This window comes from Mirounga angustirostris, unplaced genomic scaffold (assembly GCF_029215605.1).
Source record: "Mirounga angustirostris isolate CCGP_5_RB_7025 unplaced genomic scaffold, mMirAng1.0.hap1 SCAF_5, whole genome shotgun sequence".
Classification (NCBI taxonomy): Eukaryota; Metazoa; Chordata; class Mammalia; order Carnivora; family Phocidae; genus Mirounga; species Mirounga angustirostris.
This window is the reverse complement of record NW_026991713.1, coordinates 173,464,329-173,604,814: the sequence shown is the minus strand read 5'-3', so window position 1 is coordinate 173,604,814 and position 140,486 is coordinate 173,464,329. Positions and strand designations below refer to the sequence as shown.

The window sequence follows — 140,486 nt, the reverse complement described above, 5'->3', positions numbered from 1 at the left end:
GTGCTCATCGGCAACAACAGAATTTCTATAGGTTTAAATCTCTATGAAGCCCCCCCACTCTGCTGGGCAAAGTACCCAAAACACAAGTTTACCCACAAAAGAACGTGTGTTTGTGTGTGTTCTTGGCTGGGAGGAATACCACAGGCTTCCCCGCAGCGTGACGGGCATCTGCTCCATGTTCCTCAGCAACTCAGGGAGCCCAACCGCTCTCCACCAGGCCCAGCGACAACTGTGACCCTGCCTGCACCCATTTCTGTCCCCATTGCTAGAGCCAGGAGCCCCTCCAGAGGAAGGAAGGGGCAAGGCTGGGTCAGCAGGTGGTGGGTGAGAGAGTAACCCTTGACCAGAGCCAACCCTGCACTCTTCAAGGAAGAGAGTTGGAGGGCCCCTCAGTTCCAAATGCTGCCCCTGTGGGCCTTTGGGGCATCGTTCCACCATCTTCTAGCATTTAACATTGTTATGGTGAAGTTTAAGTCCAATTTGGTAGTCTTCATATTTTAAGTGATTTGTGATCTTGACAGTTTGCCAGATGGATTTTTTTTAACCCTTGGGGCTCGTTCACTCCTCCAAGGGATTCCATTAATAAGACATAAGTTGGCACTGGCTCTCCTTGGCGTGTTCACATCTGGTCCACAGGATATATGTACGCATCCTTAGGGCCAAAAAACTCTGGGCATGCAGGCCAGTTCCAGTGCAGCCACATCTCCTTCCATTCATTTGCCAGAGAGCCTATCTCTTGCCTCTTTGATTTTTCAGGCAGGAGTCAGTAAACATGTTTGAGTCCCCCTCTCAAGGCTTGACATGCAGAGGTAGCACCCTCACCCCTTGCCCTTGAGGAGAACTAACAGCATATCTCTTTCCAAAGATACCCTCTCTCTAATTTCCAACAACTCTGATGTGAGCACAGGGCTTGAGAATGACATGACCGTTATTTATTTATTTGTTTATTTATTTGGGGTTCTTTTTCCCCTTGAAATATTTCATCTCAGACTAGCGAATCACTTCAGAATGTCATACGTGTTGTATTCTCTAAAACACTTGAAATGCCATGTTTTCCAACTTAAATCCTGTTACACTAACATTTATTCAGTACTTAAGTAAATGATGAATATTCTAAGTGCTAGATGGCTACTAATTTACTTCCCCCATGACAACCTCATGATGTAAGTCTATTATCATCCTCTTTTACAGAGGAAAGAGGTGAAGAACAGAGAGGTTATGTAATTTATTCAAGGTTGACCAGCTAGTGAGTGGGAGAAGTTGGGATTTGAATAGGCAGTGTGGTTGCAGGCGGCAAACCCTTAAACACTACAGTAGGGCTAGCTTCCCCATTATCCAAATCAGCACCTTTGAAAGAGCTTCTGATTGTAAACCCATTGTAATTTCATACCCTCGTGAAAATTAAATCCTTTGCTTACATGTTCTACACCTCAGTGACTAACTTCACCATCCACCCTGATCCCAGCGAAAAGCTTGGGCATCATCACTGACAACCTCTCCTTCATGGACCAACATCTTCTCAACCGACCAGTGGTACTACTTCTGAATTAAGAAGGTGGTTTACTTCAAGAGTGAATTACTGCAACACCATCCTATGTCCCCACTCCTAGATTTGTCCCCCTCTAATTCATTCTGTGCATTGCAAACAGAATACTTAACTCAATTCTTAGACTTACCAACATTTACCAGTTTCTTTGCTCAGTGTTGCTCCTTGAATCCCATACCTTCCATTTGGGTTCATTTTTCCTCTTCTTCTTTTTTTAAACCATCTTAATCATTTTAAGTGTGCAGTTTAGTAGTGTTAAGTGTACTCACATTGTTGTGCAACAGATCCCTAGAACTCTTTCATCTTGCAAAACTGAAACCTTGTAACCATTTCTCCCTCCCCTCAGCCCCTGTCCACATTATTTTACCTTCTGTTACCACGAATTCCACTGCTTTAGATACCTCATGTCTAAATGCAGCATTTGTCTTTTTGTGACTGGCTTAGTTTAATGCCTTCAGGGATCATCCAAATTGTAGTTATCCCGTAGAACTTTATTACTTTTTAAGGTCAACTAATAGTCATTGTATATGTATATATGTATATACCAAATTCTGTTCATTCATTCATCCACTGATGGACATCTGGATTGATTTCACCTCTTGGTGATTGTGAATAGTGCTGCTGTGAACATGGGTGTGCCAGGTTTTCTTCTGGAAACACAACCTTCTGTAATTTTTCTACCTGGGAACTGTCGGGGGTAAACTCTTTTCATCCTCTTTGGTCTTAAAGTGCTTTCATTTTCTCCTCAATCTTGAATTGTTATTTAGTTGGCTAGAGAATTCTTGATTGATGGTTATTTTCTTTCAGAACTTTAAAGATATTATTTAACTGCCTTCTCCTATCTAGTGGGCTTTATAAGTCTTTTTTGTAAAATGCCTACAGCAGACCACATAATGCCTCCCATGATATCCACATCGTAATCCCCAGAACCTGTGAATGTTGCCTTATGTTGGAAATGGGACTCTGCAGATGTGATGAGTTAAGGGTCCTGAGATGGGGACACTCGGTTGTCTGAGTGGGCCTGATGACATCACAGGGTCCTTATAAGAAGGAGGCAGAAGGTCAGAGGGTACACAGTAGAAGATGTGAGGACAGAGGCAAGAGTCTGGAGTGATATTTGGAAGAGGCCACGAGCCAAAGAATGCAAATGGATGGGAAGGGCAAGAAAACCACTTCTCCCTGAAGCTTTCACAAGAAATGCAGCCAAAACCTTGATTTTAGACTTCCGACCTCCAGAACCGTAAGAGAATGTATTTGTGTTGTTGTAAGTCACTAAGTCTGTGGTAATTTGTTATAGCAGTGATCGGAAACCAGTACAATGGCTATTCTTCACTTTTGCCCACATTTGTATTGGGTTGCTTTTCTTCTTCTTAAGGATTTGTAGGAGGCTTTTCTGTTTTGTATATGTTATTTTTTGGTCAGTTATATATTTTGCAAATATCTTATCCCAGGTAGTGATTTGATTTTTCACTCTTGTCATGGAGGCTTTCGATAACAAATGTTCTTCACGCAGTCAAATCTTCCAATTCTTTTCTTAAATAATGTGTCCTTTTTGTCTTAAGATATTCTTCCCTATCCAGACATGATAGTTTTGAGGTGTAAAATTTTTATCATTCAGCTTTAATTTTTTTATTTTCCATCATTTCATCTCGATTGCATAAAATGTTTAAAAGTACATTTTTACATTTCTAAATGTATGGGACTTATCTGCTTATCTTCTTTATGTTAATTGCATCATGGTCTGAAAGAACATAATTTCTGTAGTTCCAGCCCTTTAATTTTGTTATTCTGTGGTCTAACATGCTCCGTTTTTTAAAATACGCCATATTTACGCTTGAAAATAATGCTTACCTTTGATTACTGAGTACAGTGTCCTCTGTAAGATCATTAGACTAGTCTTGTATTTTGCTCTATGTCTATACTATCCAGTATGGTAACCATAAGCCACATGGGGCTATTAAGCATCTGAAATGTGGCTGGGACAATTGAAGAAATCGATTTTTAAATTTACCTAAGTATAATTAATTTTTATTTAAATTTAAAAACTGAAACCCCATAAAATATTTTTCTGTTAAATACAACTTTGGGTTTTTTTTTAAGATTTATTTATTTATTTTAGAGAGAGAGAGAGCAAGGGGAGGGCAGAGGGAGAGAGAAATCTCAAGCAGACTCCCCACTGAGCAGAGCCTGATGTGGGGCTCAATCTCACTAACCCAAAGGCATAACCCAAGCCACAATCAAAAATCAGACATCTAACTGACTGAGCCACCCAGGCGTCCTGACAACTTTGTTCTTTCAGTAGAACAACATTGCCTTTAACCATGCATTGCGTAAGATGTTATTGTTACATTTTAATGTAAGTATCAAGCTCAAGCATGTGCATTGTTCCTGGTAATTCACCTAAACCTATTACTGATCTGGTTAATGCCAGTAGATTGATTCAGTTCAATGATTTAATTTCCTACTTACCAATGTAACATTACAATGCATTTATTAAATATTTTATGCAGACGGCATAAGTTACAGTGATACCTATGTAAATTACAGTGGTAATTAATTGAAGTACTTTTTTATTTTAATTATAACATAATTAAATTATTTTACTAGTTTAAAAAAAATTAAATAGGGAGATGCCTGACTGGCTCAGTCAATGGAGCATGATCTTGGGGTTGTGAGTTTGAGCCCCATGTTGGGTGTAGGGATTACCTAAAAATAAAATCAATCAATGAAAATAGGGATAAATTTTTAAATTTAAAATGAAGGCACACTACTAATACAGAAACAAGTGGAGATAAAGAACATAGCTAGCACTGTACGTAAATATAGGGAACCAACTGATGTTTACCAGAGCGGGGGATGGGCGAAACAGGTGATGGGGATGAAGGAGTGCACTTGTCTATGGGGATGGGCACCAAGTGTTGTATGGAAGTGTTGAATCACTATATTGTACACCTGCAACTAACATAACACTGTATGTTAATTAACTGGAATTTAAATAAAGCCAAAAAAAAAAAAGAGTAAAAAAAACTAGCATTGTGACCAGAAAAGGAGAAAAAGAGACCGGAAAAACGTATGTCTCAGTTTTACAATTATTGGCAGCTAGAATTCCCTGAGGTGAAGCAAAATTTAAAAGCTGTTTGTTCTAATAAAGAAATTAAGGTAATAGAGTTGACTATATTAAGAGACACTTTCAGCAAATAGTGAATTTGGTAAGAAATTTCCTCATGGGCAAGCGCCTGGGTGGCTCAGTCGTTAAGCATCTGCCTTCGGCTCAGGTCATGATCCCAGAGTCCTGGGATCAAGCCCCGCATCGGGCTCCCTGCTCAGCAGGAAGCCTGGTTCTCCCTCTCTCACTCCCCCTGCTTGTGTTCCTGCTCTCGCTCTCTCTCTCTCTGTCAAATAAATAGATAAAATCTTTAAAAAAAAAAAGAAAGAAAGAAAGAAAGAAATTTCCTCATGGGGAGCCTGGGTAGCACAGTTGGCTAAGCATCTGACTCTTGGTTTCAGCCCAGGTCATGATCTCAGGGTTGTGAGTTCAAACCCCACACTGGGTGTGGAGCCTACCTTAAAAAAAAAAAAATGTAAAATAGCCAGAGATGAATCTATGTTGAAATTTTAACTTTTGGGGGGTGACTGAATGGTTAAGCATTTGCCTTCAGTTTAGGTTGTGATCCCAGGGTCCCGGGATTGGGATTGAGCCCTGTGTCTGGGTTCCTAGCTCAGCAGGGAGCCTGCTTCTCCCTCTCCCTCTGCCTGCTGCCCCCCCCCCGCTTGTGCTCTCTCTCTGTCAAATAAATAAATAAAATCTTAAAAAAAAAAAAGAAATTTGAACTTTTTGAAACACAAATCAATAATAATGATTTTAAACATTATATGTATATGCTTGATACATATAAATATATACAAAATTTTAACTCCAGGAGAGTTAACATATAGTTTTAGTTTCAGGTGTATAATATAGTGATTTGACAGTTCTATACATTATTCAGTGCTCATTATGATAAGGATTTTACACATTTTTCTAACATTGAATCAGTATGTACACTAATCAGATCAATAGCTACTTTACCACATAACTAAACTGTGTTATTTTGCTCTGCTAAATATACTACATCTGACCCAGTGGTTAAATTTGGGGCTCCTACTTGGTTAATTCTTCAGTGGTCCACCGTCATCTGCCATTATCTGTTCTGTTATCCATTATCTAGGGCCCAGACTAGTGAATTCAGTGGGAATATGATCGAGACCACCCCCATGCATTTCGTAATTATTTGAAGATGCCACTGATCTCTGCTGTTTCTCCAATGTAACATTGTTTTCCATTTACTATCTTGCCCTAGTGTGAGTTTGTGGGGAAGAGGGTCCATTTGGCCTTTGCGACACACATTTGACCCTTGAACAATGCAAGGCTTAGGAACATTGACCCCTGTGCAGTTGAAAATCCATGTACAACTTTTGACTCTCCAAAAACTTAACCACTAATAGAACTGCAAGAGATCACTTTTTTTTTAAGATTTATTTATTTATTTATTTGAGAGAGAGAGAATGAGAGACAGCACAAGAGGGAAGAGGATCAGAGGGAGAAGCAGACCCCCCGCCCAGCAGGGAGCCCAATGTGGGACTCGATCCCGGGACTCCAGGATCATGACCTGAGCTGAAAGCAGTCGCCCAACCAACTGAGCCACCCAGGCGCCCCAAGAGATCACTTTTTATTGCAATACGCAGTTTATTGGAGAGAGGAGCTGCTCACTGGGAGATGATTAGCATCCCATGTTTTAAGCAGATGCCTCAGTACCGACAGGAAGTGGTTATGAAATCATGTACTACAATTAATTTTATGCAGTTAAGATTTAATATTGCATCTTTACATTTGTTTACATTTCTCTCGACTGTAAATAGCACCATGTACAGTCTGTAAGTGTGAGCATAAGTTCTGATAAATTTTAACTTTTTAAAATAAGATTTGTGGGGACACCTGGCTGGCTCACTAGGTGGAGTGTGTGACTCTTGATCTCAGGGTTGTGAACTCAAGCCCCATGTTGGGTGCAGAGATCACTTAAATATAAAATCTTTTAAAAAACAATAAAATAGGGCACCTGGGTGGCTCAGTTGGTTAAGCGACTGCCTTCGGCTCAGGTCATGATCCTGGAGTCCCGGGATCGAGTCCCGGGATCGAGTCCCGCATCAGGCTCCCTGCTCAGCAGGGAGTCTGCTTCTCCCTCTGACCCTCCCCCTCTCATGTGCTCTCTCTCTCCCTCTAATAAATAAAGTCTTTAAAAAATAATAAAAAATAAAATAGATTCATGATTTTTATGGTAGTAATTGATAAAAGAGATTGTATCTACATATGACATGCCTTTTACTTATTTTTTTCAATATTTCTAGGCTACATGGTTCATCTGTGACTTTTTTTAAATTGTTGCAAATCTCCCAAAAATTTTTCCAATATATTTTTTAAAAATCTTCATATAAGACTAAAGAGCATCCTACTAAAGGACGAATGGGTCAACCAGGAAATTAAAGAAGAATTTTAAAAATTCATGGAAACAAATGAAAATGAAAACACAAGTGTTCAAAACTTTTGGGATGCAACAAAGGCAGTCCTAAGGAGGAAGTATATAGCAATACAAGCCTTTCTCAAGAAAAAAGAAAGGTCTCATACACAACCTAACCTTACACCTAAAGGAGCTGGAGAAAGAAAAGCAAATAAAGCCTAAACCCAGCAGGAGAAGAGAATTGATGAAGATTAGAGCAGAGATCAATGAAATAGAAACTGAAAGAACAGTAGGACAGATCAACGAAACTAGGAACTGGTTCTTTGAAAGAATTAATAAGATTAATAAACCCCTGGCCAGACTTATCAAAAAGAAAAAAGAAAGGAGCCAAATAAATAAAATCATGAATGGAAGAGGACAGATCACAACCAACTCCAAAGAAATACAAACAGGGCGCCTGGGTGGCTCAGTTGGTTAAGCGACTGCCTTCGGCTCAGGTCATGATCCTGGAGTCCTGGGATCGAGTCCCGCATCGGGCTCCCTGCTCGGCAGGGAGTCTGCTTCTCCCTCTGACCCTCCTCCCTCTCATGCTCTCTGTCTCTCATTCTCTCTGTCTCAAATAAATAAATAAAATCTTAAAAAAAAAAAAAAGAAATACAAACAATTACAAGAACATATTATGAGCAACTATATGCCAACAAATTAGACAATCTGGAAGAAATAGATGCAAACAAAGGCAAACATGAACTATTGGGACTTCATCAAGATGATCACAGAGGATCATAGGGAAAGAGAGGAACAAATAAAACAAGACGAAATCAGAGAAGGAGACAAACTGTAAGAGACTCTTAATCATAGAGGCAAAGAAATGGGAAAAACATTCCATTTCTGTGGGGGGATAGGGTAACTGGGTGATAGACATTAAGGAAGGCAGGTGATGTAATGAGCACTGGGTATTATATAAGATTGATGAATTGCTGACCTCCACCTCTGAAACTAATAATACATTGTATGTTAATTAATTTAATTTAAATTTTAAAAAATAAAAAATATTGCAATTAAAGAAAGAAAAGAAAAAATCCTCATATAAGTGGACCCGCGCGGTTCAAACCCAAACAACATAGGCTTGAAGGCTCAACTGTAATAGTATTACTCCATTGGTCAAGGAATCTATGTTGGATTTAGCCACATGCTAAGCTTATCCATTCTAATTATACATTCTGGAACATGGGAAATGACTACCAGATGGGTTTGTAGAGCAGTGACTGTAAGATGTACTGGGAGAGAAAACTGGACCAGGGCTCCACTTATTGCCAAATTTCCATATGCATTATGATGGAGTATCCTCAGCTTGTCAGTGTCAAGTCAAATCATGTATCCAACTGTCCTTTCAGTATTCCCCTTCCCTGTTGTGTGGCTTCTTTGAGTAAATGGCTGTAGGTTACTATGGGGAAGAACTCAGGGAATCCCTACTACATACACCTGACATTGTGTTGCAGACTCCTTCCACATGGAGATCCAACTGCATCTTCATTCGGTAGGCTCTCAGTCTGACTTACTTAAAACTAACAGTGCTCAGAACTCACTTGGCTCAGATACCTGTTGAGAGCTTATGGATTGGCATTAAGGTGGCTTTTCTTGATCTCTTTTGATTGTATTTATTATACCATGCCCAAAAGTAGGCTGTCCATCTACCTTTTTAATAACAGCTTTATTGAGATATGATTCACATGCCATAAAATCCACCCTTTAAGTCTACAGTTCAGTGGGTGGAGTATATTCAAAGTGTTGTGCATCACCACTATGTAATCTTAGAAAATTTCATCACACCAAAAAGAAACCCTGTACCCACTGATAGTAACTCCCTATCTCCTATCCCTTACCCCCATCCAAAGGCAACCATTAACCTACTTTCCCTCTCTATAGATTTTCCTATTCTAGGCTTTACAACATGAATGGAATTATATGTGGCCTTTTGTGATTAGCCCTTTTCACTTAGGATAATGTTTTCAAGGTTCAACCAGGGTGTAGTATGTATTGGGACTTCATTCCTTTTTCTTGCTAAATAATATTCTATTGCATGGATATACCATTTTTATTTATTCATTCATCAGTTAGTGGACATTTTGGTTGTGCCCCTTTCTGGATAATACCACTGTGAATATTTGTGTACAAGCTTTTGTGTGGGCATATGTCTTCATTTATAGAAAATCGATGTTTAACTTTTTGAAGAATTGCCAGATTGTTTTCCAAAGTGGTGGCAACATTTTATATTCCCAATGACAATGTAGATGGTTCCATTTTCTCCATATACTTGCCAGCACTTTTTTCCCCCCAAGTGTTGGGGTCTAATTGACATATAATAGTGTACAACTTTAAGGTATACAATGTGATGATTTAATACATATACATATTACAGAATGTTTACCGCAGTAAGATTAGCCAACACATCCTTTACCTCACAATTAATAATTACCATTTTTGTTGTTGATTTATGGCAAGAACATTAAAGTTCTCCTCACAGCAACTTCCAAGTATACAATACAATATTGTTAACTATAGTCACTTACTCATCATATAACTGATGGTACCCTTTGACCAACATATCCCCATGTCCCTCACCCCTCAGCCCCTGGCAGCCACCATTCTACTCTCTGTTTCTATGAGTTCAATGTTTTTAGATTCCACATATATGTGAAAGCATGCAATATTTATGTCTTTTTCTGTCTGGCTCATTTCACTGAGCATAATGCCCTCAAAGTCCATCCATGTCGTCACAAACAGCAGGATGTCCTTCCTTTTTATGGCTGAATAATATTTCAGTGTGTGTGTTTGTGTTTGTGTTTGTGTGTCACATCTTCTTTATTCGTTCCTCCATAGATGGACATTTAAGTTGTTTCCACACTGTGGCTATTGTAAATAATGCTGCAGTGAACATGGGAGTTCAGATACCTCTTCGAAATCCTGATTTCATTTTCTTTGGATATATACCTGATGTGGAATTGCTAAATAATAATGTACTTCTGTTTTTCATTTTTTTGAGAAACCACCATACTCTTTTCCATAGTGGCTGTACCAATTTAAATTCCCACCAACAGTGCACCAGGGTTCTCTTTCTCTGCATCTAAACCAACATTTATTATCTCTTGTCTTTTTCATAACAGCCATCCTAACAGGTGTGGGGTGATATCTCACTGTGGTTTTTATGAGCATTTCCCTGATGATTAGTAATGTTGAGCACCTTTTGGTATATTTGTTGACCATTTGTATTATCTTCTCTGGAAAAAAAAGTCTATTCAAGTCCTCTGCACATTGTAGTGTTTTGTTTTGGTTTTTTTTAGTAATCTCTACACCCAACATAGGCTTTAACTCATAACCCTGAGATTAAGAGTCACACACTCTTCTGACTGAGCCAGCCAGGTGCCTCCCTTTGCACATTTTTAAGTTGGATTGTTTGGGGGCTATTTTTGCTAGTAAGTTATATGAGTTGCTTATATATTTTGGATATTAACCCATTATTAGATAGAATTTGCAAATATTTTCTCCCATTCCATAGGTTACGTTTTCATTTTGCTGATTGTTTCTTTTGCTGTGCAGACCCTTTTACTTTGATGTTCCCACTTACTTGTTTTGCTTTTGTTGCTTGTGCTTTTGGTGTCACATCCAAAAAATCATCGCCAGGATAAATGTCAAGGAGATTTTTCCCTATGTTTTCTCCTGGGAGTTCTATAATTTCAGGTCTTATGTTTAGGTCCTTAATTCATTTTCAGTTAATTTTTATGGGCAGTGTAGTAAGATAGAGGTCCAGTTTCATTCTTTTGCAAGTGCATATTCAGTTTTTCCAACACCATTTATTAAAGAGACTATCCTTTCCTCATTGAGTATGCTTGGTTTTCTTGTCAAATATTAGTTAGCGATATATGCATGGGTTTATTCCTGGACTCTTGATTCTGTTCCATTGATCGATGTGTGTGTTTTTAATGCCAGTTCTATACTCTTTTGATTACTATAAGCATTGTAATATGGTGTGAAATCAGGAAGTGTGAGGCCTCAAGCTTTGTTCTTTCTCAAGATTGCTTTGGCTGTTTGGAGGTCTTTTGTGGTTCCATACAAATCATAGCTTTGCTTTTTCTATTTCTAAGAAAAATGCTGTCAGAATTTTGATAGGGATTACATTGAATCTATAGATGATTTGGGGTAGTATGGGCATTTTAACAATATTAACTCTCCCAATCCATGAACATGGAGTATATTTCCAGTTATTCATGTTTTCGGTTTCACTTATCGAAGTCTTATAGTTTTTTATATATAGATCTTTCAGTTCCTTGGTTAAATTTACTCATAAGTATCTTATTGTTTTTTATGCTGTTATAAATGGAATTGTTTATTTCTTTTTCATCTAGTTCATTGTTAATGTATAGAAACACAACTAATTTTTGTATGTTGATTTTGTATCCTACAACTTTACTGAACTTGTTGATTAGTTCTAACAGGTTTTTGGTGAAGTCTTTAGGCTTTTCTATACACAGGATCATGTCATCAGGAAATAGAAACAGTTTTACTTCCACCTTTCCGTTTGGATGCCTTTTATTTCTTTTTCTTGCCTAATTTCTCTGACTAGGATTTCCACTACTGTGCTGAATAGGAGTGGTGATATGGGCATCTTTTTCTTGTTTCCAGTCTTAGAGGGAAAGCATTTAACCCTATCACTGTTGAGTATGATGTTAGCCAAGAGTTTATCATATATGGCCTTTATTATGTTGAGATGTGTTCCTTCTATACCCAATTTGTTGAGAGTTTTTGTCATGCAAGGACCTTGAATTTTGTCTAATGTTTTTTTCTGTATCTATTAAGATGATATGATTTTTGTCTTCCATTCTATTAATGCAATTGTATCACATTTATTGGTTTGTATATGTTGCACCAACCTTGCATCCCAGGGATAAATCCCATTTGGTCATGGTGTATAATCCTTCATAATTTGCTGTTGAATTTGGTTTGCTAGTATTTTGTTGAGAATTTTTGCATTTATATTCATTAGGGATGTGGGTCTATAGTTTCTTTTCTTGTAATATCCTTATCTGGTTTTGGTATCAAGGTAAAGCTAACCTTGTCGAATGAGTTTGGAAGTATTTCCTCCTTTTCTGTTTTTTGGAAGAGGTTGAGAAGGACTGGCATTAATTTTTTTCATTTTTGGTAGAATTCACCCGTGAAGCCATTTGGTCCTAGACTCTATCATTGGGGGTTTTTTGGTCACTAATTCAATCTCCTTACTTACCATTGGTCTGTTCAGATTTTCTATTCATGATTCAGATTTGGTAGGTTGTATGTTTCTAGGAATTTATGCATTTCTCCTAGGTTGTCCAGTTTGTTGATGTATAATTGTTCATAATAGTCTCTTATGCTCCTTTGTATTTTTGTGGTATCAGTCATAATATCTCCTCTTTCATTCGTAATTTTATTTGAGTCCTCTCTCTTTTTCTTGGTAAGCCTAGCTAAAGGTTGTTAATATGGTTTAGCTTTTCAAAAAAAAATGGCTCTTAGTTTCATTAATCTTTTCTATTGTGTTTCTGGTCTCTATTTCATTTACTTCTGCTCTGGAAGAGGCAGGATGGGAACTAAAGGTGGCTCTAGGGTCTGACTCTTCCCCCCTCTGCCAAACCGCTTCTCAAGGAGGAGCCACTGAGTTCGGTGCCTTTAGCACATCTTTGCTCACGGCATGTGATCATCTCCTTGGAAACCAAGAGCTATGACCCCACATTCAGGGCTATGCAAATGGTCCAGCCAGAGTGACCAAAGTCCTTGTCTAAATGTCTGAAGTGGGGGTGGAAAGTGGGGAGGTGCACAGAGCCCGGGGAATAGGGAGACTTTTCAAAGTTGGATGACTTTCTCCAGATTCCTCAATGGCTCCATTTATAAATGTCCTCAGTGCCTGGGTCAGTGTGGGTATCAGGGGAGGAGGCTAAGTTTGGTGCCAGGGGTTGGGGAGAGGGGGTTTTTGCCTAGTTATTTCTAAGCTTCTGACAAGACCCTAAAGTACCCAGACAAGCTTCTCTTTCACAATAAGTTTCTGAGGGTTGGTGCCAGGAAAGAAGCCCCTGAGGGTAAAGAGAACTCTCATCCCACTCCTTTATTCCACCAAACAGTGCCCTCTTTGTCTCTCCTCTTCCCACCAAATGAGACAAGCATCCTCCCACAGTTACATGTTGATGGAATGTGTCATGACCTGGAGCAGCAATGTGCAGAGATCACCCAAGGGTAAGGAGTAGAAAGAAGCGTGGAGGCCCGGCATCTCTGTATCCACTGTGATGGGAGAAGAAACCTTTCTTCTCTCCCTCCCTCCTTTTCCACCGCTGGATGTATCTATCTGGTTTTGAGGAGAGTGAGAGATCACTAGGGACAAGGGTTGAGGAGGGGTCAGCAGATGGAAAGCATCAGAACAGAAGGAAAACATCTGCCCAGAGAATTGAATACAGCAGGACTGCACCTGGGATACTGCCCGACCTGGAGAAAAGAGAGCTAAGCCAGTCCGGCACCCACCATCACATGAAAATCTGGAGGAAACAAAAATATAAACTAATAATTTCTTAAGATTAAAAATCTGTAACATTTACAAATAGTCAACAAATGCATTTCTCACCAGTATGGCAAGAATTCAACTTAGCAGCAAGTATACTCAAAGAACTGGTGATACAGAGGCAGCATCCTGGTTTTTATTCCATGCTGATCCCATCTGGCTCATCACTAGCATTTCTAGAAAATTCTCCTTCCTGCACTTTGTACCATATAAAGGCAAGCTCTTGCCCATGCAAGCATGCAGTGCTGGGAGGCTGACAGTAAGGAAAGCCTGGAGACCAGAGCCCATGAGCAGCTGTTGATCCCAAAGACCAAGTTTTTCCTTCTTGACCTGCTGCTGCCGAACAGTGGGACTCACAGTTGACCCATACCTCAAAGTCCTCTCCACTTTGACAGGTCCTTACACTGTGACTTTCTTTGCACAAGGTATTCCAGATCTAGTGAAGTCTTCCCCAGGTTTTAGGTCACTGCCCGCCCCCCAACAATCAGACCTTTATCCATGATTATAAAGGCAGAAAGCCCCTGGGGCCCTAGAGCCAGGTAGTGGGGATGGAGGATGGGAGGAAAGCCAAGTTCGTAAGACCAGAAGGGACATCTTTGAAAGCCATCATGGCCTATTCCAAGAACAGAGAGTGCTAGTAGACTGAGTGCTCTGCTGTTTTCACAAGCTCAAGGGGCAATCCCTAGTAGGCATGAAAACGGGACTTAGCGGGAAAGAAATATCAGAGCCCCGATGATTGACAAGAGACACAAGTAGAAACGTGCAGACACTCTGCGCCCCTCACCCCACAATGCATCTCCTTTCCTCCTTCCCTATCTTATTCCCATCCTCACCTCCAGGCCTCAGCTCTCACACGGGAAGTGATGTCAGAGTCAGCACTTATCCAGCTACATCTGGCCACACGCCTTACCCATCTGAGGCTGATCCCACTTTAGAAAGCATCAGACTAACCCCTGCCCAGGATTAGTGGGTAGAAAATGAGCTGACTTTGGGGTCATTCTGACCAGGGTTCATGTGGGGGCTCCGCTAGTCACTAGATATTTCACAGTGGCTTAATCAAGTGACTTAATCATCTGGGCTACTTTGCATCAACAACTCCTCTCATGGTTATTGTGAGAATTCCAATTTTAAAAACTAGCTTATGTAAGGTGCATGTGGCCAAGGGATGGCGGGGACACTGGGTGATTATAACAGATGGCATTTATCAAGCAAGTACTATGTACCAGGTACCTGTGATCTTTTTTAATTCTCATCAAAAAACACCTCTGTGATAAAGCTATTACTATAATATCCATTTTAGCAATGAGGAAATTGAAGCGCAGATTTGCTGAAGGTCACAAATTCGGCAGGTGGTGATGGAGTTGGAGGTCAAACCTATACATGCTGTCTGTGAAACCTGGGTCATTAACCAAAACTTTCACCATATTAGGAGTTACTTCTGAATAATCAGAAGGAGCGGAGAGACAGCCCTAGGTAGGGATTATATTGACCCCAGAGAGTGGCTGTTCAGGGAGGATAGAATAATGGAGCATTACTGAAAATGGGTAGGGGTGATGAGGACCTCTGGAATTTAAGGAGGGATAGTAAAAGAATAAAGGAGCAGACAATCACTCTACAACCCACAACTGGACAGTCGAATTCTTAAGTTGAATGGAAAGAAAAATTGCAAATAACATAAAGATTAAAAATAATGTTTATTTGGTTTTGGAATACCTACAAACGTTGTTGCGTCTGGTTCCCTCAATATTCACAAGATATCCAAGGAAATGAAGTCTGTTCAACTGACTCAGGAGTGTCTGCAGATCTGACTTCTCTCTCCCAGCCTACCGATAAGCTCCCTCTTGTGGCAAATGGGATATTAACTCTAAGACTCAAGAAACACCCATCCAAGGGGAAATGTCTGGCTTGGACCTTACCGAAGTGAGGGCATTAGGTGTATGGGTCCGCCACAACTCCAGGAGGCCAGCAGTGAGGGCTGGACCATCCTGTTTGCCCTGCAGTGGAAGACCGGCTTTCCCAAAATTGCGCCAGCATATTAATGCAAGAGGGGCCTTCCGTGCTCAACGCCCCTCCACCAAGACTGGAGCACACAGGTGGGTTGATCACCTTGGCACACAAAATCCCCTCTGCCAGTGGGGATCCAAAATGCAGACGGGAGGGGCATGGGACCATCCCTTGAGGCAGTTGCTTGGCAGAGTTTGGAATTTAACCCTACTTGAGCCCACAGGTTAACCTGTTACTGTTTCGTGGATGCTGACAGAAGACAGGAGAGCTCTGGGACACAGACAAAGGACTGTTGGTCATGGCACAGCAAGCAGCATGAGCATCATGTTGGCCAGGGTTACCCCGTGCCCCTAAATCCCAGACAGTAACTCTAAAGGATCCAAGTAGATGTTCTATAAGCAGTAGGCTTGTGGTACAGTCAAGGAACGCTGACCTTGAGGAATGCATGTTTTTCTAGTGAGCAGTCATGAGTCTGATCTTTTTCCAAAGGTCATCTCTTAAGGTTGCTCACTGCAAACACTATCCTGAGAAATGGCCCGGGTAAAGATCACATAAGGCTTGGCATTCTTGCCATGTCCAGTAAGAACATGCAGGAAGCTCAAGAAGCTCAAGGCCCATGGCAGATTGCCCTGCCCAACAGCACCCCTGACCACTCCCCTACCTCTGTGCTGGGTTAACCAGTTGTCTGTGTGAGCTCTGCAACTCACAAGACGATTGCTCCTACTGGTGAGGCAGGATTGAATCCAAAAGGTGCTAACACACTGATCTTTGGTGACTCTCTGCATGGGTTGAGACAAGATTAATATGATTTGTGAGGAGTTTGCCACTGAATAAGAACATAGAAAGGTAATGAATTTAACTCCATTGGAAACAAAAGTTTGTGTGGAAAAGTAAAATAATTATAGTTGACTGCATAGCAGAGCTGTAAAGTTATTACATAGTCATAATAATGGAAACAATGAAAATAGATCTGACCTAAGTTCTCATATATAATATTTATATTAGGAGGATGGGTGATGGGAGATGGAAGTGTGTGATGGAGGCTGGCAAAGGGAAGAAAATAAATCCTCTCTTCCAGGATATCTATATAACGCCTAACACTGAAATATCAAGCATTTTATTCAGAGACACGGAGGTAAACATCTCCAAAATAACCAGCCAAAGTTTAAGCAAATCACTGCATAAAAAATGAAGAAAAATATTTTGGAAACCATATTACTTTTCATAAATTAGGCATTGAAAAAATACTTATCTTGGGGCACCTGGGTAAGTCAGTCATCTTATTAAGTGTCCAACTCTTGATTTTCGTTCAGGTCACAATCTCAGTGTTGTGAGATCCATCCTCATGTTAGGGTCTGCAATGGGCATAGAGTCTGCTTAAGATTCTCTCTCTCCCTCTCCTTCTGCTCCTCCCCCTCCCTTTCTAAAAAGGAAGGAACGAAGGAAGGACAAGGAAGGAAGGAAGAGAAAGAAAGAAAGAAAGAAAGAAAGAAAGAAAGAAAGAAAGAAAGAAAGAAAGAAAGAAAGAAAGAAAGAAAGAGAAAGAAAGAAAGAAAGAAAGAAAGAAAGAAAGAAAGAAAGAAAGAAAGAAAGAAAGAAAGAAAGAAAGAAAAAGAAAGAAAGAAAGAAAGAAAGAAACTTCCTGTCTCACTGGAAAATGGTTAAGGGAAAAAGGGAGGAACTGCAGAAAGATCCTGTAATTGGAAGTAACAGTGTAGAAAAAATCTTTTTAAAGATTTTATTTCTAAGTCATCTCTACACCCAATGTGGAGCTCAAACTTACAACCCTGAGATCAAGAGTCGCATGCTCTACTGACTGAGCCAGCCAGGTGCCCCTGGAAATTTATTTTGTTTTATTACTTTTTAAAGATGGATTGATTGATTTAAGAGAGGGAGGGAGGGAGAGAGAGAATCTGAATCAGACTTGAGCTAAAGCGCAGAGCCCAACGCAGGACTCAATCTCACAACCCTGAGATCATGATCTGAGCCAAAACCAAGAGTTGGATGCTCAACTGACTGAACCATCCAGGCGCCCCTGGAAATTTATTTTAAACAAAAAAATTGACTGAACCCTCAACTGCTTTTATGGCTTTATAGGATAAAATCAATAATAAAAAATTTTTAGAAACACAACAGAGGTGGAAATGAATGCCGTGAACAAAGCAGGAAATGAGGCCAGACTAGCTGGCTGTGTGTGGGGGCCCTACATTCAGGGTCTTGCACCTTCTGGGGAATGTTGGGTTGAGAGCTCTAGAGTAAAAACAAAGAAAAAAAGCAGGGTGGTGTTCTGGAGATATGCCTACCACAATGGACATATTCATCAAATTCAACAAAGAAATCCCAGCCTGAGTGCTCCTGGACCCTGTAGCCCTGGGCACCAATCAGAAGTGGGAATCAGAGAACATCCCAGTGAAGTGGCTGGGGCCTGCCTGGAGGAGGAGTGTCCTGACATGCTCAGAGGGATCACCTACTACCTGGACTAAGTCCAGTGCTTCCTATGTTCTACTCACCAGCAATGAGCAAGAGAAGGGCCAAGGAACCTTGAGAAGAGGAGACATGGTAGGTTGAAGACCCAGTGGAAGAGAAAGAGGGCTTAGAAGTATGGAATGGTGTTCCTCAGAATCCTACTTAACCCACTAAAAATAATTCTCAAAAGCTCTGAGTTCAGGATGAGAATAAGAACAGGGAGGGACATTGCCGGCTCACTCCTGAGCCTCAAGGAAGGTGCCTAAGTTCAGATTCTTTCCTTATCTTGAGCTTCCTAGGGAGAAACTGGCCTGGGTAAGCCCCATGGACCTTTGCTTCTCTCTCTCATTCGTAGTTTTTCTCATGCCGAATTGGGTGCACAATATGTGAAAATACTGTCTTTGATACTTGGTCATGGAAGAAAACCCAAATAACTCAGAAGGAAATAATTCAGCCAGTGATATTTCAAAGAAACTTCTGGCCCCTTGAACAAATTTGAAAAACCACGTGACAGGAGAAGGATTTCAGATCAATAAGGAAACCCAAAGTCCACAGGAACAAGCCAGGCTAAGGCAGACTGGAATGTGAGACCCCACCCCACCATGGCAGGAGAGATGGGTTGGGGGTGGGCAGGGGGAGGGAACCTCAGAAGACCCCAGGACTGGCCAGCTGTGGGGGAAGAGAAGAGGGACACTGAGCCACTCAGACATCCAGAGGAAACTTCCCGGAGAGATTGAGATTTCAGAGGAGGAAGTGAAGGCCAAGACAGCTGGCCAAGAAGAGATGAAAGATTGTTCCTGACCAGGTGGGTGTGAGATGGCTGAGGGGAGGGCCACAGGGGCCTGACAAGGGACATGACTGAGGGTGAGGCTGGGCTGTGGGCATCACCGGGCACACCAGGGAGGATAGAGGGCCCAGAGGACCAAATGTGGATCCTTCCACGAGCACCTCCTGCCCGCCCAACAGAGAACCAGCAGCAGATTCTCCTTCAGGCAGGATCAAGTTCAAGTGCACTCTGAGAATGCCCCACCCCAGGAGGACCTCATTGCTACAAACTGTCTCCTTCTTGGCAATTCCTCAGTCACTTTGGAATTGCATATTGCTCTATATCGGGGGACCACTCTGCAAACAGCCCACCAGCCCCAAGGGTACATGGGAAGACCTGTGTTTCCATGTAATTGGCTTCCTCTGTATCCTCCGTATTTTATTTTATGCATCAAAAATTATCTTGAGGGGAGCCTGGGTGGCTCGGTCGGTTAAACGTCTGACTCTTGATTTCGGCTCAGGTCTTGATCTCAGGGTCTTAGTTCAAGTCCTGTGTTGGACTCCATGCTGGGTGTGGAGCCTACTTAAAACAAGAAAAAATTATCTTGAAAGAAAATAAATAAATTTTAAAATTAAAAAAATAAAAATTATCTTGAGGATAACCAGCAAGGGAGGCGATGGCACAAAAGGCCAAGAACCACTGACCAAGAGGGATGGGGTATGCAGAGACCAGAGGCTGTGAGGGACAAGCTGCAGCAGTGGGATGTGCCTCATTCGTTGGATGATATTGGATACTCATTGGATTGGAGCCCTTCAGAACCTGATTCCAACCTGCCTTTTAAATTTATCATCCCACCTGCCCATCCCCTCAATCTTCACGAACCCAGTTTCCACCAAATTGGCCTTAATGACCCTCACATAGGTCTGGCACCATCTCTTTTTGTCTTTGCTCATGTATCCGTTGATGTATTTATGTAAGTGTTATTTTACTGTCTTCTCTCTGTCAAGCACTGGACTAAGCACTAGGGACAGAAAAATGAACATGACAGATACCATCCCTGTCCTTACAAAATTTGTCCTTTATCTGCCAACAGAAATTGGCATTTCTGGGGCACCTGGCTGGCTCAGTCAATGAAGCATGCAACTCTTGATTTCGGGGTTGTGAGTTCAAGCCCCATGTTGGGTGTAGAGATTACTTAAAAATAAATTTTTTTAAGTAGTCTCCACACCCAGCATGGAGCCCAACGTGGGTCTTGAGCTCACAACCCCAAGATCAAGACCTGAGCAGAGACCAAGAGTCAGACACTTAACTGACTGAGCCACCCAGGCATCCCTAAAAATAAAATTAAAAATATATATATATAATATATATATACATATATTATATACATATATAAATATATGTATATAAAGAAATTGGCATTTTTTTAAACTTTTTTTTTTTAAGATTTTATTTATTTATTTGAGAGAGAAAGAATGAGACAGAGAGACAGCATGAGAGGGGGAAGGTCAGAGGGAGAGGCAGACTCCCTGCTGAGCAGGGAGCCCGATGTGGGACTCGATCCCAGGACTCCAGAATGGTGACCTGAGCTGAAGGCAGTCACTTGACCAACTGAGCCACCCAGGCACCCAGAAATTGGCATTTCTATCTCTGTTCCATGTCCTGTTCAACCACAGTATGTCCCATGCTGACACCATTCCAGATTTGAGTTCCTTCTCCGATAATTCCTTGTTGGCATCCATCATAGGAGATGGGCAGGAAACTCCTGACCACACTTGGTTTTTAGATTTCTTAGGTTTTCATAATTAGGTTACACAACCTAATTTTCTGTTGTTAGGTTCTAATCATTAATCAGTATTAGGTTTTCATCTGTTTCATCCTGGCAATTGCAAAAGACAAAAGATTCTTTCCACACTGTCACAGAAATTGCCTAATTTTTCAGGCTGTGCTTGAAGTCGGTAATTCCTTGCTTTTGTGTTTACACTCTTTTTCTTTAGGCTCTGCAACACTTCTGGACTCCACATTCCCAGACTTGGGTCCCTGATTTCCTTAAGCCCTTCACGCCGTCCTATGGTAGCAGCTGCTTAGGACCTAAAATTTTGCCTTCGATGAGCATTTCATTCTGGCGGACCGCCAGAGAGAACTCAGTCAGGTGGGTAACTCTCCACGGAGTAAAACCACAGCCTGCAAGAAGGTTCCCAAAACGTGTGTATCGTCTCTGCATTCAGCCCCAGTCCGTCCGGCCCTGCGATCAAGCCCGGTTACCCTCCCTGCATTTCCCTGTCCCAATTTCATTATCAGCAGAATCTTCAGTTGCTGAAACAGAATCGAACTCCCACCTGAAGCAGAAAACAAACAGGTTTATCGGTTAGCCGTCGGGATCAACGGAGAGACTGGAAGACCCCGCCTCGGAATTAGGTGGGAGAAGCCCAGGGCAAAAATCACACCACTGAACAAGTCCTGCAAACACACACCGCGGCCGGGAGGAGGGACCAACGACACCACCTCCCCGGACGCGGGGCACGCCCCCCGCTTGCAGACCCGCTGCTCCCAGGAGGGGCCGCCCGCTCTGTCGCCGTCTGCGCTTCCGCGACACCTGCCCCCGCGGCCAGGGCGCGGCGTCCGTTGACCGAGCCCAAGCCGGGCGCCCCCGTTCCGTTGCGAGGAGGCAGCCCAAAGGGGCATCGGGCTACTTCTGCCCCCAGGGTGGAAAGGCCTGGATTCCCCAAGCATAGGAAGGGGCGCCTGGGCGGCTCCGTCGGGTGAGCGTCCAACTCGTGGTTTCAGCTCGGGTCGCGATCTCAGGGTCCGGCTCCTTCCTCTCCCTCCGCCCCTCCCCCACTCACGTAAGTGCGCGCGCGCTCGCTCTCAAATAAATAAATCAATCTTAAAAAAAAAAAAAAAAAGACGGGGCGCCTGGGTGGCTCAGTTGGTTAAGCGACTGCCTTCGGCTCAGGTCATGATCCTGGAGTCCCGGGATCGAGTCCCGCATCGGGCTCCCTGCTCAGCAGGGAGTCTGCTTCTCCCTCTGACCCTCCCCCTTCTCATGCTCTCTCTATCTCATTCTCTCTCTCAAATAAAAAAATAAAATCTTTAAAAGAAAAAAGAAAGGGAGGGAGGCAGAGATGTGAATGTCCTCCACGCAGAACTCCAGTGTGCTGGGTGAGAGAGAGAGAGAGAGGGTCCCACCCTAGCTGGGGTCTGCCATGTGCAGAACTTTTCCAGAGGCGGTCTGACAACACCCCAACCCCCCCGCAGTGAGCCTAGGGTGATAGACTGGAAAGGCTACACACACCCCAGGCACCTGCCACTTAACACTCCCGCTTCCCTCCTCCCTCGTGCCCTGGCATTCTGTCACCTGGGGGATACACAGTCCCAGCCCGGCTTGGCTCTCAGTCTGCACACGGTCTGTGAGCTGGCTGAGTGCAACCTCTGCCCGGGGTGGCTTGTGCATCCTTCGCTGTCACTGTCAGAGGAGGAGCCTGTCCTGAGTGCTTATTGGCTGTGGAGTCACCTTTCCCAGGCTGGGCTCACAGCCCAATCATTCCCAGAACTACACCTGGCTTTATTTCCAAGTAGTCTGCTCTGAGCTCCATGATCCAGGGCAGTCCAGAATCTTCCGGTCAGGCAAAATGGTTACAGTGGTGTCTGTCCTGCTGTCCCTGCTACTCCTTCTGGGTCCTGCAGTCCCTCAGGAGACCCAAGCTGGTGAGTGAGGAAGCCAGGGTGGCTCTGGGGGACAGATGGGCTGGAGAAGGGCCTCTAATGCAGCTGGGATTCCCAGATATACCGTGGGAGTGAGTGTCCAAGGCTGTCACCCAACTCAGCTCACAAACGTCGAGAAGCCTTGAGGGAGCCTCTGAACTCATGCTCAGTGAGGCCTTAAGAATCAGAAGCTAAAACCCTTAGTTTACAAATGAGCAAAACTGAGACCAAAGAGGTGAAGTGACCTGGCGAGGGTCACACACAAAGCAGGAGCCACACAGGTAGAACTTTCTGTCCCTTGCTTTCTTCCAGTGGCTGGGTGAATCTGTCTGGTTCTCAGAGAAAGAGGGAACAACCCTAAGGGGCAGATGTGAAGGCAGGTTAACTGGACGGTTGTACAAGGAAAATGATCCCCTCCCCCCACAGTCAGACCACAGTGCTACCATTAGCCCTGAGGGCAAGTTAGGGGGAAAGAAGCCAGCTGGAATCTGGGAAGCTCCAGAGTCCACACTAGGATAGGAAAATGAGGCTGTTTCCTGGCCACCAATTACATGAAGAAATGTAAGCTAAACTGTGCATGTCTGAAATTCGTTACATTTAAAAACTATGAGGATGCATGTTTTATTTTAAAATGTTAATCACACCCTACACCAAAATCTGTATTAGTCAGGGTTCTCCAGAGAAACAGAACAGACAAGATATAAATACAGGAAAAGAGATTGATTTTAAGGAACTGGATGGCACAATTGAAATCTGCAGGCCGGAGACCCGGAGAAGAGTCAGTGTTACCATCTTGAGTCCAAAGGCAGTGTGGAGGCAGAATTCCTTCTTCTTTGGGGGACTGGGCTTCTTTCTTGTGGCCTTCAACTGATTGGATGAGGCCCACCCACTGTGAAGGGTAATCTGCTTTACACGAGGTCTAAAGTTAATCACATTGAGAAACTAATTAGCAAGAATAATTTCAGTACTTGAACTAGGAATCATCCATAGAACCTCCAACATTATTAACCCCGATGTGAGTTATATCCTGAATTAATTGGAAATGTCCCCCTTCTCCAAGCCCCTGCCTCACACCAAAACGCAAGGTACAACCCTGGGAATTCTGAGATCCAGATCCTGACCTTACCCTGTGCCAATCCATTCTAGGTCATCTCCTGAGTTTTCTGGTAAATTCTTCCTACACATTCGAATTCTATGTCTTAGATTAAGTCGTGCTCCAGTAACAAAGTTTTTAGTGGCTTAACCCAACAAGTGGTTTATTTCTTGCTTGTGTAAAGTGAATACAGATAAGGCAACGTTCCTGTCTTCCCTGGGGTGACTCAGGAATCTGGGGTATTTGCATCTTCGGACTCCTGGTTTCATCCTGAGGTCTCCACAGTCATCACATAAATAAAAGAAAGACAGAACAAACCAGTTAATAGGGCCTCAGACCAGAAGAAAGACATCACTCCCACTCACATCCCCAGAATGCAGTCGCATGATCCCAAAATACATACAAGGAGGCTGAGAAATATTACCTTCTTATGTGTCAAGAAGAAACAATGAAGTGAAAACACAATGGTGTCTGAAGTACCATACCCAGGATAGAGGTAGGGCCCTTTGCACTTGGGTGAGCCTCCAGAGTGGTGAGGCTGAGGGCTGGGGAGGACGAGGACCAGTGGCCACAGCCCCCTTCCTGGCCCTCTGCTGCCCCACATTGGGCATCCCTTGCATGGACCCCACACCTCAAAGTCCTCCTCTTTTTCAGGGCCTTACTCTCTGAGCTTCTTCTACACTGGGCTGTCCAAGCCCAGGGACGGCTTCCTCAGCTTCCAGGCCACGGCCTACCTCAATGACCAGGATTTCTTTCACTATGACAGTGAAGATAGGAAGGCCATACCCTCGTACCCCTGGAGCCAGATGGAAGGAATAGAGGACTGGGAGAACGAGAGTGAACTTCAGAAGGCCAGGGAGGACATCTTCATGGTGACCCTGAAGGACATCATGGACTATTACAAGGATACAGAAGGTCAGTGGACCGTGGACTGCTGGGGTGGAGGGTCTTAGCTCAAGAGGCAGCCCTGCAGGGGTGAGTGGAAAGGGGTCAGCAGGATGGAAGTAATCCCCATCCCGAAGGAGGAACAGAGAGCAGGGTAGAAATACGCAGACACTCTGCATCCCCCCAACCCCACAGCGCATCCGCTCTCCTCCTGCCCCATCCCATCCCATCCTCACTCCCAGGCCTCAGCTCTGACAGGAAGTGATGTCAGAGTCAGCTCTCATCCCGGCATGCGTCACCTCTCAACTGCACAGCCCAACCTGTCTGAGGCTGATCCTACTTTAGAAGGCATCAGGCTCCCTTGCCCAGGGATGTTGGGAAGAGTGAGCTAACCCTGGGGTCCGTCAGACCTGGGTTCACATGGTGGCCCGGCCAGTCACTAGCTGTTTGACAATGAACATGTTCTTAATTATCTGGTCTGAATCTGTGAAATTGGAGCCTTCAAAAGATTCCACAAAACTTACCTATGCAAATTCCATGAAAGCTAGAACATCGTCGGTCTTGATCTCCCCAATCGTCCCATCACCTGGGACAGCCACTAATAACCTGCTCAAATGAAATATGTTGAATGATTGAGAGAAACTGCCTCACACAAACTGTGGCCCATACTGGGAGCTTAGTAGGGACTGAATTCAAAGCCACACACTGTTAGAGTTACATGGAATCCTAAAGACCCTCCTGTCCATAAGGAGCGGACTTGGGAGGGCTCATCTGGAATTGTGTTAGGAGGAGGAGGAGGAGCCGGGACCTCCCCACCCCCCAACCCCCCATCCCCAACCCTATGTCCCAAGTCAGCCAGTCACAGGCTGGTGAACTGTTGATGCTAAATCATCATAGGGTGAGTGTCGAAAGATGGGTTTCTGAGCACAAAAATGCCTAAGAAGCTACGTAGAATCTGAGAGTTTCCTACAGGAGGCCAGAGGTACGCAGACATCTGAAGGATAAGGAAGGGGAAGCCCTGGTAAGGAAAAGGGCCCGCACTGTGCATCAGAAGTAGGAGAGGGTGAGGTACCCGGGTGCCCGGGAAGGACCCAGCAGACATCTGATGGGCTGGAATAAAAATGCTGAAGCAAGTAATTATGAGTAAAGAGGGTAAAGAGAGGAATGGAGGGTGTGAGAATAACATTTCCTGAGCACCTACTATGGGCCAGGCACAGCCGTCAACACTGGGAACGCTCACAGCAACGCTCTAAAGCAGCACTGTGGCCGTCGCTGTTTCCAAGCCGAGAAGACCAAAGCACAGGGAGGGTAAACGCTCAAGTTCACGCCAGGTCGGGGCGGAGAGAGATCTGCCGTTTGCGCCCAGGGAGCTTGGGATCAGAGCCTGGGCCCACAGCGCTAATCAGTATCGGGTCCCCGCCAGTTGTGTCCCCCTCCCAGAGGAGGCCAGTTTCCAAGACTTGTTGCTCACTGGGCTGAGAGGGGGCTTCAGAGATTCGTAATGAAGATCTTAGGCCCCAGAATAGAGGGGAGCCGTGATCACATCATGTTTACTCAAGCGGTAACATGAGCTCCACTTAGAACAGCGAGAAAAAGGAGAGATTTGGTAATCTGTATAAAACTCCGAATAATTTCTATTTAACTTGGAGATGGCACTTCAGTGTGGTTCTGTCAGGTTCCTAAGAACTCCCAGTGTATTCGACGTTCACTAGATGAGATGATGCCGGACGGTGGGGGGCAGGAAGCTGGGAGCGCGGTGCATGGTCTGCAATCCCTGACCCTCCCCAGCCGGGAAGGATACATCGCAGCTCAGACGGGCCTAAAACACCAAACCAAAGCACCTTTCCCTCTTCTGCTGTATGTGTGACTCATAACCCATTTGCCAAGATAAAGGGACCACATGCTGAGATTTCCAAAACCTCGCTTCCTGTTGTTTCTGCAAACTGGGTAGGAGTCGAAGTTATTAAAACGGAGTCAATGCCAGGCTGACTGACTTCCCTGGGGGGCCCGGGGCGGGTGCAGGGGCTCACACCTTTCAGGGAATGTTTGGCTGTGAGCTCCGGAATAACAAAAGCAGTGGAGCATTCTGGAGGTACGCCTACGATGGAAGGAACTTCATCGAGTTCAACAAAGAAATCCCAGCCTGGGTCCCCCAGGACCCAGCCGCTCTGAACACCAAGCAGAAGTGGGAGGCGGAAAAGGTCTACGTGCTGCGGGCCAAGGCCTATCTGGAGGAGGAGTGCCCAGCGATGCTGCGGAGTTACCTGCAGTTCAGCAAGATCCACCTGGACCGACAAGGTACCCCCCGCTTCCTAGGTCCTGCTCCCCCCGTGCTGAGCTGAGAAAGACCAAGGTGATCTCAGGCTGGGAGCCTGGGGAGCATCTCAGGCCCAGGTGGTGTCTCTCGGATGATGCCTCCCGGCTGGGCAGTGGCTGAAGGCAGGTGTGGGAAATGCCTGCCTGTCAGAGCCTGGTTGTCCCAAGCTGAGACTTCGGTTTGGGAAACAGTGAGAACGAGGGTCCTGTGGGACAGAGCAGGCATGGGTCTGACGGAGAGAGCCACAGGCAGAATTAAGACACCGAGCTGAGAATGGGGGAGGAGGGAGCCCCAAAGCTCACTCAGAAGTTTGGGAAAAAATAGAAAAATGTATGGGGGGGTAGTCACAATTTCTTGCCATCAGATGTCAATACACGGTGGAGGGACAGGGGAGCCCGTGGGCTGTTGTGGTCATTCCACGATCCAACGGGGAGGCTCCTGGGAACCCTCGGCCTTGCCTGATCTTCGCAAAGTTTCCCTGGGGAGGCAGACACAGAGCTTGGAGTTCTGCTCATCACTGACGCCCAGAGAGCGGGAGGGAAGGGACGTGAGCGGGAGCCACCGAGGGCAGACCCTCAATGTCCACGCTCTGTCCCTTCGCAGATCCCCCCACCGTGTCCATCACCAGCCACTGGACCCCAGCAGAAACTCAGACACTCAAGTGCCGAGCCGATGGCTTCTACCCACGAGAAATTGAGCTGCACTGGATTCAGGGGGACGATACACAGGAGGCTGAGGGGGGAGACGTTGTTCCCAGCGGAAACAGCACTTACCAGTCCTGGGTGGTGATGTCAGTTTCCCCGCAGGACAGAGCCTCCCGCTCCGGCTCTGGCTCCTACTCCTGCCGGGTGAAGCACAGCAGCCTGGCCCAGCCCCTCACTGTGCTGTGGGCGGGAGCGAGGGCTGAAGGCTCCGAGGGCACCCGGGGGCAGTAGCCACCCCTCCTGCGGGACAGGAGAGACGAGCTCTAGAGGCCAGGGGTCAGGTGGTGGATTGAGGGACATAGAAGCCGAGAATGCCGGCCACGGAGCTGACTCACGGCTCAGTTGTCTTGCAAAACCCCATTAATCTAATCTGTGGATCAAATCAACAGTAATCACCTTGCCTAGCACACAATGTAGAAAAGTATTTTTTTAAACAGAGATGATACAAAAATGGGAGTAGATGTTACCCTTCATCCTGTGCTTCTCAGCCTTCGATTCATTTGAAATTCTTGGTATCGACTTAAAGCAACGTTTACAGGGCATCCTGCCCTGGGGGGTCCACTGTAGCAGGGCGTGGACCGTCTGGTCCCTTGCGCCTTGTTCAGGAGCCCACTGTGGATGTCCCCTCTGTTGCGAGGTCGTAGAACCTCTTTAATACAACCCACGCCTCTTCTGTGCCTCAGTTGCCCAGACCTGCCTCCTCCCAGTGAGCAGCCCCCCTCCATTCCAGGTTCCCACACCTTCTGGTCTTGGAGTCGCCAGAGACCCTAGCTCATCTGAGAGGCTTCCTCCCTCCAGGACGCACTCCCAGGAAAACAGGAATCAGATGTTCTTGGACTCCCTCCAAATTCACTTGAGTTTGTTTTTTTTTTTTTAACCCAGTTACCCACCACCGTCCACAGGTTTGAAAACCCCAAAAGACAGAACAGACCTCTCACCCCTGACCTTTCTATGAAGCTCATCTGCGTGACGCACACTTCCTTCCCTTCCCAGCCCCGGGCCTCCGAGTTGGGCTCCTTAAGGAAATCATCCCCCACATTCAGTATGCTGAGCTGACCCTTAGTCTTTCTTGAAAGCCTAAATTTGAAGGTTCTGCTTGTCATTTTTGATACTTTGACCCAGTTTGGAAATCAAAGCTGAGAAATAGCTTCCTCAGTCTATGTGAAATCCACATTCCTCTCCTCTAGAACCAAAAAAAAAAAAAAAAAGTCCTGTTTGAACGGTACAGGCCGCAGAGGAAAACAATCCAAATAGTCACGATGGAAAAATATGGCCATGAACAAATAAAGAAAACCACGTGACAGGAGAAGGATTTCAGATCAATAAGGAAACCCAAAGTCCACAGGAACAGGCAGGCTAAGGCAGATTGGAATGTGAGACCCCGCCCCACCACGGCAGGAGAGATGGGTTGGGGGTGGGCAGGGGGAGGGAACCTCAGGAGACCCCAGGACTGGCCAGCTGTGGGGGAAGGGGAGAGGGACACAGAGCCACTCAGACATCCAGAGAAACTTCCCGGAGAGATTGAGATTTCAGAGGAGGAAGTGAAGGGCAAGACAGCTGGCCAAGAAGAGATGAAAGATTGTTCCTGACCAGGTGGGCGTGAGATGGCTGAGGGGAGGGCCACAGGGGCCTGACAAGGGACATGACTGAGGGTGGGGCTGAGCTGTGGGCATCACCGGGCACACCAGGGACCCACACCGTGGGTCCTTCCACGAGCACCTCCTGCCCACCCAACAGAGAACCAGGAGGTTCTCCTTCAGGCAGGACCAAGTTCAAGTGCACTCTGAGAATACCCCACCCCAGGAGGACCTCATTGCCACAAACTGTCTCCTTGGCAATTCCTCAGTCACTTAGTAGTATTTTGTCTCTCTCGAAAATTCCTCTGGGGATAGTTCACCAGCTAGACTGCAGGGATGGAGGGCTCGGATTTAGGCAGGAGATGCCAACAGGATATGGGACTTAATGTAGTTGCTGTTAAGGTCCTCTCCAATTTTGGTTGAATGCTGCTTCTCCAATCTGGCTTGTCACTAGAACTTATTCTGCTTATTGAAACAATACCCTCTGTCAAGGTTCAGCCCACATCTTACCTCCTCCCATGACCACTACCACGATCAGTAATTCCAACTTTTACTCGTCCATGCTGAGATGTCTCTCAGAAATATCAGGGAAGATTTCCAGAAAGACATTGAGTGAAGCCAATGTCCACTCTATCTCAGCGTCATCCCAGACCATTCTCCTTTTTGTTCCTTTCCAAGTGAAAGGAAAGGAATCAACGATGGGAATATCTGGGGGAAGAGCATTTGGGGCAGAGGGGATAGCGAATGCCAAGTCCCCAGGGCAGGAACAATCGTGGTATTTGAAAGGCAGAATAATGACCAGTGGGCTGGAGTGTCATAAGAGAGGATGTTGAAAAGGCAGGTAGCAGTCAGATTGTGCAAGGCATCGTTTGCCTTGGGAAGGAGTTTCTACTGCAAACGGCAACACCTGGTAGGTTCTAACCAAGATGGCAGTAGGATTTGCTTTAGGTTTTTTGTTTTTTTTAAGATCTTATCTATTTATTTGAGAGAGCGAGAGCAGGGGCAGAGGGAGGGGGAGAAGCAGGCTCCCCTCTGAGCAGGGAGCCCAGTGGTGCGGGGCTTAATCCCAGGACCCCAAGATCATGTCCTGAGCTGAGGTCAGAGACTTAACCGACTGAGCCACCCAGGCGCCCCTGCTTTAGGTTTCTAAAACATCACTTTGGCTGCTGTGTGAGGAAGGGACAATGGTGACACAAGGGTGGAAACAAGGAGACCAGAAACAAGTCCCCGGAAGGACTCTGGACTGGAATCCTAGCAGCTGTGAAGGGAGCAAGCAGCCAGAGTTTAGGATATATTCTGGACATCAAGCCTACAGGACTTGCAGATGGACCGATGAGCCTTGAGTTTGCTGACGGGTTAGATAGGAGCTGTGGGGGAGAGTGGTGACTCAAATTCGGATCCCAAGCCTTGGATCGGAGTCACTTCTGGCAGCACCCTCCCCCACAGGCTATGTCACACACAGCCTCCAGCCTCAGCCCCTTTGATGGCTCTCACCCACCTGATCCCTACTGCTGGAGCACTTGCAAGCTTCCTGCTTCTCATCGGAGGAAACATTTTCAAGATGACCCACCTGGAATAGTAGAATAGTATTTCCAGTACTCCCAGTCCCTGCTCTGGTTCCCAGTGTAGCTCCCCCCCACCCCCCAGAACCAGCCTCCAAAGCAATCCGTGCTATTCCTTTCTGCGTCCTTCCTCGCTCTTACCGCTCAGACCTCTGTCTTCTCCCCCACTAGCCGGAGCTGCAAGCTAAGGTCCCAATTACGCCCCACGCTCGCATCCTCCCCTTACCTGGCCTGCCTGCACACCCTCGGATGAGCTTGTCCTTCCAGAAACCCCTCCCTAGCCCTCCAGACGCAGCTTCAGCGTGTCCTACGCGCCCCCTCGTGGTCGAAAGGCAAAGGTGCAGGCTGGTCGTGCTCACGGGGGCGGGGTCTCCTCCCGCCAGAGTGCCAGGAAATGCCCACGCACCCCTGGAACCCAGGAAGCCAAGGTGGCTGGATTTATATCCCCGACCACAGCAGAGCTCCGGGAAGCAGAAGTGCTTTCTACCTGGGAGGTGAAAAACTGTTATCGATCATTCTAAACTAAGAGCTGGCAGAGAGAGGAAAAGATCCAACCGAAACGCTTCCGTGAAGCCCCCCTTGGACCGGCTCCTCCAGCCCGTGGCTGCCCCAGAGTTTATTTGCTCCCTTCTTCAGTCCTGACCCGATGCTCCTCGCTCTCACCTGCTCTGGTTCAAGGGCTTGCGTTCGGCTTTGAACTTCAAATCCCAGTGCCTACTTCAGGCAAAACAGTAAACTAGTGACAGAAGGAGACCTCCTTAACCAATGTGGCATTTAGGAATGCCCCTCAGCTGCAAGGAATAGCATACTTGACTGCAGATGGTTCATACAACAAACGAGGGATTTTTCTCAGCTCCGGGATTACGTCTCTATGGGGTTTTTTTGTCTCCCCCTACTGGTCACAAAAATAATTGCAGCAGGTGTCAGGAAGGCGTCCTCAACAATTTCAGCTCAAAGCCCGGAAGCATGGCCCTAAGATAATGACCAAAACCTCTCCCCACCCACCACCCACCCCCGCTACTCACCCCACCACAGTTCCTGCCTTTGTTCACGGAGGGAAACCTTCCTAGGAAGACACACCCACCCACCCCTTCCGACTTCAATTTACATCTCACTGCCCAAAGCCAGTTTCCAAGTACATGTCACAGGCTGGGTCCCTTTCGTGAGATTAAGAGTTTTCTGTCAATTCTTGTCAAAATCAGAGCGCATTTTTTAGCACACAAGAAGGAGGGAGATTATTTCGGGGTAAGCAGCCAACAGTTTGTTACATTTGAAAAAAATATGATATAATGTTAAAAGAAAAACAGTTACCTCACTTAATGAAACATGAGCACATTCCCATTAAGGTCAGGAATAAAACCAGAATCTCTATTTCCACAATTATTCAATATTTTTCTGGCACTTCTAAGTTAATTCCTTAAGACAAGAGGAAATGAGTTCAAATACTAACAATCATGAAATGAATTGACACTTATTAGCAGATGCTCTGCCTTCCTACCTAGAAAACTCAAGAAAATCAATGGCCAATTCCCTGAAATAAGTCAAAGAGTTCAGAAATGTGGGTGACAAGCAAATATACAAGATCAATAGATTGCCTATATACCAACAACAAATAGTTGGGAAATATTAAAGAAAAAAGGAAACCCAATCACAATTGCTTTAAAAGGAATAAAAATAGGGCGCCTGGGTGGGTCAGTTGGTTAAGCGGCTGCCTTCGGCTCAGGTCATGATCCCGGAGTCCCGGGATCGAGTCCCGCATCGGGCTCCCTGCTCGGCAGGGAGCCTGCTTCTCCCTCTGACCCTCCCCCCTCTCATGTGCTCTCTCTCTCTCATTCTCTCTGTCTCAAATAAATAAATAAAATCTTTAAAAAAAAAAAAAAAGGAATAAAAATAGAATACCCAGGAATGACTGGATGTTTTCCTCGGGATTGATCAGGGCGCCCTGATTTATACAGGTTATTGTTTGCAATGGAGTTCCGCACCTTTGGCCTTGAATCTGGTATTTGCCCCTTCTCTTTAGGAACCCAATGAAGGGCTCTCCCAGGCCTCCTGGCTCAAGCCTTCAGGCATATCCTGTCTCCTACTCAGACTTCCTCTCTACCCAAGCTATGTAAGGGGTCTGGAGAACCAAACACAGGTCAGGTTGCAGTGGCCTGAGAACAATGTGTCTTCGATATGGGAATAAATTCTTAATATAATACTAAACCCCCTCCAAAAAATATATATATATACAAAATAGTGCACATGGGAGTTAGTATGGGTTACTGGCTAAGTAAGCAGTCTCTGGAATAAGATTGAATGGTTTTGACTGGAAGCTCTGCGGTTTATAACTGTGTGATCTCTCTACCTCAGTTTTCTTGTCTGTAAAATAACAGTAGTGTATACCCCAGAATGGGATGAGGGTTAAGTGAGCCAACACAGGTAACACTCTTTAGTGGCAGGTATGTAATAAACATTCAAAAATTATTAGCTACAGGGGTGTCTGGGTGGCTCAGTCGGTTAAGCATCCAACTCTTTTTTTTTTTTTTTTAAGATTTATTTATTTATTTGACAGAGAGAGACACAGCGAGAGAGGGAACACAAGCAGGGGGAGTGGGAGAGGGAGAAGCAGGCTCCCCGCCGAGGAGGGAGCCCAACACGGGGCTCTATCCCAGGACCCTGGGATCACGACCTGAGCCGAAGGCAGACCCCCAACCACTGAGCCACCCAGGCGCCCCAAGCATCCAGCTCTTGATTTCAGCTCAGGTCATGATCTCAGGGTCGTGAGATCAAGCCCTACATTGGGCTCCAGGTGGAGCCTGCTTGGGATTCTTTCTCTCCCTCTCCTTCTGCCCACCCCCCACTCACTTGCACGCTCTCTCTCAAATAAATAAATTTTTAAAAAAATAATTAGCTATATTAAGTATTCTATCATGGTTATTGCTACTGAGAGAAAGGCCTTCTTAAGCCAGGTACTGTTCAAAACTCATTAATTCATTTATTCCTCAAGACAACAGAAATGTTTTCCATGCAACTCCCAGGTGAGGCCCTTACAGGGAAGGGGTGAGCCCTCCTTCCCCCTTGGTCTTCCTCATCCTGCTCCTTGGGATTGGGTGTGGTGCCTGGAGCTCCATCTTCAACTGTGACATTGAGAACCACACCCTGGGGACAGTGGAGCAGAAAGCTGGAAGCAACCAGAGTGCCAGGTGCCTGCCGGTGGAGCCCCCAGCCCAGCCCCAAACCGCCTAAATCCAGACTTTACAAATGTGAGAAAAACAATCCTCTGTCTTGTTTCAGCCGCTCACATTTGGAGTCTCATTCACAGCCATCAAACCTGTGTCCTAACTGATAACAGCCTGCCACCAGGCAGTTTCTGCCATTTGAGACATTCCTGGGTGTAGTATTGAAATAAAAGCTCGGCCTTCTGAAATGCCCTTTCCTTAAACTGAGACAGGGCCAATTAGAAGGAGATAAGAAGCCCAAAGCAAGGGGCACCTAGCTGGCTCGGTCGGTCGGTGGAGCATGCGGCTCTTGGTCTCAGGGTTGTGAGTTCGAGCCCCACGTTGGGTGTGGAGCCTACTTTAAACAAATAAATAAGCTTTTTAAAAAGAAGAAAGAAGCTCAAAGCAAAATGTTTCCCAGGTAGTAATGTTGCTTAGGGACCACCTAGGCAGACAATTTTCGTTAAACTAAAGCTGCCTGGCTGGAAAATTAAATATTAATAGCTGTACATTAATAGTTAAAAGGAAATTTGGGAGCATGAGGGTGACCCCAAAATAATTTCAATATACACACTGTTCTCTTTTCACTATGCCCCATTAACTTTGCCTTGCCTTCTCTCAGCCATCCGGTCCCACAGGTGCCTCCTAGGCTCACAACACCTGCTGAGGGAGCAGTCGGCTTCCCTGGACCCTTGAGCACCCAATCCTTACATAAGGATCTTAAAACACATTGGGCGTGTCAGTGTCAGATTTCCTTCTCAGGCTAAAGGGGCCCCTTTCAGGATTCCGAAAGACATTTCCTCGCTAGGTGGTAGGCTCAACTGCAGTTGCACCATACTGCCACGAGAGGGCGCTATGTACCCATGCTAACGGATTGGGAGAGGCTCAGCCGCTTTAAGAACGTGTAGGGCTGGCGGGAACCCTGGTTTGCTGATCCCTTTCATGAGGTCATCTCACTTCGTTTTCACACCTGTCCCCCAGCATTTCCACCTGAATGTCCTGAAGACCCCTCAGAATCCCAAGTTCAAATACCAGCACGATCTTCCCCCTCCACCCCATCCCCAGAGGAAACCAGAACAATTTCTCTCCTCCCCCCTCCTCTCTCCCCCTCCTCCCCCTTTACCTTCTCCCCCTCCTCTCTCCCCCTCTTCCCCCTTTACCTTCTCCCCCTCCTCTCTCCCCCTCCCTCCTCTTCCCTCTCCCTCCTCCTGATTCCTCCATCTCAGTTAAGGGCATCTTTACCCTCCTAACCACCCAAACTAAGACCTTTGGTTCCTACCCCTCCCTTTCACCCCAGACAGCCTAGATGTCACCAAAACCAAAACAGGCTCTCACTCAGGTCCTTTTGTCCACCCAGATTGCTCCTGTCTGACTGTGCCTCCCTCGGGCAGTGCACAGTCCTCCCCAGTCGCCGGCCTTTCCCATCATCCTTGACGCTCTGACAACACAGGTGAGATCATGTCATTTCCTTTTTTAAAGGCCAAGAAAGGTGGAAACGACCAGAGTGTCCATCGAAGAGTGAATGTGGTCTAGCCATTCAATGGAATATTATTCAACCTTAAAAAGTAGGAAATTTCAGGGGCGCCTGGGTGGCTCAGTCAGTTAAGCGTCTGCCTTCAGCTGAAGTCATGATCTCGGTCCTGGGATCGAGCCCCACGACAGACTCCCTGCTCAGCGGGGAGCCTGCTTCTCCCTCTCCGTCTGCTGCTCCCACTGCTTGTGTTCTCTCGCACTCTCTCTCTCTCAAATAAATAAATAAAATCTTTAAAAAAAAAAAAAGGAAATTCTGACACATGCTCCAACAGGGATGAACCTTGAGGACATCATGCTAAGGGACAGCAGGGCTTGGATTCATCCAGAACTGACTGTTGGACCCAGATAGTTTTATCAATAGGCCAGGCTTTTGAGACAACAGTCCCAACACATGGCAAAGGATGTGACAGAGGGATCTACTTCAAACATACGCCGATTTGAAGAAAACCTTTAAATCAGTTACTTCCTTGGTCTCTAATGTCCTTTTTTTTTTTTTTAAGATTTTATTTATTTATTTGAGACAGAATGAGAGAGAGAGAGCACATGAGAGGGGGGAGGGTCAGAGGCAGAAGCAGGCTCCCTGCCAAGCAGGGAGCCCGATGCGCCACCCAGGCGCCCATGTCCATTTTTAAATAAGGGAAATTTCTGGGTTGAATTTACTTTTCTGAGTAGATCTTCCTACTGAAAGAAAGGGAAGTTCTCAATCTTCATTCTCTACCTGGGAGTAGCTTTGCCTAAAAAGTAATAAAGCTGGCATTCAGCTTTCCAAATAAGGCTTTTTGGCTTTGGTTACTGCAAATCTGTCTGAAGTCGCTTCGTGCTTCTAAGAGGACACACCAGCCGAGAGTTAGTCGGCTCCAGAGCCACTCCTGGATCTTCCAGTTCCTATGTGAGCACTCTAGGCAACTTATTTATGCTCTTGGGTTTTGTTGTTGTTTAAAGATTTTATTTATTTATTTGAGAGAGAGCACGAGCAGGGTCATGATCGGCTCAAGTCATGATCTCAGGGTCCTGGAATCAAGCCCAGCATCAGGCTCCGCACTCAGCAGGGAGTTTGCTTGAGATTCTCTCCCCTTTCCTCTCTCTGCCCCCCCCCCTCACTTGTGTGTGCTTGAGCATGCTCTCTCTCTCAAATAAATATATAAATCTTTAAAATAAAATAAACGTCGGCCATCAACAAGCTTGCAGTTTTGCTGTTGTTGTTGTCATCAGTGTGATTAGCCCATCAGGACCAAAAGAATTAAAATAGTGCTTTCTGATGTAGATATAATGCAAGCACATACAAAATGTTAAATTTTCTAGTAGCCACATTTTGACAAGCAGAAAGAAGCAGGTGGAATTAACTTTAATGCTATTTTTAATTTAACCTGATCTGTCCAAAATATCACTTCCACATATACATTTAAAATTATTTTTAAGCTATTAAATGATAAAGTTTACACTTTACAAAATTAATTAAAATATTTAAATTATTAATTTTAAATGTTATTGATATATATCTTACATTTACATTCCTTTTTTTCATATGAAGTCTTTGAAATCCAGTATGTATTTTACATCAAAGGACATCTCAATTGGGATTAGACACATGTCAAGTGTTCAGTAGCCACCTGTGGCTAATGCCTACCCTACTGGAAAAAGCAGGACTAGAATCTTAAGCCAAAGAAGATACTTAAGGCAGAACATTGGCAAATCCAAACCCCTGCTGATCAAACAGAATGCAATGATTTTTCACAAAGCTGCATTTCTAGTTCTACTGTGGTAAGAGCTGAGGTAGGAGGGAAGACTTTCTCACATATTTGGGTGACCATTTTCCTCTGCTGTAAATTGTTTAAAGCCAAATGAAGTCCTTTTTTTTTAAGGTTTATTTATTTATTTGAGAGAGAGAGAGAGCATGAGCAGGAGGGGCAGACAGAGAGGGAGAGAGAATCCCAAGCAGACTCCACACTGAGTGTGGAGCCCAACAGGGGGCTCCATCCCAGGACCCCGAGATCGTGACCTGAGCTGAAACCAAGGGTCCGACACTTAGCCAACTGAGCCACCCAGGTGCCCCTCCCCCAAAGAAGTCTTGAACCTTCTTTAAGGTGTTTTTCTCCAGGGTAGCTTTTCTAATGTTTCTCTAGGCTTGAGTTACAACTGGCAGCATCACCCCATATGCTAGAATTTCTGACCAATGTAAAATTTCTCAGATGTGTAAGAAGTCCTGATAAATGCCTGGGACTTTGGCCACATTTATATTTTCAGGAGGGTCCTGACTTGAGTGGCTCACTGGATTTTCCTCTAATGTGATTTTTTTTTTTTTTTTTTTTTTTTTTGACAGAGAGAGACAGCGAGAGAGGGAACACAAGCCGGGGGAGTGGGAGAGGGAGAAGCAGGCTTCCCGCTGAGCAGGGAGCCCGATGCGGGGCTCGATCCCAGGACCCCGGGATCATGACCTGAGCCGAAGGCAGCCACTTAACCGACTGAGCCACCCAGGGGCCCCTGATTTTTTTTTTTTAAGTAGGCTTTACACCCAACATGGGGCTTGAACTCAGAACCCTGAGATCAAGAGTTGCATGCTCTACTGACTCAGCCAGTCAGGCACCCCATTTGTTTGATTTTTTTAAAGAGAATAGATAGATGCCCCCACCTCTGTTGAGGTATGATTGACATATAACATAGTGTAAGTTGAAGGTGTAAAATGTGATGATTTGATACAATTATATATTGCAAAATGATTACCACAGTAGGATCGGTGTCAGAATTTCCTTCCTTCTTAAGGCTGAATAATATTCTATTGTGTGTGTAGACCACCTTTTGTTTATCCATTCATCAATAGACACTGGTTTGCTTCTACTTTGGGACTACTGTAAATCATGTTGCTGTGAACAATATCTCTTCACGCCCTTGGTTTAAATTCTCTGGGGCATATACCCAGCAGTGGAATTGCTGGATCACATGGTAATTTTGTTTTGGATGCTTTGAGGAGCTGCCATGCTTGTTTTCCACAGTGGCTGGACAGCTTCTACATCCCCACCAGCCATGTACAAGGGCTCCAATTTCTCCACTTTCTTTTTTTTTTTTTTTAAAGATTTTATTTATTTATTTGAGAGAGAGAGAGAATGAGAGAGAGCACATGAGAGGCGGGAGGGTCAGAGGGAGAAGCAGACTCCCCGCCGAGCAGGGAGCCCGATGCGGGACTCGATCCAGGGACTCCAGGATCATGACCTGAGCCGAAGGCAGTCGCTTAACCAACTGAGCCACCCAGGCTCCCGAATTTCTCCACTTTCTATTTCCAACACTTGCTATTTGGTGTTTTCACTAGTAGCCAATCCTAATGGGTATGAGATGGTCTTTTCTGCATTCTTGCACGCTCCATTTGGTCGATTTGGGTGTTTTGTTCTTAGCTTTTTTTAATTTTTGTGGGGTTTTTTTTCCCCCCATTTGGTCAATTGTGAAACTGTTAGATGGTTCCTGCCGTTTGAACAATTAGGTTTTTTTTGTTTTGTTTTTTGGGGGTTTTTTTTGAACAATTAGGTTTTCATTTTCATGGTGTTCATTTCAGATGAGAGGCAGCCCCAGGCAGTGGCAAGTGCACAGGCCGTGGTGGCACAAGTCCTGGGTTCTGATTCAAGTGTGTCCCTGGGAGACCCTGGGCGCGACAGAAGTTCCTCCAGGCCTGTTTGATCCTCCTCCGGGGGACGCGAGCATGACAAACAATACACCGTGCTCCGACCCCTCAGCTGAAACTCAGGCCTGGATGCATTTGAAGTGGACATTCTCTCTCACAAGTGAGCTGCCGGACTCGATTTCCATGTGTTTGTTTTCCTTTTGACTCCTTTTGCTGCCCCTGGACGTGGGTACACGCCGCCCTGGGAGTACCGTCCGGGGACCTGGCGTAGTCGGGTCCGCGCGTCCAGCGAGCCTGGGGGACCACCGAGAGGCGGGGCCTCCCAGGTCCTAGAGAGGGCGCCTCGAGAGGCCGACGCGGGGGCACTTCCGGCCTTTGTGCGTCTGCGGCTGACGGCGGCCCGTGGGGGTCGCTGCGCTGCGCTTCGGCCCCCGGGGTCCGTGCGGACGCGCGCCTCGGCGTTCCCCACCCCCTGGGCCGAGGCGGGGCTTCCCCTGCCGCGCAGCGCCGGGCTCGGCCTCCCCAGGGGGCCCCTAGGAGAGGCCCGGCTGCCCACTGCGGGGGCCGCGACTCGACCTGTCCCCGCACTCGGGTCTCGCCTTCCCTTTGTGCCCCCGGCCGGCGAGGACCCTTCAAAGACTAGGGGTGCGGTGGGGGCGGGGTCCGCGGTTTGACCCCTCGTTCCGCCCGGCTGCAGAATTCGGGCCCAACGCGCTCCCTCCCTGATCCGTGTTGCCGTACGTGGCGGGTCCTTTGGGAAAATGAGGTGGTTGTCGAACTGCGAAACGGGCTCTGGATCCCTCGGCTTTCCGTTTTCGTGGTTCAGCGCACACTGAGCACCCCGAGCGCTGGGCTAGGAGGAGGGGAAGTGCGGACTCACTAGGTCCTTGTCTGTGCCAGCCTGGGGACACCCAACAAGGGAACAGACGAGTGTGTCCCCGACGCGGTGTGAGATGCACACGAGAGCTGGTGTGGACGTGCCACTGCGGACGGGGATCCGGACGGGGAAACTTCGGGGTGGCTGCTGGTGCGGGGAGGGGTGGGAGTCGGGGCTGTGGAAATGCCAGGCAGCCCGGAACGTGCCTGTTAGAGCTGGAGCGGGAGTACAAAGGTGAAAAGGGGAGGTGGGGGGCGCTGCCGGAGAGGGTGACTATTTCAACGCCATCCTGATAAATGTTTATTCTGTGCTGGGTTGTGGAGATTAAAGACTGTGCGTGACCACAAGGCCCCGCCGTAGAGATTGTTGAGTCCCTTCTGCTGGAAATAGCCAAGACTCAAAAAAAATAAATAAAAAGATAAGTAAACAAATAAAACACCTGGCTTTGTTATCGAGAGATAGTATGGCAAAATGATACCTGAATGCCGCTTACTGGCTATGTGACCTTGGGCAATTTTCTTAATCTTTCTGACCCTCAGATTCTTTGTTTCTTTCTTTTTTTTTTTTTAATTTTTTAGTTTTTAAAGATTTTATTTATTTGACAGAGACACAGCGAGAGAAGGAACACAAGCAGGGGGAGTGAGAGAGGGAGAAGCAGGCTTCCCGCGGAGCAGGGAGCCCGATGCGGGGCTCGATCCCAGGACCCTGGGATCATGACCTGAGCCGAAGGCAGACGCTTAACGACTGAGCCACCCAGGCGCCCCTCTATTTTTTTTTTTTTTAAGATTTTATTTATTTATTCATGAGAGACAGAGAGAGAGAGGCAGAGGGAGAAGCAGGCTCCCAAGGAGCAGGGAGCCCTATGCGGAACTCGATCCCAGGACCCTGGGATCATGACCGGAGCCGAAGGCAGACGCTTAACGACTGAGCCACCCAGGCGCCCCTCTATTTTTTTTTTTTTTTTTAAGATTTTTATTTATTTGAGAGAGAGGATGAGAGAGAGAGCGAGAGCACATGAGAGGGGTAGGGTAAAAGGGAGAAGCAGACCTGAGCAGGGAACCCCACTCGGGGACTTGACCCCAGGACTCCAGACCTGAGCTGAAGGCAGTCGCTTAACCAACTGAGCCACCTAGGCGCCCCAGATTCTTTGTTTCTAAAGGAGGGATAATAATAGTAGTAGTTAATAGGGACCAATGAATGAGGTAATGTGTATAAACACCTGCCTCAAATGTGTGGCAGGTACTCAAGGTCCTCCTAGGATAAGATAGGGTAGGGTAGGAGAGTGTAGGATAGGATGGTCCTCCTGTAGCTTTCTGCACTTGATCTGAAGTGATGTCACTCCTTTTTTTTTTTTTTTTTTCTTGTATCAGCCCAGACATCTGGCACTTTTCTTGGTGTCTTTCTGTTTCTATTCTGCGTTTTAAGATTTTTGTTTCTTTGAGTATACTTTTTCCTTTCATTTATTTTTCAGGCTTGAAATCAAGTGTATTCTTTTTCTTCTTCGGGCTTATTTACAGACCTTTTTGCTGAATTGTGATCTATTCCTGAGAACTTGATACTCTGCAAATCTTCATGTCCCCCCAAAATAACTCAAAATAAGACCAAGGCTAATAGAGTTGGGGACACATACACAGAAAGATATTTATGATCTTACTTATATGTAAAATCTAAAAAAAGAACTAGAAACAGAACAGAACAGATTGGTGATCGCCAGAGGCTTGGGAGTTGAGGAAAATGGGTAAAGGTGGTCAAAAGGCACGAACTTCCAGTTATAAGGCAATTTCTGGGAGTGTAATGTTCAGTATGGTGCCTATAATTAGCAATACTGTATTGTATATTTGAAAGTTGCCGAGGGAGTCAATCTTAAAAGTTCTCATCACGAGAAAAAAAATTTTGCAACTATGTATGGTGGTGAATGTTAACTTATTGTGGTGACTATTTTGCAATATATACATATGTCAAATCATTATGTTGTACACCTTAAACTGATGGAATATGTCAATTATATTCCAATAGAACTGGGAAGATCATTTAAAATAAAAGGAGCTGGGGCACCTGGGTGGCTCAGTTGGTTAAGCGACTGCCTTCGGCTCAGGTCATGATCCTGGAGTCCTGGGATCGAGTCCCACATCGGGCTCCCTGCTCAGCAGGGAGTCTGCTTCTCCCTCTGACCCTCCCCCCTCTCATGCTCTCTCTATCTCATTCTCTCTTTCAAATAAATAAAATCTTTAAAATAAAATAAAAGGAGCTGGGGGGCCTGGGGGGCTCAGTCGGTTAAGCGTCCAACTCTTGATTTCGGCTCATGTCATGATCTCAATCGTGGGATCGAGCCCCAAGTTGGGCTCCGTGTGCTCAGTGAGGAGTTGGCTTGGGATTCTCTCTCTCCCTCTCCCTCTGCCCCTCCCCCCACTAAAATAAATAAATTTTTTATAAAAGGAGTGGGTAAGGGGTGCCTGCCTGGCTTAGTCAGTAAAGCATGCAACTCAGATCTTGGGGTGATGAGTTCAAGCCCCATGTTGGGCACGGAGCCTACTTAAAAAGAAAAAAGTTGTGTAATATAAAAGGAGCAGGTAACTTGATGAAGAGGCTGAGAGGAGAGGTTGAGGCCTGAGTTAGGGAGACACGGGCACATACACAGAGATTCGGGCCAACTGTGCAATAAGCCTTTCCAAAATAAAGCTTGTAGCTACCTGAGCTAGCAAGAGGAAAGAAGGGTGTGTACTGAACTCAAGTTCCCCACAGCTTGCTGAATTCAGCTTTTCTGCTGTGCTTTGCTTTCGGGTGCACAAGACGTTAACACGCTAAGAAAACTTGCACACGAAACAACAGGACTTCACATTTTACTAATATCGTTCTCCCCGTTTACCAAGCGTCTCTGTGCTAATCACACCCCCAGGAACATATTCTAGCTAAGCAAACTATCTGGTCATCGCTTTCTTCTGGTCCTTTCATAACCTCTCAAGCTACTTCTTTTTTTCCTAAATTTCTCAGGAGACAGTATGATGGATAATAATTTTTGCTTCTAAGAGCAGAGATGTGCAGTGATCAGAAACTGGGAAAACATGTGGGGAGAAGTGGCGTGGGTGGATGAGATTGAAGTATACAGGATACAGGGAGTCTGCAAGTTACAAGCGCCTAACTGACAAACGTTGTGAGTACAGTAGCCAGATGCACCTGCCTCCTCCTCTCCCACCCTCCTCCACCCCAGCCCCAGCCCCACCTCCCCATCCACTACCCCTGAAGGCTCTGACCAGGAAGCAGGAGCTAAGCAAGACACATCTAATCTGGCACCTCTTCCTCACCACCTCAGGGAAACCGTGTCCTCAGCGCCACCCTTCCCTGCCCGTCACTGCTCACTATTATGCCACATCAGGCAGCCTTCCACCCAGGCACATAAGCTCCCTCTTTGTGTCCCTGCAGTAGGGACATTTTCCATCACCTGTCTTTACCTTAGAAAATGTACTGGCCTTTTCCATCTCACGCTCTTTACCCCACTTGTGAATTTCAATACAACACTAATCATGGCTGATTTGACCAATGATTATTCAGAGATACAAGCGTATTAAGAAGAGAGAAGACCGCAAATACCCACGTGAAATGACATGGGGGCTACGAGCCCCTCAATCATTTAAAAGCCCAAGTATCTCACTCAGAACCTCCACAGAAGTAATCTCTTGCTGGAATCCTCCACTACTAGCTCCCCCAAAGGAATAGTGTTTCTAACCCAGCTGCATTGTTTTCCTTTTGTATTTAGATGCTAGAACTGCAGTGATATTTCCTACTATTTTTCACTGCAGGTCTATAGCGTTTGGGCCACATTATGTTTTAGCTAAGTTCTTGTGAGGGCGTAAGTGATGTCTACAGCGCTGTTTAGTTGGGAAAATTAGCTCTAAACTCCCAAGAGCCAATCTATAAATGGGCTATTGGAATATATTTCTGTTGTTTATTAGAAATAACCATTTATATGTTAGTATTTTAGTCTTGTAATACTTTACTGTTGTACATAATTTTTTTCTGCCCCTAACCCACATTTATTGGCTTCTTGCTAATGTTTTGAGAAATAACACTTTTTTTTTTTAAAGATTTATTTATTTATTTATTTGAGACAGAGAGAATGAAAGAGACAGAGAGCACATGAGAGGGGGGAGGGTCAGAGGGAGAAGCAGGCTCCCTGCCGAGTAGGGAGCCCGATGTGGGACTCGATCCTGGGACTCCAGGATCATGACCCGAGCTGAAGGCAGTCGCTTAACCAACTGAGCCACCCAGGCGCCCCGAGAAATAACACTTTTAATCACTCTGCATGGAAATCTTGCTAAAATTTATGATGCTTTCCTGTGGGGACATGGTTTAACTCATTTTTCTTGCCTCAGTCAACATTACACACATCTTTTACACAATGATGTCCTCAGGGACATCGTGGGTTCTTTGCCCTACATGAAATGATCCTACCTACATAACTTTCTTAGTTTCTCTGTAGATGTCTTTTCAAAGAAAAAGTAAACCGAAGCCTCATATATGCAGATAATTTGCTCAATTAAACAGGAATCCTGCTTTCATCTCAGTTATTACAATAGTCTCTCAGGTTTTTAAAAGTTATTTCTAAGTGACTCAAGAAGTCTGAATTTGGTTAAAATTCAATCCGTGGCACAACCCTTTCCATACGCCATTTTAAAAAACATGGTCTGACACAAATATTTACCTTGTAATGTTCACAGACGAACCCTGAGCCTCTTTAAAAATAAGACAAACAAACTCTGTCCTTTGCTTGGGACGTAGTGCTTATTTTTCAAACCCTATTGCAAACTTCCCTGGTATCTCTGACCCCATTTATGTAGCCAGTGTATTTACAAGAGTGAAGTGACTCATACACACTTGTTTTCTAATTTCCTTTTGGGCAATGGTTATAAAAACATTATTTTGTGAATCCACTCTGTCCCCTGTCATCACTTATTCCCCTGGTCCCACCTGGAACATTAAAATGCCCTCTTTCTGGGAGCAGGTCTATAATCCCAGTCTGTTCTCAACCACATGGTTCTGCTGCTGTAAAGGGACTGGAGGTAAAACTAAGGGCGAATGATTGCTCTTTCAAGGAAGTTCCCTTCCCAAGGGCTCTGTCTGTGTTAGAACATTGCCCAGTCATGCTGTGCCCCAGAGGAGCGATCCCATACTACCAGCCTGTTGCTGAGCCTTGGTTTGTCTGTTTTTAAATAGGACCTAATACTTGAAGATCAGTGAGATAGGACAGAGGAAAGCCCTGTGGAAACTGTGTAGCAGGAACACGGGTAACAACCACAAAGAGTCAAGCACCTGCTGGGAACCAGGAGTGCTACTAGATACTTTGTATCTATGACGCAGTCACTTTTAAAATTTAGGACAACCCTGCAAGGTCCTGCAAGGTTGGCATTATCATGCCCGGAACCTTAATGAGGAAACAGAGGGGCAGACAGTTGCTCATGCTCAGCGGCTCTGCCAGGGGGCCAAGTCAGCTCAAGTTAAAGGCTCAGGCTCTTTTCACTAAAATCCTTTTCCGGATAGAGGCTCTTATTTTCCTCTCTACCCAGAAGGAAGACAAGAGCTGTCTTTCAAGTTCTTAACCACAAGCGGAGGGGATGACAGGACTCAGCAGGCCTCAGCAGGGCTGGCTGAGAAGCACAGCAAGTCTCCCAGACCTGGGCATGCATTTTAGAACAGGCTCCAGGCTGTCTGGAAAGCCTGTGACCTTTGTGCATTTCAGGGTGGGGGTTGCTATATAATGTAAAAGAGGAAAAAGGTGTTTCAGACAAAGCGTAGTATGATCTTGCATTCGGAGATAACCAGAGATGACAGAATATTCCTTCCAGGAAGCTCTGTCTTCTTCCTCTTAACCGAGTAGATGCACAAATGACAAATGACGTGGAAAACCCGAAGGACTTGATTGCTTTTTGAAAATTGCTGAATGATCACCACCTCTTAAAGTGAGTTCAACTAAACTGGCCTATCATCAGGACTAAGACTGACTCAATGAGACCAACTATTTACCAGCTCAACTTGTAACATGTGGAACTTCCAGGGAAGTTCCAGACAAGAGGAGTGAAGGGGTGCAGGAGAGACACCCAAAATGTGCCACTTTGGCATAAAATTATTTCGAGTTAAGGGGCACCTGGGTGGCACAGTTGGTTAAGCATTGGACTCTTGATCTCAGTCCAGGTCTTGATTTCAGTGTTGTGAGTTCAAGTCCCATGTTGGGCTTCACAATGGGCGTGGAGCCAACTTAAAAAAAAAGAAAGATTATTTTGAATTAAAAGGAATAAAAACCCAGCAGATGCAGGAAAGGTGCTCCACCTCCCTCATGACTGCCTAAATTTACATTGGAAAGGAGAGCCTGTGACAGGCAGAGAAGTATTAACAGAGTCCCCACTCTTTATCAATGTGCACAATAGGACAATCTAGTTTGGGCCAAACATCTCCTTTTACCTTGATGTTGACTTTTCTCCCCTCTGTGTCCTCAGGCCCTTACCTTTTTCCTTAGTTTATATAAGCTTCATGTTGGCTCACTGCCTCCAGAATTTCCTGTCTGTATAGGTTCCCCAAACCTACGTCTATTAAATTTGATTTTCTCCTGTTTAAAAAAAAAAAAAAATTGCCAGACAACAACAAAACAAAAAATGGCGGGGGGGGGGGCGGTGGTTTAAGAAATGCAAAAAAGTCTTTTTCCATAGGAGTACAATGTCTTTTTTAGGTTTTGAGAACAATTTGATCTATAACCTCAACACAGACATGTATTTTACTCTTCAGAAAAATCCTGGCACTCTCTTGGGGGCTGGCTCGGTCGGAAGAGCGTGTGACTTTTGATCTCAGGGTTGTAAGTTCAAGCCCCATGTTGGATGTAGAGATTCCTTAAAAATAAAATCTTTTCGGGGCGCCTGGGTGGCTCAGTCGGTTGAGTGTCCGACTCTTGATTTTGGCTCAGGTCGTGATCTCGGAGTCATGAGACTCCAGCTTCACACTGGGCTTGGAGTCGGCCTGAGATTCTCTCTCTCCCTCTCCTGCCCCTCTCCCTGCCTCAAATAAATAAATAAATCTTTTTAAAAAATGAAATCTTTAAAGGAACAAAAGGAGGAAGAGGGGGGGGGAGCGGGAGAGGAGGAGGAAGAAGGGGAAAAAGAAAAATCCTAGAGTTCTTTCTTCCTGCTCCAAGATGGCCAGTCTGCTACCCAACTGTGCACACCTGTCACCTCAGGACACCTGTCTCCTGTCAGCAGCACTCAGGGAGCCCGAGACCCACCCTCAGCCCCAACCCCACCCCCTGTTGGGTCTCCTGCTGCCGAATCCCATATCTCTCCTGAGTACACTTTCTTTGGGTGACGCACATCCTTCCATAATCTTCCTGAGATAGAGTGCCCGCCGAGTAAATATTTTGAGACCTTGCATATCTGAAAATGTCCTTTTGCTCTCCTCATCACCCTTTTCCCAGTTTGGGTGTAAAATTCTGATTTGGACATTATTTTTCCTTGGAATTTTGTCTTCTAACTTCCAGTGCTGCTGTTAAGAAATCCAGGAGCATTCTGATTCTTAGTCCTCTATATGAGACCTCTTTTTTTTGTTTCTGGAAACCTTTGGGTAGTAAATTTCACGTCGATGGGTAGGTGTTATTTCTTTCTTTCCCAAATTCACTTTTTTAAATATTTCATTTATTTAATTGAGAGAGAGAGAGAGCAAGCGAGAGAGCATGAGCAGGGGGAGGAGCAGAGGGAGAGGGAGAAGCAGACTCCCCGCTGAGCAGAGAGCCCGATGCAGCTGGGGACTCCCGGATCTTGACCTGAGCCGAAGGCAGAAGCTTAACCTACTGAGCCACCCAGGCACCCGTCCCAAATTCATTTTTGCTGAGCATGCAGCGGGCTGTACATGTTCTGGATTTCTGCGACATTTTCCTAAATTCTTTTGTTGAGGATTTCCCCCCACTTCACTTTCTCCATTCTCTTTTCAAAATTCCTGAAATTCAGCTGTGGGAGCTCCTGGGTTGGCTTCTCCAATTTTCATATGTTGTTGGGTTTTTTTTAAAGATTTTATTTATTTATTTGAGAGAGAGAGAATGAGAGACAGAGAGCACGAGAGGGAAGAGGGTCAGAGGGAGAAGCAGACCCCCTGCTGAGCAGGGAGCCTGATGCGGGACTCGATCCTGGGACTCCAGGATCATGACCTGAGCCGAAGGCAGTCGCTTAACCAACTGAGCCACCCACGCGCCCCAATTTTCATATGTTTTTCACTCATATTTCCAATCTCTTGATCTTTTTGTTCTATTTTCTGGCATTATTTCCTTAACCTTCTCTCCTAATTAATTTTTCATCTTTGCACTAATATTATTTCCAAGATACTCCTTCTGTTTTCTGAATGTTCCTTTTATAGAGCATCCTGCAATTTCTTCTCATATCTCTGCGGACATTAACTGCAGAGGTTTGGTTAAATGTTTCCTTCTGCTCCCACATTGTCGTGGTTTCCGTCTTTCTCTTGCTGTGGCCTGCTGGTACAGAAACGGCTAAAGATGGCCCCTGTGTTGTTTACTTTGCAGCAGGCTCAAAGCCCACCAGCACTAAACTCAAATTCTTACACATCTTATTGCTTTAAATATAGCCACCCAAGCAGATTTTTAGCCACGTAGAGCCTGCCTGCTTGCAAAACTGCACACATCAGTTAGCTCTAGATAAGACCAACCCCAGGGCTATAAAAGCCCCCAAACCAATGCTGCTCTTAGGGTTTCCTGACCCAGAAGCTCCCCACTGGCTGCTGAGTGACATCACCTAGACAGGCAAGTCCTCTCTCCTAGTCCCCTCTCCTCTGAGTGTTCTTTTGCCCTACTTCCCCCGCCCCCATGTTCCAGCTGTCTCTGCAAGGCCCTTTTCATGCAATCCGGTGCACACTCCACCCAGTAAAACACATCGGACAGCACTGTCACGTGTTGTCAACCTCGGAGTGTCGTGGACCTGGGACGGCGAAGGAACTGAGGAAAAGAGACGACAGTAGAGCAAGGCACAGGGACCCTGAGCAATCAGCCCAAGGTCCCGAGGTTTATTTTCCATAATCTTATATACCTTCTACAGTGATGTAGATCTATAATGATTTACAGCAGGGGCTTGGTAAGGCACATTCTTCCATGTACACAGGATTAGTGCATGATAAGAATCTTTAAAGCAGGACAAAGGAACAAAGAGGGGAGTGCATGGTGCGCTGTTTACAGCTGGCTTCCTATCTACAAAACATCTTCTGCTGCCTACTTTAGAACAGACCACACACGTCCCAAGGGCATTTCACTCTGATCCTTTCGGGTTATTTTTAACCCTGCAATCTCGAGTTTTCTCAGAGATCTCGGAGTCTGAACGAACATGCACCAGTGGTTCTTGTGGCATTCTGTTTCCCACAACGTGGTGGCCTGTCTTCCTTGATCAGCCCCAAACCTGGCCCTCACCACACCTATCCTTAAAATAAGGGCTTTTCTCAAACATCTTGGCTGTCCATTCACACATGTCAGCGTGGAACTCTGGGAAGCTCCCTGCAAGGCTCTGCTTGTGGGCAAGTTCTGTCCACTATGAGCTTCCCTTAGAGGATCTGGTGGGAACTAGCCTCCCAACTGTCAGTGTCTTAGTCTTGTCTCTTGGTCAGTCTCTCCAGGGGAAAACCCTCCAGTCTCCCTCCTGAGGAGCCCAAGCCTGGCTGGCTGCCAGCACCCTGGATGCAGGGGAGGAAAGGGCTTGACCTTTGAAGGGTGGGACCGGGGAGAGCAGGACCCCCGACCATGGGTCTGAGAGGCCACACCCCTCAGGCTACCACCTAGGCCCAGTTGAGGTGTGGGTGCTATACCGAAAAAAAGGGATTCTTGGGGCGCCTGGGTGGCTCAGATGGTTAAGCGTCTGCCTTCGGCTCAGGTCATGATCCCGGGGCCTGGGATCGAGTCCCACATCGGGCTCCTGACTCAGTGGGGAGTCTGCTTCTTCCTCTCCCTCTGCCTCTCCCGCTGCTCATGCTCTCTCTCTCTCTGTATCTCTGTGTCTCAAATGAATAAATAAAATCTTTAAAAAAAAAAAGAAAAAAAGGGATTCAATAAATACCTACCTCCAGGATGGTGACACCCTCCCCCTAGGCACGTGCTTTTTCCTAGAACAGGAGACAGCAAACTTTTTTTTGGAAAGGGCCAGATGGTAAATATTTTAGGCTTTTCGGGCCACATGGTTGATGTCACAACTACTCAACTCTGCCACCGTAGCGCAGAAACCACCACAGACACTATGTAAATGAAAGAGCATGGCTGCGTTCCAGAATCACTTTATTTATGGACACTGAAATTTGAATTTAATATAATTTTCACGTGTCACAATTCTTTTTATTTTTTTCAACAATTTTTTTAAAGATTTTTTTATTTATTTGACAGAGAGAGAGAGACAGCGAGAGGGAACACAAGCAGGGGGAGTGGGAGAGGGAGAAGCAGGCTTCCCGCCAAGCAGGGAGCCCGATGCGGGGCTCGATCCCAGGACTCTGGGATCATGACTTGCGCCGAAGGCAGACGCTTAACCGACAGAACCCTCCAGGTACCCCTTTTTTCAACAATTTAAAAACATAAAATTCTTAGATTTCTGACTACACAAACAAGTGGCGAGCTGCATTTGGCCCAGCGGCAGGAATTTATGGATCTCCTTCCTGGAATATCATCGTTTAGAGATTATCATCAAAATCCTCTGAACCTGGGGGCGCCTGGGGGGCTCAGTCGGTTGAGCATCTGACTCTTGGTTTTGGCTCAGGTCTTCATCTCAGGGTCGTGAGATCGAGACCCCCCGTCGGACTCTGCAGTGCATGGAGTCTGCTTGAGATTCTCTCTCCCTCCCGCTTGTGCTTTCTCTCTTTCTCTCTCTCTCTCTCAAATAAATACATAAGTCTTAAAAAAAAAAATCTTCGGAAGCTGTCTTCCTCTTCCCCTTAGCAAAGCCTCCCAGCGCTCATTTTTGTCTGTAGGTATAAGGGTTACAGGTTTTCTCCCTCCCCCGCGCAGCCTCCAAGATGGGCCATGGAAATTTAGACGTTTATGAATTGCCTTGGGATGGAAGCCGTGGTAACAGGGCCTCCAAGACTTGCTGCCAAGTTCTGCCCGGGGTGGAACAAGTTGTTGATTGTTCTCTTTCCCTGGATTTTAACCAAGGTGATAAATGAGGGCCGGAGGAGGAGATCTCTGGGAAAGGTGGGGGCTCGCAGCCAAAGCCCTGACTCCCAGGCCACAGGCTCATCTGAGTCAGCGCCTCGGTTTCCAGCCATAAAGACCGTTCTAAGTAGGCCGGGACCTGTCTAGTCTCAACTTTCACACGAGGGAAAGAAGTCCCACCTTTCGTAGTTGCAGGGGCAGGATAGGGGTTTGGCAGAGAGAAGAGCTCCTTCTGCCACTAGGTGTGTATTTCCGTGCAAGTCCATTCTGCTTGCCCAGTCTCACTTTCTTTATCTCTAAAGTGGGGATAGGCACTCCGACCTCATTGGGTAGTGGTGTGGATTAATAAATTAACATACCTAAAGTCCCTGTCACATCGAGGGGGCTCAACGAATGGCAGAGAGTATGATTCTAATTTATCCAGACGAGGAAACTCAGAGAGGTTAAGGCACCATCCAAAGGGCACACAGCTCATTAGGGGGTGGAGGCAGGAACATAATTTGTTTTCTCAACCCTTCAACTAATATTCTTTCTTCTATCCTGAGCTGCTTGGAGAGGAGAGCTTAGTCCTTTTTTTTTTTTTTTTTTTTAAGATTTTATTTATTTGACAGAGAGAGAGAGAGCACAAGCAGGGGGAGCAGCAGAGGGAGATGGAGAAGCAGGCTCCCCACTGAGCAGGGAGCCTGACGCAGGACCCTGGGATCATGACCTGAGCTGAAGGCAGACAATTCGACTGAGCCCCCCAGGTGCTCTGGGCTTAGTCCTTTTTTTTAACCACACCTGAAATGCTACGGGAGGGAAGGTGTTGGGACTACAGGATATTGCCCCGTTCCCTCTCTTTCTCTCAGTGCCCCCCCCACCCCCCCGCCCTGGTTTCAGGTGACAGACACTCTCCTCTGGTGGTTAGACACAGCAAAGCGGGTCCCACCTCCACATCATACGGTATGGGGGTATTGCAGGGCACCACCCCTTGGCCACCTCCCCTTGCCACCCCCAGCACCCCTGTCTCCCCTCACCCCCTCCCAGATGCAGGCTGCCTTCTTCTGGGCTGGGCCACTCCGCTGAACAGTTGCAAAGATTCTTTGTAATGTGTTTGCCTGGGGAGGAGGGAGAGCAGGGCCTGGCTGTCCTCAAACCACAGAGAAGGAGCCAAGACAGATGACCTGTGGTTTGGGGGCCCGGATTGCAGACATAACCCAAGTGCAGAGCCCCTGGCTCAGCTTCCTTGTTTCTGGGCATGGAGGCGCCTCTTTACCCAGGGAGGCCTGTTTACTCAGCTCGGCTGAGTGAGAGATGTTTACACAGGGAGGGAGGTAGCCATCTGGCTCTTCTCTGGCGGAGCGGGGAGCATTTGCAGGTCAGGCACCCTCTCGGTTCCAGGGCCTCTGGGGAGGCAGCCCCCTGACAACAGGCTTTCTGAGATGTGTGTCTCTCCTTTGAGAGTGAATGTGGACAATTTGGGAAAAAATTGTAAAAATGGTACTGGTTTTTTGTTTTTGTTTTTGTTTTCCTTTAATCCAGACCCACATCAGATAAATTGTCCAGGATCTTTCTCCCCACAGTTGTATTTTGCAAGGCTGGGAGAAAGGCAGTTTTCCACACTTAAAGAATGGTGATGTTTGTCACCGGTGAGGTACTTTGTGGTTTGAAAAGCTTTGCCACGGGTGCCTGGCTGGGCTCAGTCGGTAGAGCGTGCAACTCCTAATCTTGGGGTCGAGAGTTTGAGCCCCACACTGGGTGTAGAGATTACTTGAAAAAAATGAGTTGAAAAAATAATTTATAAAGGACGGTCCTGGGGCACCTGGGTGGCTCAGTCGTTAAGCGTCTGCCTTCGGCTCAGGTCATGATCCCAGGGTCCTGGGATCGAGCCCCGCATCAGGCTCCTTCCTCAGCGGGGAGCCTGCTTCTCCCTCTCCCACTCCCCCGGCGTGTGTTCCTGCTCTCGCTATCTCTCTCTGTCAAATAAATAAATAAAATCTTTTTAAAAAAATAAAGGACGGTCCTATCCACCATTCCACATGATCCTCAAGACAGCCAAGCGGTGGCCAAAATCATCCGTATTTTACGGATAAGGAGTGGACACTTGGAGGGGTCAAGTTGCTTGCACAACATGGCGACATGAGGCCATGGGTCTGTCCCGGGGTACCCCAATGGAGCATTCCCTGGGCGCCAGATGAATGGAAAGCCTGGGGACCAACGCGTAAAACCGTGTGTAACATACCCACCGTACCGCTCCACCAGGGAAATCAGGGAGGCGAGGATGCAAGTTACAGAATCCCTGAAACTTGCCTCCACCTTCCTTCCCCCATCTCCTCTTGGGCTGGGGCTCCCTGCATTCAAACCTGCGTGTGTCCATCTGAAGCCACTACCTAGGTTCCACCTACCATCCTCGCTACTTCTTCCCAGTCCTTTATCCTCTCTTTGATAACCCCAGACACCAAACCACCCAAGTGGGAGTCATGCCAGCCTCTTCCCTTTCTCTCTTCATCTCTGTCCCTTAAGTCCAGCTCAAGCCAAATTGCTGTGACCTGTGTGACTGATTAATACTCCTCAGCTCGGCCCCGCCACCCTTAGCCCAGCCCCGGCACCTGACTCGGCCACCAGCCTCGCCTCCTGGTCTCTTCTTTCCCGCCACTGTCAAATCCTGGCCCTCTCTCTACTTGCCAATCTATCCGTCAGTGGCCACCTTTCTAGAACGACTAACGTGTTCCTGAGTTTTGCAGCTTGCAAGCGCATTTGCATACAGACACACAGACATTCACACGGAGTCCTGTTCCGAAGTTAGCTCCTCCTCCCCAAAGGATCTCCGTTCATCTCCTGCCTAATCTACCGAACCTGGTCGGTTTTCTTTCTTTATTTATTTGACAGAGAGGGAGACACAGCCAAAGAGGGAACACAAGCAGGGGGAACAGGAGAGAGAGAAGCAGGCTTCCCGCCGGGCAGGGAGCCTGACGTGGCTCTATCCCAGGACCCTGGGACCATGACCTGAGCCGAAGGCAGACGCTTAACGACTGAGCCACCCAGGTGCCCCGGACGGTTTTCTTTTTATCTTTGCGTTCAATGCATCTAACTTGGCCTGCCATCATTCCTCCAACCAACCTGCCTTTCATTACTTTCCCCATAAAATGCTATTGATAAGCTTTCAAGTATTCTTCCTAATGCAAAGTCCTCACTTCCCTTCCTCCAAAAATTCTAATCAGCCCTCTTCTGTGTCCTTCCTTATTCTTTCTTGACATTCAGTGCCTGTCACCGATTGTTAAAATCAGACTGTGACTCCCGGAACAGGAAGCTTTAGGGATCACGTGGCCGCGAATGGCAGTTTACCCCATGGCCAGCCACCCCGTGCTGCCCGGACGTGTCTGTACATCCACAGTGTGCTTCTTTACACCGCAAGCTCCCTGGAATGGTGAGGATCCTCTTTCTTTGCAGACTTCTCTGAAGTTTAGAAGAAGCTCTGGGGTTAGTTCAGCGGCTCTCCAGACTCTGGCCCAACTCTGAAATGCATCCCCATGCCATGAATCGCTCTCCTCTGCCATTTGCCCTATACCAAAGGCAATTTGGGGGAGGCCCTGTTATTTTTTTTAAAGATTATTTATTTATTTGAGAGAGAGATACATGAGTCGGGGGGGGTGCAGAGGGAGAGGGAGAAGCAGGTTCCCCACTGAGCAGGGAGCCGGATGCGGGACTTGGTCCCAGGACCCTGGGATCGTGACCTGAGCCAAAGGCAGACGCTTAACCGACTGAGCCACCTGGGCAGCCCTGGGGGAGGCACTGTTACAAATGATTCTCAGTTTGCCTGTGATTGATACTCTGATGATCAGAGAAGCCTTAGTATTATGTCCTCAGGTTGAGTCCCAGAATTTCAAAGAGGGTCGTGCAAAATTTGCATACGACTTGGGCAAATGAAAGGCCAGACCCGGGAACCCAGCTGAGTGGTATCACTGTCTTCTTTTACTTTGGGTTTTTTTTTTGTTTTTTTTTTTTTAAAGATTTTATTTATTTATTTGAGAGAGAGAGAGAATGAGAGAAAGCACATGAGAGGGGGGAGGGTCAGAGGGAGAAGCAGACTCCCTGCTGAGCGGGGAGCCCGACGCGGGACTCGATCCTGGGACTCCAAGATCATGACCTGAGCCGAAGGCAGTCGCTTAACCAACTGAGCCACCCAGGCGCCCCTTACTTTGGTTTTTAAAGGGGAGGAAGGCCACCCCGTCCCGTTCGGCTGCCTGCCGGAACCACTGGAGTTGTAGTGAGCTCTCCTATATCCCTGCCACCTCTGAGCTGGTAGATGGGCCTACACAGGCAGCCTAAGCCCAAGGCTCATTCAACAGTCCAGAGCCCTAAACTCATCTCGTGTCCCATGTGAGTCCGAAACTATAATCATGATAACCGTGGTGTTACTAGCCACATAGTTCAGTGTGGCAGTCACTCTGCCAATGACTTGACATGAATCAGTTCAACTGGAGCCTCATCCCAGCCTGATGGGGTAGATGCTGTTATAATCCCAGTTCTGCAGAGAAACTGAGGATCCAAGAGGTTACGTAACTAGGCTAAGAGAACATAGTACAGATAAAATTAGAACCAAGGCCAGTGTGAACCCTACAGTGACCTTCTACTGGGACCCCCTGGTCAGCTGGGTCCCCTTACATCCTTCCCTGATACGAATGGGCCCGTCAACGAGGGGGCAGCTCACCTGCAAGAGAATCGCCAGTGGTCCCAGCTGAGCAGAACCAAGCTGGACTTGACTTCTTCCTCCCTCTGGGTCACCTTGTTGCAGTCCCACCACTTTTTTTAAGCATAAGGATAAGAATCCGGGCACCTGGGTGGCTCAGATGGTTAAGCGTCTGCCTTCGGCTCAGGTCATGATCCCAGGGTCCTGGGATCGAGTCCCGCGTCGGGCTCCCTGCTCAGCAGGGAGCCTGCTTCTGCCTCTCTCTCTCTCTCTCTCTCCCTGTCTCTCATGAATAAATAAATAAAATCTAAAAAAAAAAAAAAAAAAGGACAAGAATCCCTATGTTTAAAATTTAAAACTAACTCCAAAAGATACCTGCTCCCCCATGTTCATTGCAGCATTATTTGCAATTACCAAGACATGGAAATAACCTAATTTATTTATGTATATATAATATACATTTATGTATATATTACATTTATGTGTATATAATATATGTATATATTATTTATGTATATATAAATGCAATATATAGAATGTATGTATGTATATATATTTATAAATACAGATAAATATACTCACACAATGGAATACTATTCAGCCATAAAAAAATGAAATCTTGCCATTTGGGACAATATGGATGAACCTTGAGGGTATTATGCTAAGTGAAATAAGTCAGACAGAGAAAGACAAATAGCATATGTATGATCTCACTTATGTGTGGCATCTAGGGGGGGAAAAGTTCCTAAATACAGAGAACAGATTGGTGGTTGCCAGAGGGGGTGAGGTAGGAGGTTGATAAGTCATGTGGAGGAGGGCATCTGGATGGTTCAGTCGTTGAGCAACTGACTCTCGATGTTGGCTCAGGTCATGATCTCAGGGTCGTGGGATTGATGTCAGGATCCACATTCTGCATAGAGTCTATTTGGGATTCTCTCTCTCTCTCTCTCTGCCTCTCCCCCCAATTGCGCACACACAATCTCTCAAATAAATTAATTAATTAAAAAATAAATAAGTTATGGGGCCATGATGTACAGCCAAGAGAGTCGATCTTAAAAGTTCTCATCACAAGAAAAAAATTTTGGAACTATGGTGACAGATGTTAGCTGGGCTTATTGATGTGATCGTTTTGCAATATATCCCTATATCGAATCATTATGTTGCACACCTGAAACTAATATAATGTTATATGTCAGTTATATCTCAATTTTATTTAAGGATGGGGTGCCTGGCCAGCCCAGTTGGGAGAGCACGCGACTCTTGGTCTCTGGATTATAAGTTTGAGCCCCACCTTGGGTGTAGAGATTATTTAAAAATAAAATCTAAAAAAAAAAAAAATGAGGTCACTGGGTGGGCCCTAATCCAATAGGTCTGGGGTCCTTAAAAGAAGAGATTAGGACACACACACACACAGAGGGAGGGCCACGTGAAGGCACATGGACAGGAAAGAGAAGACAGCCATTTACAAGCCAAGGAAAGAGGCTTCAGAATGAACCAGCCCTGCTGACACCTTGAGTTTGGACTTCTAGCCTCCAGACCTAAGACGATGCATACCGGTTGCTGAAGCTACTCAGTCCGTGGCACCTTGTTATGGCAGCCCTAGACGACTAACACAGTCTCCCTCTGGAGCCCCCAGTTCAACCTAAGCCGACCTTGCTCTTCTTTTTTTTTTTTTTTAAGATTTTATTTATTTATTTGATAGAGAGAGACACAGCAAGAGAGGGAACACAAGCAGGGGGAGTGGGAGAAGCAGGCTTCCCATGGAGCAGGGAGCCAGATGCAGGACTCCATCCCAGGACCCTGGGATCATGACCTGAGCCGAAGGCAGACGCTCAATGACTGAGCCACCCAGGCGCCCCCAACCTTGCTCTTTTTGCAGAACCCTAGAGGAGAAGCTTCCAGTGCTCCTTCCCTGTGTTGCTAATCTCCTTCTCCCTGCACGCTGGCTTGTCCAGGTGCCCAGAAAGCAAAGCCCTGTGCCCAGGTGGCCTGGTCGTTTCTGTACTGCTGTCCATGGAGCCCAAGATTTGTTCAACTGCTATTGAACCAGGCTCTTGGCTCACTCGGAGTTTACAGCCCATGAGGAGCCCCAGGGCCCTGCTCACTGCTATTGCTGTCAAAAAGGCCACATCTTCCACATCCAGTCCTTCCCTACTTATTTTTTCCAGATTGATGTTCCATCTTGGATGGTGTCCACAAGGATGTGTTGCGGACTTTTCCATCTGCATGCAGAACATTTGGCCCTATTACATTTTAACTCACCCATTCCTTGTTTGGGGCATGGGTATAGGGAAAAGGGTTGCTTTTCCTCCCTCGATGTACAAGTTAGCACTGTTAGCTTAGGGTCATACACAAATCTAACTTTCTGTCACCAACATTCCCATATGTAACGCTGATAAAACAGGAAACAGTTTGCATAAAGCACATATAAAAGGATCCTATTGAACAGGAAATGGGAGAGAACCCAGTAGTAGCTGGCTCTGGAGAGTGCATTCAAAGTTGCTGTGAATTTATTAATATAATTTGGGTCTGGTAATTCAACCAACTAAAAAGTCCATCCAACTCTGCCCTTACCTGCCTTCCATCCAATTAGCAAGCAGTTGTTGAGGGCTTGTCCGCCCCCCTCTCCGGAATAAGATCCATAAACACACTATCTTCTCTATAAAGTAGTATCTCCAGGTAATTGTCCTTTGTTTTTTGTTTTGTCTTTTGTTTGTTTTAATTCAATTAATTAACATATAATGTATTACCAGTTTCAGAGGTACAGGTCTGTGATTCATCAGTTGCATATAACACCCAGTGCTCATTACATCAAGTGCCCTCCTTAATGTCCATCACTCAGGTACCCCATACCTCCACCCCCATCCTCTCCAGCAACCCTCAGTTTGTTTCCTATGATTAAGAGTCTCTTATGGTTTGTATCCTGGTATTTGTCCTTTGTACTCTGCTTGAGCCTCTTCATTCTAGTGTTCCAAGATCATGATCAAGCCTGTTTTACTCCAGCCACGCCATCTATAATTTTTCAGATTTGCAAGTCTTAAATATATATCCTCCTAGACTTCACTTCTGGCCATATGGCAGCCAAGATGAGCAGAGAAACCCTCCCTATATAGCACACTGAAAAGTGATGGGTTCCATGCAAAAAGCATCTTCTACTTACTCATGAATGAGCTGGTGAGAAAGTAAGGGAATTCCCTGGAGGCCAGAAATGACAAGAAAGCAGTAATCCAGAAGGATAAGCACATCCCCAGAGAGACTTTTCCCTGGAGTGTCCGCTCATCTCTGGTGCCCAGAATATGGGTTTTAACGGGCCACATGTGAGGGGGATAGGAGATAAAGCCAGGGACTGAGCCCTCTGCCTAAAGCTAGGAACCTCAAAGGACAACACCCTGAAAGGTGAATATGAGTAAAATCCACACCAAAGAAGACCATGGGAATATGTGGCTATTTGGGTCTTGGAAAATTCCTCAGGGTCCTGGGATTAAGCCCCATGTCAGGCTTCATGCTCAGCGGGGAGTCAGCTTGTCCCTCTCCCTCTCCCTCTGCCCCTCCTCGCTGCTCGTGCTCTCTCCCAAATAAATAAAATCTTTTTTAAAAAGAGTTTATTTTTAAGTAATCTACACACCCAACATGGGGCTCGAACTCACAACCCTGAGATCCAGAGTCGCACTCTCCACCAATGAGGCAGCCAGGCATCCCACTAGCTAAATTTAGTTTATAGTGACCCCAACATATTCATGTCTCTGGGTACAAGACTGAATCAAACAGATTCTCACTAGAGGGTTCTCACAGGAGAACCCTGAGGAGCTCGCAACAGGAAATCACTAGACACCAGAGAAAACACCCCCAAGAACCCTAGTGCCTGGTGTCAGCAGCACATTTGGGGAATGCATCCCTTCGGTATTAACCCCACCTGTTTTCACAGCACAGAAGTCAACCTTGGGAGCCCACAGTTTCTGGAGTGCCCTTCAGAAACTTTTATTTGTTTGGGGCAACCTGCCAGGCCTAAAGTACAGTGTTTCTTTGTAATAGTAAATCATTACATTTAGTGATACTTTGAGTTCTTTCGAAACTCTTGTGTGGACGTCACCTGATCTCATTAGCAGAGCTTGTTCACCAATAGGTACAGAACCTTGGGGTCACCAGCACGATTTCATGTAGACCCTCTGACTATTTGTGGGGCCAGCAATCTCATTTCTCGGAATCTATCCTTAGGAGGTAATCGGAGATGTCTTTAATGATCATGGACAAAGATGTTCTGCTTTTCCCGTAGTGCTGCCACCAAAGTATCTTCTTTGGTTATTGTCTCTTTTCCCCCATCCTGACGTCAGTGCCATTATTTCCTCTTCCAGTCAAGATTATGATAAAAATAGCAATAATTGTGATAAGTAACGTGCACGGAGTGTTCACTGCGTGCCAAGCGCTTTGCTATGAACTTTTTACACATTCAGTCATTTAATTCCCACAGAGACGTTGTAAGGTTAGCATCACCATTATCAGCTACCAGGTATTATCAATAATTATCAAATATTATAATTATCAGTTATTAACTATCATCGTTTTACAGATGAAAAAACTGAAAGCTTAGAGAGAGAGGTTATTAAAAAGCCCCAAACATGGGGCACCTGGGTGGCTCAATCAGTTGAGCATCCAGCTCTTGGTTTGATCTCAGGGTGATGCGATCAAGCCCCATGTTGGGGAGTCGGCTTGAGATTCTCTCTCTCCCTCTGTTCCTCCCTCTGCTCGAGCTCTCTTTCTCTCTCGCTCTCTCCCTAAAAATGAATAAATAAATCAATCTTTTTTTTTTAAAGCCCCAAACATATAACCTGTTAATGGTGGAGTTGAGACTTGAACTCCACTCTTTTTTACTCTATTTTTTATGCCTAAATAAGTACACTGTGCCTGGTACCTGGTGACGCTGAAGAGGACTTCACCAGTTTCTGAAGCCATCCCACGGAACCGGCAGTATCTCAGAGAAGAGCATCCTAGATGTTTCGGTTTCTTGTCCAGTGGGGAAGAACCTGTTTGTCAGGACTCAAACCTCTGCCCCTTCTGCCCCAAGGAACTCAGCTGTCCTGTTTTTCCCTGCTGGCTGCTTTTGCTCAGGTTCTCACCTTCCAGCCAGCTCACAGATTCTATATCCCAGGTTGTGAATCTTCATAAATTTTAGCCAATCATGGTAATCCCATCCCCTATGCTCTGATGGTTCTTGGCATGGGTATGTCATGCTTTTCAAGCTGAAGAGTCGTGAAAGCCTGCTGGGAATGGGGATGGGGGCCGAATTATGAGATTTTCCTTGCTCTTAAAAGGGCACACAAGACCAAAGACAGCCCAGTCTCCTTTGCATCCTTTATGTCTCAATTCTGTGCAGTTTCTGGAAAATGTTTTCCGTATCTTTGGGGAAAGAGGAAGGTTTTTGTCTTATTCCCCAACCTGTCTCCACCCTGCCCCTCTTCACACACACCTGACATGACAGGTGCTTCTGGAAGGTTTCTCTCAGTGAAATCTGCATTCCCACAGCCCAAACCAATATTTGAGTAGCATTTAGCAGAAGCACCTGTGGGCATTTGGAGGTGGGGTGGGGGTGGGGCAGATTGGACATACATAAAGAGTAGTCAACACTCAATGGAATAAAAACTCCAAGAGATTGTTAGGATCCTAGAAGAAAGGGGGTGTGAGGAAGGTTCTAGACAAAGCAGAGGACTTCACGTGGGGATAAGCACTGGAGAGCTGGCCCGGGATAAATTCCTGATGGCTGAGATGGCTGAAAATGTTAAATATTCACCTTGAGTGATTCCAGGCTGCACAGTTAGAATATCCCTCATTTATTCAGAAACTGAGGGATTAAATTTATTGTGCACAACGATTTTCTGTGTCATGGACTTTTTTCATAGGTCTGGAAGCTGAAGAAGAGGCTGTTCCAAGCCAGGGAGCCCAGACAAGACAGTGGCAGGCAGTGGTACTTCGGGGCAGAAGGAAAAGTGGCAACACCGCTGACCTCGGAGCAGGCTTGAGACCCTGGAGCAGCCCCTGGAAATAGAGGAATTCTGAAACAATTAATGGTACAGCTGCTCGATAGAATACTACATAGCTATTAAAATGACAATTATCCATTCAGTGAAGCAAAATTGAATGTTAATGATATGATATTAAGTGTTTTTAAATAGCACACGAGGGGTGCCTGGCTGGCTCAGTCGGTAGAACATGCAGCTCTTGATCTTGTGGTTGTGAGTTCAAGCCCCACGTTGGGCATAGAGATTACTTGATAAAAAAGATTTTTTTTTTTTTTTTTTATCACAGAAAAGCCAATTATTACTAAGGTTAGCTTTTGTGGAGGACTATAGGTCACAGATTAGCAGTCTCATCAATAATGTGACCATTACCTGTAATCAAAATTTTCAAATATAAAATTATATACATATACGTAATGTAATACAAATATTTTTTCTATCCTTTAATTTCCAAAGCATGCTCATTCACCTCTGACTGACTGATCGTACATAAATATCCTTTTGATAGGCTAGGACACCCGTGTTATCCCAATTACAGAAAAACAGATGCAAAACAGTGTTACGTGACTTCTTTGCCTGAAAGTGTAAGACTAAGTGTGTGTGCATATCTATTTTTAAATCTCTTTATTCCCATTCCATCCTTTTGCCTAACTTTATTCCTATAATATCTGCCCTTCTTAAAGTCCCTTCTCTTGTGAAAGTCATCATTATCCAGTCCCCCCAGCCAAATCTTCTTCTTCTCCATCCCCCCTGCCCCACTTCTAGTCATCAAATGCTAACAAGGCATCTTAAATCTTTCTGGAATGGATCTCTTCTCCATTAGAATTCCCTTTTGCAAGTCCATTTCTTCATAAGTCTGACATGAAAGATTATTTATTAGAGAGAGAGTACAAGCAGGGGGAGTGACAGAGGGAGAGGGAGAAGCAGACTCCCCTCTGAGCAGGGATCCTGATGCAGGACCGGATCCCAGGACCCTGGGATCATGACCTGAGCCGAAGGCAGACGCTTAACTGACTGAGCCACCCAGGCGCCCCTGACATGAAAGATTGTAATTGCTCTGCCGGTTTTCTCTTTAGTCAGTGGTGACAGCTCCAGGTCTGTTTGCTTTTGTCGTTCTTGTATCATGCTCACAGTCTTATTGACTATGCATGCGAAGTTTGATACCAAGACTTTATCGCTGACAATTCCTTTAAGAGCGTAACTGGATTTTTCTTGCTTGCTGCATCCGGATGATTAGTCTTGATTTCATATTCCAGTCGTCCACTCCAGCTTATCAACCTCCACTCCCATGTTGGATAGTTGACCAAGAAAAAAGATTAAAAAAAACAACAACAACAGTGCACATGATGTCACATCAATCAGATTGGGCTTTTCCAGGTGGCAAGAAACAAAGTTAGGCTCTTTTGTTGGCAAGGGATTTATTGTACGTAAGGACGCACGGGGAGATAGGGCCACAGGATGCACTGACATCACAGAATGTTATTCGGGGCCTGAAGGTGACTCAGGTTATCACCTTTTTCTGCTGTGGGCCCTCACTACTAGCTGGCTCCCGTCTGTGAGCTCTGCCATGTGGTGACCATTCCCTTATTGCCTTTGTTTCCATAGTTCAGTTCTCTCTCTCCTCAAACCTCTGTCTACTCATGACTTTTCATGCTTCTATCACCTATTGGCTTCCAATTACTGATTTCTGCTTGCCCTGTTTTTTTTTTTTTTAAGGTGAACAGTGTGTTACCCTCACAGCATTTTTTTTTAAGTTTATTTATTTTTTTTTAGTAATCTGTACACCCAACGTGGGGCTCGAACTCATGACCCTGAGATCAAGAGTGGCGTGCTCTCCCCACAGAGCCAGCCAGGCTCCCCTTGCCCTGCTTTCTGATTGTTTACATGTGTATCTCCCACTGAAACTCCCCAGGAAAGGGTATCTAATGGTGTAGTTCCCTACTGTTCCATTAAAGCTCTCAGGCCAGGCCACCTCCATAGTTCCACCAGTCAGGATATATGTAAGCTGTTTTTCCGTCAGATGCCCAAACCTGACCCATTCTGCTCTGGTCTGAAAAGTGGTCACACAACACGAATGTGGCACCTACTTAACGCATACCAGCCATCTATCCAATACAACTGTAGTTTTGAACTATGTTTCAAATGATAAATAAAAAAGATATGGGGTACCTGGGTGGCTCAGTCCATTAAGCGTCTGCCTTCGGCTCAGGTCATGATCCCGGGGTTCTGGGATCCAGCCCCGTGTCATGTTGAGCTACCTGCTCCGCGGGGAGCCTGCTTCTTCCTCTCCCTCTGCCTGCAGCTCCCCCTGTTTGTGCTCTCTCTCTGTGTGTCAAATAAATAAATAAAATCTTTAAAAAATAATAATAATAAAGATTTGACATATATATGAAAGCAGGGAGGAAAGGGAGGAGTGAAAGCCGTCACAGACTGGTTAGGGGGGAGGGATTAGGAGTGATTATGTTTCTCCACTTCGCAATTTTCATTTAATGATACTGTAATTGTTTTTTAGTTTTCAACTTTTTTTTTTTTTTTTTTTTAAGTAATCTCTCCCAAGCAATAGCAGTCATGCACCCACTACTAAGTTCAGTCTCTTTCGTGAACTTGACTTGGAACATAGAGCAAAGTTACAACCATTAAAGCCGGGTCACCCTTGCACAGAAAATGAAGCAAGGTTGACTTTGTCAGGTGAAAGTGAAAGCCAGAGGTGAAGGTTGTGAAAGCACCCTGAGGGCAAAAGTTTTCAGAGTGCTATAATAGCATATGCCATATGGGCAAAACACAGGCTCTTACAGCTACGTTGGTTGTGGAAATATGTCCTTTGTCCACAGGCCAAATATTGGAAAACACCATGCATTCGATTGGCCGACAGCTCCAGGGCCAGAGAGAAGCTACCACGGCAGTTTTGTGAAACCAGCCACCCCTGGCTTCATTTTGATCTTCCTCTGTTGACACAGCCTGGTTTCAGTTGCTCTGCCACAGACAAGCAATTACTAAGAATTATTATTGCTTGACAATAACTATAATTACTGGATGGAAAGGACAGCAGAAATCGAATTATCATATGGACTGGTGCGGGAGCCGGTCAGCTGAACCCCGCCTCCCGTCCGTCCCCGGCGCTAACTCCCGGCGCAAGAGCCGGGCGCGGGGGATCCTCGCGGCTGGAGGCTTGAGCGGAGCACCCAGGGCAGGAGCGCGGTCCAGCGACTCGGGCACCGAGATGCAAAATCCTCCTGCGCTCCTAGAGAGAACCCGGAAGCGCAGCGCAGTCCCGGAAGGCGAGGTGCTGACACACTTCCGGCCTTTGTGACTCATTGTGTCTGTGTCGAGGCGTCGGGAGGGCCTAGGTCCGTGTGCAGCGCCCTTCGGCCGGCCTGAGCCCCAGAGTCAGCTCCCCTTTCTCGCCCAGCGCCCCCAGGCCGCTCCCGGGGCTCACGGTGAGACTTGGGGCCGGCCTCTGGGGAGGGCGGGCGCCGCCGCCGGGTGTGTGCGTGAGGGTGGGCTCTGCAGCCGCGGCCCCGGGGTCCCCTCCAGGCGGCCCGGGCGGAGTGTGGACAAAGCCCAAGCCCCTGTTCGTCCCCAGGCCGGGCGGTTGGAAGCGCCGGCCCCCGGGCCCAGGCGGGGAGGGGGCGAGGGTCTAGGGGCCGGGGGTGCACGGAGACCTGGGGAGAAGCCGGGCCCCGCGCCCGCAGTGTCGTCATCGTCGTTTGACGTTTCTGAGAACCCGGTTCGCGAGCGAGCCGACCCCTGTCTGATTTGACTGCCTTCCCTTCGTCGCCATTTGCTTTGATTCCAGGGAGAGGGTTTTTTGGTTTATTTCGGGGTCCTTCAGGACCTCGAGGTGAAAAACGGGGAAGGCCGAGCAGTGGACACGTTCCGAGGTGCCGCTGACGTGTTTCCAAATCACCTGCTTCTCACCCCACCCCCCACCCCCAAGCGGTGATTAAAGAGTATTTGAAGCTTAGAGGGGATAAAGACTTGATTCGGGTTTTATACATCTCACTCTCTCGTTCCGCCTTGCGGAATATTTTGAAAACCTTTAGAAATGATCTCTCCGGAAGACTAGGTGGATTTTTTTTTTTTTTTTCCAGTTCTGGGTAATTAATCTGCTTGTCTTGGAGTGGGTGAAGAGTGAAGGGAGTTTGTGGAAATTGCACCAGCGCTTAGGAGACTGATTGCCTGAGTGACCTTGGGTGATGCAGGACTCTTCTCCAGCTCTCAGTTTTCTCATCTTTAAATAAAATGAACTCGATTTTCTCAAAAGGCCCTTCCAACTTTGAAATTATTTGATTTGGTCAGTGTAATTGAAAGATTCAGCTACAGTTTAGCCTGACACGGCGCCCCTCCCGTCCCTTTCCTGCAGTGCCTCCAGTACACAATAAGATACTTTTCATTATAGAGAGTGGCTGTTACATGGCCAGGGACCAAAGAAAGCATTTATTGTACAGGCCGGTGCTAGGCGGATTGGAGGTGGTCAGTAAATACTTGTTGAATGGGATTGTGGAGAATTCATTGTAACCAGATCAACGAAGCACTGTTAGTATATATGCTGGCCAAATGTGGAGAAATAGCTTACATTACATAGTGACCCATTATGATAATTTGCCCCAGAATGTATCTCCCAAGTTTGTGTTGTCTCTGAATTACTGTGCAAGATGCCTGTTAGTTATTTCAGGCAGTTTTCACCGGTATTAAAGTATCAACAGGGAAACTAGCTACTTAAATACACATAGTCTTTTACTGATTCTCTACTTGATCTAAACATTTAATTTTTTTTAACTTTCTATTGCATCTAAGTATAGGTGAGTGGTTATGTTAAATTTTACCTTTTCGTTCTCAGGTAGTCTCGGTATTCTTTGTGTAGGTAGCTGTCTTTTAAAGGGAGGTTTTTCATATTTAAAAAAAAAAATTGGGGGTGCCTGGGTGGCTCTGTCGGTTAAGTGTCTGCCTTCGGCTCAGGTCATGATTCCTGGGTCCTGGTGTCGGGGTCCTGGTGTCGGGCTCCTGGGCTCCTGGTGTCGGGCTCCCTGCTCGGTGGGGAGCCTGCTTTTCCCTCTCCCTCTGCTGCTCCCCCTGCTTGTGCTCTCTCGCATTCTCCCTCTCAAGTAAACCTCTGTTAAAAAATCGGGAGGGGTGGTGCAGTTTGTTTAAACTTTCAAGACTATGCCCTGGAAAAGGTACTGGCCTGTTGAGAAAATAGCCTTCGGAATAAACTGAGCTTGTAACTCCAAGCCCTTTTTGTAAGAAAATCGTTGATATTTATCCTCAATGAGAACCAGTTGCTGGGGGTAATCTTATCTCAATCAGATAGGGTGTCAGAATGTTTTTCAGCACAGAGGGACCCCAGAGGTAGTTTTCTGCTCCCCTCCCCCTTATCCTTAGATAAGGATACTAAGTGCCAGAGACGTTAAATAACTCACTGGGGGATATGTAACTTATTTGTGGGAGACTAGAATGTAGGTATTCCAAGCTGTGCTGCCCTCAGTATTACAGGAATTGTCCTGTTGCTTAGTCTTTTAAGCGGGCTGAAAATTGTAGAGCATACTTACATCTCTTTCTGTTTATTGAAAAGAAATTAAAGCACCTATCTAGTGCCTACCAAATGCCGGACACTGTTTTAAGTGCTTTACATGCATTAATTCATGTAATCCTCACAACAACTCTGTGAGGAAAATAACGATTTTTATCCCCATTGCACAAATTCAGAGAGAGAAATTAATCTGCCTAAAATTATCGGCTGGTGAGTGGTGGTACAGCTTATTGAGACTCTTCCAGGTAGCCCCTGGGGCTGATTTGAGGGCAGTATTGAGTGCTGTATGAGTGGGCACAAAAATAGTAACACCGTAAATTCAATCAATTACTTCTTAAAAACTAATGTTTGCAAGGAATCGTACTAAGTGGTCTAAGAGGTACAAAGAAACCTACCCTAGGGCTCCTGGCTGGCTCAGTTGGTGGAGCGGATGACTCTTGTTCTCAGGTTGGTAGGTTTGAGCCCCACTTTGGGCATAGAGTAGAGCTTGCTTTAAAAAAAAGAAAAAGGAAACAAAGAAACATACCCTTAGCAGTGGTCCAGTTGAGGAGGAAGTTACGAAAAATTAAATTGCAGAGAAAGATAAGGACTTCCATGGCAGATGCTTGGCAGAGAGCATTTGGGCCAGAAGTTTAGTGAGAGGAGAAAAGATTGTTTGCTGAGATCATCTGAGAAACCTAAAATAAAATCCAGCCCTTCCACTGCTGTTGTGACTTTTCTCTTTCTCAGAGTAGGAACAGAAATGTTGACGCATGGGGGAGAGGACCTGTCATAACTGGGGAAGAGGGAATGTGCCCGTGCCCTCATCTCTGTCCCTTTGTGTCTCACTTCCTCTTCAGTCTCTTCCTATTGAGTTCCATTGACTCGAGAAGTATCCCACTTTTTTTTTTTTTTAAGCAAGCTCTGCGTCCATCGTGGGGCTTGAATTCACAACCCTAGTATCAAGAGTTGCATGCTCCACCAACTGAGTCAGCCAGCCGCCCCAAAAAGTAACCCACTCTTTAAAACTCTGGCCTAGGTGGGACACAAATCAAGATTCCTTTCCTCGGGGCACCTGGGTGGCTCCGTCGTTAAGTGTCTGCTTCTGGCGCAGGTCGTGATCCCAGGGTCCTGGAATCAAATCCCACTTCGGGCTCCCTGCTCAGCAGGGAGCCTGCTTCTCCCTCTCCCTCTCCCCCTGCTTGTGTTCCCTCTCTCGCTGTCTCTGTCTCTCTGTCAAATAAATAAATAAAAATCTTAAAAAAGAAAAAAGATTCCTTTCCTTTATCCTCCTTTGTATAGCCGAGACAGGATAAAATCTTCATAAAAATAGAGCTCTGATGCTAGGCTAGTTTCCGCACCAGTCCTGCTCAGTTATCCTGTTGGATGGTCCCCCCTGGTTAGATTTGAGGTGATTCCTACTTGCATCTCCTGCTGTGTCTCCTTAGCCACACCGCTCTCTGGTGAAAACTGCAGATGGCAGATGAGGCCCATTCCTGGGTGGTCATCCTCATAGGCCCCCCTCTTAAAAAGAATCTGTGTCTACACAGAAGCTCTTCCTTACCCCAGGTGTTGGGACGGAATGATGGTTAGAGCTTGAACTGAGGGGTCCCACAGACGGAATTTCAAATCCTGGCTCTACCATTTAATTGCTGTATGACCTTGGGTGTGTTATTTAACATCAGTAAACCTTAGTTTTGTCTGTGTAAAGTGCGATAATAATTGTAGCTACTACCTGCTAAGATTGTTACGTGAAAGACTTAATATCTGCTCCATGGAAAGCGCTCAGTGAACATCCGCTCTTACTGTTATGCCTCTAGGAGTGAATGTTCTTGAATTGAACAGCAGTGAGGGGTGAGTGGCATTTTAGCTAAGTGCCGAAGGATACGAAGGATTTGAAAAGGCAGAGAAGACTGGGAGAGGAAATCCCAGACTTTGTGATGTGAGTAAAGGAAGGTGATCAGAATCCAAGGCCTATTTAGGAGATACTCATTTTGTGGATGGAAAAGGCTCACGCACGAGAGGGGCAGAAATCGATGATGGACAGTGAAGCGTGAGGGGAAACTGGGACCAGGTACTGGAGGGTGGCTCTTGGAAGGCCATAGAGTTTTTGTAAGAATCATCATAGTAAGGTAGGACATGACTGAAGGCAGGGAAGCAGAGAGAGGAAGCCTGACTTGATGGAATTAGATCATTCTCCCTGGTGCTTGGAGACTGAATCCATGTAAGGAGAGGAATCCAGGAAGGTGAGATTCTGGGCTTTAGTGATTGAATTATTAGTAGAGTATCTGATCGCTAATTGCCACTAAAGGGAAATAAAAAGTGGCAGGGGGAGCGGTGATATTTTGAGTAGTTCTTATTTCTTCTACTCAATTTAATGGAATTAAACTGCCAGGTCTTGTAACAGATAAGTACAAAGAAGACTCTCTGTCTTTGAGGGGCTTAGAATTTAGTTGGGGGGTGATAGGAACTGCAGTCCAAATAATGATAATATAAGGAGAATATAGATGGCATAAATAGGAACAAAGCAAGATTGAGGGTGTTCAAAAGAGGAAGGTACCTTATTTAATTTGGAGTGTCAGAAGAGATTTTACATCTTGACAAGTAAAAATTTGACCAACAAAGTTGTAATGGTGGGAAATTGTGCACAGCAGAGACGTGAAGATGGAACATCACACCCTGTGCGTCAGGAACATGAATGGTCAGATAGGCTGAAATTTGGGGGGATCAGTACTTGGGGATAAGACTGGAAAAGTAGAGTAGGGTGTGTTCTTTGAACACGAAATTGGTAGATACCAAGGATTCACTGACACTAATTTAGGGAAGGAGGGAATGACCAGAAGCATTCTTCGGCAAAACTGCACTGACCTCCTCAGTTTGTTGTTCGTTTCAACTGGGCAGAGATTGCAGCTGGGGAAACTGGGACCCTGTCACCAATTTAGGCAGGAGATCTGGAACCTGAACTAGGGTGATGGAAAGTAATTGTGGGAGGCGTAGCAGGAAAAGGTAGTCTTTCTTTTGACTTTTCAGAATGAAATTAGAGAAACTAAGGTTCATAGGAATTATTTAGCCTCCAGTTGGGAAGAAGCTAGCTAGCCAAAGGAGTGATGTCGTGGACTGCCAACTCACCGCCTCTTCCGATGGAGGAAGCGCTCCTAGGGAGGTCTTGGCTATTCTGATGCCCCAAGCTCCAGGGTGCCTCTTGCTAGAAGCTGCCTTGTTGACACATCAGTTACTTCTCTGGCTTCTCTAGCACTGGTATTGAAACCTCCATAGAACGGTTGGTACATTCTGCTTTGTACTATAGTTACTTGTGTAAAAATAGGAATCAGGCTTCTCATCTTTGTGTTCCCCTCAGTCTAGGAGGACACTTTGCATATTGTAGATCTGGAGAGATGTTTAGGAAATTGAATGATTGTAGCTGGAAGGACTTGATTAAAGCTGCTCTGAAGTTGAAAAACATACTTACTGCAGCAAGGAGGGTGGGTGCAGAAGGGGTCTGAAGGAAGTCAGCGGGAAGGGCTGGAGGATGGTTTGCACTGGGCTTTACCAGCTTAAAATCATTGAAAAAAATGACTGAATTCCCACATTCTCTCAGTTTATATAGAAAGCCTTTTTGGATGTAGCGTTTTTTATTGTTCTCACAGTCTGCTACTTTAATAAGGATTTTAATTTTTTTAAGGACAAAAAAAGTAAGATAGAAAAACTAATCCTGTGATAAATGTCAGATTAAAATCATAGTCTTTGCCACTAAAACATTCATCTCCAGTGCTTGCTTCGGCAGCACATGCACTAAGATTAGAATGATACAGAAATTAGCATGGCCTCTGCACGGGGATGACATGCAAATTCATGAAGCGTTCTGCTCCAAACAAACCAAAAAACAGTCATCGCCGAATCTTTTTTCGGACACACATTCCTATCTGTAAAAATTATTTGTAAAAATTGTATACATGTATTATTTTCCCAGCATTTTGTATAATAAAACAAAAAATACATTAAATTGTGCTATTGAAAAATAATTTTTGTCCTTTAAATGCATGTGATCCCTTTTCCACCCAAAATTACTAATAATCTTTTTTAATGAGAGCCATGTAATTAGAAATGCTTTGCTAGTTTAAAATTCATGGGCACCTGGGTGGCTCAGTTGGTTAAGCGACTGCCTTCGGCTCAGGTCATGATCCTGGAGTCCTGGGATCGAGTCCCACATCGGGCTCCCTGCTCAGCAGGGAGTCTGCTTCTCCCTCTGACCCTCCCCCCTACTCATGCTCTCTCTCTATCTCATTCTCTCTCAAATAAATAAATAAAATCTTTAAAAAATAAAATAAAATAAAATTCATGACTTTAGGGGCACCTGGGTGGCTCCCTCCATTAAGCGTCTGCCTTCCGCTCAGGTCGTGATCTCAGGGTCCTGGCCCCATGTCTGGCTCCCTGCTCGGTGAGGAGCCTGCTTCTCCCTCTCCCTCTGCCCCTCCCCCTAGCTCGTGCTCACTCTTTTCTCGCTCTCTCTCTCAAATAAAATAAATTAATTAATTTAAAAAGATAAATAGGCCTGGCAGTGAGAGGCCAGGCTGGACACTGATTTATGATATTAAAAAGCTCAACCCCTCAAAAAAATTAAAAAGATAAATAAAATTTCTGGCTTTGGATGGTACAGCAATGGATGCTCTGTCTCTAAAGCTTGAATTTGGTGCTGTTGAATTGAAAAGATACCTCACAAAGATTTGTCAATTCAGGTGGAAGAAACACATTGTCAGCTCGGCTTAGTAACTCATGATTGGTCCTGTCCACCATGCTAAATTTTGGTTGTTGAAATTCAGCTAGTTCATTTCCATTTTCCATACCTTTAAATCACCTGTTCTTTTTTTTTTTTTTTAAGATTTTATTTATTTATTTGACAGAGAGAGACACAGAGAGAGAGGGAACACAAGCAGGGAGAGTGGGAGAGGGAGAAGCAGGCTTCCCACAGAGCAAGGAGCCCGATGCGGGGCTCGATCCCAGGACCCCGGGATCATGACCCGAGCCGAAGGCAGACGCTTAACAACTGAGCCACCCAGGCGCCCCAAATCACCTGTTCTTAAAAACTGATAATCAAAAGGTGAGGTGCCTGGGTGGCTCAGTCAATAGGGCATGATCTTGCGGGTCGTGAGTTCAAGCCCCACATTGGGCGTAGAGCCTACTTTAAAAAAAGCTAATCAAAAGGTGTTTTATGTTTTTAAAAAACAGATTTTTAAGGTCTATAAAATTCTTCATTTGGAAGATTTTAAACAGTAGAAAATATTTACAAGTTTTTCAAATGTATAGATGCTGCGGTTTTTCCAGGATACTTAATATCATTTTTGGCAGTTAAAATTACAGAACGATGGAGACTATTTCCCAGCATACAACTATTCTCCTAATAGTCTTTCCTTGCACTTTTTTTTTCTAAAGTAGCTTTGCCACTTATTGGTTGACATCTTGTTTGATTTGGATTGACATTGGTTTTTATCTCCTTATCTGGGTGAGTAAAACCTTTCTGTAGATAGAAGCTTCATCTGAGCCATTTGTTTCTTCACGTGTGTTTGTACCATTAGTACTTCTTCAAATTGTAGTTTCTCTTCCAGAGTCTTTAAGCTGCTTGTCTTTTTTCTTTTCTTTTGAGCTATAATTGACATATAACAATATATTAGTTGCAGGTATACACCATAATGATTTGATATTTGGGCAAAATGATCACCACAGTAAATCTAGTTAACATCTGTCACCACAGTTACAAATTTTTTTTGCTTTTTTTTTAGTTAAAGATTTTTATTTACTTATTTGAGAGAGAGTGAGAGAGAGAGAGCACAAGAGTGGGGAGGGTCAGAGGTAGAAACAGACACCCCGCTGAGCAGGGAGCCCGATGTGGGGCTCGATCCTGGGACTCCAGAATCATGACCTGAGCTGAAGGCAGACGCTTAACCGACTGAGCCACCCAGGCACCCAGAATGTTTTTTCTTGTGATGAGAGTTTTTAAGATCACTTAGCAACTTTGAAACATGCAGCACAGTATTATTAACTCTAGTCACCGCGTTGGACATCGTATTCCTATGGCTTATTTATCTTAGACCTGGGAATCTATCATTTGACCCCCTTCACCCAGTTTGCCCGGCCCCCGTACTTGTCTCTTTTATGAAGGCAGGATTCATTCAAGCTAGATAAAATAATCCACTATTCCACATACCTCGTCTCAGATAAACTGGGAAATATCACAATACCTAAAATTGCGCAAGTGAAATGAGGGCACTTTGGCAGCTCTGTGTGGGGGAGGGAGGCTCCCACTTTTTCCTTGGGACACACTCGGTGACATGGGACAGTTCGGCATTGAACCAAGGGAGAGTGTTGGTGTCAGTCGCAACACGCCATCTGTAAAGTGGCACTAGCGGGGGCGCCTGGGTGGCTCAGTCGTTACGCGTCTGCCTTCGGCTCGGGTCATGATCCCGGGGTCCTGGGATCGAGCCCCGCATCGGGCTCCCTGCTCAGCGGGAAGCCTGCTTCTCCCTCTCCCACTCCCCCTGCTTGTGTTCCCTCTCTCGCTGTCTCTCTCAAAAAAAAAAAAAAAAAAAAAGGGCACCAGCGGTTGTGCCTCCTTGCTAGGGCCGTTGTGGGAGGAAATGAGATGATGCGTGTACTGCTTGAAGCTTGGTGCCTGGCACCCTGCTGACACTCGGCTCTCGCTGGGCTGAGTGCCGTAAAAGCCTGGTGTCATAACCTGCCGCCCCTGGAGGTGAGGTGTTTGGACTCAGGCAGACACCCCGAGGGTGGAATTGGCCTATTGGAGGTTTCTCTCTGAAAAAAAAATTTTTTTTTTTAAGATTTTATTTATCTGAGAGAGAGACAGCACAGGCGAGGGGAGAGGCAGGCAGAGGGACAGGGACAAGCAGACTCCCTGCTGAGCTGGGAGCCCAACACGGCTCGATCCCAAAACCCTGAGATCATGACCTGAGCCTAAGTCAGATGCTTAACCGACTGAGCCACCCAGGTGCCCCTTTAAGATTTTATTTTTAATAACTTTTTTTTTTTTTTATTGAGAGAGAGAGAGAGCATGAGAGAGAGGAGGGTCAGAGAGAGAAGCAGACCCCCTGCTGAGCAGGGAGCCCGATGTGGGACTCGATCCCGGAACTCCAGGATCATGACCTGAGCCGAAGGCAGTCGCTTAACCAACTGAGCCACCCAGGCGCCCCTTTAATAACTTTTTTTTAAAGATTTTATTTATTTATTTGTCAGAGCGAGAGCGAGCACAAGCAGGGGGAGCGACAGGCAGAGGGAGAGGCAGACTCCCTGCTGAGCAGGGAGCCCTATGTGGGACTCGATCCCAGGATCCTGGGATCATGATCTGAGCCGAAGGCAGATGCTCAACTGACTGAGCCACGCAGGCGCCCTAAGATTTTATTTTTAAGTAATCTCTACACCCGATGTGGAGCTCGAACTCACAACCCCAAGATCAAGAGTGTCACTTGCTCTACCGACCAAAGGCAGCCAGGAACCCCTCTGCAAACCTTAATATATAAAGTGACAGTGAAAACAGCGTGCCTCTGGAGGCTTTTTCTTTTGCTCTTCAGAGGTGTTTTCAGTGCTTCGATGTGCAGCCTTGTGTGAAGTGCTAATACAAGTCACTTTTCATAAAGGCACTAATAATTCTGTTTACTGTGTCAGGAACAGCACCGAAACATTTCAGCAAACATCTCCTAAGCCAGGAAGAAGAGCCCAGACCCTATTTGGATCAAGTCCGCCCCCTGAGCCTGAATGATGACTGCAGAGTCCAGGGAAGCCACAGGTCTGTCCCCACAGGCTGCCCAGGAGAAGGATGGGATCGTAATAGTGAAGGTAGAAGAGGAAGATGAAGAAGACCATATGTGGGGGCAGGATTCCAGCCTGCAGGAGACGCCTCCTCCCGACCCAGAGATTTTCCGCCAACGGTTCAGGCACTTCTGTTACCAGAACACGTTTGGACCTCGAGAGGCTCTGAGTCGACTGAAAGAACTTTGTCATCAGTGGCTACGACCGGAGATCAACACCAAGGAGCAGATCCTGGAGCTGCTGGTGCTGGAGCAGTTCCTTTCCATCCTGCCTAAGGAGCTCCAGGTCTGGCTGCAGGAATACCGTCCCGATAGTGGGGAGGAGGCCGTGACCCTTCTGGAAGATTTAGAGCTTGATCTATCAGGACAGCAGGTAAGAAGAGGTGAAACCGATTGTGTGTAAGCAGTGCATGGGTTTTAAGCCTGGAACAAAGAGCAAGTTACAATTTAAAGTGGGCTGTAGTTGTCCTTGTGGTTACTCTTTATGCTCTGCTTGGGTACTGAAAGGTGTGCTGGCCTCCTTCTCCTGCATCCACTGGTCTGCTTACCATCTTTTTGTTTGTTTAAATTCCCATTTAAAAAGTGATTTACCCACAAGCCCACCCTGTTTGTCCTCAGGTCCCAGGTCAAGTTCACGGACCTGAAATGCTCGCAAGGGGGATGGTGCCTCTGGATCCAGTGCAGGAGTCCTCGAGCTTTGACCTTCATCATGAGGCCACCCAGTCCCATTTTAAGCATTCATCTCGGAAACCTCGCCTCTTACAGTCACGCAGTAAGAACTTAGCAAGGTTTCATGTGGGGAAAAGCAAACTATTCGGGATGGGGGTGCCCTCTCTGTGTTGCTGAGGGCCTGTAATTTTTTTAAAAAAGCATGCTTGTCTTTTTATCATTACACATTATTGTCATTATTACTAAATATTGGGGGAAATCTAACTTAGAGAGCAGCCTAAGGAGTTAATGTTACTGAGAAGGTAAATGAAATGTACATCATGAACTTGGATGGACATTACATTATTCTTGGAATTTTTAGCATTTTGAACGTCCAGCAGATTTTTTTTTTTTTTTTTTTTTACAAGAAATTGCTGGGAAGAGGTTATATATTTACCAGCCTGGGTTTTGAAACACTCTGGTCCAATCTCATAAGTTACCTTGAAAAGGATCATTTTTAAAATTCATTTAATTTAAAATGTATAAAAATGTCATATAACCTCTTTTTCTAGCTTTCAGAAATTTCAAACAGTGGGAAAAGGATGGAAGAAAATACTTTGTTTTTGTTTGAGGAATAGGAGAAATGTCATTTCAGGGTTATACATAAAAATCAGTTTAAATTTTTTTTTCCTTTGAGGAAAATATTAACTATGTCTTTATTCAATTTAAAAATCAAAGTAGGTGCATAGAATATCAGTAAAAACAAGACCATATTAAAAGTCCTGTTGTTCAGTAAGCATTGCTAAAGGTACGTTCCTTAACCAGTGTGTTCATTTGTGCTGACATTTAAGGCAGGAATATTAGAGCTTCAGAAAACATTCTCTTCTGTGCATTCTGGAGGAATCTAAATCAGTGCGTTGTGCTGACTGATCCACCACTGACCATCCAGTCCCAGTCATGTCCTGTACAGGGCTTGTGAGGTCTCTCCACACTCCACAGGGGGGAATCAACATTGAGGAGAATATTTGTAGTTTTCAGTGCTCGATTAGCACCTCCTGGCACCAGAATAGCAGGTTTAGAGCCCCTGGCACATACATTTGATACTTAGTAAATAGTTCTTCAGGGAATTCAGCCATATGCATTTATCCTTAATTCCCTCCCAGCACTACTCCTCTTCCAGAGTCTTTCCTAATTCTCGGAAGGTTAAGATGCTAGATGCTAGATACTCGGTCTTTCTGCACATTTTGCTTTAGCTTGTTTTATAACTCTGTGGTCTGAAATAGTTACAAGGTTTAGTAATTCAGTTTCAGATTCATTTCTCTTATGTCTTTGCAGCTCAGTAACATTCTCTGTTTATCCAGTAACATTACCAAATCTAATACTACTTGGCAAGGGAAGATCTTAATTTTGTGGTTTAAAAATTTGTATAGTTGTTGTTACACACTGCAGTTTGTGTGATCGTCTGATAGACTGTCTTGTATCAGATCAGGGTCGACCCACACTTCTGCGTACTAGTGTCTCATCGACATTTGAACCACGCATATGTTTAATCAAAAAACTGTGGCTAAGTGAGGGAGAAAAGTAGGAGGACCAAAAATGGCCAGAAAAGACCACCTTTGTGCCCTGTGTTTCAAGATATTACTACTAAAGATTGTTAATGCTCGTGTTATATTTTCTGCAACTGAGTGAGGTTGTGATGCTCTGGTACTGTTCCTTGGACTGGAGAAAATTAAATTGTGAGCCCAACTTGAATCATGAACCAGAAGTTACCCACTTCTGTAGGTAAGGAAGAATAGGAAGCCAGGTTGTAATTCTGGCTCTGCCATTCTTAGCCGTGTGACATTAGGCAAGTCATTTACTTTCTCGGTGTTTGGTTTCCCCCTCTTTAAACTAAAGGGTTTGGATCAGGTGATTTTAAGGACCCTTTTGTGACTTGGAAAAGCAGAGGTCATATTTTTTCTTCGTTAGAGTCTCTGTAGTTGAACACTGAACATCAAACATGCTTGGGCAGGAAAGAGAGTGCCCCGGGCCCTTCTTGGAGGGGAGGACCAGAGCAGAGCTGGTCTTACTCACAGCTCCTTTCTCCTCCCTCAGCTCTCCCTGCCACCCATGTTCCTGCCCCTCATCACGAGGGGAGTCCCAGAGACCAGGCGATGGCATCTGCACTATTCACGGCAGATTCCCAGGTGAGCGGTGGGCCCCTCTGCCTTCCTGAGACCCTCGTGTCCGCCTTTCTTTCTGGAGCTCTTTTAGCTCTCTCCACCCCGGACACAGTCTTGATGCCCCTTCCCACAGACTAGCCCCACTCCCACCCTCCCCATCCACCAGAGCCTGGCATGATCCCCTTTTCTTTCCCAGCATCCTGCAGGCTTGCAGTCAACTCTGTCCCTGACTCCCAAGTTTGGGTGATGGGATTGTCCCTGAGCTGTGGGAGAACTGAGTGTGGGGATCTCATATTATTTCAGGCAATGGTGAAGATCGAGGACATGGCCGTGTCCCTCATCCTGGAGGAATGGGGATGTCAGAACCTGGCTCGGAGGAATCTCAATAGGGACAACAGGCAGGAGAATTATGGGAACGTGTTTTCCCAGGGTAAGACTGATGCAGGATTATTGTCTAAGATTGTTTTGCGTCTTTTTTTTGTTAGTTGCGGGATCTCTGATGTGTTCAGTTGAGAGTTGACAAGGATTGAGAGACTGCTGAGCCCCTTTTCTTCAGGCCAGATAGAGAAGGAGCACGTTTGTGTTCATTTAAACCCCAAAGCCTGATACCGTGATTCCCTGATTCCAAGTGGATTTTTTTACTTTTAGGTAGTTTTTGCTGTTTGAAATCAGAAATACTCTTATGTTCTGAGTTCTCGCCTCTTCTACCACTCTGATAGCTAGGATTTGTCTCCAGTCCCCATCGGTTGTAATGTAGGTGCCTCTGTCGAGGGGATAGAATCTGTATTTCCTATTATAGAGGTCCGGGTGAGACCTGATCATCATCAGTCTAATCCTAACCTAGGACCACATTCCTGGACTTAACAGGCATCCTTCCATGGGCTTGCTTTCTTCTTCCATCCTGTGAGCGCTGCTCCACAACAGCTTTGTGTAATTACTCATGACTTGTGCCTGTGACCTCCCTTACGATCAGGACTCCCCGTTTCCAAACCTAACGGTAATCTTGTACAGACAGTTCTGCTCCTGGACACGTAGTAAGAACAAAAACAAGCTCTCAGAGGCATCAACCAGATAAGACAAGGTGACCCGGTTGACAAACATTCCCATTTGTCCCCTTCCCTCAATCCCTGGAAGACAGTACTGCAAAGCAGCTCTCTAATAAGTTGTGTCATGGGATGTCCACAGAGAGATTTCTGCCTACGAGGACAGAGGGAGGGTGAGTGAAGGGAACTGAAGACACAGAGTTACTAAAGAAGCCTCAGGTTTTGTTTTGAACCATAGACCTAACCAGGTGGTAGTTTCTTGGTACTTTGGACCAGATTCTGAACATTAAGCCAAAGAACTGATCTGTGTTTCTTAGCTGGGTATTACCTACCCCGTGATAACTTCAAAAAGCAAACAGTAGTTGGAGACAGTCTGGGAATTATCCCAATAACCAAGGACCTTGGCTTGGAATTCAAAAGAAGTGGACCGATTTCCTCTTCTTACGGTTGGTTCGGTATTTACGGCGATTTCATCACTAAAGTCAGGGCTTAGATACTAATCAGGTTTCCGTGGTTGCATCCGGGAGCCTCTTTGGGATAGTGCAGACCCACTTGGAAAGGGCTCTTAAAGCCAACTAAATAAAGAATAGTAGAGTTGCGATAACTTGGGTTTTTTCTTAGATAAATCTAGACAAGTATAAAACGTGCATGTTCATTGAACAATTTTCACTCTCAATTTAAAAATAATGACACACAGACTCTAGCAGACTACAATAAAGATGTATTCCAATGTTTTAATGTGCTGGTTGCCAAAAGACAGGATCAGCTTCGCGTTTGTAAGATTTTGGTTTTTTACATCGTCTCCTTCAGGGGCCATATCCAGAATTGTTCTCAGTTTCTTTTCTGTTCTCAGGTACTCTCAGTGGTCTGTCAGTGAAGGTTTTTAGTCACGTTTACTAATGCCCCAATCAACTTCCTCACTCTCCACTCTGATAATTGAGCACTGTCAACTATGCTGCTCTCGCTGGAGGAGGGAGACTCCTGTGTCTGAAGACCCAAGTGACCTGCCAAGTCGAGAGCTCCTGTGTTGTCCGCTAACCGTGGCCTTGTTAAAAATCTCCCAGAATCGGAGTATTCGCTTTTCCTTTATTAACTATATATATGCCTTCCTTTGTGGGCTAGTACCGCTTACCGTTTCTAGGAGGGACCTGTCCATTCTCTTTGTTCAAACTCCTACTTAATATTAGAAGCAGAACATGATTTTTTTTAACATATATTCCTTCATATTAATAATTGGGTAACCAAATCCTAGAACTGTGAATTGTGACCTCTTACGTTCCTTCTTTCCTCCTCCCTTCCTTCCCTAACTGGTTCTGCTCCCTCTGCTCTTCACTCCCCCACCCCCATGTGCGCTCCCATCCTCTCCCTGCGCTCCCTCTGCTCTCCTCCCACTCAGGCCGCCCTCTCCTTCCCCAACTCTACTCCATGTTGTCCCGATTCTTTCCCCCTGCTTTTCTTATATTTTATCCCCGGTTAATACTGTGAGGTCATTTTGCAGGCATGTAGAAGCTTCCAGGAAAACAGTGTCAGTTGATTAACCCACATATTCAAAAGAAAATGGTGCCATTTATATTTTCTGTTGTGTCAGGTTGTGAAAACAGGAATGAGAATGAGGAGTCAGCCTCAAAGGCTGAAATCGCAGAAGACTCAGCGTCACGTGGGGAGACAACAGGAAGATTCCAGAAAGATTTTGGAGAAAAACGTGAACAGCAGGGCAGAACAGTAGAAAGGCAGCAGAGAAACCCTGAGGAAAAAACAGGAAGAGAAAAAAGAGATTCGGGGCCAGCTACAGTCAAGGAAAAAAAACCCACCACGGGAGAGAGAGGTCCAAGGGAGAAGGGTAAAGGTTTGGGAAGAAGCTTCAGTCTGAGTTCAAACTTTAACGCCTCTGAAGAAGCTCCAACGGGAGCAAAGTCCCACAGATGTGATGAATGTGGGAAATGCTTCACGAGGAGTTCAAGCCTTATTCGCCATAAAATAATCCACACTGGAGAAAAGCCCTATGAATGTAGTGAGTGTGGGAAAGCCTTCAGTCTTAACTCAAACCTGGTCCTGCATCAGAGAATCCACACAGGAGAGAAACCTCATGAATGTAACGAGTGTGGCAAAGCCTTCAGTCACAGTTCAAATCTCATTCTCCATCAGCGGATCCACTCTGGAGAGAAACCCTATGAATGTAACGAGTGTGGGAAGGCCTTCAGCCAGAGCTCAGACCTTACTAAACATCAGAGGATCCACACAGGGGAGAAACCCTATGAATGTAGTGAATGCGGAAAAGCTTTCAACCGAAACTCGTACCTTATTTTGCATCGGAGGATTCACACCCGAGAAAAGCCCTATAAGTGCACTAAGTGCGGCAAGGCCTTCACCCGGAGCTCGACCCTCACTCTGCATCACAGGATCCACACCAGGGAGCGAGCCTCCGAGTACAGCCCCGCCTCCCTCGATGCGTTTGGCGCATTCCTGAAAAGCTGTGTGTAAAGTGAGAATTCGTCAACAAGCCATTTCCCCCTTTTGTTTCCAGAATTACTTCAGAGATGTGTGCCCACAGAGGGGAAGAAAAGGCGGCCTCAACAGATTAAAAGGAAAAAAAAAATCACACGTCAGGATCCTTGTAGTTCCATCAGCAGTGTTCCGCCTTTGCATCATCTGTGGGCATGTAATCCTTCCATACGGCCCCTGCAGGGAAAAGCTAGTCCTATGGAGAATCCACACGATATTTCCATACAAGATAAAAGCACACATACAGTCAAATGTCAAGCTTTTCAGTAATGAGGATACCTTTAAGGCGCTCTCAGACTCAGCAACCACAACATAGAATTGAAAGATCAAGATTGGCTCCGTGAAGGCAATACTGGGGTTTTAAAGCTGCTTGCTGCAAACAAGCCCTACTTGGCCAACATCTTGCTCTACCTTATTTCTCAAAAACAAGAAACCGTTAAAACAAACTGCATTGCGACATGCTGCTCAAACTAGTTATATATACGATAAGTTATATACGATCACTGGTAGCCTGCCAAAGCTATAGAAATCTAGGACTGTGCTGATCGGTATCAAACCAAAGATTTCTAGCTCTTCCTGAAAGAGGGTATGTGCACCAGTCTACAGTTCCAAAGGATTCCAACAAATGTAGATGGTTCTATCCTCATCGCTGAGATAAATTCTACTGAAATGGCAACAATGATTCAAAACCCTTCTCTCCCTTCTCGAAATCCCAAAAGCACTATTGCACTCCAAAATGCATTTCTCCACAAGTTAGCACTTGATTGATTGTAGACTGTCTTTTAATCCTACGTTGTTTCGTGTATGAAAGTTTTCATCATGCCCCCTCCCCAAAGAGATGCTTCGAACATCAAGGGATCGCTCTGTATCCCGACAGCACTGGATACAGTGCTGAACACGGAAGAGGTACTCGTAGTACTTGACTTCTACCAGGACTTCTACGCTTACGGTGAAGTCTGTGTGAATCAGGAGTACCTGAAGTAGGGTCGCCTGGCCCAGCTTTGGAAGAGGACCTTCGGAGTCCGAGCATGCTACAGCTCCAGGGTCTGATGTTCCTTTTATCCTGAGTATAAAAGAAAGCCGCTGGGTAGCTGCCTGCATAAACTTTTCTAAACACAGATCTGTGAGTAAATAACCACGGAATGCCAGAAACAACTCTCGTCATCATCTTCAGAAAAATAGGAACTTTTACTAAGGCCGTATCTTAACATCTTTCTGGGGCAAAAGATCTTAGCCAGAATTCTCTTCAGTCAGCTGATGAACAGCATGATCATTTAGGCACTTTCTCAGTCATTTGTGACTGAATAATACAGTGCAGAAGACATGGTTTTTGTTGCTTTTCAGAACAAGGAAAGGTGTAGAGTGCATTTCCCCCCCACACTTTCCAGAATGTTTGCAAAGGCATTTGATACCATCAGCTGGCAATTCCCCAATGTGTGTGTTGCTCTGGGAAGTTCATCGACAAGCTGAGATGTGGTTGGTCGTATGATAGTTGAACTGCATGGAGTCTTTTCTGTTTCTCATCCCTGAAGACTGAGGGGAGGCTAGGAAACTGGTCTTTTCCGTCGTCTGTGCAGGAGGAAGCAATCGGCTGCCTAGAAGCTAGTTATAGATGGTTTTCAGATACACACGCGGGAGAGCCAGGTATCCTGGGCGTCATAGGCAGTCCTCAGGGACTCGGGGAGAAAGGTCTCTGCTCGTGAGAGTGTGCAAATGATGGTGCACAGCCCTGCAGGAACTTAGAAACAGACTAAGAGCAGACCTGAAGACTCTCTGCCTAATGGGAGAACCCCACATAGAGTTTGAGTTTTTCCCTCAAGAAACGACTAAAACTGTCATCCTTCACCAGTTGTTCCCTGACCGACAACTCAAGCCCACCAGACGCCCTGGCTTTATGGGGAACCAGTGAGGTGGGGGCAGCTGTGGCCTCAGTTCCAGACCAAACTAAAATTCTGCGCAGCAGTGATTCTTTGGCCTCTCTTCATAACTGGGACCAACCACCTGGAGCTTCTAAGCAGTTCCATCAGTGTCGCCTGCGGAAACTTCAAGGAAGTCCCCTGGTGACCGGGAGAATTCCACCCATCCAGTTTAAGAACAACAGGAGATGCTCCAGAAGAGTATACCTAATGGCTTTTTATAGTAAATGAAGGCGGAAGAAGTGCTTTTAAGGTTTTCTTCAAAAAGTGAGCCACAGTGGAGGCTTCACACAAACCTGCTGGTGCTCGTCAGCGGAGACTTGCCCCCGGGAAGCCCTGAGAGCACCGAGGCGCTTCAGCCCGGGCCCCAATCAAAGCGCCGACTGTTCTGGAGAGGCAGTGAACTTTGGTTGGTTCCACATGGGCCTTTCTTGGGCCGCAACTACATGCTGCCATCACGCAGTCGTCGTTTGTGTTTTGAAACTTCAGTGCAACCTGCGCCTCGCGTTTCTGTCCTGTGCCAACCATGGGGTAGTCACCGTGGTTGCCTTAGGTCTTCGGCAGACGCAGTCCTTCAAGCAGCCATTTGAAAACGCATTTTCTGAAGAAGCCAGGCTTGGGCTGTTTATTAAAACCATTCACGTCATGTCCATTTATCAGCTGCCCAGTGCGAAGTGTAACTGGGTCATGGTCAGAAGGGCTTACCACAGCTCATTAGCGTTGGGACGTTCAGAAGTTCTTGACGGGCTTGAAGTACTCCGTAGTTAACCATTAGCATGCTAGTTGACCTAATGGAAGTTTTTGAAGGGTTTTTAAGAAAATACCTTATTAAATAAACCTGCCAGGAAGAGAAGTGAAATCCTTCAGATTGTGGGGAATTTGTTTTTACTCCAGCCTGGCAGACAAAGCTACAGCCTGAGAATATAGATCTCAGAATATGAGGCATCTTGATAGGCTAAGACACTTAGTATTTTATTCAAGGCATAAAAGTGAGACTGTGCTAACTTTGTACAGAGAGTTTGCCGTGTTTGCCGTGTGTGACCATTGACATCTCACATACATCAGAGAATTCATTCCAGAAGGGAACCTCATGAATGCGATACGTATGGCAAAGCCTTCCATCCTATCTCAGCCCTTAGCATCAGAAAGCTTAGCTGTTAATAAACTTTATTAATATTGTACGTGAGGCGAACTTTCATGTATACCACTCGTTGCTTTGGACAGAAAATGAATTCTGTCAGTATGTTCCAATCATGTAATGAATTTCAGAAACACTGCAGAGGAAGCTCGATCTTAACTCCAGAGGATCCACAGAAGAAGAAAAAATGTGGGGAAATGCTAAAAAGAAGGCAAAAACTGTTCATGCTGGGTACTTCTATATATATTTTGTATGACCGCAATGTCAGTGTCCATGTTTTGTACCTCTGACCCGGTTCTACTCTGTATTCCCTGTAAACAGATAATGTACTTTATTTTAATCTATTTGACAGAACACGTCACTCCAAAAGAGCAAAGTTTTGGAGTGAGTAGTGAAGGAGGTGATGTGGGTATAGATAAAAAGTCAGTTTACAGACCTGAGGAGGGGGGAAATGAGAGAAAACCTTCATAATTTAGTGCTTACCAAATCAGGAGAGGAGATTCAGAGATTCCTTAGGAGAGACAGGTTAATAGGGCTCTAGAATGGAATGGTTCCTAGAAACATCTGCAGCTTCCTGGGCGTTTTCTCTTCAAAGCCAGGAAGTGGACCCCTTAGCTGCCAGCTCACCATTCCAGGCAAAGAGAATGGATTCTCTGAGCTTGCGGGGGGGGGGGGGGGGGGGGCCTTCTCCGTGAATTGAGAGCGGGGAGTGCCCTGGGAAGGCCAGTGGACCACTTAACCTGACCAGATTGTGGAAACCATAGTCCCGCTTCCCCCACTAACTAATCTTCATGCTTAGGAAATTTGGGATAGCAAAGCACCAAGATGGGCCCTTTCCTAGAAAATAGACACAGATGCATCTAGTTCCTGGCATGGCAGGAAGTTTTTCTAACAAGGCTGGAGAAGCATTTTGTAGTATTCCCTTTGGCTGTACTCCTGTGTACCTTCCCTGCCCCCCGCTCACTTCCTCGGATTGTTCCTTCCCCATGACTGTTGGAAGGCTTGTGAAGATTTGTAGCTATGAAGGAATTTTTTCCTCCCTTTTACCCTAGAGTTGATCACCTTTCATTCCAGGGTCTGGTCACCCTGAAGTCCTCATCAGAAGCTAGCTAACCAGGTTCATCCTACCATCCTCATGGAAGATTTGGTTACACGAATTGGAGTAACAGTATTAAAACATAGTCAGACGGTGACAGCAATACTTGCCAGAGGAGCCATATTTTTTGTGTGTCCCACTCTGAGCAACTTCTCAGAAATATTTATGAGGGGGCTGGGTTCCCCATTTGGGAAACCATGAAGGTCTGCAGGTTGCAAAGTGAAACGTAGAATCAGAGAAGAGAAAATTAAATGGTATAAATAGATCTTTTCGTAGAAGTTAGAGTAGATTTTTATTTCAACTACTACTGGAGAATTCAATAAGAAGCATTATTTGAAAAGTTTTCCTAACATAGGTTTAGGTTTTGTTTTTAGAATGGACACACTACTGTACATTTAAAAGCAGTTACTTATTTTGCTACTCAAATTAATTTTTTATTCTATCTGAAGATGAACTTATCTGTTTTACTTTTCAAAGCTTTGTAAAGCAAACTTGAAGTTATAGGGAGGCTAAGCCATCTCCAATTCTGCAGGTCACACAAAAGTTGGAGAAACACTTTGGACATCTCATTTGACAGAGTGTCCTAACATGAGAACATAGTTTTCATATTGTCCGGTCTGTTTAACAGTGGATACCACAAACCTCATGTTTTTCTCTTTATCCTAAAACAGTGGAAGGTGAGGAGAGGCATTAGGTTGACTTCTAAGCAATGTTATTTTAACAGTAAGAAAAAAAAAAGTCTTTAAGATTTCTGCCCTCCATTTACTTAAAGAATCATGGCTCAGTTAAGAGTTACACAGTAGTCAGCAAAGCTAATTGGTCTTAAAGTCAAACTTTCTCCCTTCCACAAGCACTCATTAAGCAGTGAGGCTAAGTGTTTTAAGATACTAAGAAGAAAAAATGAGACCTGTGAGTGAAAGGTGGTGTTAAAACTCGGATTTCATTCCAGTTTCAGATTTGGGTTTTAAGTTCCTTGGGTCCAGGGAAGGGACTAGGCAGCTGCAGTCGCCCCAACTCAGGTGCGTTGGACAGTGCTCGCTTGCCTTTCCCCTCACCTCAACCTCTAAACAGTTTAGGTAAGGTTTCTTTCTGCCCTAGCAAGGACAAAGCATGTTAGGCTTAGAGCTGCTTCTGCTAGTAGCCGGACTTCTTCCGTGAGAACAAATAGATGGGGGGGGGGGGGGGGGGAGGGCAACAGACGGTGATTGTGCCGGAAAATCTTGGTCTAAAAATAATGTGAGTTTAAGGTTAAGGGGGGGCGTTGTAAGCAAAATCAGCGATTATTTTAAAAAGAACATACGTATTTTTATTAACTTGTAGTTAAATATAGATTATTACAACCAGGTCAACATCATAAGCCTAAATCTATATAGAGAGCTAACTCAGGCATTGTCTTGTTTTTCTGTAGACTGGATAAGACAAACCTTTCCTGTTTTTGTCAGTCCCTAGTTTCTTAGTTTAGAATAAATTAGACCAAAAGAAGAAACTTGTCTTTGTATACCCGCAGAATTAAGTTATTGCTGTTGAAACCTGGCCTTTCATTTCACTAGTCTTAGAAGAGTCCAGATGCTTGGTAGATGTTCAGTAAGTGATTTTTAAACTGAATTTGTTCATTTAGAATCCTCATTAACCTTTCTAGGAAGACTTCTTTGAATAAATAATGGAATCTTAGAGGAAAAGTGGTTTGTTTTTTAAAAAGCTAGGGAACTCCTCTATTGAAAATAGTTTGAAAACTTGATGGAGGACTAAAGTTTCCATCATGAGAAATGGCAGCAAAGTACCACTGAATGCATTTATAGTCAGTGGTCCATTTTGGGAGGCCGGTGGTATCTGACAAATGTTAGAGCAGATGGGGAAGGAAATTATGGGGAATTGTAATAAATATCTCTTTATGTCGTTTCTCTTCTGGGTCATGGTAAAACAATAAATTATCACCTCTAGGTCGCAAGGTTGGCATTTGTTTTTTCTCACTCTTGGTTGCATAAATGCACACATTTCAGATGAGGCAAAAAAGCATAATTCTAAAGGTAAAAACTGGAACCGCGACCCGCAGGCCCTCCTTCACGGGAGCTTCGAGTTCTAGGTAGCTTCTCGGAAGGAGGAGAACCAGATAAAAAATCATGGAGTAAAGTAGCTTTCAGTGATTCCTCCAAACACGATTTTCTCAAAAGGTGGAACCATTAAAGTACAACCTTTGACCGATTTATAAAACTCAGAAAAAACTAAACATCCTAATGGTCAGCATGTGATCTGGTAGTTCAGACCTTCACACTGTGACCTCTCACCCGATAACCTGGTTTTGCTATTGCATAATAATAGTGAAACACACTCCATTCGATTTTTTTTTGGTCTCATTTAAATAATTCATTTATTCACCCTTTTTAGAGACCAGAATCAAGGCACAAAGTGTTCTATCTGCTTTGGTTTCAGGGTCCTTACGGAATACTGACTCCTGCCCTGCTTGCTTTCCAGGGCAACAGTGGAATAAGCAATTTTTTTTAAAGAAGTAAGTAAAAGGTGGCACATGTCGGGGGGTAATGTATTTTTCTGCATTGATCTTCACAATGAAATCCCAGCTCAAGGGAAGTTCACCTTTCCTGGGCCACTGGCCTGGCCTGGGCCGCCCAGAGAGCAGAACCTAAGGTGAGGGCTTGTGTGCCGGTGATTACTTTAGGAAGTGATTCCAGAGAACCAAAGTGAGGGACAGGGTAAGCAGAAATGGGGAGGAATCCAGTACATTCTTGAACCTGGTCACTGCTGTGGAGGATGGGCCCTGTGGCAGATTCCAGCCCTGAGCTGCTAAAATCAGCCTTGGGCACAGAGAGGACTAGAACCTTACAGCAGCCCGAAGGGCACACAAGAGTCAAGGGTCAGGGTTCCTTCCAGGAGCTTCCCGCCTCAACTTTTCACTCTGTGCAGTCCCCGTCAAACCTGGTGGCTGCCTGCCCTGCCTCCATTCCTGAGCCTTTGTCACAGCAGCCCGAGGGAAACATGCAGACGTGCCCACCTATCTTCTACCCTTAACCGTCCTGGATAATCCTGTTCACTGCCTGCTTTTAGGTTCCCAGTGCAGGTGTTTCCTGCTCTCCAAACCCCTATGCTGGTCACGGCTTCACGTCACTCTCAGCAGATGCTGGCACCTCAGCGTTCCTTCCCAGGGGCCTGAGGCCACTGGGACGCGCTTCACTGTCTGGTCCTTCCTGCTCCCTGGAGCCCCTGGCCTTGCTCTCTGGTGCCTCCATGCTCCTCCTCACCCCGCAGCACCTGTTCTGCGTTTAAATAAGCACCTGCCTGTAGCTTTAAGGAGCAAGACAATCTTTTGTCTGATTTCGTCCTCTCCTTTTGGCTGCCAAATTCCTCTACCAAGTGGACCGTGACCACTTCTCATCTCTGCCGCCGATCCCCCTCTTAAAGCTCCTGGAATTCAGCTCTTCCCCAAGCACTTAAATCGCACCGCAAAAAGATCACTGGTGTTCTTAACAGCATTTTCTCTTGTCTTCGTTCTCCCTTTTCTAGAATGTTTGGCCATTTCCTTGAAACTCTTGTCAGTGGCTTGTATTAGGCTGACCTTCAGCCCCTCTCTCTCCTTCACTCAGGAATAATAACCAAGAGTTTTCTCTAATCCACACATCAGCTTTGCAAAGACAGTTGCCTGGTTTTACAAGTGCAGAAACAGGCCCAGGAAGTGAAGCGGCTCACCAAATAAATGGCAGAGCTGGATTTTAGTGTTTGTTTTAAGTTTACTTACTCATTTTTAAGTAATCTCTACACCCAGCGCGGGGCTTGAATTCACAACCCCGAGATCAGGAGTCGCATGCTCCACTGACTGAGTCAGCCGGGCGCCCCTAGAGCTGGATTTTCAAACCAAGTGTGTGACTCAAGCAACCAGGTTCTCTCCACTACTTCATTGTCCCTTGTTCTCCTTTATGAGCTCAATTCTCCCTTTGTGAGTCACGCGATCCCACAACTACATTTATGGAGCAGCCTAAGTGCAATGGTTAACCGTCCACAGGCATCTAGTGGAGCTGCTGATCCCCTTTCCTCAGCTGATGCGCATCCCTTTGCAATCCCAAATCCTCCAAGGAGCCAGATTACCTCTGGAATAATGGAAATTACTATACAGGCTTAAGGGGCCTTGCTTGTCCCAAACTACCCGTGTGCCTCTGCAAGTGGTCACCACTGCTGCCAAGTCTAAAGCATGGCCTCCACACCGGATTCTTGAGCCTAGGAGGTGGTAGTCTCACTCTACCCTACCTGGATTATCTTTATCATTTGCCCTACATTTGGTTCCGGATTCCACGTTTTAAAAGAGAAGCGGTCCAAGTGCAGGATAACAAAAGCAAAACCACCTCATATGTCCAGTAAAGGGTTTTCCTTGATGAGAAAACTCACTGGGAACTTGGTCTTTGCCCTCAAATATCTAAAGAGGGTTGCGAGAGGGATTCAGTTTGTTCTGCATGAGTCCCAAGACATAGAAACAAAAATCCTTTTCAGCAAACATTATTGTCAGGCCACGTACTAGGAATAAGAAAAAGAAAGCGATACAGCAACAAGTAAGGCAGATAAGCGAAGCAGTTCTGCCTCGCTACTACCAGGACTCAGACAAATTAGAAAAAGGCACCCCTTCCTCGAGACACACACTCGGCTGCCTTCTGTTGGCAAGTTGTGATAACCATACAGATCATTGATCACTCCCTGATAAGAAGGTGAATGGTGGCCCTTGGGGTGGTGCTGGGCACCAGCTGCACAACCAGGAGTGGGCTTTGTGGAAGCCACGGGCAGAAGAAAGAAGCTTGTTGAGGAGCCAGCCAGAGCTGCATCAGTTCATTCAGGTACGGCTGGGGGACCTCGGGGGGCCTGCGCAGGAAGGGATTTTGCATGGGGGAGGGCTGGGCCAGATGCCCTTTGTGATCCCCTTCTGTTCTGAGAGTATGCGAATTTTTCTGGGTTCTTCCAGAAACCAGGGGAACAACTTGCAACCTGCTCTTGTAAAAGTCTTGGCAGGAAACTTTACCCTCTCTCTCTTTTTTTTAAAGATTTATTTATTTGAGAGTGCACAGGCTCGAGGTGGGGGAGGGGCAGAGGGAATGGGGGAGAGAATCTCAAGCACACTCCCTGCTGAGCATGACCCCGTCTAGGGGTCTAGGGGCTCGAGGTGGGGCTCAATCTCACCAACCTAAGATCATGACGTGAGCTGAAGTCAAGAGTCAGATGCTTAACCGACCAAGCCACCCAGGCACCCCTACCCTCTCTTAATAAGGAGAAGGCAGGTGGTTCTCTCCAGAAAGGGCAGAATTGGAAAAAAGGATCTGTGATAGGTGGAGCCACATCTATCCCTGGGGAAGGAGGCATGGGGGGTAACATTAAACCAGGGAGGAGATCAGAAATAATATTGTAGCCAAGAATGTTGAAGATTACAAATCTCTTACTGTTGGTATAGTCAGTTACAGAGCTAGTTCACTTTCATGTGATCCAAATGCTTTAAAGTTGTCAGAGAAGGTGGGGCACCTGGCTGGCTCAGTCAGTAGAGCATGCAACTATTGATCTCAGGGTTGTGAGTTTGAGCCACACACTGGGTATAGAGATTTCTTAAAGTTGTCAGAAAAGGTAATGTTTTGCCCATTTTCCAGATAATCAAATTACAGATCTAAACTCCCAAGGCTCAATAGCCACGGGGCTCCAGCTCTAAGCTTCGGGTTGTCTTAACTACATCACTCTGCTTGTATTCTCTTTTCCTCTCATTTTCTTTCTTTCTTTGTAATATTTTATTTATTTATTTTTTAAAAAGATTTTATTTATTTATTTATTTGAGAGAGAGAGACTGAGAGAGAGAGCACATGAGAGGGAGGAGGGTCAGAGGGAGAAGCAGACTCCCCGCTGAGCAGGGAGCCTGATGTGGGACTCGATCCCGGGACTCCAGGATCATGACCTGAGCCGAAGGCAGTCGCTTAACCAACTGAGCCACCCAGGCGCCCCTGTAATATTTTATTTTTTTAAGTAATCTCTACACCCAACGTGGGGCTCGACCTCAAAATCCCAAGATTAGGCATTGCATGCTCTTCCAACTGAGCCAGCCAGGCACCCCTGCTTTCGTTTTCTTTAGCTGAATGAATGTCTTTGCAGCTCCCCAACATGCTATATACATGCGGACTCCTTCTGGAAAATAAAAAGGCAAGTTTTCACAGTTGTATTGCGTGAGAAGTTTGTCCAGCCCTGTTCTAGGAGAAATCAAGGTATGATCACCCTCTACTGGCCAAGCATAGTGACAGCAACAAAAATAAGCAAGGCGAGAATGAGCAAGCAAGGTCTAGAAAGCCACCATTTGAGGGAGAAACATGACCACCATGCTGCTGGAAGGGGAAGGAGGAAGCCAGAGCCTACAGTAACCACTGGTAGCTTTTCCCTTCCAGATTTCTGCCACAAAGGAGAGGTCAACGCTTTTTCTCTTTCAAGACAAAAGACAACTGAGCAGCGTAGAGAAAGAGAGATGGGAGAGTGTGGAGGTCATTTAGGAACTGTGGACCCTCCAAGGGCCCTCGGTCAGTTCAAACATTTCACAGTCCAAGATTCAGTGTATGTGCCGCCGACGCGAGCACTTACAGTCCAAGATTCAGAAGCAACCTTCAGATAAGATCATGGAACTGTGTAGGTGATCGCTGGGACATGAGAGTGTTCAAGTATTTCGAAGGGCTGACAAGAACGACTGCATTTTGTGAGAGAAAAGGACTAAGCAAGACCAGGGTCACTGAGTTGAAATTATAGGAATGCAGATTTTGGCTTTAATTTATTACTGTTGTTTTTTTTTTTTTAAGATTTATTTATTTTAGAGACAGAGCCAGTGAGCAAGGGGAGGGGCAGAGGAAGAGAGAGAAACTTTATAGTAGACTCTGTGCTGAGCACAGAGCCGCACAGGGCGGATTTCACAACCCTGAAATCATGACCTGAGGCTAAACCAAGAGTCAGACTCTTAACCGACTGTACCACCCAGGGGTCCCTGTTACTTTTTATTTTTAAGTAATCTCTACACCCAACATGAGGCTCGAACCTACAACTCTGAGATTGAGTTGCATGCTCCTCCCACTGAGCCAGCCAGGTGCCCCAGATTTTTGCTTTAATTTAAAAAACTTACAGCAATGAGAACTCTCTGAAAGGAGGGAACTGTTCTCTAAATTAGTAAGCTCCCTGCCATGTAAATGGTTAGAAGCAGAGGGCTGTCAGAAGGAATGTTTGCATGTTACAAGAGGTTAGACTGTGGTCACGCAAGATGACACATTCAGGCACTGTTTACCGGTCTCCACTCTATTCTCATTGACCACATCTGCAATTATTTGTTTACATATCTGCCAAGAACTGTGTGTATTTTTCATTTTTTCCTTCTGCTTTTATTTATTTAGAGAGAGTGTGAGCGGGGTGGGGGAGAGGGAGAGAGAGAATCTTAAGCATTCTCCACGCTCAGCATGGAGCCTGACGCCTCCACCTCACCACCCTGAGATCATGACCTGAGCTGAAATCAAGATTTGGACGCTCAACCGACTGAGCCACCCAGGCTCCCCCTTTCCTTGTGCTTTTTTTTTTTTTTTTTTAAGATTTTTTATTTATGGGGCGCCTGGGTGGCTCAGTTGGTTAAGCGACTGCCTTCGGCTCAGGTCATGATCCTGGAGTCCCTGGATCGAGTCCCGCATCGGGCTCCCTGCTCGGCAGGGAGTCTGCTTCTCCCTCTGACCCTCCCCCCTCTCGTGTGCTCTCTCTCTCTCATTCTCTCTGTCTGAAATAAATAAATAAATAAAAATCTTAAAAAAAAAAAAAGATTTTTTATTTATGGGGCGCCTGGGTGGCTCAGTCGGTTAAGCGTCTGCCTCCGGCTCAGGTCATGATCCCAGGGTCCTGGGATCAAGTCCCGCATCGGGCTCCCTGCTCTGTGGGGAGCCTGCTTCTCCCTCTCCTCCCCACTTGTGCTCTCTATCTCACTATCTCTGTCTCTCTCAAATAAAATCTAAAAAAAAAATTAAAAAAAATTTTTTTTATTTATTTGACAGAGACACAGGGAGAGAGGGAACACAAGCAGCGGGAGTGGGAGAGGGAGAAGCGGGCTTCCCTCGGAGCAGGGAGCCCGATGCAGGGCTCGATCCCAGGACCCCGGGATCATGACCCGAGCCGAAGGCAGACACTTAACAACTGAGCCACCCAGGTGCCCCTTTCCTTGTGCTTTTAACACAATGCCTGACACATTCTTGGTGTTTGTTGAATGAATTCACTGGAAAAAGTATGAGGTTCTTGGAAATCAAAACTGCTCTGAAGAGGAAATGCAGGTGACTCATCACAGTGAGCCACCAGGCACGGTAGCTGACTTTTCCTTTGCTCTCTTACGGTTGTGCCATGTGGTCATAGTTATATTAATGGAAGAAAATAAATACTCATCCTAAGTTAACTTGCTGTAATATAGGATGATTTGGATGGATAGCATATTGATCTTCCTAATGCTATTTTTAAAAATCTGTTGAGGGGCGCCTGGGTGGCTCAGTTGGTTAAGCGACTGCCTTCGGCTCAGGTCATGATCCTGGAGTCCCTGGATCGAGTCCCGCATCGGGCTCCCTGCTCGGCAGGGAGTCTGCTTCTCCCTCTGACCCTCCTCCCTCTCATGCTCTCTGTCTCTCATTCTCTCTCTCTCAAAAAGAAAAAAAAAAAAATCTGTTGAGATATAGTAAGGACACAGGATGGAATTAGAGAATCTTGATCTATCTCAGGTCCACTACTAACTAGCTCACTAGTGTGCCTTGGATCTGACTTCCCCAGGCATCGGTCGCTTCATCTGAAAACAAGAGCTTAACCAGATCATCCTTAAGGTCTATTTTGGCATTAATATTTTCGAACTCTGGGCTCCTTTGCTTTTTTTAAAGATTTTTAAAATTAATTTATTTGAGAGAGAGCGTGAGCGAGCGCACAAGCAGGGGGAAGGGCAGAGGGAAAAGGAGAGAGAGAATCACAAGCAGACTCCCGGCTGAGTGCAGAGCCCGACACAGGGCTCAATCTCACGACCCTGAGATCATGACCTGAGCCGAAATTAAGAGTCAGACACTTAACCGACTGAGCCACCCAGGCACCCCTCCTTTGCTTTAGAAAGAGCAACAAGCTTGGAGTTGGAAGGATTTCCTTCAAGCCTCAACGTCACAGCTCACTGGTTGCATGGCTAGGCAAAGATCCAAGGCTGGGCCCTGAACATCCGCAAATTCTGCCTTGACCTCTTAAGGAAGCGACTCATATCATGAGGAAGCCCAAGCAGCCATGGGGAGACGCTCACACGGAGGAGCACTGAACCCCAAGGCCCACATCCCAGCTCCTTAGATGACACCACAGGAAGCAGGAGCACTCAGCCAATTCACAGATTTGTGAGATCACATGAGAAATGATTATTGCATTAAGTCACTCAGTTTTGAGGTTTTTAATGGAGCAATAAGGAAGTGAAACCAAGTGCTTAACAGTACCTTGCCCATAGTAAGTGCTCTAAGGAGGTATATGGAGGGAATGGTAACAGTGAAGGAGTGTTGTGAAAGGGTTGGAAGTCAAGGAAAAACTAACAGGGGTATGGGGCAGGCAAGCTGTATGAAGCCCAAAAATGCGCTCTGCAATACTCCTGTCCTCCCCATCCCCAGGGCTCTCCCACCTATCCAAGACAGCACCAGATGATACAGGAAGTGGCTATTTTGAGCAACTTTATTAGGAAGTCATTCCTTACATTGAACTTTTCTAGCGTTTCCATTCATTGGTCTTAGTTCTGAATTCTGGGGTCCTATAAAACACATTTCTTTTGGAAATGACAGCTCTTTACATATTTGAAAACTGTGACTACTTTGTCCCTCATTCTCCCCTCTTTTCCTAACTAAAGTAAGGAAGAATTCTCCAGATTCTCTCCAGTGCAATGGTATGGTGTTCAGACCTCACACCCTCCAATTTGCTCATTTCTGGGCCACCATTGGCTTTTTGGTGCCTCTTAACAGGTGGCAGCCAGAACCCACCCATCTTAGATGTCTGACCATGCATGGGGGGAATGAATGAATGAAACAAGACTGACCATGTGACGACTGTTGGAACTGGCCAGTTGCTACATGGAGGCTCACTGTCATCCTCTCTACGTTTATCTTTGAAAATTAAAAAAAAAAAAAAATTAATGACCCGCCCCCCAAAAAAGGGGGAAATGATACCATGTTTCTATAAAGTCAGGGTGCATTTAGGCAGGGAATTTCATGTGCAGGCATGCTGCTGTCCTTCAGCAAGTGTGCCTTTTGAGGAGGGATCAGGCAAAAGCAAACTCAGTGGGGGCTGGGAGAGGGTGGTGCAGAAAGAAACACTGAGAATCTAGTCTGAAACCTGCAGCTTAGCAGAAGCAGCGGGAGAAAAGGCAGAGACTTCAACAAGCCCCACAGCATCAGGAGCACCTTAGAAGGCAGCCTCTGAGATTTCTGCCCAGAATTCTGTTCAAATTGATGCCACCGTGACTCAAGTCGGACAGTGATCACTCAATCTCTGGCTTCCTGGGCCAAACGTGGGGCTCCGTGTCCATAAACGTGGATCAAGTTCTCACGAAGCGACGGGCCCAGGTCACGGGTGAACAGGGCTCTGAAGTCCACGAGGGGACCCTCTCCCTGGACCGGGACGTCGGGGATGGGGTGGGAGAACGGCCAAAGCCTTCACCCGGGTGGCACTTCCTTGGTTAAAAAAAAGGGAGGTGGGTGGAACTAGGTCCGTGTTCCCGTAGTGGAGCGACTCCGCCTGTCCCCAAAGCGCCTCGACCCCCACGAACCCGAGACACCGAGACGCAGAGACGACTTTCCCAGTTCCTAGAGGGGCCGCTACGGCCCAGTTAGACTCCAGCGGGGGCGCGGCCCTTACGCACTTCCGGCTGCGCCGGCCGCGGGGTGCGTCGAGGTGTACGGGCGCTTCGAGCGGATTCAAATGCGGTGAGTCTCTCGGTTCCTGGTTCGCGTGGCGGGCGAGAGAGCGAGCCTTGGCCGAAAGGGTTCGGGGAGGGAGGAGTAGGTTGAGCAGCTGTGGCCTCTGGAGAACCCTGGCTGACCCGCCCTGGGAGGTCTTCAGGGAGGAGCCCGCGCTTCTACCCAGCCCCAGGTAGCGGAGGCTCTTGCTCACGGGAAAGCCTTTTCCGCCCCGCCCCGGGGGTTTCACAAATGAAACTGCCTCATTCTCGTTCCAGAGCAGTTTTTCTGTGCTCTTCCTGAGCCGAGCCGTCAGTCGGACCCGGGTTGCCTTCCCTTTTTTCCCCTGGCTCTCAACAGGAAGTCCCAACTCAGGGCTAATTGATGAGAACACGCCTGAGGGTCTCGGAGACCTGCTGTGGGAACCGAGCCTCATTAGAAGTCCCGGGTCGCGGGGGATCCAAGAAAGGGAATAGTACCGTTGAGCTTTGTTCAGATAGAAAGCACACACACAACGGGCATCTGCTCGAGTTTGGAAACGCATTTTTATTTTACCATTTATAAATAGGTTGTGGAGGGAAAGGTGATCTGGTGGGTGAGGACCTTGGAAACCTATGTTATTATAAGGAACAGTTGAAGGAACTGTGAAGAAGAGAGATGAGAGGCGAAAAGCAGTTGTTCTCAGGGATTGGAAGGCTGCTATGCAGAAAGTAAATACTGTACAGTGGAATTCTGTGCCTCAGTTACCAAATTTGCCTGCCTACGCGTTTTCGGGTACACAATGAGTGTGTTAAAGACGTTCTAGCATTAGTTGGTAAGTACCAATCAGTTGTTAGAATCTGTGATAATTTGGTTTATTTATGCCTCATCTTGTTCCGTAATGGATTTGGGGCCCTTTTATAAAAGTATACATTTGGGGAAATTGTCATAAAAGAGGGGAAAAGAGGAGCGCCTGGGTGGCTCAGTGGTTAAGCGTCTGCCTTCGGCTCAGGTCATGATCCCAGGGTTCTGGGATTGAGCCCCGCATCGGGCTCCCTGCTCAGCGGGGAGTCTGCTTCTCCCTCTCGCACTACCCCTGCTTGTGCTCTTTCTCTCGCTGTATCTCTGTCAAATAAATAAATAAAATCTTAAAAAAAAAAAAAAAAAAGAGAGGAAAAGAAAGAAAAAAAAAAAAACCCCTGGAAATAGGAACGATTCTCTTCTGGTTATAGTAGACTGTGAACGTATGAGCCTCTTGTGCTAAACATTCTAGGTAGCCTAAAGAAAGTAGTTCACTGTGGTTGAAGACAATGTGACTTAGTAATGAAGCCTCTTGTTTTCTTTTTTTTTAAATTTTTTTTTTTAAGATTTTATTTATTTATTTGACAGAGAGAGAGTACAAACGGGGAGCTGCAGGGAGAGGGAGAGGCAGACTCCCCACTGAGCAGGGAGCCCGACGCAGGGCTCAAACCCAGAACCCCAGGACCACGACCGGAGCCGAAGGCAGACGCTCAACAGGCTGAGCCACCCAGGCGCCCCAAGCCTCTTGTTTTCTATCCACATGCTTTTGATTTTATAAATACTTTGTTAAGAAAGCTTCAGAAGCCTGGGCGCCTGGCTGGCTCAGTCAGTAGAACATGTGACTCTTGATCTCAAGGTCATTAAGTTCAAGCCCCACGTTGGGCATAGAGCTTACAATCAATCAATCATAAATTAAAAAAAAAAGAAGAAGAAAGAAAAATTCAGAAGCCAAGACCTGGAGGGCATCCCTGAGTGAACCTTTAGGCAAACTCAACATGACCAAATGTGAAATAACTGGCTTTCTCGGGAATCAATACAGAGCATTATTGGATTTTTAAAGAAATCTTTGCCAGTCTGATAGATGGAAGCGTTTCATTGTAGCTTTAATTCTCATGTCTTTTATTATAACTAAGGTTAAGTGTCTTTTTGTGTATTTATTATTAAGTTGAGATTTGAACGACAAATAGAAATCTGCCCTGAAAATTGAGCATTAATGGGTCATAGGGAATGAGGAGGGGAGTGATGAGACAGTATGAGGAGGCAGAGACCAGGCTGTGACTTTTGTGTGCCAGAGAAATTAATAAAATGGTTGTCAACAGCTGGGTGTTATGTGCAGATTTGTATGCTAAACCTCTGCTGGTACTAGACTTAAAATGTGTGAAACTTCGATTTTTCAGAGGAGGGAACTTCAGGAGCCAAGGGCAGGCTGCCCCAAGATGGGGCAGTTTACATGAATAGTATTTTGAGTTAAAAGCAATTGAAACCCAGCAGATTCAGGAAAGGCTCTTCACCTTTCCCCTCAAGTGCCTGCCTATACCAGAAAGAGAGCTATCAAGGAGATTCTTCTTTACCTAAAAAACCTGCATAATAGGGCACCTTCTGTTTTGCAAATATCTCCTCTCACCTTCCTGCTAATGATCTTCCTCATCTTAGTATCCTCAGACCCCTCTCCTTAGCTCAGGCTGTTATATAAGCCTCCATGTTGCCAGACTGCCTTTGGAATTTCATGTCTGTTTGGCTCCCTGTACATACCAAGCTAAATTTGATTTTCTCCTGTTGAAATTTTTTTTAAATAAGCTCTATGCTGAATGTGGGGCTCAAACTCACAACCCCGAGATCAAGAGTCACATGCTCTTCTGACTAAGCCAGCCAGGTGCCCCCTATTTTTTTTTTTTTAAATAAAAAATAAATCAATAAACCTCTGCTGCTAGCCTTTGAGCCTCGGAGTTAGAGTTGCCAAACTGGAAAATGGCTTGTGTGATTTCAAAGGAGGACAAGATTGTCATAATGTTGTCAGCTAGTTACAATTGTTTGATAAAAGTAAAAGTAAGCATTGTGTATGTTTGCAGTAGATCTGTTAGAAACTTTTTTTTTTTTTTGGTATTTAGAGTATCAAATAAAACCTTCAAAAAGGTATTGTTATATTGGTCTCAGGTGTGCAATATAGCGATCCAACAATTTAATACATTACTCAGCGCTCATCAAGACAAGTGCCCTCCTTCATCCCCATCACCTGTTTCACCCATCTCCCCCCCACCCCACCCCACACCCAGCCACCCCACCCCCAGGTCACCACCAGTTTATTCTCTGTAGCTAAGAGTATGTTTTGGTTTGTTTTCTTTCTTTGTTCGCTTGTTTCATTTCTTACATTTCACATATGACAAATCTAGAATATTAAGTAATTTTTGAAACAAAGAAATAGCATCTGAAATGATGCTGGTTCCATAATCAGTTTCAAGGTCAAAAAAATTTTTTTAATACCTTAGAGGATGGTTGAAATACTGTGTAGCAGACAAAAGCCTCTGAAGGCAGGTTAGAAAGGGAACTCCCTTCCCGCCCCCCCCCCCCCCCGAATGTTCTGAGCAACAGTGGCGTCTTTATAGGTGGTGTGAAATTAGTCACATCATGTCTCATTGGAATGGACCAGTGATGGTATCTTTTGTTTCAACAAAATACTGAATAATCAGTCTTTTACAGCCAAAACATCCCCAGATTACTGATGAGGTCTGTCATCCCTCAATCATCCCTCAATCTTGTCAGCTCTTACTCAGAAATAGCTAAGTGGGGAACACCACACCAAAATTCATAGAACTTAAAAACATTCAACTGAAGATTCCTGCCAAGAAGACTTTTGATACTTAGAGTTCTCTTACAGAAACAGTGTTTTTCAATCTTTGGGAACATATGTCTCCCCCTTTTTTTTGAAGGTTTTATTTATTTATTTGTCAGAGAGAGCACAAGCAGGGGGAATGGCAGAGAGGGAGAAGTAGGCTTCCCCGCTGAGCAAGGAGCCCAGTGCGGGACTCGATCCCAGGACCCCAGGATCATGACCTGAGCCGAAGGCTGAAGCTTAATCAGCTGAGCCACCCACACGTCCCCATATGTCTCCCTTTTAATTAACATTAAAATTCTCAAAATTCCATCTTGCCCCAATAGAAACTTTATTTCATCAGATCAATATTCTGATAATTGTTGGATGAGAGTCAGAAATTAATTATATTGTCCTAGAGACAAAGCAGGCACCTTTTTTAAAAAATAATTGTGGGACGCCTGGGTGGCTCAGTCGGTTAAGCGTCTGCCTTTAGCTCAGGTCATGATCCCAGGGTCCTGGGATCAAGTCCCACATCGGGCTCCCTGCTCATTGGGATCTGCTTCTCCCTCTGCCTCTGCCCCTGCTTGTGCTCTCTCTCTCTGACAAACAAATAAAATCTTAAAAAAAAATTAAAATTAAAAAATAATCGTAAAAGAAAAACGCTTCATAACTTTTTAAAAATACCTAATGAACTCTAAAAATGGTCTGCTTCAACTAAGTTTTGAAGTTAACAGCTAACATATTTCTCTTTACTACCACTCCAGAATAGAATAGCATTTGTCAAAGCTGCTTTCCCCCCACTCCCCCATATTTTTCAATTTAAATGTTTTATTCTATTTTATTTTATTATTTTTTAGAGATTTTATTTTTTAAAGATTTAGTTATTTATTTTAGAGAGAGCACACACACAGGGGGAGGCGCAGAGGGAGAGGGATCACTTCTTTTGTATTTTAACGGGATCACTCTGGCTGCTTGTTGGCAATAGACCAAGGGCCAAAAGAGGAAGCACTTAGGCTCTTGCAGTACACTGGTCAAGAGGTGATGGGCTGGGATGGCAGTGTTGGAGGTAGTGAGAAATGGTTGAACAGTGGGTCTTTTGGATGTAGAGCTCACAGGATTTGCTTATGAATTATATGTAGAATGTGAAGGGGGAGTCTGAGATAACCAAGTTTTTTGGTCCAAGAAAACAGAATGATGGAGTTGCCATTAACTGAGATGAATAGCCGGGGGCGGTGGGGGGGGGAGATAATGGGGACTGCAGTTTTGGACATCTTGAACTTGAGGTGCCATCGGTCATGCTGGTGGCGACGTCAAGTAGTAGTTGGTTGTATGAGTCTAGAGTTCAGAAGAGAGGTCCAGGCTGGAGGTAAATTGGCAGTTGGGAGTATATAGATGGTGATTCAAGCCGTGTGACCAGATGAAATCTCCAAGGAGAATGAATGCAGCAAGAACAAAGGGGTCCAAGTGCCAGGCCCTCCACTCATTTGTGGTCTTGGCAAAGACATGAATTTGAATGTGGGCAGCGTCTAAGGGAAGCTTTTACTTAAGATTTTTTTGTTTGTTTTAGAGTAATCTCTACATCCAGCATGGGGCTCAAACTTAGTAACCCCGAGATCAAGAGTCACACACTCTACCAGGGGAGGCGGCCACGAGACCCAGCTTTTGATTGTCACCGTGTACATGTTTTGCCGAGGCAGTTATGTGATCTGTGGGTTTGGATATGCCCCTCTGGGAGCAGATCCGCATGAATGATAGGTCACTCTCTGTTTAATGCCACCTGTGTTACATAACTCCTCGTGTCTTGCTGAGTCTCCCAGGCTTGATCCCAGAAGCTGAGCAGCCCAAACAGATTCCAGTGTCTTTCCTGTTGTAGGGATGCCCTTCTCTGGGTGGAGTGTGAAATTTTGTAACCAGTTACAAACAAGTATTTCAGCACTGCGGAGACCTACTTCAAAGCATTTCATATGAATGCTCCCGGCACTACTACATCTGTTATTTTAAGGTTATTTTAGCCTTGAGTGCTAATGCCTTTATTTTAGGAAACGAGATGGTGTGCTTCTGTCCCAGCTCAGTTTCAAGTTATCCTGAACTTGGGCGCTCCAGCAGTATATTGGGTGTGCAGGGCAGCATGAGGGAGTGGGTGGTGCTGATTCTGGTCCACCCTGTCAGGACACCTGTTGACATCTCATAGGATGCTTCTGAATGGGGGTACAGGGGCGCGTGGGTGGCTCAGTCGTTAAGCGTCTGCCTTCGGCTCAGGTCATGATCCCGGGGTCCTGGGATCAGGCCCCACATTGGGCTCCCTGCTCAGCGGGAAGCCTGCTTCTCCCTCTCCCACTCCCCCTGCTTGTGTTCCTGTTCTCGCTGTGTCTCTCTCCGTCAAATAAATAAGTAAAATCTTTAAAAAAGAAAAAAGAAAATTTGGGAAATGAAAAAAAGAATTTAAAAAACTGAAGTCATCTACAACCCAGCAAGATCACTGTTCGTGTTTTATCCTTTTTCCTTTGCTGTGATTATGGGGCCATATGTGAGACTTGATATTCAGGTTATACAAGCCAGATCCATGGAAAACGACGTGCGTGTGAGCCAGGAGTATACTCGAGTTTTTATTTTCATTTTTATTTTTTTCATACTCAAGTTTTTAAATGCCTTAGATTTAGATTATTTGTGACTCCTGTTTCCTCATCTTCTGTAAGTCATTTGTGCCTCATTTTTATGGTCTCTACCCTTGTTATCAGCATAGTTTCACATAACAAAAACCCACGTAGGTTTTTATCTGTTTGGCTCTTTGTTGAGACTTTGCTGGAGTTTTCCTGCTCTCAATTATCCACACCCAGAGTGGGACATCTATGTGACACATGACAAGTGCTGCTTAACAGTTGGAAACATGCTCAGGAAAGCCAGTCACAAGCATGGAAGGCTGATTTATGAAGGTGTCTTTCAGAATATGTTTAATGAATGCTGATAATTGTAGTCTGATTCAGATGTCTCTACTCATTTATTTTCCATCTCTCCCACAAACTTGAAAGCTCCGTGGGGGTGGGAGTGCATCTGGCTTGCTCATCACTGCACTCCCAGCTCCAAGCCCATGGCGTTCAAGTAAATGTTGACTAGATGGACTTCACTTTTGGCAAATGAGGAAAATAGAAGTAATTATATTTATTACAGATGTTTTGGGTGTTCTAATGTATGAACTGACCGATATGTTTATAATATTTGATATTTAAAAGAAAAATACTTTTAAGCACTTTGCATTTGTATCATCTCTGGTTTAATTTTTTTCCCCTCAGTTCCTTCTCAGCAATATATATCTCATCGAAATAAATACCTCTGTAAGAATATAGGTTACTGTTAGTTTAATCTCTGTCATTCCACTTGTCTTTCTGTGAAACCTAAAGGTAAAGGACATTTAAAAACTTGCATATGCCCTACTTAAAAGTGGGTCAAGTGAAGCTCAGAATTATATCATTGGGGCACCTGGGTGGCTCAGTCAGTTAAGCGTCCGACTCTTGGTTTCGGCTCAGTGTTTGATCTCAGGGTCATGGGATCGTGGGGCTCTGAGCTCAGTGCAGAGTCTGCTTGTCTCCCCCCAACCCCCCACATCCTTGCAGTCTCTCAAATAAATAAATGGGATCTTTGAAAAACAGATTTTTTAAATTACATCATTAATTATACTCTAAATTATTATTATTTTAAAATACTCTAGTTAATTCCAACCCTCTAACATGATTCCTGGTTATGCTGACTAGCTCCATCGTTTGACTAGCAATTTATTTATTTATTTATTTGTTTGTTTATTTATTTAGTGAAGTAGGGAGTTTGATGTGGGGCTTGAACTCACGACCCTAAGATCAAGAGTCGCATGTTCTACTGACTGAGCCAGTCATGCATCCTTGGCTAGCAAATTTTTAATATTGAAGCTCAAAGTCTTAGATTTGGAAGGCTGCATTTGGCCTGTAGATATCCTGTTGAAATCTTGGAGTTGTAAGATTCTGAAACAGTTTTTGGAGCAAAGTTAATTTAAATTTAATTTTAAAAGTATGCCATTGTGCCCTTTTTTTTGAGTGGAGACAATGCAAGATTAGGATATCCTGAACTGACTCCCGAATGATTTTGAACAGTAATTTTTGTATGATAGTTTTATGGTAGCTGTAATTTCCACAATTTCTTGTGCTAAAGGTGTGGCTGTCAAGACCTAAAAAGCATCCTTTTTTTCTTTTTGTAATTTATGGTAACCGTATTTTCTCAGGTTTAACGCGGAGCCCTAAAGAACCAGAAACCCAGAGGAACCAATATTTCCTGCTCCACAGAGTCCCATCTCTAGTGAGACTGTTTCTGGAATCTGTGTGATGACCAAGGTTTTGGGCATGGCTGCAGTTCGGGGCCCTCGGCCTCCACGGGAGAGGGGACCTGTGGTGGTTAAAGATGAGGATGAAGAGGAAGGGCAGAGCCTTCCTAGCCTGGAGGTGTTCCGCCAGCGCTTCCGGCAGTTTGGCTACCATGACACGCCTGGCCCCCGGGAGGCCCTGAGCCAGCTCCGGGTGCTCTGCTGCGAGTGGCTGAGGCCCGAGATCCACACCAAGGAGCAGATCCTGGAGCTGCTGGTGCTGGAGCAGTTCCTGACCATCCTGCCCCAGGAGCTCCAGGCTTGGGTGCAGGAGCACTGCCCGGAGAGCGCCGAAGAGGCCGTCACTCTCCTAGAAGACCTGGAGCAGGAACTGGACGAGCCAGGACAACAGGTGGGCTGGGGAGAACTTACATGCTGTGAGGCTGGGAATAGAGCACTCTGGGCAGGACTGGGTTTATCCATCCAATGGGAGGGGCTGAATGGAAGCTTCTGCTGACTTAGATCATGTTTCCTCCTGTTCTTCTTCTGTCCAGTATTGATCTTTAGCCGTGGGAATGGAATGAGATGGATGTGTTTCTTTTCTTTTTCCTAGCAGTTGTACCTTAGCTCTCCTGAGGCTTTCTTTCGTTCTGCAGTTGAAAAGTCTGAACAACCCAGGGGTTAGGGTTGTCACCCCCCTCCCCTCAGCGCACGTGCATTTGAAAATCCCAATACAACTTTTGATTCCCCAGAGCTTAACTTCTAAATAAATAGCCTAATGTTGACCGGAAGCTTTACCAATAACAGTCAGTCAACACTTACTTTGTATGTTATGTGTGTTATATACCATGTTCTTATAATAAAGTAAGCTACAGAAAGGAAAACATTAAGAAAACCATAAGGAAGAGAAAATACATTTACTGTACTGGATGTATCAAAAAATTATATATGTGTATAAGTGGACCTGCATAGTTCAGACCCGTGTTCAGGGGTCACCTGTAGTTCTGAGGTGAGCTGTGCACAAACCCCGCCATTCGTGGTTGTCTCTAGGTCTCACCTCCTCCAAATGAACAGCAACAGGTTTGGGAGAAGAGGTCCTCTTCAGGAACAGCAAAGTTTCCAGGCAACACGCAGCCGCAGTCTGTGGAGACCAGTCACAAATGCGAAGGTTGGGAGCCCTTATACATCCAGGAGACTGGGGAAGAGCAGGATTTCACTCCAGAGCTGAGAAAGAGTCAAGGTAGGGACTGTCGTGCTGCGTGCTTGGTGCCCCAGGCCTTTGTGGTGGAAGAAACAGAATAATTCTCATTACTGGTTGTGAGGCAGTCCCCCTAGACTGACTTGCCTGGTCTGGCTGCCTGGGCAGGATGATGAGTACCTGAGTGCCTTTCCTCCCAAGTGCGTGCATCTCAGCTAGAGTCCTAGCTTGGGGGGGGGTGGGGGGGAACATGACACACTCTTAAAAGGGTTGGTCGAAGTAAGTTTAAAAAAGGGACTATTGGGCGCCTGGGTGGCTCAGATGGTTAAGCGTCTGCCTTCGGCTCAGGTCATGATCCCAGGGTCCTGGGATCGAGTCCCGCATCGGGCTCTCTGCTCCTTGGGAGCCTGCTTCTCCCTCTGCCTCTCTCTCTCTGTCTCTCATGAATAAATAAAAATAAAAAAAAAAAAAAAAAAAAAAAAAGGGACTATTCACAGAGGTGTGACAGGTTGAAGGAACCAGTGAGAGATGAGGCTTGTTCATTTGTTAATGACTGAGCGAAGAACCTGTTAAAATCAGCATTGGATTATGCAGAAATGGTCCCAGGTAAAATCTTTTCAGCTTCTGCCTCATAAGGTTATTTAAAATGTTTTGCTTATTTATTGAGTTACTTATTTCCCACACAGAGTACACGGCAACTTGAAGGAAAGTCTGTATATGTAGCCAAGTGATTGCTCATCACCGAGAGTGGAGGGGACTTTTATCTGCCGCGGCTGTGGTCCCAGGGGGCAGGGGGTGAGAGTGCACGCGGCTGGACAGTTGCTGCTGGCGGCCGGAGGAAAGAGATGGTCGAGTGGAGAGAGGACGCCAGGGGCCAGGGAAGGGGCTGAGAGGAAGGTACCTCATTGGCAGAGGCTTCTGTACTCCTCGGGGGCCGACAGGTGTCAGGGAGCCCCTGGTTCAGTGTGGATTTCTCTTACTCCCCTTTTCCGTGTATGTGGACGGGTTAGACGGACTTGTAAGTGTGGCTGCCTAGTGCAGTGCTCTAAAAAAGATAGATGGCTTCAGTCTGGTTTAGCAGTATTAACTTTAGAACTAAAAGATGGTGAGACAGCCACTGTAGGGTATGTGCTGGGAATCAAACCCTCCTGGGAGGTGGGCACTTTGATTTAAACTAATAATGAGCTGGGACTAGCCTGGTCATACGTGGACTGAATGTCCTCTTTTGTTGCCTTTTTTTTTGTTTGGTTTGGTTTGATTTTTTTTTTTTTTAATTTTATTATGTTATGTTAATCACCATACATTACATCATTAGTTTTTGATGTAGTGTTCCATGTCTTTTGTTGCTTTTATATTCCACTTCTGTGACAATGTGGATTTCATGAGTTTGCCACTAGCCTCCTCTCCCTTAATTACCCTTTTTATTTTCCTTAATCAACTTTGACCATTTGGTAATATTTCTTACTCGTTTCTTTCTGCCTGAGCATCCGCCAGCTCCTTTGTTTCTGTCCCAGTAGGCTTGGTTTTGCTTCCGTGCCCTCTTTATATGAAGTTCTTCTTCTGGCAAAGAAGGCTATGTCCTCTTCATATCGTCATAGCTGCTGCTGGGGGCTGGTGTGAAAGCCTTGTGCTGTAAACTAGATCTGGTGGTGACTTATTTGTGTCATTGTCCTGTTGTGACCTCTCACTGAGCGATACTTGGTCACCATCCATGTCAGCTGACGTTTTATTTCTCCTTCAACAGTTTCTTCTCAGAACACAAAACAACTGACCTGTTCTTATTCTACTTCTTGTTTCAGACTGTAACTCGAACACCCAGAATGAGGAATCAACAGACAAGCAGAAAAGTTCTGAAGAATCTCAAGAACTCAAAAGGGATGTTATTCCCATGATTATTGCCAGTAAATGTGAGGCCAGGTTAGAAAGGCAGTGGGTAAACCTTGAAAAGGAAAGAGGAACAAAAACTCCTCTCCTAGACAAAGGTTCCAAGAAAGGCAGAGAATTGATTCCCGCTAAACCTGCCCCAGGAGAGAGGCGGTACATATGTGCCGAGTGTGGAAAAGCCTTTAGTAATAGCTCAAATCTCACCAAACACCGGCGAACACACACTGGGGAGAAACCGTATGTATGCACCAAATGTGGGAAGGCTTTCAGCCACAGTTCAAACCTCACCCTTCATTACAGAACACACTTGGTGGATCGTCCCTATGACTGTAAGTGTGGGAAAGCCTTTGGTCAGAGCTCAGACCTCCTTAAACATCAGCGAATGCACACCGAAGAGGCGCCGTATCAGTGTAAAGATTGTGGAAAAGCTTTCAGTGGTAAAGGCAGCCTCATCCGACACTATCGGATACACACTGGGGAGAAACCTTACCAGTGTAACGAGTGTGGGAAGAGCTTTAGTCAGCACGCAGGTCTTAGTTCTCACCAGAGGCTCCACACTGGAGAGAAGCCATATAAATGTAAGGAGTGTGGGAAAGCCTTCAACCACAGCTCAAATTTTAATAAACACCATAGAATCCATACCGGGGAGAAGCCCTACTGGTGTAATCACTGTGGAAAAACCTTCTGTAGTAAGTCAAATCTTTCCAAACATCAGAGAGTCCACCCTGGAGAGGGAGAGGTGCTTTAACCGTCAAGTAATGCTCTCTGGGTGGGTTTTGTTTTTATTAAACTTTAGCCCATGGATGCTAGGGAGAAGCCCAGTAATTGCGATATAAACTCTAGTCGTAGATTTTGTTTCACTCATAACACATCAAGGGGTGCCTGGGGAGTGGGTGCTCAGTGGTAGCATGGCGGCACGGAGGGGCTGGAGGGCGGCGGAGCATTCCTCACTGGCCAGCCCTCCAGGGCGCAGTCCCCTCGCCTTGTCTTGGGTCCCAAGCCAGGCCGGCACTGCCTTTTTTATAGTTAAACTGAGTATATCCAGTATAATTAAGGAAGGAACACTGAAACTGTTTAACTGTTTTAACATATATTCGAGAAGTATAAGATTTGTAAAGAATTGAGCCACATTGAACACAATTTAATCTGATTCGGAATAAACTTACAACATCTTGTAATGGTGCCTCAGGACTGTTAAATGGTATGTTGGTTACTGACCATTTCGCAAGAGAAGAAACTATTCCTGCCGGTTTTAGTTTTGGGGAAATTTGGATTTGGGGTAATTAGAACTTCTCGTACTCGTGAAGGTGCATATTGGGAAATTGGGGTAGAGTGTATAGAGTAACTGCATCTTGGTCTATGTTGTGCCTTTTTTTTTTTCTGCATACTGAACACATTTATTTCATCATGGAGAACATTCGTCAGCCTCGTGTGCATTTTGGTTGTGTATATTCTGTCTCTGCCACAGTCTGAAAATCTGACTCTGAAACTTCCTTCTAAACTCCACAACTCAGTAATATCCAGCATGATTCCTTTAAGTCTATCCTGTCTGTTCCCTGACTGTAGTCAGGTGAGATCTTTGCATGGTCTCCAAGCAAGTTTACTCTCCTACAGCAAGGGGGGGAGGGAGATGCGTTTGTTAGACCAGAGGGTTCTGGAGAATTTGGGGCTTGAGGTGCTCAAGCACGCCTCCCCAGATTTCTGATGCATCAGGATCCCAATCAGGACCCAGAATTTTGGTATAAATGACTTGGCAAGGCTTTGTATTTAGCTGTCTCTGCAGTTCTGCCCCCCTCACAACCCTGTGCTAGTTTTCAGGCCAGTCTGCTCTTGCTACAGAAGATGGGGATCTCTTTAATCCCTCCTGTGGGCGACTTTGGCTTTCACAACATGCCCTGAAATGATAGTTGGCTGAACTAAGCCTATAATTTTCTTTCTTCAAAGCTTGAGAGAGAACCTGCAGTCCTTGTAATTGCCACTATCCCAATAAGGTTTCAAGTTCTAGGACTGTTTCAGAAACTCATGCTTCCCCTTCTAGCAGAACCTCATATCCTGCCGTGCCTGGTAGAAATCTTCATAATGGCCAGGTAGAGCATGCCAGGAGTCATGACTACCACGCTCATTACCAGGCTCCTCTTACTAACCATCTGACCAGCGAGTGACCTATTCCAGAATCCCATCCTGAGGGCTCAGTTTCTAGGGCCACTTCCAGTACCGACTGTTACAGTTTGGGTTTCCCCTAGGACAGCCTGCAACAAGGGCTTGGGGGCAGATAGGTTGCTTAGGGAGATGGCTCCAGGAAGCCAGGTGTGAGGGAGCGGGAAAGGAGGGGAGAAAAAAAGCCAATAGTGGGTGCACTGTTGATCTGTGGCTTCTGTGTGGGGACCTTCACACAACATAACAAATGGGAGAAACTGGTATACCTGAGCTCTGCTCCAGTCCCAGTGTCCAGCTGTGGTTAGGAGGCAGTGCCTCCTTGGCTCCAGGAGAGTGGCTGAGAACCCCTGGTAGACTGGGAAGAAACTGTCCCCAGGGGGCTTTCAGGCTGTCTTGGTCTGAAGATGCTTGCGAGCACCCCCCCCCCATATCACGCAGATACGCATGTTTACACACATACGCAGACAGATGTACAGGACTTAATCTGGATTCTAGATAATATTGGGGGCATACTTAACACTAAAAAAATTATTCAGTGCTTCTCTGCAATTCAAATTTAACGGGGCATCCTGTATCTTGCAATTCTACCCCTGGCACTTGGGGGCAGCAGTGCTTCTACCCCTTTGTCTCCCCAAATGTGGTGATCTGATGAATTGAGGGGACTCACACCAGTAACATGTATATTTGTGGATGAAGTGACAGCTTTGTGCATCCCCGGAAATACGTTGTGACTTTATAAATTCTAGAATAACCTCAAAGTGCTAGCCTGGAAATCAGGGCAGCAGCTCTTCTCTTGCAACCCACCTCCAGAATTCTCTTTGGTGGAGATTGTCTGCTATGAGGAGACAGAAGTGTCTGATCTGTCTTGAGGTGGGAAATAACAGCTGTATCCACATTTCTAGGTAATGGCTTAATTTCACCCCATCTAGTCTTATCTACAGTGACTTACATATAGTCCAAGTATATGATTCGAAAATACGATTCTAGGTGAATAAGCCAATTTTGACTCTTATTACTACATTTCTAGTAATGTCAGAGCCAATATATGTTCACATTTCAATCATTTTTTCCCAACTTTTTAAATTGTAAAATACACAACAAAATTTACCATGTTATACGCCTTAAAAATATATAACTTATTAAAGACATAGAAACTTTATACCAAGCTAATAGGAAATACCTCATTTTAGGGGCACCTGGGTGGCTCAAGTCGGTTGGGTGTCTACCTTCGGCTCAGGTCATGATCCCAGGGTCCTGGGATCGAACCCTGTGTCATCGGGCTCCCTGCTCAGTGGGGAGTCTGCTTCACCTTCTGCTCTTCACTCCCCCACCCCCCTCGTACACTCTCGCTCACTCTCTCAAATAAATGAAAATATTTTTAAGATTTTATTTATTTGACAGAGCAAGCACAAACAGTAAGAGGGAGAAGCGGGCTCCCTTCAGGCAGGGAGCCAGACGCAGGGCTCGATCCCAGGACCCTGAAATCACGACCTGAGCCAAAGGCAGGTGCTTAACCGACTGAGCCTCCCAGGCGCCCCAAATGAAATCTTTTAAAAAAGAAAATAGTTAAGTTTTTTGAAAGATTTTATTTATTTAAGAGAGAGCCGGGGTAGCAGGGATAGCAGAGGGAGAGAGACAAGAAGACTCTGCCCTCAGCATGGAGCCCAATGCAGGGCTCAGTCCCACAACCCTGAGATCATGACCTGAGCCCAAATCAGGAGTTGGATGCTCAACCAACTGAGCCACCCAGACACCCCTGGAAATAAAATTTTTAAAAAGGGGAGGCAGCATTAAAGACAGTGATGGGAGAAAAAAAAAAAAAAGACTAAAAGATTTTACACTTTATTCAGTAATTGTATCATTTGTGTGGCTACTGAATTGTTTGAGAACTATACTTGAAATGTCAGAAAAAAATAAACCATTATATTTATTTAGTTTGAAATGAAGGGGGTGCCTAGCTGGCTCAGTCAGCAGAGCATGTGACTCTTGATCTCAGGGTCCTGAGGCTGAGCCCCATGTTGGGGGTAGAGTTTACTTTAAAAAAAAATTATTTTTTAATGAAGATTTACCCATAGAAGATAAAGGAGTATAATTGTAGAATTAAGAATTTAAGTAAAACTGGATTGGCAGTAGCAATATTAACTCATTTCTTCACAATAAAATACCTATCTTTTTTTATTTCTGTCCAAGAGCAATTGCCCAGAAATAATGTGAACCCCAATATGCATATATTTCTCCCTCTGTGTCCTCAGTGTTCCTTGGAGAAATAGGTAATTCTATATTCAGAAAAAATGTAAGGTGAGCCTGGCAGTTTTGTTGTGCCAAAAGGCTCTCAAATTTGATGAGGTTTTATTGAAATGACACAGGGACCAATCTAAAATGAGCTCATGTTGGGATGCCTGGGTGGCTCAGTCAGTTAAGGGTCTGCCTTCAGCTCAGGTCATGATCCCAGGGTCCTGGGATCAAGTCCGACATCGGGCTCCTTGTTCATCGGGGAGCCTGCTTCTCGCTCTGCCTGCCGCTACCCCTGCTTGTGCTCTCTCTCTGAGAAATAAAATCTTTTTTAAAATTAAAAGAAAATTTAAAAAATGAGCTCATGTTTGCCAGAGTCGTGACAATTTGAGCATCAAAGAGAATATTGGCTGAGGTTGATTGTCATATATTTAGTCTAAAAAGCCAGAGTCTACAATGATTAACAAAGTAAAGTATTCTAAAAGAATGGCCATTGGAAGCTCTTTCAGAATGAGAAGTAATTCTATTGAATCTTGTTATTCAAACACATTGGTATTATGGACTACTTTACAATATTGATGAGGAAAGAATAATATAAATACATCAATGAGGAAGTATTTTCTGACTCAAAGGAAATAGCAGTAAAAAGACTCTAAGTTTTGATCTTGAGTTAGACAAAGCCAGGTAAAATACCCACATACAAATTTAAGTCTCCTTGAGAACTTTATGGTTTTCCTAACATGAAAGAATGGAAGATCCCATAGGTCCCAAAGTCATTAAAATTACATTTCTTAGGATCCTGTCAAATCAAAGAATTAGCAGGAGAAAGAAGTGTACCTAGCATAAAGTTTATCCCCTCAGGTGGGAACTGCAGAATTCTATCAGCAGAAAAAAGAATTTGAACACATATATGGCTTGAAATGAGGGAAGTGAGCTAAAATATCATTCCCCTTAATTTCAACAAGGACAATTTCAGTGGAGATAGGGTTGCCAGATTAAATGCAGGATGACCTGTTAAATTTCAATTTCAGGTGAACAACGAATAATTTTTAATAAAATGTCTCATGCAATATCTGGGGCATGGTTTGTATATATTTGAGGATATACTGGAGGTAAACGAACAAGTCCATAAATATTTACTTGCTTATTTATCAGTCATTGCAGAGTTGTTATTATCAGGCAGTGTTCTGGATTTTGGAGGATTACATTGCTAAATAAGACAGTCAGTGTCCCTGCTCTCAGAGACTCTAGTAGGGGCTGGAGGAGAGAGAATACTGACGATGAGAAGTAGACAGATACACAAAATAATTCCAGCCACTAATATTGGAATTTTTTAAAAAGTCTAAATATTTCCTTTTTTTAAGATTTATTTTTATTTATTTTGGAGAGAAAGAGTGTGGGGAGGGTGCAGAGAGAGAAAGAGGAGAGAGAATCCCACCAGACTCCACACTGAGCACGGAGCCTGACATGGGGCTCAATCTCATGACCCTGAGATCATGACTGAGCCAAAACCAAGAGTCGATGCTCAACCGACTGAGCCACCCAGACACACGTAATTTTGGAGTATTTTTTAAAAGGTTAGAAAATCGTATTTTCAAGTGTTTTCTGGGTGCAGATTTGAGAGGCTTTTCTCAATAAGTGGGCATTACTTATTACTAAAGTATTAAATCTATTGCTATTTTTGCTTTTGCTTTTTAAAATTTCCTTCCTTTTAAAAAAACTTTTTTTAAGTAAGGTTTATGCCCAATGTGGGGCTTACATCTAAGACCCTGAGATCAAGAGTTGCATCCTCTAGCGACTGAACCAGCCAGGCACCCCTCTACTTTTGCTTTTATAGACGTAAATGTTGAAAATTCCTGCTCACGTAAGTTGAGAAGATGAGTGGTAGAAGGAATATAGTTATAGCAATGTTGATTTTACATACCAAAATCACACTGTGATCTATCAACAGAAATGGTTTTGTCCTCCTTTGCTTTTACTGGTGGAGGGAAGTACTGGGAAATCACTGGAATCACAAAGGATTTGTCCACCTAATCCTTATTGGCAGCGATATTTCAAATGAGTCCTTTTGTTTGGTACCCCAAAAGTTTTGATGCCCCAGGGCAATACATAGCAGTATTGGGGGTGAGAAACCTATCTTCCATCAGGAGGGAAGATGGCCGTGAAGGAGGGCACCCTGGCCAAGGGAGCAATCTTAAAGGTGTACAGAGAGAAAATATAAGACTCTGGCAACTGATTCTCTCAAAACTAGCTGTCTACACAGACGCTCTGAGAATATTTGTGTTCTCCATCCCCCATTCCTACCTGCCAGGTTGCTCATATCCTTGTCTGAAGACTGCTATGAAGACCCCAGTGAGGCTACCAGTGCCCTCCTTTCTATTGACTTTCGGTAAGGCTTACTTTTTTACTCTTATTTTCTTCCTTTCTTTTAGATAAAAGCTTTACAGAAGTTCCAACACTTCCTTTCCCACCTTGGTGGATTGCCTTGAGCATCCCCTAGGTGACTCATGACACTCCGGAGACCATGGACTCAGAAGAATAATCATTAAGAGCACGCACGGCTTTTGAGAACTTGCTGGGAATTAGCCAGCTGGCTTGGTTCTGGGGCAAACACTAACCATAAGCTACAAATTGACTTCTCAGCCCCAGAGTAATAAAGTTGATAGCATTGAAGGTGCTGGGTGTCTAAGAGCTGTTCCCTTCGGATGGTCATTAGGGAACCTTTTACAGAACAAACAATCCCACTTTGAGGAGACCATTTCCACCCTGCCCTGCTCTCCTTGCCCCTGCCTCCTTCCTCATCTCTGTCCTTCTTATCCTAAAGTAGAAGTGGAAGAAAAAGGAATGGAGGAGAGATTTAAAAAAAAAGCCCAGGGACTTTTGTGTGTGTGTGTGTGTGTGTGTGTTGTTTTGGTGGGGATGAGGGTGGGTATTGAGTTTACTGAGCGACTTGATTATGCCAAGTACTTGCTCAAATTCTCATTATGGTCTGGAAGGACTGGAGATGGGTCAGGCACCCACCCATCTCAGGCCACCCTCAAGGTGTTATTAGTGACTTCTGTTCTGCCTCCAGGCCTTAGTCCTGACTATTTCCTCTGCCCTAGCATCCCCTTCTCTTCCAGGGCCTGCAACACTTCTGCAAATTCTCCTTTCCTAGCACTTTTCATATTTTACTGGAATTGGGTCATTTAAATTGCTGTCCTTAGCCTGCCGTCACTGGAAAGTGAAGTCTGTTGCGTTCTCAGAGCTGACTGTGGGCGCCATAAATATGGGATGCAGTGGAAACTGGGATCAAATGGGAGGCAGGGCTGGAAGGGGAGCCAGGAGGGCCCCCTCGTTACTCAGGATATCACAAGATTTCATTCTGTATGTGACCTGGAAGGATTTGATTCCTACACTTACAGGGTTCCTCCTGTGAGGGCATAAAGTGAGCGAACCACGGAAACCTTCCCCTCCTCTCCTCAAGGATCTCACACAGTCAGCTCCTGGGGGGCCTCGCCCGCCAGTCTTCTTGTCTTCTTCGGATGCACCGGATAGATTTTAGTAACTTCCCCGACTTTCCTCTCTCATCGCTTGTACAGGTTTTGTCCTCACGGGGCTCTCTGATGGGCAGGAATGTTCTCTTCGGATTTTAATTTAAGGGAGGCATTTTGGGGCGCCTGGGTGGCTCAGTCGTTAAGCGTCTGCCTTCGGCTCAGGTCGTGATCCCAGGGTCCTGGGATCGAGCCCCACATCAGGCTCCCTGCTCTGCGGGGAGCCTGCTTCTCCCTCTCCCACTCCCCCTGCTTGTGTTCCCTCTCTCGCTGTCTCTCTCCGTCAAATAAATAAATAAAATCTTAAAAAAAAATAAAATAAAAATAAAGGGGGCATTTTTACATGAAACAAACACAAAACTTGGTTTATTTGGAAATTTCAAAGAAAGGTGAATTTTTTTCTACCGATGAACCCTTCAGAAGTCTTTTTTGCTGCGGGTCGGCTCGGGACCCGGGTCGCTCTGCCCAGGTGCACTCTCCTCCGCCCTCGACGATCCGCGGGGGAACCCCCGCCGCCCCGCGGGTTCTGGGGCGCCCAAGCATGCGCCCTGAGGCCGAGGGACGCGGCGCTTCGCCCCGCCCGGCCATCAGGGGGCGCGGCGGCGGGCGGGAGCGCCAGGGCCGGCGTTGGCGGCCGCCGCGCGGCCTAGGCCGGGAGTCAGCGAACCACCGAGAGGGGAACACCTCCAAAGTTCCTAGAGAGAACAAGTGGGCGTGGAGGCTACGGGGATAGGGTGGGTAATGAAAAGGATCGACCCGGAAGCGAAATAGAACTTCCGTTCTTTGTTCTGTCCGGGTGTGTGGGTCTGTGACAGGGTCCAACGGGGCCTGGTCGGTGTTTGGCCCCCCAAATCTCCCGTCCCTGCCCCCAGGGTGAGTCCGGCCGCCCCCGGGGCTCGCGGTGAGACGGAGGCTGTGGCCGCCGGGGAAAGGGGTGGTGTCCGCGCCGCTGCGGCCCCCGGGGCCCCAGGCCCGCCCGGAGCTGCCGGGAGGCGCCGCTCCCTCCCCCGCAGCCGGTCCCCGACTCCGCTTCCCCGGGGACCTCCCTCCTCCAAACGGGGCCTTGCCAGGAGGGGAGGAAAGGGGCTGCGGTTCTGGGCTTGTGACTTAGCCCAGCACGAGCACTTAAAAGTTCCAGTACGGCTGTAAACGGGCCCCTCTCTTTAGAACAGCTGATGACAGCTTCCCTAACTTGGTAATCCTCTCAGACGCTTTTATTTGGTGTTAACACAGTTATTCGCGCCAGTGGCAGGAGAAGTCTCTGTACTTAGCCGGGTCTGAGATCTGAGAAGGAGTTCAACGAAGCGTTCGCAGTTAGAAGTAGCTCTGGAATGGGGGGTGGGGGAGAGTGCAAACTTAGTTCCCGAGAATAATCCCCTGGCGCTCAGTAAATCGAGTCCCTCACGCGGGTTGGTGCAGCTGTGTCTGGCTCCCGCTTTCAATTGTGTTAGGTCCCTGATTTGATCCGCTTTTGAAGTGGGATTGAACGCAGATGATGGATGTTTACGCTCTGAATGGCATTCGTAAACTCCAGGAGAGGATAGGCAGGATGATGAACCCGAAATATAGGGAACAGTGAGAGGAGCTAAAGGTATTTATCCCCAAGAAGGGAAGTTTGTGGACAGTGAGCGTCATTTGGCTTACAAGTGTTTGAGGAACAGTTGTGTGGAAGGAGAAGATTCTGTTCTTCAAGCACCTTAGGGCAGGGTGCTAGGCCTCTGTGAGGTGAAGGTCCAAGGGGGATAGATTTTCCCACCTTACCTACCGAAGACCTCTCTGTTGGTGAAGCTTTGCAGCAATGGACCAGACTCCGTGCTGAGGTTGAGAGTTTCCTGCAAGCTTAGCTGTCAGAACATTGGGACCTTGAGAAGGCATTCCTCCCACTTGGGTGGGAGGTTGACCTGGAGAACCTTCAGTTGCCTTTCAGCTCTCCAGGGGTACAACACAAATAACCACTTGTGTCTTAATTGTGTTGATTAGTGTATGGTCTTTTTTCCCCCTTATATCTGAGTAGAAATGAAGTTTACATGAATAGTTTTTAATTCCTTTTTTCCCCCCTTAATCGTACAGCGCTGGCGTCAGCTTAAGTTAGAATTTCCAGGAACTTGCACAAAGGCTTCCAAAGTCCCGATAATTGCTACTCTGGTCTTCTAGGACCTAACTCCAAAGAAGGAAGGAAAGATTCCAGCAGGTAAAGCTTTTCATGACTCGTTCTCACTGCCAGGTCGTCTTTGTCAGTCCGCAGGAGCAGCTTCAGGGAGAGGCGCTGGCCCCAGAGCAGGGAAGGGCCCTGCCTGGACCTGAAGCTGTGGGGGCACAATGGAGATTCTTCTTTCTGTGAGAAACATTGTGTACTGATGCAGACACTGGGGACTTGTTCTCAACAATATGCCTTTGAGTTCCAGCTTTGGTTGTTACCAGCTTTGAGGAGGGAGGCTTGTTTTTTTTCTTCTGGAGTCAGAGCCTCTGAGTTCCCTTTCTAAAGAGAGTTTGGACCAAGAGCTGATTCGTTGGAGGTGTCTGCTTATAAACAGTCCTGGAAATCATAAAGTTGGTTGATAGGGACAAAAGATGGCTGGCTCTGAGACAGAGTTGAAGGGACCCAGTGAGGAGGGAGCCTTGGTGGCAGTAGGGTGTGTCACCTTGATTGCCACTGGGCCTAGCTCATGCCTCATTCAATGTCTTTCTCTGTGTAAAGGCATTGGTGGTGGGCATTCTGTACCCCCTTGTTGCCCAAACACTAGAGTTCTGTGAACTCTGACTCTCAGGGCCCCTCCCCTTTTTATGCTTTATGTGAACGCAGCTGTCTATAATGGTAAAGCAAATATTGTTCACATTCCTTTCAGTAGTGTCTTGCAATGTAGTGACACTCAGCAGTTGTTTGTTACATGAGTAGATAAATAAAGAGGGAAGTAGACAAAGTCCAGGGGTTTTTTACTTTGCTCTTGCCCGAGTGTAAGAAAGCTCTGGTGGCTGTTCTTGGTCTGTTGACTCCTGTCACGGCATTCAAGTGTGAAGTAGAAGCTTCTGCTTGAGATCCAAACCTTAGTCTAGATACTCACGTTCTGTTTTATTCACTAGAGCCACAGAGAACAGACCTCTCTTGATTGTCATAGCAACTGGGGAATGGGGACGTCAGGAGGGATGAAAATGGAGTAATAAGTAATCTTATGTATTTTTTTAAAAAAGTGTTGGTCCATGCGGCAGGGACTTATATTCTGACCCAAGGAAATGTATTAGGAGAAAAGGGAGGTAGAAAGAAGGCCGGCTGCTACCTTCTCGGTGACGGGCCCAGCCTCTAAATCTGGCGAGTACGTACACCTGCTCCCTGCGATGACACTGCATGGGGACCACAGAAGGGGCCCCCGTCCCTCAGTAACATCCTGCCTTTGGCTGAAACTGGAAGCAGACAGCTGTCTTAGAAAGGGGAGGAAGGATTTCTCTAATTTAATTAATAGATCTGAGCTATTTGCCGTAGTTCTGGGTGTCAGCTGTTATTTCCCCAGGGTTTTCTAAATGAGAGACCGAGAACTCAACGGAAAGTTTCTCTGATTGCTGCCATTGGGTGCTGTTTTGTGACCCCTTTTCCTCAAAGGATAACACCTAAATGTAATGTAACAGCTAGAAATCTAATAAAGTAATTTTTTCCTTCTACCAGCTCTAATGTTTATGAGGTTTTTTAAAAAAAAATCTGTAAATAGGAGCACCTGGGTGGCTCAGTCGGCTAAGCCTCTGACTCTCAATCTCAGCTCAGGTCTTGATCTAAGGGTCGTGAGTTCAAGCCCCGCATGGAGTCTACTTTAAATAAGTAAATAAAAAATCTGTAAACAGTTAGCTTTATGCACTATCCCAAACATTCTTAAAAGTTCATACAATACATACACATTTTGCAGATCTATGTGTACATACTTTTTCGTTTTTTTGGTTTTTTTTTTAATTTCAATCGTTCTTAGTATTCAATTCTGTTAGTATCATTATTTGGCACCAGTGTTCCACGTTTTCTGTTGTTATAAATATCACTCAGTATGTTGTGGGAGCCAAAGGTGGGATATTGTCTAGGACAATTGTCCTAGACAACTGTAGCAGGACTCGGGCCCTGGTCTTTCAGCTCCAGATTGTCTTTCTGTGGTGCTCATGGAATCTCTCCACAGGGTATTTACCGGCATCTAGAAGACTGGTCCTGGTTGCTACAATTCCTCCTGCTAATCGTGGGTATGAGCTGAAATGCTAGCTCAAGGGAGGTGGTTTTTTTTGGTTTGGTTTGGTTTGGTTTTAATCATTGAACCTTGAACTTTGCTTCTGCAGTGCTTCCTCGTTCTCATTCAAAACCGGCTTCCTGCTGAGTCTGCAGATAGTGGACCAGAGACCCAGAGCTTCTGGCCCTACCCATGGAAACTCAGGCTGATTGCGTATCTCAGGAACCTCAGGCCCTGCTTGAGAGTGGTAAGGAATAGAGATTCATTTATTCTTTTATTCAGGCATTCAGCAGTCATGCTGCATGTCTTATTCACCAGGAATCGGGCTAACCACTAGAATCCAGATGTGGCTAAGACACAGTCTTTCCCATTTGGTAGCTTACAGCCCAGTGGAAAAGCTAACTGAAGCCAACAATGAATGTACAGCTTGGTAGCCTTTACAGCTGAGGCATTTGTGAAGGGCCGTTGGGACCTCATGCAGGATTAAGAAAACTGACAATCACAGAATTCCAGGTGCTTGGTCCTACTTTGTGTTCTTTAGGAGCATGCACTTAGGGGAGGCTCTTGGGAAATCACTTTGTAGGTCACAGGCAAAAGGATGAAATGAGCAGAAGCCACTAAGGTATTTGTATTTTGCTGTCATAGACTGTGCCACTGACTTCGGAGGCAATTGCTGTTGAAAGGGTATGCTTATCAGGAAAAAGCATTTAAGGATCTCTTTGTCCCGGTGATTGCACACAGTCTTGTGTCTCTAGGGGTTTAGAATCTCTAAGGGACAAATATGTTAAGAATTACAGAAGAAGAGATGTGATCAAGCCCAGAACCAGGAAACATTTTGTAGTGTTTAGATTTGACCTGGGGTGAAGAGAAAGAAGGAGAATGGGCATTGTGTTGTTCAGTTGGGGTTGGGTGAGGCTGCTGGTTTCCTCTGGTGTAAGAGACCTTTGTGCACGAGTCTTGAGTTCAGAGATGTGGAGAGGGATGGAAGGGGTGAGCAGGAATGTCTGCGTTGCTGGCCAAGGTTGGGAGAAAGGACAAACAAGAAGGTGCTGATCACTAATGGGAGGACTGGGCCGGTTTCTGGGAGAGAGCAGTGACTGAACAGAAAGGAAGGTACCTGGGGCAGATGGAGAGCAGGATCAGCAGGGCTTTGGACACCTCACCTCAAGAGGGCTTGGGTCCTAGGTTCCAGGACCCAGTGAGTTTTCTGTGGGTTGGGAGACCAGAGAGCAGATGGGTTCATTCACGGAGCCTCTTATTGTCCTTCAGCTCTTCCTTCCTCGACAGTTCCTGCATTTTCCGACAAGGACAGCCTAGGGGATGAGATGTTGGCAGCTGCACTCCTAAAGGCCAAGTCCCAGGTGAGCTGTGATTCCCTTTATCCTTCTTCCTTCCCATCTCATGGAAACGTTTATGCCGTGACATCCATTCAGTGCCCCAAACCGTGATTCCCCCCATCAGGAACGTGGTTCTTTCCTGCTGAATAACAGACCCCTCTCTTCCTCTGCCATAACCTCCTTTCCCCCACCTCTTAGATACTCATTGTTCATCCTCATTCCCAGTTATTATTTTTGGTGCTGCTGGTCCCCTCCCTCCCCCTGAAATTGCACGCAAGACCGTGTTGTTTCAGGAGTTGGTAACGTTTGAGGATGTAGCTGTGTACTTCATCCGGAAGGAGTGGAAGCGTTTGGAGCCTGCTCAGAGGGACCTCTACAGGGATGTGATGCTGGAGAATTATGGGAATGTGTTCTCGCTGGGTAAGGAGATAACGCTTTCTCAGTAAAACTCCCTTGGCATTTCTTTGTTTCCTTGTTGGCTAGTGACACTTGAGTCGCAAAATGATCAGCTAAAGATTGACGTAGTCTCAGAAAATTCTAACAATAATAGTAACTCCTGCTTGTACAGTAATTGGCAGTTTATAAAGAGCTTTCCTATACATTCTCTCATGGAAACCTCACAGTAACACAGTAACAGCGGTTGCTGGGGTTCTTCTTGTGTTCTCGGTGACGAAAGAGATGTCAGAGGCCTTCAGTGCTTCACGGTGGTCCTATAGCTATCAAGTAGCAGGACTCGGGCCCTGGTCTTTCAGCTCCAGATCTGCTGCTTTTTTTTCCATGTGATTCGTAATGTGTAATTCAGAGCCTTTTCCAAAAGATGAGCATCTCGGGATCCCTAAACACGTGAGGTACTGCTGGGCGCCCATGTGCGCATTCTGGAACTCCTCCTTCCCTTCTCTGTTGTACCCCCTCGAGGGGTCCATTGCTTTGTTCAGGACTAGAGTGGCTGCGGCTCCTGGAGAAATTTGCAACTGGCGTCTTTAACCTTTACTCTGTGGACGGTTAATCTGTGACTTGTCAGTCACGCAGTCAGTGAGAACATTTTCTGGGCGGTGCAGGGCGTCTCCCTCCCTCCCATTGGAGACTCCCTGCACATTTCCTTGCTGGCCCTGCGAATCCTGGGTGCGGACTCAAGCTCTGGGAGCACTTGCTCTGAGCAGGATAAACCTTGTCCCGTGGGCAGGATTTCCATTTCTGAATTTTGACACAATCTTTGGGCTGCATTGAGACGAAGAGCCGAGGGTCCTGGGTTTGAAGGGAACTGAGAACAGAGAGGTCCTGAGAGGTGCCTGTTCAGGTGAGGGAGAAACAGCTGTTTCTGTTCTCTAACACTCATTCCTGGTCTTTACTTCTTAATATATTGACGGACTAAAAATGCTAACTGTCTAGACCCTTTTCACTCATCCTCTTTGCCCAAAGCTCCCTTTGAAAATCCCAAAGCAGTGGAAATAAGTCAAACAAGAAGATGGTTTATGCATCTTCACACCTTAGCCCAGCCTTCGATGCCTAGGGCCCAGAGGCGGACTGAGCTCCGTCTTTTGCCTGTTTCCGTGGGTTTGGCGTGTGTGGCCTACAGACGTGATTGTTCTTTTCACCTGAGGCTGTGGCGGTCACTGTGGCCTCCCCCTTGTCGCTTCTTCCTGCTCTGCGACTGTTTCCCATCACCCTTCTGGGCTTGCTTATGTTTCTTCTTCCCTATCTTCTGGAAGCCACTGTCTCCCCACTTGCATTTCCAGTCTCTGACCTCTGTGAGGATTTTGTCACTTCATTAAACAGTGTGTCCTTTCTCTTCTGTTTTTGTTTCCACACCCCTGCCTGGTCTGTCTTCCTCTCCTCCCATCTCCAGCCTTCTCTGTACTTCCAGATCTTTTCACTTTGATTTTGCTTCTTGCCTTTCTTCTTCCTTATTTTCTCGATGCAGATTTCTCATTGTGCATCAGCTGCTCCCAGCCTGGGCAGGTCTGCACGCAGATGAGAGGCTTGTGCTTTTAGCCTCGTGAACGTCCTTCTCGTAATTATCCTGTCCTCTGGTTTTGATCCTTTCTTCCACAAGGAACAAGTGATGTTTGTATTTTGTATTGTGCCAGATGGTGAGACCAGAACTGAGCATGATCAAGAAATTTCCGAAGATACCGGTTCACATGGGGTGCTATTGGGAAGATTCCAAAAGGATATTTCTCAGGGTCTTAAATTTGAAGAAGCCTATGAACAAGAAGTCAGTCTCAAGAGGCAACTGGGGAACTCCTCTGGAGAAAGATTGAATAGGAAGATACAAGATTTTGGTCAAGTGACAGATGAGGAAAAGCTAACCCCTGTGGGAGAGAGAAGTGAGAAATACAATGATTTTGGGAACAGCTTCACTGTGAGTTCTAACCTTATTTCGCATCAGAGACTTCCTGTGGGAGACAGACCCCATAAGTGTGATGAATGTAGCAAGAGCTTTAATCGAACTTCAGACCTTATTCAACATCAGAGAATCCACACTGGGGAGAAACCCTATGAATGTAGTGAGTGTGGGAAGGCCTTCAGTCAGAGCTCACATCTTATTCAGCATCAGAGAATCCACACTGGAGAGAAACCTTACGAATGTAACGATTGTGGGAAGACCTTCAGTTGTAGCTCTGCCCTCATTCTACATCGGAGGATCCACACTGGGGAGAAGCCCTATGAATGTAGTGAATGTGGGAAAACCTTCAGCTGGAGCTCCACCCTTACTCATCATCAGAGAATCCACACTGGAGAGAAACCATATGCTTGTAATGAATGTGGGAAGGCCTTCAGCAGGAGCTCCACCCTTATCCATCACCAGAGAATCCACACTGGAGAGAAGCCCTATGAATGTAACGAGTGTGGGAAGGCCTTCAGCCAGAGCTCCCACCTCTATCAGCACCAGAGAATCCACACTGGAGAGAAGCCCTATGAATGTATGGAATGTGGAGGAAAGTTTACTTACAGTTCAGGCCTTATTCAGCATCAAAGAATCCACACGGGGGAGAATCCCTATGAATGTAGTGAGTGTGGGAAGGCCTTTAGGTATAGCTCAGCTCTTGTTCGCCACCAGAGAATTCACACTGGAGAGAAGCCTTTGAATGTAATGGGAATGAGCAAAAGTTCTCTCAGAGTCACTGCTGAATTAAATATCAGAGAGTCTACATGAGAGAGCGCCACACACCTGTTTTCCTCACTTCCTCTGCGTCTAAAGAGTTCCTGCCTTACTATCTAAGTATGAACATCTTAGAATGTGTCCCTTCCGACTCAAACCTTTCACTTTAGAGAACGGGGCAGATCGGGGAAATCATGCTGGCGCATCCTCATGGTGAGCCACCAGGTCAGTTTCCCCAGGAATCACACCAGGAAGCAAGCAGCAGGTTAAGTGCTGGGAATACGAGGGAAGCTCTGGGACCAGTCACCTTCCATTTTGGAAGGGAGTTTGCACTAGACCATTTCTCTCACACCAGAGGAGCCTTTCTTTCCAAGGTGGGGAATGGAAGCACAGTAGGAATAAAATTCCAAGGATTCCTCCGTTGGAGTCAGTATACTCAGCACAGAAGGCAGTGGAAGGAATGTTCTGAGTCCTGCTATTTGCTAAGAAGGGCACATGGAGGCTCTCTTTCAAAGCCCCTGTTCCTAATCCAGCTTTAAATTTTGATAAGGAATGTGCTGTTTGTTGTTGTCGTTGTTCCATGACTTCATTAATTATGGAAATTTGGGGCTGAGGGATTAGTTATTTTATTGGGGGGACCCCACGAGGTTTTCTGTGCTCTCTGTATTTTGGGGGGCTCTTGGAGCTGCAAGCCCGTTTCCAAGAGCAGTGAGGCAGTTTTGTTGGAGAACTTGTCTTTCCCTATTGTGATAGGTCTGATTGGGAAATCCATCCGATAATCGGTAAGGCTCACAGGGAGAGGATCAAAAGCATTTAGCATTGGCCTGCTTCCCGTCCTCCTCTCTCCCTGTTCCTCTCCCCACTCCTGCGTTGCAAAGTGATTTAATCCAAACCCCCAGTTGCTAAGAATAGAATGCTTTTAAGGAGCTTGCTCAGCCAGCTTGCCGTGCCCTCTGACACCTACGACCTATGCCCTCTGGCCCCAGCAGCTGGACCTCTCATGACCTCACCTCTGACTTCAGCAGCCAAGTGTGAATGCAAAGAAAGAGCAAAGCCCAGAGAAGGGAGTCTCTGGCCTGACGCGGCTGCCGGGCTCCTTGCTGGGTTAGGATGGAGCTCGAGTTTTCCCAGCTGAAGGGATGATCTTTCGTTATCTTTTTCCAATCCTGCTCATCCTGTAGCATAAATGAAGTGCACTATTAAACAGAATAGTTTTTTTAGAAGGAGAGATTGAGTGTGTTTTTGTGCAGGAGCCAAATTTATTTCAGTTAAAATAGGAAACCGTGACTATAACTGGAATCCTTAAAATTTAATCTTTTAGATTTTTTTTTTACAGACAACTTTTTCTTTCACACACATATGACCTCTCGCTGTCAAGACTCTGTCGCATTCCTCTAGATACTGCCACAGACTCTCAGTCATGTACACGTTGGATTTCGTGTGCGGCATATCATTCTGTGTGGTACGATACTTAAGACCAGCAACCCAAACTAGAAAGGTGTTCCTGGGTGTAGGGGCCCTGACAAGCGAGTACTTGGGTTTTGGGTCGCAGTGGGCATATATAGATTTCTTGTTTGGGCCCTTGATGGGAGGAGGTTCCAGTCATGGAGAAGGTGGAGATGAAAGTCTTACGGAGAAGATGGGGAAATGTCTGGAACTGGCCTCTGGAAAATCTTAGAGCATATATTGTGATTGACCACCTAATATGTTTTTGATTTCTTAAAGTTATAATGAAACATTCTTTTGGCTCTTCTTTGAGATTCCCCACATACTTACAGACTGACTTTGTGTCTCGAAGTGTAGGCCATGAACAACCCATATTAGAATCACTAGGCTAGGGGCGCCTGGGTGGCTCAGTTGGTTAAGCGACTGCCTTTGGCTCAGGTCATTATCTCAGGGTCCTGGGATCGAGCCCTGCATCGGGCTCCCTGCTCGGCAGGAAGCCTGCTTCTCCCTCTCCCACTCCCCCTGCTTGTGTTCCCTCTCTCGCTGTCTCTCTCTCTCTGTCAAATAAATAAAATCTTAAAAAAAAAAAAAAATCATTAGGCTGCTTGTTAGTAATGCAGATTTCTGAACCCCCAAATCAGACCTATCAAATTATTTCTGAGGTTAGAGCCTAAAAATTTACACTGAAAAGCAAGAACTAGTAACGGAGTAGAGAATATTTCTGGAGGGAGATGAGCAAGGTCTTTTAAACCTCCTCTAAAACACAGAGGAGAAGAGGTTCCAGGCAGGACCGTTTGGGGGTGGGTGAGGCCCGAGCATGGCCACTTACGTGGAGATTCAGGTTGTGGAGCTCTGGGAAAGACAGGTAAAACTGCTAGGTGATGGGGGCGCCTGGGTGGCTCAGTTGGTGAAGCGACTGCCTTCGGCTCAGGTCATGATCCTGGAGTCACAGGATCGAGTCCCGCATCGGGCTCCCTGCTCGGCAGGGAGTCTGCTTCTCCCTCTGACCCTCCTCCCTCTCATGCTCTCTGTATCTCATTCTCTCTGTCTCAAATAAATAAATAAAAAATCTTTAAAACAAAACAAAACAAAACAAACTGCTAGGTGATGAATCGTCGCCACACATGACGGATCAACCACTTCTCTGCCCGCCCGCTGCACTCCCCTCACCCCGCAGAGACCTCATGACTCCCTCCTTCAGAGCATCTCCGTGAGGCCTGGGAATGATCTGGACTGTTGCATGAAAATTATGTTTATTTTTAAGTATCCTTGAAGCTACTATAACATTTTACTCCTCTGGTTTTCCTGATTATTCCTCTTTCCCATTATGATTTCTCTTTTCTCAGTCCCTGAGTATTCCTGAATGTTGGGTCATGATACCGCTTTGTCTCTTTCCTTACCATGACCTTTGAGCCACTTGCTCCTGTGGTCTCAACTCTTACCTGTGCAAATAGGTTTTAAGTCTGCACCTGGGCTACGAGTCTCTCCCGAGTTCGTCTTGGGTCTCTGGCAGACTGCTGGTCATTGGTACTTGGACCTCTAAAAGTTTCAAGTGAACGTGTTTCAAGCCAGATAACATCTTTCCCATAAACTGCCCCCTCTCAAGATTTCTGTAAACTCAGGGTCAGACCGTCAGAGTTTTCTTTGGTTACTCATCCTGCGTCTGACCAGCGTCAAGTCCTAGGCAGGTGAATTCAGTAGGCATGGGGTGGAAAGAGATTATTGGCAGAGGGGAGGGTTTCAGAGTTGAGGTCGTGGGGGAGGTGGGATTTCCAAGTGATGGTAATGATAGTAGCTGACACATGGCATATCCTCCGCCTGGCCCTTTTCCAAGTGGTTTTCAGATGTTAAGTCATGTAATCCTCACAACCGCCTGTGTGTGAGGCGGGCGTTAGTATTAACCTCGTCTTACAGAGGAGGAAACCATTGAACTTGCCAGGTGAGACGTGACCATGGGATCAGAGAAGCACCATGAGGAAGACCCTGGGTTGCTCTACTTGGTGGGAGGCTGGACCCCGTGGCCCAGATGGCTCCCATGTGAGGTGGGGAGGCGTGTGTGAAGAGAATCTCACCCAGGCGATCGTCTTGCCCTGTCCCTTAGGATTCTACGACCTCCGTCGTTCCTCTTTGCTTCTATTGCTGCTAAGCCTAGAGTTCAGGTCCTTATTACTTCTCCTCTCAGTTATATAAATAGTCTCCTCGTGGATTGTTCTCTTTATTTTCTCTCAGTCTCCCCAAAGCACTACAACCCATCTTGTCACTCCTTCAGTGGCTTCTCCCTTCTTAATAAAATTTGAAATCCTTAGTCGTATAGTGAAGGCTTTCCTTGAGCAGGTCTCTGCCTATCTGAACAGCCGTATCTACAACTGCTCCTCTTCACACATCGAAAAACCAGATTTGTGAAAACCAGTGCTGGTCAGTAGTGAGGGTGGTAAAAATATATATTTTATTTAGTACTATTGCAATAGAGGAAAAGAGATCTCTGTATAGACCTTGGCTCATGTCCAAATACAGCTGGTCAAGTGGGGATTTACAGCTGAGGGGCAAGGTAGGGGTCAGTGGATGGAAAATTTCTAAGAGAAAAAAAAACATCAGGGTAAGAAGGATTTTGGTTAAACTGACCTAACAGGATTCTTGAAGAAGGGCCGGGGTGGGTAGATCCCACCCTGGGGTGACGGTGGAGGATGAAGGACTGTTGGTAAACTGACTTCTCAGAGTTCTTGCTAGACCTAGATTTATGAGGAAACGCACAGAAGGGCCTAGGAGAAGGTTCAGGATCCTGAGTTTGGTTTGGTCAAGCAAAGAAGCTTTGTCTCATCAAGTAGCAAGATGATAACAGGGCCCATCCACACCTTACGTTCATGCCCACGAGTTTGTTCACGCACGGTGTTCCCACATCCTGCTGGGGCTACCCACATTCAATCAATAAAAATCAGAGTTCAAGAGGGCCTTAGAAACCATCTTCAACCTCCTGTTCCATGCAGAAGCTCAGCGGTAGCCCTGACAGATGACCATCCATTCTCTCCTGCACTGTCTTCAGGATGAGAGGCTCCTTGCTGCACCAGGTAGAAAGGCAGGCTGTTCCCCTGTTGAACGTTCTCACTGCTAGAGGTTCATCTGAGCTGAATTCTGCCTCCTTAAGTTTCTGCCTCCCATGGTTAGCTTCTGGTTTTGCCTCTCATCTGTGAAATGAGAAGGATGGGCAAGATTTCCAAGGATATTATCTAGCATAAAAGCAGTTTCATTTCCAGTGCCCCTCACCCATTCTGAGTCCTGTCTGTTCTTGAGATCCAGCTCTATTCTGAGAACGCATATTATGTGTAAGTTTCCAAGCAAGGGAAAACCCTGGTTTTACCTGAACACGTCAGCTGAGAGGAGTAGGAACCACGGAGTGGTAGTGGAGAAGAAAATCTTAATATTTAAAAAAAATAAATTGTTTATGGAGCTTAAATTTTTTAATCTCCTTCAAAAAAAAAAAAAAAAAAAAAGGAAAGCCCAGTCAGGTGTATTATTTTAAATATGCCAGTAATGAAGAACTGAAGATTTTAAAATGAATAAAAAATTACATGGACTAGAGGCACCTGGCTGGCTCAGTTGGTAGAGCATGCAACTCTTCATCTCGGGGTCATAGGTTCAAGCCCCACCCTGGGTGTAGAGCTTACTTAAAAAAAAAAAATTACATGGACTATTTTTTACATAAATATGGTCACCAGAGTGGTTTCTTCTCCACAAGCATATTTTTCTTTGTATATTTCCTACTTTGGTTGCTGACATCATCCACTTCCCAGTCAACCAAGCCAGAAACCTGGGAATTGTTCTGGATGCGTTGTTTCTCTGCATCTACCCGACCCCCCACCTCCACTTGTCAGGCATCTCCAGCGCATCCCGCGTTGCACACCCTTGACTCCCACGTTGGCCTGGGCTGTCCTTACTTAGTTCGTTCTAGGACTCTGGCCCCAGCCTTCCAGAAGTCTCTTTGCTTCCAAAGCCTTGCTCCTCAATCCATTCTTCATACCTCTGCATGAGCTCTCCCTCTAAAATGCCAAGCATATGACACCGTCACCGAGACCTTCCAGTGGCCCCTCTCATTCCTTAGGCCAGTAACCAAACTCTTTATGGAGAAGCAGGCTTCTCATTTCCTAGTCCTGCCTCCTTCCTCGCCCTGCCTCCTAAGCACACTTGTTTGTTTGTTTGTTCGTTTTAAAGATCGTATTTATTTGACAGAGTACAAGCAGGGGGAGTGGCAGGCAGAGGGAGGAGGAGAAGCAGGCTCTCTGCTGAGCAGGGAGCCGGATGCGGGGCTCGATCCCGGGACTCCAGGATCATGACCTGAGCAGAAGGCAGATGCTTAACTGGCTGAGCTACCCAGGCGCCCCTCCTAGCACACTTCTTACACCAAGTCCCTCCCCCACCTCCCCCCACATACTTGACCCTGGAGCCATGCAAAACCACGGTTAGGGTTACGGGGACACACATGCTGTTTCATGCCTCTGTACCTTTGCATATGCTCTTCCTGCTTCCTGAACGCCCTCCCCACCTCGTCCACCTGACAAAATCCTGTTCACCTTTGCCAACCTCCTCGTGAGCGTCACCTTTTCTGTGGAACCTTGCCAGGAATCGTGCCCGTGCCCTTCCTGCAAGCTACCTCTGCGTCTTGTGTGTCCTGTCCTTGTGCTTACTCATTTGTTCATATATCGGACTCCCTCACTGAGGTGAGTTTTCCCCTACATTTTCACACTTTTCTACCACAAACAAGAATTGCGTTCTTAATCAGAAAATAATAAATATTAAGAAAAAGAAAATAGGGGCGCCTGAGTGGTTCAGTTGGTTGAGCGACTGACTTGATTTCGGCTCAGGTCGTGATCTCAGGATTGTGAGACTGAGCCCCTCCCCCCACAAGGCTCAGCAGGGAGTCTGCTGGAGAGTCTCCCTCTCCCTCTGCCCCCCCCAAATAAATCTTTAAAAAGAAAGAAAATAAAGTAGCAAGAAGTAACATCCATTGAGCACTTACTATGTATCAGGCATTGTTCTAAGCACTTTATATGTTACCTAATTCAATCCTCATCACAATTCCATGATGGTAGGTACTATTATTGTCCCCATTTCTATTCCCTTTCTTCAGGAAAGAAGGAAGGAAGGAAGGAGAGAGAGAGGGGGACCCCCCCAGGCACGCAGTAAATGGCACAATGAGGGACAAAGGTGTTAGGAGCCTCCAGCTGGGGCTTCATCTCCTTATCACTCTCCCCAGACCACCAGAGGGAACCGCCCCCCGCCCCTGCCCTCCTTCAAGACCCCTCTCCTCCCACCGGTCCCTGATGCTCTTCAGTGGCAGTTCTGCAAGTCCTGGGAGGCAGGAAGCCTGTATGGTTAATATGAGACAACGAGACACCAGCAGAGGTACCAAGATCATGAGGGCTCGTCTTTCTTGACCGCTGACCTCCGTGCTAGCATGTGTGGTCTTCACAGCAGTCATAGACGCTGGGAGTCCTTCTAATATCCCTATTTCACAGATGAGAAAACCGAGGCCCACAGTGGTTAAGTAACTTGCTTGACATTACAGAGTTAATAAGTAGTGGAGCAGGGATTCGGACCCAGGCAGCCTGGCTCCGGAGCCTGGGCTCTTTTTTTTTTTTTTTTTAAATTTTATTTATTTGACAGAGAGAGACACAGCGAGAGAGGGAACACAAGCGGGGGGAGCGGTAGAAGGAGAAGCAGGCTTCCCACGGAGGAGGGAGCCCAATGCGGGCTCGATCCCAGGACCCTGGGACCATGACCTGAGCTGAAGGCAGACGCTTAACGACTGAGCCCCCCAGCACCCCTGGAGCCTGGGCTCTTAATGACACCACTCCAGTATCTACAAGTGAAATGGGAGAACTCAAAAAAAGTTTGCTTGTGTTCTGTCTGGGAAGATGCGAGGCACGTAGCAGCCACAGAAGGCTTCGTTGAGGAAGTGGCGTTAAAGCTCAATTGAAATCGTGGACAGGTGAAACAGAGATAACCATTTCTCTTTTCTTTTTTTTTAAAAGATTTTATTTATTTATTTGAGAGAGAGAATGAGATAGAGAGCATGAGAGGGGGGAGGGTCAGAGAGAGAAGCAGACTCCCTGCTGAGCAGGGAGCCCGACGTGGGACTTGATCCCGGGACTCCAGGATCATGACCTGAGCCGAAGGCAGTTGCTTAACCAACTGAGCCACCCAGGCGCCCACCATTTCTTTTTCATGCCAAACATGTGACTTCTCTTTCCCTCAAGACGCCATCATATTCCTCTAGAATTCCTCTATGTGGTATGATACTTAAGACTGTGTGGGCAGGTAGAAATCATTAAGACAAAACTATTTAGCCAGAAATATGCACGATCCCTGGCACCCCTCCCCTCATTCCTTTCGGCTTCATCACGGTGTGGACACCAGGCTGAAAAGTACAGTGAAAAGGAACTTTCGATCGTCTCTTTTGTAGGAAGAAGCTGATGCACTGTCAGAATCATAAACAGTAACTAGTGACCAAAAAAAAAAAAAAAAAAAGCTTTTCAAGCTACTTACATCACCTGTCTTTTACCTGAATTGAAAATATAATTTTTTTTTAGTAATACTTATCTGCTCTAATTACACCACAGAAAAACCATACCACAGCAGCTGCATAGGACTCTTCATGTCTCACACATGTTCAGGAACTGTCATGGTGCCCTGTCATGGATTTCCATCGCCTACCCCACGGAGCTAGCATTAAGGGCCTGTGAGCTCACCAGCCCCCACCAGGACCCACCATGCAGCATCTTCTCTCATGAGCACGCCACTTACTCTCCACCGTCCTGCCTTTGCTGACGCTGTTCCCTGTTTGCAATGTCCCTCCCTCCTTCCCTGATTGCTAAAATCCGAGTATGTTAATATGGGGGGAAGGCATTCTAAGTGGGAGGACAGAAGCAGCACTGGGCTCCTGGAGAGGAATGTGCTTGCCACATTCCAGGACCAGTGAGGGCATTTGCGGTTTAGGAAGGGCTCTGCATTCTGAAAGTCAGGTCCTAACATGTGAGGGGGTTTTCTCATACAGAATCCTTGATCCTTAATCCAGTTGAAATTCTGATAGAAAATTTGGCTACCCTTAATACACACAAGGGTAACTGATGGTAGGAATCTTTTCATGTCAAGCCACATCCGACCCCCACAGGCAGCCTCTACTAAGAACAGCATGTGGGGGGCGCCTGGGTGGTTCAGTCGGTTAAGCATCTGCCTTCAGCTCAGGTCATGATCTTGGGGTCCTAGGATCGAGCCCCACATCAGGCTCCCTGCTGAGTGGGGAGTCTGCTTCTCCCTCTCCCTCTGCCCCTCTGCCCACTTGTGCTCTGTCTCTCTCAAATAAATAAATCTTAAAAAAAGAAGAAGAAGAAAAAGCAGCACGTGGGGTGCCCGGGTGGCCCAGTTGCTTAAGCGACCGGCTCTCGATTTTAGCTCAGCTCATGATCTCAGGGTTGTGAGATCGAGCCCTGCATTGGGCTTTGCACTCAGTGTGGAGTGTGCTTGAGATTCTTTCCCTCTGCCCCTCTCCCTGCTTGAGCTCTGTGTCTGAAAAAAAAAAAAAAAAAAAAAAAAAGCAGCCCGTGTAGACATCCAGGGTCCAGGGTTCTCCTCAGCGTTAATCCTCCACTGCTCCACCAATGCTCGCCCCTTGGCAAAGGCTCTGTATGCCTTATACTCCCTTAATTGCTTGCTTGCTTGGGTTTATTTGTGCATGTGCTTTTATTCTTATTATTTTTAATTATTTTTAATTATTTTTATTTTTTTATTTTTATTTTTTGAATATTTTATTTATTTGACAGAGAGAGACACAGCGAGAGAGGGAACACAAGCAGGGGGAGTGGGAGAGGGAGAAGCAGGCTTTCCACGGAGGAGGGAGCCTGATGTGGGGCTCGATCCCAGGACCCCGGGATCATGACCTGAGCCGAAGGCAGACGCTTAAAGACTGAGCCACCCAGGCGCCCCTATTCTTATTATTTTTTAAAGATTTATTTATTTACCTGACAGCACAAGCCAGGGGGAGCAGCAGGCTCCCTACTGAGCAGGGAGCCCGATGCAGGGCTCAATCCCAGGACCCCGGGATCATGACCCGAGCTGAAGGCAGACGCTTAACTGACCCAGCCACCCAGGCGCCCCTGGGCATGTGTTTTTAAATACCAACTGTATTATAATCCATACACCACACAGTTTACCCATTTGAAGGGTACAATTCAGTGGTTTTTAGTATTCAGAGTTGTGCAGCATCACCATAATCAATTTGAGAACATTTTCACCACCCCAAAAAGAGACCATACCCTTCGGCAGTCACTCCCGACCCCCTAATTCCCTCAGCCCCTGGTGACTACCAGTCTACTGTCTGTCTCTCTGGATTTGCCTATCCTGGACATTTCACGTGAATGGGATCGCCATAGCACAATATGTGGCCTGTTGTGTCTGGCTTCTTTGGCTTCTCAGGACGATGTCAAGCTTTGTTCGTGTATGTTGCCGCTTGAATCTATACTTCATCCTTTTTAATAGCTGAATAGCACTCAATTGTATGCATTTACCAGTCTGTTCATTCTTTTCATCCATTGGGGGGCATTTGGGTTGTTGCCACGTTTGGGCTATTAGGAATAATATGCGATGAACGTTGTGTACCAGCTTTTGTCTGGACATATGTTTTAATTTCTCTTGGGTATATATACTCAGGATAGGAATTTCTGGGTCAAATGCTTTATTTAACCTTCTGAGAGAATGCCAGATGGTCCTCCCAAGTGGTTGTCCCATGTCACATGCTCGCCAGCAGTTATAGGCTTCTGATTCCTCTGTATCCTCAACGACACTTGTCACTATCCTTTTTATTATCGCAGTTCTACTGGACGCGAAGTGGTCTCACTGTGGTTTGATTTGCATTTCTCTGATGGCTAGTGATGGTGGGCATCTTTCCACTTGCTTTGTATATCTTTTTTTTTCTAAGGATTTTATTTATTTATTTGAAAGAGAGAGCACAAGTGGGGCAGGGGGCAAGGGGCAGAGGGATAGGAAGAAGCAGACTCCCTGCTGAGCGGGGAGCCCAACATAGGGCTCAATCCCAGGACCCTAAGATCATGACCTGAGCCAAAGGCAGATGCTTAACTGACTGAGCCACCCAGGTGCCCCCATTTATATGTCTTTTTTTGAGAAATGTCTATTCAGACCCTTTGCCTGTCTTTTAATTGGTTGGCTTTTTATTATTGAGTTGTAGGATATGTTCCAGGTGTAAGCCTTATCAAATATGCCTGATTTACAAAAATTTTCTACCATTCTATAGGTTCTCCTTTTACTTTTTTTTAAAAAAGATTTTATTTATTTATTTGACAGAGAGAAATACAGCGAGAGAGGGAACACAAGCAGGGGAGTGGGAGAGGGAGAAGCAGGCTCCCTGCTGAGCGGGGAGCCCAGTGCGGGGCTCCATCACAGGACCCTGGGATCATGACCTGAGCCGAAGGCAGACGCTTAACGACTGAGCCACCCAGGCACCCCGTCCTTTTACTTTCTTAATGGTGTCCTTTGAAGCCAGAAGGTTTTAATTTTGGTGATGTCCAGTTTGTCCATTTATCTTTTGGTTCCTTATGCTTTGCGTGTCTGTATTAGTTAGGGTTCTCCAGAAAAAAAGAAACAATAGGATATAGAGAGATACAGAAGAGGGGATTTATCATGGGAAATGGCTCATGCAATTCCGGAGGTCGAGCTATGCCATGATATTCTACTTGCAAGCTCTACAACCAGAAACGCTCATGGAATAATTCAGTCCAGGTCCAAAGGGCTGGTGTAATTCCCGGAGTCTGAAGACCTGAGAAGCGAGGACAGCCCCGATGTCAGAGGGCAGAGGATGGATGAGAGGGAGGGAGGGAAGAAAGGGACAGAGACAATGCACCTGTTCTCTGCTTTTTGATTCTGTTGAGGCCCTCAACCGACAGGATGATGCCTGCTCACATTGGTGAGGGCAGATCTTCTTTACTCAGTCTGTTTGAATGCTAATCCCTCCGTAACCACCCTCACAGACACACCCAGAAACATCCCTTAGCCCAGTCACATTGCCACGTAAAATTAACCATCCTGGTGTTCTATCTAAGAAACCGTTGCTGGTGGTAATGGAAAACATACAGCCATCCTGGGAAAGTTTGGCCGTTCTGTAGGAGTTCCACGAATCTATACATGTGCTAAAATTAATAGAACTGGAAAACAAAAGAAAACTGCGCGATCATTAAAAAAATTTTTTTTTCTTTAAAGATTTTATTTATTCATGAGAGACAGGGAGAGAGAGAGGCAGAGGCAGAGGCAGAGGGAGAAGCAGGCTTCCCGCTGAGCAAGGAGCCCAATGCGGGGCTGGATCCCAGGGCCTGGGATCATGACCTGAGCCGAAGGCAGACGCTTAACCGACTGAGCGACCCAGGCGCCCTCATTTTAAAACATTTAAAAATTTAAAGTAACTACCTCATGGATTGTTGAGTAGACAAAATAATGTATGTGCGGTGCAGGAAAGAGTGCGCTTGATATGCTCCCGATGTTCCCGGGCAGGCTGATGTGGTGGTGAGCCAGGAATCACGTTCATGGGAAAGGCGGGGCTGGCAGGCCGGGGAGGTGGCTTGGGAGGCCCTGGGAGGGGCTGATCAGAGGGGTACCGAGCAGGGGATGGGGACCCGCGGAGCCCGCGCGTCCTGCCCGGCCCGGCCCTGCGCGCCTGCACGCGTGGGGAACCTGGGGACAGGTGCGCCAGCCCTCCCCTGCCAGACCGGCCTGCAGCCCCGCGGGGCCCGGCGTGGGGGCGGTGGGGGCGGGGTGTTGTATGCCCCGCCCAGCAACGCCCCCCCCGCCCCCCCCCCCCCGCGTCCGGGCAGTACCAGGACTCGCGCCCCTGGCCCCTCCGGCCTCGCGGGGCTGCAGACTGTGACGCCGGCTCCCCCGGAGCACAGCCAGCTTTCTGGGTGCCATGACCCCCTGACGCTGCCCAGGGAGGATCAGGAGATTGGGGGCGGGGCCTGCAATGCTCAGGTTCCTTACACACCCCACCCCGACCCGAGGGTGATTTCGATGCACAACCAAGTTTGGGAACCCCGACTTAAATCCTCTTTCCGGTCAGTTGGCAATCCACAAGGTGGATGCCCCCGTGGAGGTGGGAAAGCACAGTGTGCTCGCTTTCCTGGCCTGTTAATCCAGTCCTTTCCCTGCCGCTGCACCCCCTTTGTACACGTTACTGGACCCCTGAGTCCCAGCGGCCAGAGACTGGGAGCTCCCTCCCTCAACCCGTCACCTTAGGCCAGACAAGCTGGCTTACATGCTGGCAGTGGGCCAGGTGGGGGTCACAGCAGCAGAGAAGAGAGGCTGAGGCTGAGAGGCCCGCTGGGGTGAACAGCAGGATTTGCCGGTCCTCTAACCACGGAAGTAAACTCACCAAAGCAGGAAGACTGGCTCCGCTGGCCAATGTGGCATCCCTGAGGGGAGACCAGGCTGCAGGGCAGAGAGAGGGGCGTCTTTCATGGTGGAGAAACCCGGGTGGGCTGATCCCCTTTGGAGAGGGTCTGCGGACCAGCTGTGTAGGGGAAGGAGGGCAGGTGGCCAAGGAGAGGGTGCCCCCAGGAGAATAGCAGGGGACCCCGGTTAGGGTCAGATGGGAAAGGGCCTTTCATGGCAAGGTGAGGACTGGCTCACTTTCCCCCAAGGTAACAGGAAGTCAAAGGAGGTTTACAAGCAAGTTGATTCTGTGAAAAGCACGAGGGTGCTTGGCTGTAGCTGAGTACCAAGATACAACGGGCCTGACCACAAAGCCACTGGGGTCTGAGGCTGTGGGGGTACAGTATGGGAGGTGAGAGTCCCTCTCCACCCCAGGAGGGACAAGTGGGTAGAATCACGCTTGGTTTGGCCGCCAGGCTCAGAGGGCATGGGGCTGGGAGGCAGCAGAGGCTGGCGGGTGCTCATGGAAAACCGGGAAGGGCTATGCCAGGGAGAGGAGACCAGGGCGGGACAGGGTCAGCGGCCAGGAGGCGAAGCTGCTGAGAGACAGGTTTGGGCCAAGGGTCACGTTGTCGGGAGGTAAAGACCTGACCAGAGAGGGAGCTGCCGGCCCTGGGGCCTGGAATGTTCAGAAAGAGGCAGGGTGTTATCATAGAGGCTCAAGCATCATGTGAAAGGTTGCACATTCATTATTCAGTTAATATTTACTGAGCAGCTCCCTGGGCCCTGGGGTAAACCTGCGGGCACAGCAGGGAACCCAACGGTCCCTGGAGCCTCTGTTCATATGGGGCCAGAAATAAGGGGTCAGCATAGAGCATGGGGTGAGGCAGGAGAAAGTCAGGTCCAAGAGGTAAGGGAATGGCTTCCTTGTCAACTTGGCCAGGCGACAGTCTCCATTCAATCAAACACTGATGGAGGCGTAGCCACGATGTGTAGTTTGTCCATGTGATCAGAGCTCTAAGCGCGATCGTCCTTGGTAATCTAGGTGGGACTGATTCAGTCCATTGAAAGGCTCAGAGCAGCGCGCCTTTCACAGAAGAAATTCCACCTGTGGGCAGCGGTTTTAGCTTGAGCCGGAGTTGGGCCTGCCCCTCTTGATGGCCTGCCTTGTGGATTTCAGACTTGCCTAGCCAGCCCCCTGCAATCAGCTAAGCCACTCTGTTGCAAGAAAGCTCTCTGTCTGTGTCTCTCCCCTGACTGACCTGGGGGGCGTGTTATGTACTGGCTGGCATCCACCGTTGGAGGTTTGACCAGCTCCCTGAGTGAACCTGAGCCACAGGAGGGCTTCAGCAGAGTGACCATGGTCTGTGGTCTGACCCCCATTGACAAGGGCTCACTGGCGCCAAGGAGTCGTGTTGGAAAGCAGCAAAGAGAAGTCAGGATTAGGAATGAAATTGATGTGTCCTAAACATGGGCTGTTCCTTTGTTACGTAGCTGTAACTGGAAAGGCAACAGGGACTTGGTGTATTTATTGAGTTGTTTATTTTGAGTGAATAGCATAATGAACTCAAAATGTGATCAAGTCCTGGTGGAACTGAGACACTTTTTTTTTTTAAGTAGGCTCCACACCCAACGTGGGGCTCAAACTCATGACCCTGAGATAAAGGGTCACAGGCTCTACTGACGGAGACAGCGAGGCGCCCTGGAACTGAGACAAACTTTTATCCAATCAGATCCTTGACTTCATGGGCATTACCTATCAAGCCATTTCCTACTGTCTTGACTTCACAGACTGTTCTCGGAATGCTACCTTACCACAAACCTACCAGATCCTTTGATGGGCAGCCTAACCGCCACTGGGACTCATTGTTCAGAGATGGTCCATGTCTGCACAGAACCAATACGATGGGTTCGAGAGTCAGGTATTTTTAGCCGTGTCCCTTGACTTGCTGTAAGTGACCCTTTGGCAAATGACTCACCTCTTAAGCCTCAGTTGTCACTTCTGTGAACAGGAGTTACTTGATAAGAGTTTTGTGAGGCTTAAAAGCCAACCTGCGGCCAAGTGTTTGCCTAGAGGCTACTCGAAGTGTGTGCTCAGGACGTGTTACTAATCATTCATGTCAGTAGGAGGATCTACCAGGAGCAACTCATGGCTTAGAGAGACACCAGACAGGTCCTGTAGTGTCTTTCTAGACAGAACGGACGTCCCTCAAGTCAATTTTAAAGACCATTTATAGACTCTTTCAGATTAATCTCATCTGCTATAAGAGGAATTCCCAGTTTTGATATACTTTTGAGCCATCATAAGACATCTTCTGTCTTTAACATGCTCTAAATTTCCTCAAAAGATAGACTCCACAGTTGCAGAATATGATTCAAATATCTGTTAGCCTTTTTTTGTTAAAAAAAAAAAGGGATTTGGGGTACCTGGGTGGCTCAGTTGGTTAGGTGTCTGCCTTTGGGTCATGTGATCCCAGGGTCCTGGGATCGAGCCCTACATTGGGCTCCCTGCTCAGCGGGGAGTTTGCGTCTTCCTCTCCCTCTGCTCCTCCCCCTGCTCATTCTCTCTCTCTCTCTGATAAATAAAATCTTTTTTAAAAAAATGGGATTTAGGGGCGCCTGGGTGGCTCAGTCGTTAAGCGTCTGCCTTAGGCTCAGGTCATGATCCCGGGGTCCTGGGATCGAGCCCCGCATCGGGCTCCCTGCTCCACGGGAAGCCTGCTTCTCCCTCTCCCACTACCCCTGCTTGTGTTCCCTCTCTTGCTGTGCCTCTCTCTGTCAAATAAATAAAGAAAATATTTTTAAAAATGGGATTTATTGCATACACCAAGCACAATACACTTTTGGGGGCAATTTTATTTTATTTTAGTTTTTTAAAAAAGATTTATTTATTTATTTGACAGCAGACACAAGCAGGGGGAGAGGTAGAGGTAGGCAGAGGCAGAGGCAGAAGCAGGCTCCCTACTGAGCAGGGAGCCCGATGCAGGGCTTGGTCCCAGGATCCCGGGATCATGACCTGAGCTGAAGGCAGACGCTTAACTGACTGAGCCACCCAGGTGCCCCTGGAGCAATTTTTAAAAATTGTGGTAAAATATACTTAACATGAATTTTACCATTTTTATGTGTACAGTTCAGTGTCATGAAGTACATTCCCAGTGTTGGAGTCTTTTTGATGCACCAAACTCACCAGGTTTTCCTGAAGTATGAGTTTGGGTGACTGAATACTCCTCCCATTTCAGGACAGTTGCAGGCCCTCCCTGGCTCAGGGTTCCTAAATGATCCTAACTCGTATAACAGAGAGACTGTATGTGAGATGGAATCCAAACTGCCTGGAGGCTATCTCAAGCCTTTCCCTAGGTGAACTCTCAGGTGCTTGGTAAGGTCCCTCTTTTCTTTTTTTCTGTCTTTCTTTTCTTTTTTTTTAAGATTTATTTATTTTACAGAGAGAGAGAGCGCGCGAGTGCGCAGTGGGGAGGGGCAGAGGGAGAGTGAGAGAGACGAATCTCAAGGAGACTCCCCGCTGAGCACGGAGCCCAA

The 140,486-nt window shown here is 46.1% G+C and overlaps 2 protein-coding genes, 2 long non-coding RNA genes and 1 other non-coding gene across 27 annotated transcripts; 3 read left to right on the top strand and 2 right to left on the bottom strand.

Moving 5' to 3' along the window:
• Positions 1-22,447: 22,447 nt before the first annotated feature.
• AZGP1 (alpha-2-glycoprotein 1, zinc-binding) lies at positions 22,448-27,789 on the top strand. The gene is made up of 4 exons (XM_045875736.3): positions 22,448-22,562; positions 24,307-24,567; positions 26,560-26,835; positions 27,458-27,789. Exons 1-4 carry the CDS (start codon positions 22,487-22,489, stop codon positions 27,787-27,789), a joined length of 945 nt encoding a protein of 314 aa, XP_045731692.1. The 5' UTR covers positions 22,448-22,486.
• On the bottom strand, positions 23,165-31,493 carry LOC123844836 (uncharacterized). Of its 14 annotated transcripts, XR_008506153.2 has the most exons (8): positions 31,361-31,482; positions 30,924-31,184; positions 30,634-30,705; positions 27,628-27,798; positions 26,802-27,332; positions 25,062-25,143; positions 23,686-24,619; positions 23,165-23,478 (listed from the first exon to the last, which is right to left on the bottom strand). It is a non-coding gene; the product is annotated as an uncharacterized LOC123844836 (long non-coding RNA). The 14 variants fall into 14 exon arrangements; XR_010412019.1 differs by having other exon boundaries at positions 25,062-27,332; XR_010412020.1 differs by having other exon boundaries at positions 23,686-24,530; positions 25,062-27,332.
• Positions 31,494-61,645: 30,152 nt separating this feature from the next.
• LOC123844838 (uncharacterized) lies at positions 61,646-64,684 on the bottom strand. Its single transcript, XR_006790854.3, has 3 exons — positions 64,555-64,684; positions 63,931-64,086; positions 61,646-61,780 (listed from the first exon to the last, which is right to left on the bottom strand). It is a non-coding gene; the product is annotated as an uncharacterized LOC123844838 (long non-coding RNA).
• Positions 64,685-64,952: 268 nt separating this feature from the next.
• On the top strand, positions 64,953-125,302 carry ZNF3 (zinc finger protein 3). 10 transcript variants are annotated; one of them, XM_054507687.2, is made up of 8 exons: positions 64,953-65,198; positions 74,945-75,460; positions 75,706-75,859; positions 77,830-77,921; positions 78,201-78,327; positions 80,529-81,347; positions 107,662-108,172; positions 123,386-125,302. In XM_054507687.2, exons 2-8 carry the CDS (start codon positions 75,035-75,037, stop codon positions 124,131-124,133), a joined length of 2,877 nt encoding a protein of 958 aa, XP_054363662.1. In that variant the 5' UTR covers positions 64,953-65,198; positions 74,945-75,034; the 3' UTR covers positions 124,134-125,302. The 10 variants fall into 10 exon arrangements, with proteins under 10 accessions (XP_054363662.1, XP_064449337.1, XP_054363659.1 ...); XM_045875725.3 differs by lacking the exons at positions 64,953-65,198; positions 74,945-75,460; positions 75,706-75,859; ... (2 more) ...; positions 80,529-81,347; positions 107,662-108,172 and adding exons at positions 116,195-116,316; positions 117,514-117,634; positions 119,595-119,655; ... (1 more) ...; positions 120,909-121,000; positions 121,270-121,396 and having other exon boundaries at positions 123,064-125,302; XM_045875728.3 differs by lacking the exons at positions 64,953-65,198; positions 74,945-75,460; positions 75,706-75,859; ... (2 more) ...; positions 80,529-81,347; positions 107,662-108,172 and adding exons at positions 116,329-116,638; positions 117,514-117,634; positions 119,595-119,655; ... (1 more) ...; positions 120,909-121,000; positions 121,270-121,396 and having other exon boundaries at positions 123,064-125,302.
• LOC123845111 (U6 spliceosomal RNA) lies at positions 71,039-71,142 on the top strand. Its single transcript, XR_006790952.1, has one exon. It is a non-coding gene; the product is annotated as a U6 spliceosomal RNA (small nuclear RNA).
• Positions 125,303-140,486: the final 15,184 nt, after the last annotated feature.

Coding starts and splice junctions, on each gene's coding strand:
- AZGP1 (XM_045875736.3), top strand. CDS start 22,487: ATGGTTACAGTGGTGTCTGTCCTGCTGTCCCTGCTACTCCTTCTGGGT. Junction 22,563..24,306: donor CCCTCAGGAGACCCAAGCTG/GTGAGTGAGGAA, acceptor CCTCTTTTTCAG/GGCCTTACTCTCTGAGCTTC. Junction 24,568..26,559: donor CTATTACAAGGATACAGAAG/GTCAGTGGACCG, acceptor GGGCGGGTGCAG/GGGCTCACACCTTTCAGGGA.
- ZNF3 (XM_054507687.2), top strand. CDS start 75,035: ATGATGACTGCAGAGTCCAGGGAAGCCACAGGTCTGTCCCCACAGGCT. Junction 78,328..80,528: donor TGGGAACGTGTTTTCCCAGG/GTAAGACTGATG, acceptor CTGTTGTGTCAG/GTTGTGAAAACAGGAATGAG. Junction 108,173..123,385: donor AGAATCCATACCGGGGAGAA/GCCCTACTGGTG, acceptor TGTGGGAGACAG/ACCCCATAAGTGTGATGAAT.